This window comes from Molothrus ater, chromosome 5, assembly GCF_012460135.2.
Source record: "Molothrus ater isolate BHLD 08-10-18 breed brown headed cowbird chromosome 5, BPBGC_Mater_1.1, whole genome shotgun sequence".
NCBI lineage: Eukaryota > Metazoa > Chordata > Aves > Passeriformes > Icteridae > Molothrus > Molothrus ater.
In genome coordinates this window covers 61028070-61171839 of record NC_050482.2, presented here as the reverse complement: position 1 = coordinate 61171839, position 143770 = coordinate 61028070, and the positions used below count along the sequence as shown (strand labels likewise).

The 143770-nt window shown below is 39.7% G+C and overlaps 3 protein-coding genes across 6 annotated transcripts; 2 read left to right on the top strand and 1 right to left on the bottom strand.

Moving 5' to 3' along the window:
- Window positions 1–24662: 24662 nt before the first annotated feature.
- Window positions 24663–81485, top strand: FGD4 (FYVE, RhoGEF and PH domain containing 4). Its single transcript, XM_036401472.2, has 17 exons — window positions 24663–24972; window positions 38826–38990; window positions 47018–47189; window positions 50978–51455; window positions 56952–57041; window positions 59029–59174; window positions 62504–62660; window positions 63732–63870; window positions 64805–64863; window positions 65491–65637; window positions 66900–67072; window positions 69240–69270; window positions 69444–69539; window positions 70426–70551; window positions 73003–73143; window positions 74301–74441; window positions 74617–81485. Exons 1-17 carry the CDS (start codon window positions 24957–24959, stop codon window positions 74872–74874), a joined length of 2535 nt encoding a protein of 844 aa, XP_036257365.1. The 5' UTR covers window positions 24663–24956; the 3' UTR covers window positions 74875–81485.
- Window positions 81486–89539: 8054 nt separating this feature from the next.
- On the top strand, window positions 89540–125958 carry DNM1L (dynamin 1 like). 4 transcript variants are annotated; one of them, XM_036400231.2, is made up of 20 exons: window positions 89540–89739; window positions 100966–101113; window positions 106242–106280; window positions 107465–107511; window positions 108601–108672; window positions 109153–109239; window positions 109851–110013; window positions 111298–111418; window positions 112028–112159; window positions 112426–112632; window positions 112836–112956; window positions 113836–113991; window positions 114106–114195; window positions 114934–115026; window positions 116821–116877; window positions 118091–118168; window positions 120347–120514; window positions 121160–121269; window positions 122411–122570; window positions 123647–125958. In XM_036400231.2, exons 1-20 carry the CDS (start codon window positions 89638–89640, stop codon window positions 123701–123703), a joined length of 2208 nt encoding a protein of 735 aa, XP_036256124.1. In that variant the 5' UTR covers window positions 89540–89637; the 3' UTR covers window positions 123704–125958. The 4 variants fall into 4 exon arrangements, with proteins under 4 accessions (XP_036256124.1, XP_036256125.1, XP_036256126.1 ...); XM_036400232.2 differs by lacking the exon at window positions 106242–106280; XM_036400233.2 differs by lacking the exon at window positions 118091–118168.
- A 2722-nt stretch (window positions 125959–128680) lies between these two features.
- YARS2 (tyrosyl-tRNA synthetase 2) lies at window positions 128681–137301 on the bottom strand. The gene is made up of 6 exons (XM_036401183.2): window positions 137217–137301; window positions 132437–133373; window positions 131399–131566; window positions 130141–130296; window positions 129648–129818; window positions 128681–129365 (listed from the first exon to the last, which is right to left on the bottom strand). The coding sequence occupies exons 1-6, from the start codon at window positions 137299–137301 to the stop codon at window positions 129206–129208; spliced, it is 1677 nt and encodes a 558-aa protein (XP_036257076.1). The 3' UTR covers window positions 128681–129205.
- Between the last annotated feature and the right edge of the window lie 6469 nt (window positions 137302–143770).

The following is a 143770-nucleotide window of genomic DNA, read 5'->3' as shown; positions in this document are numbered from 1 at the left end:
AGGTCAAAGAAATCCTTGGAGAAGGCAAAACTGAACTGTTGTTTGGTTGGGGTTTTTTTGTTTGTTTGTTTGGATGTTTTTTGGTGGTTTGTAAACAATTCTGTTATTTTTTGTTTTTAAAGGTGTAAGTGTATAGCACAGAGTATGTCTTTCTGTGTGCAACTCATTCCAGAGTCATAATGATGTTGCCCTAAACCATAAAAAGATTAGGAAGCAACTGAAGAATAAGTAGCAGTGTTTGCAGTGTAAAATGGTGAGTCAGAGTCACGGGTGCATGCGACCGTGGACTTGGCAAAAAGCTGGGCAGCTGCTGAGAATCTGCAGGAAAGGGAAGGGACCCAAATTAAAGTGTGTGTCTTTTTTGTGTGGAGGTGTGCACTCCTTTTTGTCCTTTTTTTTTTTTTTCCTTTTATGGTATTGCTCATCTAAACACTTTTTATTTAAAATAAATTTTAGAAAAAAAAATTCCAGTGTGCACTGGCTGAGTGATAATATGGATAGCATAAAGATTTTAGCACAAAGCAAACTTAAAGAGCTTTTGTTCTTGTTTAGCTCTGTGAGTAATTTCCACTTTATTTGACTTTTGCTGCATGAAAATATCTTGTGTGCTGCCACTGCTGATTAATATTTTACCATTTTAATTCAGAGGGACACGTAAAGAATGTACAAGTGTAAGGGCAATCAGATGTTGACAACCTGATGTGATTTGATCATGATTAATAATAACCCTGCAGGGCCTGGCTTGTTGATAGGCTTCAAACCAGCCAGCCAAGCAGCCTCACCACCAGCACCCCACCCCCCTGTACTCTCAGATACTAAAAATCTTCAGTGCTTATGTACATGTCAGTGTTCTCTAGCAGCTTCTCTTCTGCTTCCTTGCTTGCAAATCTGAGCCAAATTACGGATTGGACTGGAGGAATTTCAGCTTTGTTATCTAATTTTCCTGTTTCAAGGAGTTAGCACTTTTTTTTCCTATTGGCTAGGGGGGAAAAAAGGTTTTCTTCTGAAACTGAATATTGAGTAGATGAGGGTAAAATACTGCTAAGCTACTGTCTCCAGAATTTCTGAAGCTTTTTCCCTTTGCTGTGATGTAGTGTATGAGCAACAAAGTCTAACCCAAAGTACTCATTGATTTTGGTTGTTTATTTAAAAATAAAAGTTTTTTGAATATAATCAAACATAGCTATTGTTCTCTTGTATTCCTGGAAACGGGAGAGACCACAGTGTGGACACAGAAACATTCCTCTGAACACAAATAACAGTTTTGCTTATTTTGGGTTAGAGGTTGGTTGCCTTCCTAAACCAGCATCCAGCAGAGATCCTTGCTGTCAAAGAGGAGAGAGTAAAAATCAAATGTTTATCATCAAGTACTGCCCTCAAGACATAGGCTTCCTGTATATACCAAAAGAAATTCTCAAATCTTTCTGCTTCCAAATCCAAGCATCATAATCCCTCATCTCTCCAGAGAGATCACTGAGGAAGACTGTAAGTCTTCTCGTGGCTCACAGTGTCCTCATAGTCTAAATAATTGTGACTGGAATCTCTTTCAGCTATATTGTTATTTTGTTGAAAAATTGTTATTTTTCAAGCTCTTTGTGAAAACAAAATGGATGAATTTTCCCTTTTAGAATCAAATACTGAACACTGAATAGGAGTCATAGGTGTTTCTAGCAGCCAGCTGCTCCTTTAGAGGGAGGTGGCAGAGGTACAGGATGTGTGCTGTGTTCAGAGGAACACACTCGAGGTCAGCTTGGCAATCCTCCACTGCTCTGTGCTGTGTTGGGTCAGCTGGGTATTTATAGCCACTTTTAGCATCACTTCTGATAAATCACATATGCAGATGTCTTTGCTGTGACAAATACATGTCTTAAATATAAATGTGATTTCTTCTGAGTTGGGGAGTTGATGCATTTTGGAGATTGTTTTGGATCATGTAGGACTGAACTGAAAATAATTTCTGGGGTGCTTTGTCTTCATTTTGTAGCTTTCAGGTATGAATGTCACAACTTATTAAAGTTTCTACTTGTTATGGAATAGAGGGACTGATTAACAGCTGAATCTGTAACCTGTTAGACTATAGATTTTGCTGTATTGTGTCCCATGATACTGTGAGATGGCTTAAAATTAAGTATTAGTTCACAGTTTACTGAAGCAATGGAAATAGATTATTTCAAGAGCCAACACCCCCCCTCCAAAAAAAAAAAAAAAAAAAGAATCCCAGTCTTACAATATAGCCTTAATTATTTGTCATAAAAAGCTTAAGGGAAGCTTAAATAAAATAACATAAGTTTAAATAAATGGCAATGTAATATCTGATATAATGCTACTGAATTCTTTGTGACTGGAGTCCAGGTGAGTGAGTGCCCTTTGCAGACTGTGGGATGCAGCTGTTTTCCTGTTGATGACAGCAATCACTCCTAATGGTTGTAGTGCTGAAGTCAAAGGTAACTGCAAACCACAAACTTTGAAAACCACAATTTTTCTTTCATTAATTTCTGTTCAGCTATCTCTTCCTTCTATAACCTGAAATTTTCGAGAAGAAAGAGTGTGAAAATTTAATGTTTTACTTGTTACAGTCGCAGGAAGTTGTTAGAAGTAATATGATCAGAAGGATCATTATAATTCATACTGGGCTTTCAGATTATAGATTCAGAGCTTGAATGAAAGGGTCAGAAGGGTTTCTGGGTGAAATAGGGGACAGTATTGGGAGATGATGCTTAAACTCTGTTTTTTCATGAGAATGCTGAGGATCTTTGCCCTGCTGGAAGTTAAGAGAAAATAAGAGTGGTTGATTTACACTGGTAGCATCAGACAGCTTTCAACTGAAGAACCATTAAAAAGTACTGTATTCTTCTTTCTCTTCTATTAAGCTGAGAGAGGTATAGTTCATACTTCTGATGATGTAGTTTTCTCATATTTATCTTCCCAGGATGGGTTAGACATGCCAATTTTGCTTCAGGGCTGGGTGTTGGACCCTGTAGTCTCCTGTTATGTCTTCAGTTTGTGTATTTATAGAACTCTTATTGATCACTAAATATAATTTTTCTGATGTGTAAGTTCTCACACTTCATGGAGCAACAGTCCAGTAGACACAGACTCCCCTTTTTGTTAGAACTCTTAGCTCCTCCTGCTTTAAAAAAAATCAAATTGAGGAATGAACTTCTAGAGAAGCTGCATGGAGTGGGTGCTGTGGCAGGTGAGTGTTTGGCTGTCTAGAGACCTGCTGGCGTCATCCATGCCTGATGCTATGGGATTGTATCTTAAGAAGTTTTTTTTGCTTGGTGGTGTTGTTTTTATTTGTTTGTTTGTTTGGGTTTTTTGTATTTAATTGAGGCATGCTGGAAATTGTCAAATCTTTTTCTTTTGCCTGAAAATTCTCTCATACCATTTCAATAATGTAACAGTCAATGCAGAAAGGAGCCAGGAGGTTTTTGCAGTCAGGGTATGCTTTGTTTCTGCTGAATTTTGCATGGTGCAAGGGTTGGAGGCCTCCTGCTGAAGTTGGGTATAAAGACCACAAGGATGAGAAGCAAAAATAGAGGAGCAAATTACAAGACCTGTCTTGTTTACAAGTTTCCTGCTACAGGAAAATAACTTACTACTAAACAGTTTATTATTTTAGAAAGAATAGTGAGGCTACAAGTGAAAGTAACTCATAGAAATCCATTCTCTGAATTTATTCATGTGTTTCCAGCTCTTAACAAACTGACATACAGGACTGCTCTTCTGCAGAGTAACAGAGATTGCCAGAGCTGCTCATTATTTTCTTAAGAAGTGAGGGTTCCCAAAAGGCCTTAAAGGTGAGATTAGAGTATACCTTCCATACTGTAGAAAAGAAAAGAACTATTCTTGGTGGCACTGAGACAAACGATTCCCAATGTGTAAGAATTTTTTTTTCTTTTTAAAGAGAAATTTTAGACACATTTCCTTTGACATAGGTGCCCACTCACACAATCTGCTGTTAGTATGTGTTGAAATGCTTCTTGTTGCTTAATTCCTGAGCTATGTCACTAAGTTATGAAATTCAGAACTTCCCTTTTCATAGAGTGAGTTGATAATGCTCATTCTATGCCCACTTTTAAGATTGCCTCCCAAATAAGTAAGTTTACATGCACAGAATCACTGGAATGTGAGGATTTCTGCTTGTGGCACTGGCATTCCTTTATAAGGCATGGGTAGCTGTAAGTAGCTGTCTTTTGCTTTTGTGGGGTTTTTTTCTTTACTTTACTGGTTTTGATGTTAAATAGATATCATCTGGGAGAGTCTCAGAAATATTTGAAAAGATACACACAGTTTTTATCATCTTGGTCTGTAGCTGAAACGTGTATAGATCTGACATAGAAATCTGCAGGAGGCCGGTAACTTCTCTAGTAGCCTGTGACATGACTTTTCTGTGCAGGAGTAAATCTGTGGTCTAGATGTAGTTTTTCTGCTGATATCAAAAAGAAAGCTTGTTTCTTGCTGCTGTTGAGGACCAAGTCATCTGTTAACATCCAAAAGCAGTTGCACTAAACTGAATTCTCATGGCTTGGGTGAGCAGCAGCAGAAGCAGAACAAGAATGTGTTGATCCAAGGCAGTTACCACTACCAAGAGAAGCAGAGGCTTGTGACCTTCCTCATTGCACAGCATGGACTTGTCTTCAAATTTGAACTTGTTTTCTGACATTTTCCTGACCTTTCCTTCCTATTTTTCTGTCACATGCAGTCTGAGAATAGTGATGATCTTTAAAATTATGGATAGGAGACAAGGGGTGAGTGTCACTATGGTCCCCCACATCATGACCCTGCAGTGCATTTATTTTCCTGGAAGCTAAGTGTAGGTAATACATTTACTAGAGTGCTGTTTAAATATAGCAACATGTATTTATATCAACATGTATTTATGGATATCAAAACATTTCTAGATATTAAAATATAAAATACACCCTAGCTGTTTACAATGTAAATACAGGCAGACTGGATGGAAAATATTTTATTGTAGTGCATATATACACTATATATACACACTTGCACTATATTGTAGTAATTAAGGACCTTTGAAATGCAGTTAATTATTCACCCCTGCCGGAACTGCATTCCTTGGACTCATTTTTCTCACCAATGCAAAGACAATTAAAACTTAAAAAATGTCTCCAAAATTTTTTTTAGTGAACAAGATCAGCTTATTTTGTTTTGTGCCCATGTGTCAGTCTTGCTCATTTCTCAGAATGTGGAGTCTTTCTTTGTAGGTGTGTCTTGATTTATGCTGTTTGGTTTTTTCCCCTTATCCTTATGTACAGTAAATGCAATTAAAGGTAACCTATGAAAATTCTAGACCTTTCAAGGTACTACAGTGACTCATGTGCTAATATTCTTTTCTGTTTCCTTGTAGCAAAAGAAAACAATCCTTGCAAGATCCCTCTTTGTTGCATTATGTGTTAGTAGCAATAATAATACAAGCCTTCACAAGGTGCTTGCTGCCTGCAATACTGTACATCAGTAGGCTGTACTGGGCTGATTACTTTTGTAGAAAATGATCTGAAATGATCTGACAACCTTCTGTATGCCTCTATATTTGTCAGGAGTCCACCTGGAAGCCCCTAACTGTGACTAAGGTCCCTAGTATTCATCAAAATTTTCTAAAGAGTTTCTGGCAAAACCTCTTTTTCCTTTATTTCCCCCCCCCCCCCCCAGCTGTGAAACTGGTCACTTATTCTTGTGGGAGGAGGTAGACTGCAAAGAAATCTCCAAGCCATTGAAATAGAAACAAAAATAAAACCCAGGAATATTTTGAGTGGCTCCAGTGGAGCACAGAGCTGCCGTTGGCCTAAGTGGCCCTGTAAATTTGGGTTGTAAAAAAAGCTAGCTCTCTTGTGTGAGCTAGCATGGGAGGTGGGGAGAATTTTTAGGTTTTGTTGGTGTTGTCTGGTCAGCCACCAGTAAATCTTGTGATGCTGCTTTTCCTTCCTCTCGTCGGTGGAGCTGTCAGCTGTGGGCATGGAAGGAGCATGCTCCAAGTTTGCCTGTCAAATACCCTCCAAAATGAGGTTTCTTTAGGTGGCTTTCTGCTCAGTTGACCTGTGGAAGGAGCTTCTGGGTAGGGAAAGGCAAGGTGTATTGTAAAATGAATATGGTGCTGTTCTGAGAGCTGTTACAGACTGCCCAGAAAAGCACTTGTTTGGGCAGGATCTGGCATTGGTGTCTCTAGACCTTAGAAACCTCTGGCAAAGTGGTGCCTGATGAGTTTGGAAAGGAATTTAAATCAAATCAATGTGTATTATATGAGTGGATCTGCTGAATGCATCTCAAGAATTTTTTCTCCATTGTTTGCCACTAATAAGTTATCCACATGCAGTGGCTACAGCATGATGTAATATTTAGTACTGCTCAAATACCACTGATCCTGCTGTACTTCAGATTACCTCTGCAAAAACTAACTGCAAGTTCTGGAGTTATAACAACCTTTTTTTCTTTCCAAGTTGCATTGATGAAGTATGAGAGCTTCCTGTATCTGCATGGAGGAGACAAGCTCACTGAGTACCCATAATGTCGTGAGTTACTTCACTGTGGTTGCATTGGTTTCTCTACATTTCCTTACTCTCCCACTGGTTTTGGTCATTACTGTAGGATAATTTGTAGAGGAGGGAATGTACAGGCTGTTCTTCTTCCAGCATTTCTAGCTTTGTTTTGCCAGTTCTGTCCAAGAGCAGTCTTTCTGTGTGTACAGACTTAAGAAACTCTTTAGTGGAGCCTAAGGAGAAAGGAAAGCCCTGTGGCCACAGCTCCCACCCGTGTGCTGCTCTGATGTCTGGTCTGCTTTCATTTGGAACTTAACTGGTAAATAAAAAGCACAGAGCAGAACCCCTGGGGTTGGGCTCTTCCTCAGAACTGGATTTAGTCCTGCATTGCTCAGAACCACATCCAAAGAGCTGTCTGTGATCTCTCTTTGAGCCTTGTGAGTCTGAGCTTTGGCTGGCTCAGCTGTCAGACGCTGAATGTCAAACCTAGGAGGCTGCTGCTTTTCCATGGAAACACTCTGTGGGATTGCAGAAATAATCAGGCACGTCTGCTGGTTGCTGTGCCCTATTGTTGGGTGCTTCCAGACAGTGACCTGAATTGTCCTACCTAGACAAGCTGAGTTTTTAGCTGAAATTTGCTCTACTTTTGTCATACCTCTCGCTTTTTTTTTCTTTCTTTTTTTTTTTTTTTTAATTGAATGCATTAGTGTGACAGCTTATTCTGCTGTTGTGAGGTAAGCCTCTTGATGTTGGCTTTCCATTTCTCTCCATTCGTGCACCACTTGCAAAGCCAGATCCAGCCCTCTTGCTGCTGGGTAGGCAGCACCAATATGAGCATTTTCATGCCTTGGATGTGCAAGGCCTGACTACAGTGTGCTCTTGAGGGAGCCTGTGCAATCATACATTCTCCTTAACAATTCCTCTGTGCACAACATTTTGCTGTTGACATAAAAATAATTCAGTGTTTACAATGTAAAATTCTGTTAATTAGCTGTGTCTTTATTACCAGCAGTTAGCAAGAAGATTTTCTTTACTAGAGGAAGGGGCTGAAATCTAGAGCCTTTAGATGGCTGGATTTTCTTGAAATTAGATTTTACATCATTTACTTTCCCTAATACTTGAAAATTATGTTTATCAATGTGCCTGCATAACTCTAGATGTGCTTTAGTATTGGCTTTAGGAAGAAACAATATCTTTGCTGCAGGCATTACTAACTTGAAGGCGGTACTGATACAGCTCAGTGGGAGAGGTGCTTGGAAATGAAAGCAATTCCATTTTACAGAATGTGTTCCAGTGTATCAGGCTGGTGCCCTGCCTGATCTGAAAATAGCTATCTTTGGAGACATAACAGTAAAAGTCTTGTTTCTTATATTTCTGTAACTGGAAAGTTATTCTGGAGAACTGCCTAAGAGGGAAGGAAAACTTCCAGGCTTGTGGACCAAAGAGATCACTAAGATGGCCTAGTAAAACTTCTGTCCTTGTTTCTTTGTTGTCCTTTAGTGAAAGTTGCCAAAAATAGGCATCCGCAGGAACAGCTGTTGTAACATTGGAGGAAGGATGGCTGCAGGGGATGGAGGCAGTGTCACTGAGGAGGAGAGGAGGAGATGGCTCCTCTCTCTGCTGCAAATCCCCTTCTGTACACAGTAGCACTTTGGAAGGGGAAGGTTCAGCACCTGGAACACTGACATCATGTGAAGCAAACACTGCCTGTCAGAACAAAAAGCAAAGCAGCTGCCCTTTTTTCCAAGCCCAGCACACATCTCCTCTCAGGGCACCCTGTGAAAGAAAAATAAATGCCATAGTCTTGTTTCTTGTGGCACTGAGGAGCTTGAAATGGCTGGGGAAGTAACGGGAGTGCAGCCTGAGGTGTCCTTTTCCATCCTCAGAGCCTTTATGCTTGCTTATGAGAATAGATGTATTTTTTAATGCTCTTAAAAACGTAGACATCCTGTTTCCCTTGAGGTGCATTTCTTCAGTACTGGATGATTTGGAGCTGAAAGGAACACATGACCATTTTGTGCCCCTGTGCCTGGCACTGGTGGGGCTGCACCTCAAATTCTGTGTTCAGCTCTGGGTCTCTCACTATGAGAAAGACATGGAGGTGCTGGAGTTTGTCCAGGGAAGGGCAGTGGGGCTGGGGAAGGGTCTGGAGCACAGATCCTCTGAGGAGCAGCTGAGGGAGCTGGGGGTGTTTGGACTGGAGAAAAGGAGGCTCTGGGGGGACCTTATCACTCTTTACAACTCCCTGAAAGGTTATAGCAAGGTGGGGTCAGGCTCTTCTCCCAGGTAACACGTGACTGCCCTTCAGTTTGCACCAGGGGTGGTTTAGATTGGATTTTAGGAAAAAATTCTTCACTGACAGGGTTATCAAGCATTGGAACAGGCTGCTCAGGGAAGTGCTGGAATCAACATCCCTGGAAGAGTTAAAAAAATGTGTGGATGTGACACTGGTTTAGTGGAGAATACAGTGATGCTGGGTTAACAGCTGAACTCCATGATCTTGGAGGACTTTTCCAACATAAACAGTTCTATGAGTATATATTTATATTAAAGTTGATTTCTCTGTAGAAACAAAGATGATACTATACAGAGCAGATCAATGTGGTATTGTTTTACTTTGTCTGGCAGTAAATGTTGCAACTGCCAGGAATTACAAGCCTGTTTCAGTAGAACTCTAAAAAATGATATAACAAATGGGCAATAACTTGAAACCATGTGTGTGGGGGGCCTGACATGTCACTTAGATGCTGTGGTTGGTTTTAGTTAAAGCTTTCAAATCTTATGCAGACAATGGTGACTAACTGCTGTCTATGTGTCTCATTCTGAACTCGCATAACTTGGTTTGGGTGAATAGATTTTTTAAGTGGTCATTACCAAAAAGGCACACCCCATCCCCCATCCAATTTGAAAAACATACATTTCTAAAGCTTAGTTTCAGACTTCATCAACCTGAATAAAATGGCAAAACCTTGGTCTGTCAGATAGCAGCTGGGACTGGAAAAGCTGAAGCACATGGTGCCATTGTTGTGAAAGACAATCCTTATCCTTACAATGGAATTAGTTCAGGACACCGGATGTCAATATGTTCTTTATTTCCCATTCATGTCTTCCAGCTAAAACCAGTTTAGGAATAGGAAACTTCTGTCTCTGAGCCAAACAAGGAGGAGAGATGACTAAATTTTCTTTTCTTTGTCTGCCCCTCCTCAGAATCATTTTGGATGTGCTGTTTTCCTCTGTCCCTTTCAAGGAGCTTGAATAAAACTTTTGTCATATGAACAGAAGATAGTTTTTTCTAGCATTGGTCCATATGTGTTACCTATTGCTTCTATCAAAGGTTGTAGTGTGTCCCATTGTCCCTTCCCTTGTGTGATGGCTGCTCCATGTAGTTGATTTTTTTTCCATTGTGTCTTTGTAAAATTAGACCTAATAATTAAAGAAATTCCAAGTAAGAAGCTGAAATGGATTCTGACTGCTGTTGCCCTTCATTCTGCTAGCAATCCTCCTATAATGAGTACAGCTAGTTCTTGTTCAAGAACAGATGGTCTTAGGGTTTTTATGGTGTATGGAACAGGTTTTCCAATACCAAGATGGCTTATAATATTTCAGTAAACAACTTAATTTTTAAATACAAAGTTGGAATTAACATAAATCTAGAAAACTGTTTTGTAGGAGGTGTCCCTTTCATGATGGAAAAAAGACCGAAACGGAACTTCAATCCCTATAATTTTGAAGTAATTTTGCTAATAATCATAATTGCTCCATTTTAAAACCCCAGAAATGCATAAATGCATAAAAATCTCTAAGTACATCAAACCTAATTTCTGAGCCACTGTCTTTATTTTTAAGAGGCAAGAAGGAAATGCCTTTCATGATGCTTTAATGCTGAATTTTTTTTATTATTAATAATTGGCTTATTATTATAATTAATAAGTTGAATAGGATACTGGTTTTTTCCTTACTTTATTTTACTGCTGTTGCTGATGGATAATTAAGTTTGGTGTCCATATAAGCTTAAGAATTTTTTGATGATGTAAACATTGCTTATTTAGAGGAAGAAAATGAATGAATTGAAATTACCAGCATGAGTTAGAATGGTGTACTAGTCCTGGAGGGCAAGTTGTCAGACCTGGGTTTTGTCCCACACCCTTCACCAGTATCCACAATAACCTTGTGAGTTCTGTGGGTTCCTTCTGAATTCTGGGTCCTCTTCAGCTTTCTGTGGTGGGGACTTTGTGTTGATTTCAGATACTCTTGTGCTGTCAGCATGGATCTGAAAGGCTTCCAGTGGTAATGCACCAGCAGTTTAATAGTGGTGTCTCTTACCAATGTAAACTTCACTGGGCTTGCTGTGAAACAAAATAAACATCCTTGTGCAAGGATGAGGAAAACTGAGGATTTGGGTGGGAGGAGAGAGAAAATAGGAGAGAGTGCCTGAAACCACTCGCAGAAGAAGTTGTGCTTTTGTGATGATGAGATCCAGCTCAGGGTTTTTCAGTCTTTTAGAGGAATCAAAGCTCTTCTGCAGGACCAGCTAGAAGATTAAAGGAGAAAGGAAACCATTTTCCCTTCCTCAAAAGAATAATTTTCTAAGTTAGCATGCAGGAACCTGAGGTACAAATTTGGTGCAGCTTCAAGTAAAATTACCCAGTTTTTTGACACGCCATTAGTCATAAGCACTGAGTGGTTTTGAGAGTGAGGCAGAGAAAGTTTGTGTGAGTCAAGGCTATTGTACATTCAGTGTTTCAAACCTTAAATATTTTGAGACTGTGCAACTCATCAGCATTTTAAACCTCAATATGTTCTTTCCAAGCCCTTTTATTTTGCAGAGAAGATCATTATCGGCTGGATGTGAAAAGCCACTTCCCTTTTCCCTGCAGACATCATCAGTGGGAATTCTCTGAGCTGGTGCACACACCTTCACCGTAGGTGTGGAGCTGTGCAGGGTCTGGCCCGGTGAGAGCAGAGGTTTCAGGCACACCTTTGATATGGAAAAAAAGGCTTTTCCAGACACGCCTCTGCTGGCAGTGCAGCAGGGACAGGGCAGTTTTGCCTGCTGCTGAATCAGCATCGATCCCGGCTGATGCAGAGCAGATAGGTCTGATGCAAAACAGAGGGTCTGTGCAATTCTTGTTGAGCAATAGATTATGGTGTCTTGAGGGGAGCAATTTCAAAGTCCGGGAGATAGAGAGCAGATACAGGCAGCAAGCGTTTCCAATCGTGCTGAAATCAAACCCATTCAGGGCAAATAAGCCTGCCTTCGAAAATCACTTTGTCAAGGGAAAACCAGCTCCCAGCTCATTTTCCCCGTTTCAATAACAAGTGGAACTCCCGCACAGCTTCACCTCCGCCTGGGCGGGTGTTTCACCCCCTGCACACGGCGGGGCCAGGCAGTGCCAAGGTTAAAGCTGGTGGGCAGCTTTTGTTCAGGTGCGGTGCCCGCCCGCGGAGGCAGGGCACCTGCCAGGCATGCCCAGTGAGCCGCGGAGCCGGCTCTGCTGCGCCCGGGCTCAGGGAGGCTGGAGCACAAAGAGCGCTTGTTGCCCCGGTCCCCGGGAGTCTCCCAGCTCCAGCACTGGCTGAGGAGGGCTGGTTACCATGGAGGCTGCCATCTGTTCGCTCCCTGCTGGAATGTGATTATCCTCGCTGCGTTGGGAACCAGCAAAAGCAGGGGAGCGTGTGCTGCCGGCAATTATCTGCAATGGAGTGCGTTAATGGAAGGCTGGAATTAGCTAGCTGGAGGAGCACATAAAAGGATTTTTACCAAAAACTGTTAATGATTTCTAGCCAAGAGGAGCGAGCTTTTTGCAAGGTCGGTGCTAAATTCATTTTGGGTGTAGGTAATTTTTAATTGAGGTAGTGGCTTTAAGATTTGGGGATGCAGCGCCACGGAAATAATGCTTATTGTTAGGAGGGTGTGGGGGGATTGTGTTTTAAGGATCTTCGTTTGTCTGCTGCAGTTCAAGCAGTTTAATCTGGGGTAGTTAAAGTAGTAAGTCAGAACAATAACTGGCCAAACTGACACAAATGGAGCAGTCCATACCTCTCATCTTTATGAAATGCTGTTTGCTGCCAGATCTGTTTGATTTACGTGTCTTTTCACGCTGCTTGCTTTTTGTCTGAGTGATTTCTTTTTGGATGTGATACGTGTTTGGTTTTCCTACTGGCACGAAGGGTGAGACGAGGGGGAAATATTGGAGCAGAGCTGGTGATACAATGGATGTTCAGGGTGTTTTATGCAGTTTGCCCAAGGAAGCAGCGGAAGGGAGGCAGAATGCAGGAGCAGGTTTTCCACTCCTCATTCCCACCCTCTCTCCCTCTTTCTAACTCACCAACTGACCAAACATTTTGGGCTATTTCTCTTATAGGGCTTAGTTGTATAAAGACTTGACATGAGTTTTTGGGATTCTCTGCAAATATTGTGACTGTTTTGATGGCAGGATTTAATATGAAGGGGAAAATAAAATTAAAGGTATATCCTTGTAAGGTCTTCTTGTCCTATAAAATACTTTTTTTTTGCTGTGTTGCAGGAGCTAGGAGTTTAATTATTTTCCTAATATCTGCAGGGTGAACATTTTACTGCAACTCAAATTGCTGACTTAAATGAGGGATGTGAAAATTTTGTCCCCCAAAAACGCAAAATGTTGTTTCAGCAGATGGTTTTCATCACATATGGGCTTTCCATTTTCAAATAAAGGTCTTATGCTGCATCCCTCTCACCAGAACTGCCATTTTTATTTGGTGCAGGGGAGAACACTACTAGAGGCTGTTAATTAAAACTGTGTCAGTGCTAATTCAACCTCTCTGTCCTCTGCTTTTAAGCACTGAAAATGTCAGGGCATTGGAGTCTGGATGGAAAGTTACTGATAGAGTTAATAAGTCACGATTGCAACATATTTGACTAAGATAAATTTTTAACCTACAAGATGCTTTTCAAGTCTTGGTGCCTAACAAAAGTGTGTGTGGGAGATTGAGAGGGTTTTTATTTCTTTGAGTACTTTAACTGTTTGTGGTGTATGAGCTTTTCTTGTGCTGGTGGGAGGCTGGTATATGTGCCTGAAGTCCTTTCAGACATCATGTAACACTCTCATGTTGGTGGAATTGGGTGAGCACCCTTAATAAAAGCTGTATCAACTCGTAATTAAAAAAAAACCCCTTTTTAAAAATTCCTTTCCTTCCCCAGAATTTAAATATTGCATTGCCTTTGAAGTTGATAATTTATGCAAAACTTGCTCTTAATGGGCTGCAGTGGACTTGTTCACACGTGCAAGTGCCAAGTCTGTAATTGCATTGTCAGGAGGAAGGGGGCAGATTGGCTTTTGTGCTTGGAAAGAGATCAGACTTTCACCCTTCAGGTGTTATCCTGGACCTGCCTGGAGTGAAGGGCAACGCTCCCAAGGTTATGCTGCTGTGGGATGTGTTTCTCTTCCCTGCTCTGCTTCCAGGAAGGCAGCTGCTGCCCACAGGATTCACTGTCACTGCCTGTGAATTACTGTCTCGCTGGCAAGCCTTCAGAGACAGCAACAATCCTGAGGGCAGGAAGGTAATGGCTTGGGTACCCTTTCCAGAGGTGATTTCTCCTGATTGCTAACTGGGGCTGTGCTGAGGAGCCTGTTTTCCCACTGCCTCTGCTAAACCTGTGTCAAGGATAAATAGGGGACTGCACATTCTGTGCTCTCCAGCTCATATTCTCATGAGCACCATGCAAATGTCCAAACAGTCTTAGGCAAACAATTTTATTTTTTTTTGTACATTTCTGTCTTGATTGGTCTATACGTGTCTGTTGGATTTTTTTTTTATTATTAAATATTACTTTAGGTCACTAGGTCAGTGTTGATTTGTGGATGCAGGATTTAAAGGCTAGACACTGTTTAATCCATTTGAGCATCTGGCCTTTCATAGTAGACATCCCATTTCCATGTAAGAGAGGAACTGTTAAATGTCTGGTGGAAACTAATGATGTTTTTGTTTAAGAGCTTTTTTTTTTGTTTTTAGTCTTAGGTAGGTTATTACAAGTGGCTCTGATGTTTATGCTTAATGCAAATAAATGATTGTCAATGTAATCTGCTACATGATCTCTTGAAGGAGATTTAGTCTAAAATACAGGCTTTGGGGGCCAGCAGAGACGATGGGTCATACTGAGCAGTGATTTGGTTGGGGTAATTTTAAGTGGGTAGGCTAAACTTAGGTACATCATCTCACAATAAAAGGGCATTTTGAATGAGTACTCAACTAAATAGTGTCTAGAAATGCAACCTAGTATATGATGAGCTCATAATAATCTTGTTTATAGTGTCTGTACTCAGTAAGCTTTCAGGAAACTTGTCATTAAATGGTAAAATCCTGAGTCAATATATAGGAAAGTGGCTTGTGCATAAACGATCACAATTGTTTGCTTCAAACAGACAAGTCTTTCTGCTTTTCATTTGACACATGACTGTGGAATGCTGCTTGACATGACTTGGGTTTATTTATACATTGTTTTCAGGCTGCTGCTTGGTGGAGGTTTTAAACACTGCTTCATTTTCAATGCACTTTGTTTTTGCCGTTTACTCGTGTACAGTGAACACTAAAGCAAAAAACCAAAAAAGCTCAGGCTCCCGACTGTCTCCTTACAGCAGCATGGCTGTTTCAAGGTTAAAGCCTGCAGCTCCCTCTGAAGGGCCAGCTGTTTTGGAAAGTCCTGGTGCCTTTTTACAAACTGTTCTCTTTGCAAGTTCCATGGAATAATGGAGTTCTCCAGCCTCTGGATGTGGGAGGATAAACCTGCTGACACAGGCACTGCTGCTGTTGGTCTGTTTGCTGGGCCTTAGTCACATAAAATTGCTGCTGTCTTTTATGCTTTCTCTGGGTGGGGTCAAAATTCAGGCATTAACACTTCTTTTTCCCACAATACTGGAAAGTGCTCTACCAGATTTTAAAAAACATCAAATTGGTTGAATTTGCTCTAAAGCTGATCACCATCCTAAACCTCTGCAGTGAGATGGTAACTAAATGGGAGAGACTGGCAGATGAATTATTTTTGTGAATTGTGGTAGGTTTTTTTAGTCTTTTCCAGAGGGGCTTGCATTTAGTACAGAAGTACTTCTGTCCTTCCTTGTGCTTCTACCTTGTTAAGGTGTCTAATTGAAGAACCTGAAGACTCAGAGGTGTTCTGCAAATAGTTTCAGAAAATATTCCTCCCAAGTAATTGCTATTCAAAGTTGGAAGAAGAACAGGATGGGAAGAAATGACTGCCAGCCACAGAATATCTTGAAGGGGAATTATTTCTTCCCCCCCTCCCCCCCAGTTCATCCAGTTGCTCTTACTATATAATTAGCTGTTCATTTTAAGTATAAAAATACTACTTGGACTTATAAGAGCCATGGGAATTGTTTACTTTTTGATGATTATCTCAGCAAAGTAAGTCCTTGAGTGCATTTAGGAATGTGGAGCTCAGGACTGGAAGGAGCCATTTGGTCACTGAGGGGTTTTTGTGTAGGATTTCCCCACTGCCACCCTCAGTCACAGGTAGCCTTATAACTTACCTGCTATTTTGATGATCAGCAGGCTTTTCTTCTGGCATACTGCAAATGTCAGACTCTTATGGCTATGGGAAACAAACTTTAAAGAGAACTTTAAACTCTGCTAAATGATGAAAAGTCAGTGTTACACCATGCTCCAGAAACTGAACAAGAAAGGTTGAACTCATTGCCAGTGCCATGAGATGCCTGTCAGCAGAAAACTTGAGCAGGCACTTTGAGACGTGAATTCTGCTCTCAGGATGATGCTTTCTGGGCTCAAGCCAGTCTTCAGTGCCTCAGATGAATGGTAACCCAGGGCAGCCAGATTTTGAATTGAGGGGAGAATAGCCCTCTAGTCCTGACAGATGGCTAGCAGAAGCGCTTTTTCAAGTAAAGTGCTTTTCCAGCTGCTGATCTTTGGAGGAACCTTCATGGCAAGTTTTTGTGTAGTTCTTCTTGCCTATCTGTAGACGTTTTCTGGCTTGTGCCTTCTTCAGATTGTACTTTTTTGCTGTGGTTTTCTCACTACCACAGATGCACTTTACCTTCATGGGAAGGGTGTAGGCGCAGCTAACCCTGCTATTAAACAGTGTTGTAACTTGTCTATTCCACTTCTACTTGTAGTAGCACTTACCAAAAACCAAAACAAAATCCATGTTCGCCTGCTCAATTAGGTGTTGGTGTGGTTTATTGTTCTAAGTATATTTTAAAAAAAATTAGCTAGGATTGAAACAAAGATTTATGCAAACCTTTTCAGCAAAGGCTTATGACCTGGGGATTGAGGCTGCAGAAGACCTGAATTGCAGACTTTTCTACAACCAGCGGATTTGTTTTGAAGCTGTAAAGTAGTGCCATGGGTGGTGTGGTGTATTTCCTGGAGAGGTGTTGAACATAGCTCCTATTTGAGTAGTAGAGGGAAAATTAACTCAAGAGATTGTAATAATACTTTAAAGAACGGCTTGATTCTTTAATGAGTCATTCCTGCAGGGCAGGGTCTGAACTTCTCACCTGGAATTTTTCTTCATCTTATCTCCTCCTCAGTATCAGCATCCTTTGTGTTCTCCTACGCTGCTGTCCTATTTTCTACATCAGCCAATATTTATTTTATTTTTTATTCTCCTCCATTTCCTAAGGAGGTCACTGATGCTCAGGAAGACAAGTGAAAGAATGACATGGCTTTTTGTGATTCAAAATAGTTTTTTGGCTTCCCATACCATGCTTGTAGCAGTTACATTGAGATTGAGACAGAGGAGAAATAATTTATGCTCATTTTACTTGTTCAGTGTGGCTGAGTATTGTTCAGCTCTGTAAAGCATCGAAAGGCTTCACAGGTTATGTAAGATTACCTGTTGCCTTTCTTTAAAGATCCTGTGCCACTATTTCTCTACAGCTGAAATAGTTCTCTGGCAGCTCTATGTGTCACAGCAGTTTCCAAGACTAATTTTGATGTCTGTTCTCTTCAGTAACTCTTGTTCACGCCATTGCTTGGAGCCTTATGTTGCTGTTATGACTTGGCCACCCACTAGAATGTAACTGGCAAGTGTTTTAGTCCCTTGGCTTGTCAAGATTTCTGTGTGTAAGTCAGTTTCAACTGTGGAAGCTGCTACAAACACTCTCAAAGATAGCTGCTGTAAGTCAAAATAAATTCCAAGGCTCAGTGATGGAATTAGAGCCTTGCCTGAGAACTGAAACACAACAGTTAAAATCCAATAGGATGAATTACTCACAGTTATCAGTGTGAGCACTGTTTGCCCTCAGTGAAGTCAGCAATGCTGCACCCCTCTGTTGTCTGCTAGCACCCTGTTATGTTGGGGAAATGCTCATTTTAAAATATTAGTCTGGGATACTGTGGATGAAGAGCCTTGCCCACGAATTTTGCCCACTTGCTCTGCAAGCTGTGGCCTGGTTACATCATAAGAGACTGAACATTTGTGTATGTGTGTGTGTATGTTTATAAAGCTGATTTGATTGATTTTAAAATAGTCTTTCCAAATTAGATTTTCCAAGTTTGTCACTGGTTTTACTAGTCTTATTCCTGGTGTTTCTCTGGTTTGCCTGAAATATTCCAAGTATTCCAAAATTCTCCCACTGTTGAAAAATTCTGAAAACTGTAGAATACTTTTTTAGTTGCTGCTTAACACAGGACCAAAACTTCAGTTGGCAGCTGAGGTGGTTTTTTTGTCTATGTGTGTCTTCCATGGAGTGTCCTCAGCTTGTATGAGCAGAAGTGTGATATTCCCTCAATCTGATACTAAACATTTTCAGTGCAAAACAATGCCCAGGACATAGTCATGATGAGAGGGAAAAGCTTCTCAATCCAATGTGATCTACTTACTGCTCTTTGATACTCTAGTCTGTTCATCATGTTTTAACGGATTAAGATTTTCTTTGCATTGCTTTAATCCCGTTTATCACAAAATCGGGTGGTGTTTTAGAATTTCCTTCCATAAGAAAGACAGCAGTGAAACCTGGCTGTGTCTGTTGTATAGCAGGCATCTTTTCTAATTCCTGTTTTTTAGAGTCCAGAGATAGCAGTAAAGGAACTGGGGGGGAAAGCTTATTGATTATTCTTGTGTTGAAATAAATGATGAAAAGTCATTACTGTCTGGCTGATGAGGTCTGGTGTGTGGATGGCAATAATTTAAAGGAAATTACAGTTTCATTAGTGAGGATGTGGTCTCAAAGGCTATGTTTAACCATCAGCACAACTTCACTATATGAAAACAGTCACAGCTCTCTGTGATCTTTGACCCTGACTGCTCCAAAAGCTGAAATACACTTCTACATTCTCTTATTTGTCACCACTGTCTGTAATTTTACTTCTCCTTTTTTAAATCAAATTGGTTTGTTGAATTCCTTGTGATCACTTTTCTCCGGACAGTTGAGGTACACAAGGCTGGATGGACTGGAAAAAAATCAGCTCTATGTATTAGTGGCAGGGCAGAAAAAGCCCTGCAAAGAAGGGTCCAATTTGCTGACTGTCCTGCAAATACAAGACTATATTGGTCCTAACAGGACAAAGTAAGGAGACTGGAGCTGTAGATATATTTGAGGCTGAAGGAAAGAATTGTGAACAGATGGTGACGTTTTTTTGTCCTGGTCAGGTGAAAGACGTGCTTGCCCATGCAGGAGGGCTGGACTAAAGGGTCTGCATCCGAATCATTCTGTGCTTCTGTGATTTTTAGGAACTGACCTGTTCTGGAGAAAGCTCATCTCATACTTTTGTAGTGTGACAGGGAGGATGGAGGAAGGTGAAAGGGAAAATGTCTTGGGCTTTCAAGTTTCTCTTCCTCAGAAAGCATGGAGTCAGAGCTAAGGTGGAATAGCTTAAAAATACCTGCACTGTCACATATTCTGTTTAAGAAATGTAAATGGGATTCAGGGAAAGACTAAACAAATTCATGGTGAATATGGCTTTCAGCATCTGCACAGTTGCACAAATGACATGGGTGATCCATAAATTGATGCTGTAAGCCATGGGACTTGTGTGTTTATTGCCTTCTGCAGTGTATTACCCAAACATTTCCTACTGCTTCTTGTCAGATAAAGAATATTTGACTGTTTTTCCAATCACTTTTTTCCCCTGATCATATTTTGTGTAGTCTTACCTAGCCCAGAAGAGTATTAATGCATTCTACTCTGCTGTTTGTTGTGAACCCTCCATGCAGGTTTTATTAACTCAAACCAAGAATAATTTGTACTTTATTTTTAGTATCTAGCACTGCCCTGATTTGATTTTTGTAGGGAAGTGAAATCACAGTCCCTGCAATCTGATCTGCTTATTTTGTGAGTCTCTTGTTTGGATTTTTAATGTGGAAGGTGTAATTTTAAAGTTAGGAATTCAGCCTTTCACTGTACTGCTGAATCCAATGACAGTTCTGTGTGGTGGTCCTCCTGGATTGGGTCGTGTTTTTTTTTTGTGGGATGCACATGTGCTTTGTGTGTTTGTGTATGACCAAAAGCTGCATTAACTGGAAAATGAGTCTGCTTCCCTAAATCATAACATGATTTTGTAGGATATATATTTATCATTTGTATATATAGAAAGGAGGTTTTAGAAATAAAATCTGTTAAACTATTTTTTTTTAACAGAAGAATTGTCAAATCAGACCCAATTGTTGGAGACATACCCTTTGACCACTTTTCATCTTTACTGAATCCAGATTCCTGGATTTTAGCTGGATTTTAGTGGGGTTTTTTTTGTTTGTTTGTTTTTGAGTGGTTTTTTTTTGCTTTTTTGTTTGTTTTGGTTTGGTTTGGTTTTGTTTTGTTTTTGGGTTTTTTTTGGTTTTTTTTTTTTTTTTCCTGGTATGGAAGGTACTTTAAGCTACAGAAACCCAGATTTATATGGTTAGTGTAAAACATAGAGTTACCATAGGTCCTTTTGGAAACTCTAATAGAATAGAAGGCACTCAATGATCTTTGATATAGTTCTCTGATTTCATTGAATTGCAACCATTTCATTATTTGTTTGGAGAGTTTGTAGTTGCTTGTTTTATTCTTACTCTTGGACTAAACTGCAGACAACAAGATGCTACAGTGACAAATGCTGTGCAAACGTAGGACAAAAAGTTCTTTTCCTCTAAGAATTTCTGTTGTGTGTTTTGAGCACAACCACAGGCTTTCCCTTTGGGACACATAATACAGCTGAGCTGAAGGAAAGAAAAAAAGGATGGAAAAATACTGTTATTGACTTTCTAATTATGGCATGGTAATTGTTCATCACTTCTACCTTGAGACTGCTTTTCTTGCAATATAATGAAGTCACAATCTCCTTGCATGTGAACCAGGAGAGCTAGGGAGGAGAGTGATAGATGTTCCTGATTTTCAGAATTTGGAGGGGAAAATGTCCTTTCAACAAATGTGTTTCTGTTGGACTGCAGATCCAGTGTCCCCTAGTGTTTCTCACCTTGTTCAGGGTTAGCTGCCCATCTTTTTTAAGATATTGTTGCTTTTCCTTGTTGCAGCAGTCCTGAATACCCATTCCTAAACATCCTCCTTGCCCAGTCCACTTCTGTATGGACTTTACCTCCTCCTTTTTCTGGTGATCACTAATCTCTGGAGCTCACTTCCTTAGTATTAAGTTTCCCCCTATCCTTTTATTTATTATATGCCTGCAAATCCTGAGTTGTGATGTGGCTGTTTCTTCCTTCCTTACATGCCACTGGGCAAAGCTTGAAGGATGCACTTTAACAAGACAGCATTTTTAAATAAGTTGTGTGGTTTGGGTTTTTTTTTTAGTCTATTTGTTTAAGCCATCCAGGCTTCTGCACAAAATCACTTGTTACTGATTTTAGGCTATGCCATGAGTCATGAAAAGGAGAGCATGTGGAAGGTCTGACAGAAGTGAGGGTCACTTTGGGACATGGCTGTGTGGTGTCCTGTAGCTGATCCCATTTCCCTAAGAATAGCTTGAACACAAATCCACCCCTCTGTATAATACTGCCCAGCTCATGAGTGGGGCTTTTAACAGCATCTCAGGAACTCTTTGGGGATGAGGAAAAAACATGCTTTTATTTCTGCCCATGCCCCAGATCCTGTGATTTTCAAGTTCTGGGGTGTAATGGAGAAGAGAAAGGGGAGATCAGTGTGAGTCAACCACAGCTGCTCTGTGGGAGCCCTGTGAAAGGGGCCTTCCCCTCTTGGACTCACTGAGATGTCTGTAGATCTCTCACATGGAAAAAAGAAAGCTGGGAGGTGTTTCCATATTGAAATCCAGAAGTTCTCCTTTTGAGTTCTGTGTCAGGGTGCAGGTGGGTTACTGATCCTTTGGCTGGGACAAAAATCCCTCTCCATCACTGGCTTACACAAACTGTGCATCACTGTTCTGATGCATGATCCACAGCAAACCTTTCCAAGCACTTGGTGCCTGAAGTGAGTCTGCAGGAAGGAGGAGAGAGGCAGAAGACAGCCACACTGAGGGCTGGACTGTGATTCACTGTCACATGAGCCTGTTTGGTTTTGGGGATTGAGTGTCACAGTGACACACTGCTCACGTAGCTCTTTAATACTTAGTTCAGCTTTCCAGGTTTCCTAACAGTACTCATGTGACTTCCTTCTCAATTTCATCACATTAAGAATATTCAAATGAGTTATGTACACAGTTTGAGTCCCCTTGTCTCCAAAATGGGGAAAGTACTGACAAAAGCTGGTATTCCTTTGTTTGTATTACAAGTGCTTGGAGGTGGAAAAAAAGTAAGTGCCTTCTATTTATTGTGAGGTGTTTGTGAAAACTTTCAATTATTGGAGTGAGGCAGTCATATATGAGCCAATAAGTTTAATTTGGGGTAACATAGTTTCATAGAACTAGTCTGCTGTGCAAGGACTAAAGGGCATACTGTGTTTAGTCTGTGTAGTTATTCTGATTATACTAAATGATGGCAACTTCTTATCTTGGTAGTATGACTTTTATGACACATTAATGAGAATGTTTGTTTTATTTAACTAGTTGTTCTCTGTGTCTCTTTATCTGCCTTTTAGAGAAAATTAATAAAACTAAACTTATTTTTAAATTAACTTTTCTTTAAAGTTCATAGGCATGTTGTGGTGACAGGGAGACATAGCTGCACCTCTTGTTGATGAGTTTGCAGCTTATACTTGCATTATGCAATTTGCATGTTTCTGCTTTTAGAGAAAGCAAAGTTGGGCGTAGAACACTTGTGAAACCAGGGTAGTAGGTTAATGAGATATTCCCCTTCTAGCAGTTTAATCTCTTCCAAATCCCCTTATCTGGTAGCTAATCAAATAGATATGGAACAATTAATATATTACTTTTTTTTTTTTAAAGGAGGAGTTAAATACATATTTCAAAAATGGGCAGTGGTGACTTCTTTATACTCGTTCAAATGTTGCTACTTCTGGAAGTGAAATAGGATCCCCAGTTTCCTTCATGTGTGTAAAATTCCTTCTTTCTGAGTGGTAGCAGGCTTCAGTGACTCTCCTTGTCTGTCTCCTCCTTTTCCTTGTGTGACCCCTTCTCTTCTCTTTGCTTGCAGTGGTCAGTAACAATTTATGTGGCTGCTTATCTAAAATAATTGCTTCTTAAATTCTTTTGTAGCCATTTGTCTTGTAGTTTTCTAACCTACTATATTGTTTATGTCAATATTGAAACCTATATTGCTGATTCAGTCTGAATTTGAAATCAGGTAATTGTGTGACAGGCATTATCAGTGGTTTTCCTGGGTTGGGGAGGGCAGACCTGGCTGAAGAAAGGCTGGCAAAGCCCTCACTCACCAGCAGATGGACAACCCAGACTCCTGGGGAAAGTGGTTTATTCCAAATGTGGGAAACTGAGCAGAAAATGTATCTTCTTAACAAAGGCTTTCCTGGAGCAATAAGGTGTTCTGTTATAAAGGCACTTCATGTGCAAGCCCAAGCAACAGGGGCAAGTTTGAACTCCTGCAGGTGAACTTTCAAAATACAAATATAGCTTATGCACTGGAGTCTTCTTGGTCTGATTATGAAACTCAGCTAATGCTATTTATTATTTTAATGGTGCATTGATGACCCAGGTGAATAAAATTTCTTTGTGTCTTTAAGGAGCCTGGGGTTACTTGCTAGAAATATCAGGGATGAGGAAATGCAACTTCCTAGCTCAGCAGTTTAAATACTCAGAAAGAAAACTGGTAAATCTTGGCCAAGGTGCTAAAAATGTGTTCCATTTAGGTTTCAAATCCATATGTGTGGAGCTTGCATCTGCTCATCTCAAAACGAATAAGGCACCAAAATGTTGAAATGGCTGGAGGAAAGTTGTTTTTGTGCTGGTTTTGGCAATATCCCTCTGCCGTACAACATCTGTAATAGAAAGGAAACAATTAGCTGCCCAGAGGGCTGTCCCCTCAGTGACAAACACATTCTCAGGGATTGTTTTGCAAGTGTGTTCCCTGTAACCCTTGGTGCTCACCCCTCCAAGCAGCTCTGCAGTGCTGTGAGCGTGGGGACTGCGAGCGGCTGGAGACGGAAGGGGCTGCAGGGAGCTGTGGTTTGGACCAGTGCAGAGGTTGAAAATGATCTCATCTGGCTGCTATATTCTGATTCATATTATCAGAATTGGCAGGGCTGGATTTAAGTCCCACGGTTTTCCTCCTGCTGAGATGAATGTGTGCCAGCTGGGGATCACATGGTGTGGGAGCTCTGAACAATAAAAGAAAGTTACTCGGGGTAACTTCCCTTTCCAGTTAATCCTTTTGCTTCTTGAAACAGTGTATTTCTTCAGTTAATAATTCATTCTAATAGCTTTGTATTGTGCCCTGGAGCACGATATGTAGTTTATGTAATTTAAAAACAGATTTTAAATTATTCTAATCAATTTCAAGCAATGCAAAATAAACTAATGTTTCATAACAATTCTTTAATGTCGATTCTTTTGGTCAGTGCTCTGGTATCCTGTGTGTCCTATATACTTAATTCTTGGCATAAATTTAAAGAGAGATTAGTAAATGCAGAGGATTTGACATGAGCACCATGCATTATAAAGGGAGAACAAAGCAGCAAACAGAAAAATGTGCTAACTTGTCCTTTAACCTTGATGCTGCTTTAGTTTCAAACAGCAACACAATGAATAGTAACAAAACTTTCATAGTGGCTGAGGTATTAGACAAAACAACTTACAGCAGTCCCTCCTTTTCCTCCTCCTCCTCCTCTCTCCAGCAGTTTGTACGTTACATAAGCAGATTTCTTTGTTTTTCCTCTTTCCTCGTGAACAGACTTCACTCTTTTCTCTAAGCAGACTGGTTTGCTTACGCCTCTCCCCCCAGCACAGGCTGGCCCTCCGAGAGGAGGAGCATCGTGTGCCTGAGCCCCAGCATGTGAACTGTGAGCACAAACCGAGCATCTGGGGAGAACTCCTTTCTGGCAACTTGTAGGGCTTGTCAATGGGATAAATGTGAGCCTCTGGTAGGGTCATTGCCATTGCAAAAGCAGTTCCTCGTGCAGTGGTACTGGATTACGTTTGCAAACAATGTCTTCTGAACCAGGTAAGGCTGACCAGGATGCTCCTGGCAAACTTTATTCTCTTCAAGGCTTGGGCTGTGTTTGTGTCCAGAGACACCAAGAGTTAAACTCTCTCGTCTGAGGCAAATAAACCGGTGAACATCAGCTGCCTTGTGATGCAATACAGCTGGAATGCTCTGGTGGATTTTTCCTCCTATTTGCAGTAAATGAGCTTGAAGTCTCCTGAACTGACTGCCTGATACATCTGCCACACCAATAACCCCGCTGCTTTGGGCTTGTTTTGCTGCTGCTTTCACCCGTTCAGGACTTTCTTAAAAGCCAGTCTGTTTTTTGGTGTTTCTAAGTGGTTTCAGTTCCTGGTTCATTTGCCAGATTCACTGAGCTATGTTCATAACTGTAAGGTTTCTATAGGACATATCTATAAGAATTATAGATATCTTATTACCTTTAAGATTTATATCCTGCTTAAGATTTATATCCTTGTTTTAGGAAGTAGGTGTAGACTCATGACTTATACCCAGCTTTTCACCTATAATCTCTCAATAATCCATTTAACTGATACTTATGCTACACTTAATATACAGAATTTGCTTCCAGAATTAAAAAAAAACAAACACTTTTATTGCACCATCCAGTGAAAGGTTTGGATTTTTTCCATTGTATGCTTGTAAATGGGTTTTAAAGAATACTATTAAAAATACTGCTTTACTTCTGAGTGCATTTTTCAGTTCTGAGAAGAATTCAGCTTGGGGTAAGTTCAGTCAAAAGGTATACCCAACCCTAACACTTAATGTAAGACAGCAAATATTCTGAATTAGGTTTTTCACAGAGAGATGGGTGAAGCTGATCTGTGGAAGGTTTGGGTTTAGCATGCCAGTCTCCCTCTCTGGGAAGCCCTCTGAGGCTAAAGAGAGGGAAGGAAGTTACTGGCAGAGTGAGTTTGAGATTTGCTAGAGAAGCTCAGAGTAGATGCAAATAGTTCTACCCATTTCTCCTGATTTCAGTACTTGTGGGTATCTCCTTTTTTAGGGGGGTACAAAGAACGCTTGTTTTAAAAAATTGTATTTGCTTCTTATCTTTTATGAGCAAGTTTGAAACTGCCCTTTCCCCTCTAGCATTTAATAATCAACTAAAAGGATGGGAATCACAGCTTTCCTCCCGCTCCTTAAATACCATTTTGTTGTATCCAGAGAAGAATTTAAATGTGGATCTAGGAAACTTTATTTCCCTTGTCTTTCCCTGATCTTTCCCTTAAGAACTGTTTTCTAATGTGTATCCTTTTCCTGTAAATGTAACAGGAACCTTACGGATCTTTCAGGAAGGATAATGTGGTGTTATAACCACTATTTCCTCTTTCCCTTTGGCTTGCTTTCAGTCTGCAAAGGCCTAGGCCTACAGAATCTTACATGTAACTGTGGCAGTCTGAAGGTCAAATAGAGTGGTGAAGCTGTGACATTTGGGGTTTTTTTTCAGATTAACTATGTGATGCACAAATAAATTTTTACAAGATTTAAGGTGACGTAAATTATACTATCAGGTGTAGGAGACCTATGGGGATATAGACAGTGCACAGAGAAAGGGTGACAGCAAATAATTCCAGTCTGTGTGGGTTTTAAATCAAGTGGACAGATATCCCTGTATCCCCCTAAACAGTGTCAGAGAAGCAGTGATTCTCTTGCTGAAGCGTTGGCCGCCTCCAGTTTGAAACACAAAGAAATCCTTCCAGTGCTGACTGCTAGGACTGGGTGAGAGGGCAAAAGGAGGGCCGGTACCTACAGGAACTATAAACTCACATAGCAGTTCATTCATTGTTATCACCATGGGCAGTTTGGGCTGTTGAGTGTCTGCAGGTACCTGAGCAAAGCAGTTTTTCCAAGCACTAAAGGCCACAACAAATATGTAGAATGTACCTTTCCTGGAGTATTGATGTTTTTGAAGACTCAAACTTTATAGACTTATATTCTTTTAGTAGTAGCATTCACTATAAGGGAAAAAACTGATTTCAAGCCATGCCTTTTCAAAGGGTCATTGATACCATGACTCAGAAGTCAACAGGGGCTCCAGTGTTTTCATTAGTGCCGCCATTATGCTTTTCTTTGTGCCTGCAGCACTGAATCTTATGTTAGTCTTTTACGTGATACCTGCTGTAAAACAGAAAATGTCTGTTGGTTTACACCAATGCTTGTAAATCCAGTGTATTTGTTGAGTCTTTACTAAAAATTCAAAATATTTATGCAATTCTCCTCTATCTCTCTCCTTCTGCCCTGGGTTTATAAATATTATAAAACAAAGAAGTAAGTTTCTTCAGTGTTAAGAGTTTGGAATTTTAATGCCCATGTATTTCTTACAGTTTGACAGGTAATGCTTGACCTTGAGAAGGACAGGTGGTCAGGAAAAACAGTCTTTCCTTTACATTGCCATAAGATATGTGATTGTGATTACTCTTGCTTGCCTGTGAAAAACCCCTGCAGTCATGACCCGCCACTATAAAAAAAGGAAACAAAAAGAAGGGGAGGCAACAGCTGGTTTACGTCATGTGAGGTGGAGAGGGATTGGAGTATTGCCAAACCTTGTATTCAAAAAGAAATTAAATGCTTAACCTTAAACAAATGTTACTTTTATGAGTAATTTCGTAGAGTTTATTTGCTCTCTGTTTTGGAAAACTTTTTTCCCCATCATGCAAACCGTCCGCTTTTATTAGTGGCCATTACAATGCTCTTTCTGCTGATGCCAAGAGCTGAGGCTCTAAGGACAGCACTAAATATTACATAGGAGTGAGCAACATTCTGTTGGGCTGCAGTTTTGAGAGCAGCTCAGTGATCCAGTGGGCAGCTGCTGCCAGGAGGCTGCCAGGTCCCTTCCTGGAGCTCTTGGGCTCACCCAGAGCCAGCTCAGCTCTCTCCCACTGTACAAAACTCTGGTGTAAAAGCCGCATCTGCTCGCCTGGGAGCTGTGCGGGCTTACCCTGACCTGGAGAGAAACCCAGCGAGCTCTGGGGTGCGTAAGAAGGGAGCAGTGGGAATTCCAGGGATGTGGTGGGATGGGAAGGATGGAACTTCTCATCTTGGTGGGGGCTGCTCACTCTGGGATAGCTGCAGTTTGGGTTGGAACAGCCTTTTTTTGGTCTGTCCTGGGGCCTTCGAACATTTACGTTTTGAAAGGTTGCACATCCTTGAGGTGTTTTGGACAAAACTTCAGCCATTTCAAAATTATTTGTCTTCTTGAAGTCTAGTTGGGCTTAGTGTATTTTTTACATTACATTACTTTTTTTTAATAGCATTTTTTCTATCCATTTGCACACTCAAAGATAAATATTCATAGGAATATTAAGCTTTTTGGAACAGTATGATAAATTTTCAAGTCTGTATGGAAACAAGATATTTGAATTCTCCAGCTTTTTATAAGTTTTAAGAAATGACATTCAAAATTCATCATACAGTTGTTTTTCTTATTTTTTATTTAACATATAAGATTTTAAATGGAGGTCTAGAAAAGAGAGGAGAGACAACTAAACAATAGAATACTTTTGAATTTTAATCTCTCAGCCTTTTCAGAGCATGAAGTGTAAAGCTGTTTCAATCTGTATAATGTTCAAGAGGCAAATGCATTCATGTGCAGGTCTGTTAACCTGGAGTGAATTCTGTACAAAGAGAGCTCATTTCTGGCAATTAAGGGCTAAGGGATTTTTTTTCTCCATTTGGATTCCAGGCAACTTGTATTTGGCTTCCTTACATAAGGATGATCATGAGCCAGTGGGTTACTGTGAAGTGGTGATTGGTTTCTTGTTCCTTACGGAAAGAGGGTGATGTAAAAGCTGGCATAATTATGGTAGGCTTTAAAGAGACTGGACAAGGAAGGTCCTTCCTGAATGATTACACAGGAAGGCTCTAAATGCACTTAAACGAGGCTTTTTGTAGCTATTCTTCACTTTTTTCCCCTCAACCAGGTCAAAAGCAGGAAGCACTTGAATTCTTGTGAAGTGTCCAGCTTCGGGTTCTTTATATTTCTGGTTTGGTGCAGCGAGCATTCCCTGGGAGCCGCTTGTTTGGGAGCTGATGGTTGTTAATGACTTGGCAGGGAGGCTGGAGCCCCTGGGGAGCCGGGCTTGGGGACGAAGGCAGCGGCCATGGGGCGGCCGTGGTGCTGCACCGCTGGGGCCCCAGGGCTTCTCAGCATCCCCACCTTCCTCTTTATCATAAAGTTCACGGGTGTACATTCACTTGTAACCTTTCATGTAACAGGAAGCAGTGCCTGGTGGCCTGTTGTAGTGCTATTGTGCAGTTAATACCCTGCTGCCTGTTCTATAATTAGAGCATATTTCAAGCCATCCGTTTTTAGATAATGTTTGTTTTTATTATTGTTTTCCCTTTCTATCCCTACTGCTTTCTCCAGCCACACTGAGATGTGATTCAATAAAATCAGTATTGCCTAGTGGCTACTTGCTTCTGGAAAGAGAATCTTGTATTCCTTTCCCTATCAGTAAATTTGCGTCTTTGCCCAAGCTCCAGTGCATCTAAGGTGAATGAAAGCATGGAACTGGCTGCTTTATTTTTTGGGCAGGGTTACATTTCTGATGGCTTAACTTTCCCGGACCACATCCTGAGGCTAGATGGGTGCCAACACTGGTGCACACAAAGTGGTGGGAGCGGGCAGCCAGGAGGAGGGAGGGAGGGGAGTGGGTGGAACAACTTGTGTCCGTGACAGCTGGCTGCTGGATGAGCCCTGCGCTGTCAGACGCTGGCAGGACACAGGGACTGCCTCAGCAGCTGGATCAGGGAAACAGTTTCCATCTATCAGTGATAATTTTATTGACTTGTATTGAGTAATTGACTTCTTTCTGGATCTTTGCCTGTTCTGCATTTTGGATGTACTCTATTATGTATTTATTTCTTTAAATTACTTCAATGTGCCTGTATTTTACAACTTCTGCCCAGATCTTCTGCAATAATACATCAGTTACAATCTTCTGGAATTAGATACTTTATTTTTTTCCCCTTTGGGTCTGTGGGGGCTTTTTGCTTGGGCTTGTTTAGCATCCTGTTTCTAAAAATGCTTTCTTTTAGTCCTTTTATCTACAGAAATAGCTGATTTCATGTCTCAAAGCATATGGATAGTTTCCAAAATAGCTCTGAGTCAAGATGAAATAACTTCTCAGATAACTGGGCAGAGAACAAGATTGAAGTGTCAGTGACTTGTTAGAGAAGTTTAGAAGCAATGAATACTGTGCAAAATCATGAAATTTGTAGTTAGCTCAAATTTCTCTAAGCACATTGATATTTTATAATGGCTTATGAATTATAGAAGAGGAGGTCTTTCTGTCACTGTCTGAGTAATCCCTGCACTTGCCTGGTAAGTATATGCTAATGAATCCTCTTGAATTATTCCAGTGATTTGTATGAGATAGTCAGATGTATTTTCCCTTCAGCTGACCCCAGTATTGCAGGTGCTTTCCTTAATATGAAGTTAAATTGGGCTGCCCAACATGGTGTCGTACTGTTTACCTGATACATAATAAAAGAAAGAAGAAAATAAATCATCCTAAAAGTCGACAAATAAAGTGAAAAAAACACCAGGTTCAATGTAACAACCCTTGCCCAGACAAGTGATACTTCTGTGATCAGTAAATCTGTTTTTACACATGGGGTGTCTTGTTTAGTAAATAGGAGCTTGGGGCACTTAGTAAGTGATGATTGCCATCTATGCATAATATGCTGGTGACAAAAACTTAGTGAAAATTTTCATTGTTGCATCAAATAATAGTTGAGCAGATACTGCTCACCTCATGCAGCTCTGTGGAGAGAACTAAAGTGAAAAAATAATTCTGGGAAAATGTGGAGGAGGCGTATCCTGTCAATCTTTTCTTGCGGTAGGGTTCATAATCAAAATGACTATTAATGCAGTAGGAACTCCAGAGAGCCACACAAAACTTGCTCAAGCCCTTCCTCATCGAACATGAAGGAATCTGTAAAGAGAGCATGGGATAGGGGGGAAGTGCCCCCCAGATACAGAACTCCCCAGTGCTCCCATTACCTCATGGGGGAAGAGGTTGACAGATGTAGTCAGGACACTGCTGCAACTTTGTGAAATGCAGTCATGTGAGAAGCAGCTCTGGAGCTGAAAGTTGCCAACATGAATTATGGCACTGGCAAAAGGCAGTGCTGGCAAGGAGGGAGGAATTACCTGAAGTTTCCTGATGCAGAAATGAGACAGTAACAGCAGGGCAGCTGACTTGGGCTACAGGGACAACTTGCCCTGCCTATTCCTGGAGTGATGGAGCTGATGCTTCTCGTTGTACCCATTTTCTTTCTTGCTTTGTGGCTTTGGATCCTGTGGTTCTTAGCTACATGAAGTTCATGGTACATGGCTGTAGGGGCAGGAGCTGTATTCGCTTGTAAGACTTGTCATCGTAATAAAAGCAAAGAAAAAATATTGTCCAAATCTGCTGAAAGATTTTGACATTATTTCATGAAACACAAACCATGAAAAGTCTCTACAGGTAAAAGAATACTATTGCATATTTTCTCTCTAGACTTTGTGCTTGATAATATGTTTTCAAAGGCTAAAGTGAAAACAAGGCTTTGAGGGAACATATTGTAATACAGGAACTAAGTATGTGGAAGAGGAGTAATTTATTCCTCTGAACAGAACTCCTTGCACTCAGAACTCTCCCTTCAGTCATGTGTTTCTGGAGATGTGGTTTGAACATTTATTATCTCTGTGTACTTAAGAAACCCCCATTATTCATTAAATAGCTGATGAACTATTTCACCATGAGCAAAACCATTGTCACAGTGTGTACAAGTGTAGGTGAATAATAAAAACCTCAGTGAAGCAATGGTGTTGTTTGGCAGAGGACCTCAGTCATATAAGCTTCTACTTCCAAACTACAATAATTTGAAGTTCTGTACAGTGCTTTTTGTTTTATTGGAATAGCATCAGCGGTGCATGTTATATTATTGTGCTAATCCGAAATTGAAACAAATGCTGAAAGGTAATCCCATTAATTGTTGACTCATTTTAATAAGACTCCCAGCAGATGAGCAGGTTGGCCTGCAAGGAAATGATTATCAGAGCCAAAAGAACAAAGATTGCAGCCAGACAGGACAACAAAGTGAAGGACACTGAGTCTGCCTCCTGTAGCCAGCATTGGCAGGACATTTGTAGTGACTGTGAATTCACCATTCAGTTCATTGCTCTGTGTGATTCACTGCATGCTGAGACTGAGATCAAGGGATTGCTGATAAATCTTATTTAGTTAATATTTTGGTACTTCATCTTAAAGCTTGGACTTGATAATCTTGAATTTGTTACTTTAAATATGTATTCTACTTAAAAGTGGTGGCATCCATAGCAACTCCATCTTTTTGGTAGAAATTACTGAAAGTTCTATTTCAGTCTAGAAATGAAAGTTGCCATCAGATAGATGCATGCTTTCTTCCAACCAAAACAACTGTAATGCTTGGCAAAACATGGGAAAAGCAGCATGGAATGAGCAAGTCTCCTACATACCTGCAAATCAAACCGATGCAGTAATGTCTCATCTTAGACCAAGTAGGTATGGGAACATTTGGTATTGGGTTCTGTCACTGATGCTCTGCACAACCCTCCTCAGTTTATTAAAAATGAAACTATTTCAGAAGTTGTTTCTTCTTTTAAAATAATTTGGGTGTTGTCCACACTTGCTGTAGTTCTTGCTGAAGTTTCTTTCACTTTTCCTTCTGTATTGCTGCTCTGTGTATTTGTTGCCAGTGGTTCACACACTGTTGTGCATACCACAGTCTGGAAACCTTTGCTCTCTGTTACTAAGTAAGGTACCGTATCTACCAAGAAGTTAAATATTTTCTGGTTCTTGGCAAGTATCATATAGCAAGTATTTGGTCTGACAGTTTGAAATTCAGTAAGGTTTCCTGTTTAACTTCACTGTCACATGTTACAAGTGCATTCACAGGGGTCATTAAACTACAAGAGCAGCAGTATTTATATACTTTTTGCAATCTACAATTTATATCTACCATATTCACTTGAAGATTTATTTACTCCATCCAGAAAAAAGCTGTGAGAGGCAGGTAATATTGGTTTGGTAGTTCTATTAATGTTTGTATGCAGTGAGATATAGTTTTATATAGTTTAAATCTTTTTTACTCCCAGAAAATGGTCTACCTTCTTCTGTTGAACTAAGAATATTTTTGCCTGTGTCTGAGGAATAGCCCTGCAAGGAAAAAACCCAACATTTTTGCATTTTGTCAGCATAGGTATCTGAACTAATCCTTTAAAAGAACCTGATCTGCCCCCTATACTTTGCCAAGATTCCATTTTTCAAAGATAATTCTACACCATCTGTTATTTGCTATTTATTTTTCTGGCCAGCACCTTCTTGCAGGAAGAAAACTAATTTATTTGGTGAGACAGCCCTCCTGACTTCAGCAAAAGTTATTTTTTTCTCTTTTTGCAGTGTTTGGTTGTCAGCTATTTACAATATTTCAGCAGTGTCTCGCCACAGTAAAGGCTGGCCTGATGTTTAACCTTTATAGCTCATCTGCACAGAGCAGAATATCAATGTGGAGTTTCTGCACTATTCTGCAGCTGAAAACATTCACAATTCTATCACCACTGCAGTGGGAGAGGTGAGGATGTATCAAAGCACAACTGTGTCATTAACTCAGAATGATAGCTTTTAATAGGAATTGGAGGAAGGAAGATTTTTTTTTTTTCATGAGAGAAATGTTGACTTCCAGACTTCCTACTCTCCTCCTTCACACTCCTAATAATTCTCAGATAATTTGAGCTTAGTCCAGTTGTTATTGACATTGGGTATGCTTCAGCAGTAGAAGCCTCTCAGAAGCATGTGAGCTCCTCTCACAGAAAGGATAAATCTGTGAAGGGGAAGTAGCAGGTTACTTGAGACTTAGGTTTGAGGGCAGGCTTGGACACAACTGTGTGCAGAATCTGTGACCTCATGTACTGGATGTCTGGCTCAGCCTCGACATGGGGTGCTGTAAGTGAGAAGCTGCTTTGTGCCTTCTTGTTCGTGACCAGGGAGCTGCTGCTCACTCTTGCTCTGCCCTTGCCAGCTCCTGTAGTGTTTGGTGAGTAGGTGGGTGGGTTGGAGTAGTCTCTGGTAGTGTCAGTGCCACTTAGCACTCCTCTGAGCTGGTCAGGAGAATGTCTGGTTTGGTTGCTGTGCCCGAACCAGTGCCTTGGCAGGGTCTATGTGCCGAACACCCATTTCTGTCCAAGGCTGGCAGGAATTGTGAGGCTTTGCATTGATGTTACATGAAAAGATCCAGCAGTAGAACAGCCACAGCCACTGGGGTAGGTGCCCTTGGGACTTAACACATGGGGCGTGCATAACTATATAATTTAAGAGAAGTCATTTTCATCCTTTAATTTTCCCTCTTGTCATAAGAGATTAATACTTCCCCCATTGATTTTTTTTTTTTTACATCCAGAACCACTGCATTTCTTTCATTCAGAATGTATGAACAAGAGTGGGATCACAGTGGCAGTAAAAATTAGTGCTGCAGCAGCAGAGAAGCACTATGTGCTTGCAAGTGGGAATGAAAATAAACATAACAGAAGAGTTAATGGTTTTGAGATTGGCTTATGGAACTGCTGATGGAGGACCCATCAAATACTAAGACATTAGTGTAATCTTCCTGAATATAAATAGGCCATTTTTTAATCTTACTGGCACTTCAAGCTGGCTGGCTGTTTGTCTAAATGTTCATGGATCCAAGTTATTTCTAATTAAAATGCCCTGAAAAAAATATATAATGCATCACCTAGCTGCAAACATACTTGCAGATGCAAGCATGTTTGCAAGCATTCTAGCTTCTCATTTCCTTGCAGATGATAAGCAAAGTAATTAAGTGCTTATCAAATTTGCACTGTTTATTTCTCTTTTCTATTAGCTATTATTACCTCTTTCTCCCTTACACTTCTTAAATCTTTCCCCACTTTTCTCTCCTCTTTAGTGTGTTTAATTATTCCTGATTATAAGAGAGAGGGTTTAATCATGTACCAGTCAACACAGCAAGTGGCTGGTAGTATTTGGTCGTGCATGGCATTTCTGACTTCAGGTAAAATTTCTCAGTTTTTATAATTCATGAGAGTAGCAGAAGTGCACAAGCGTTTCTTTAATCAGGTCAGAAATAATCATGATGGGGTTCTACTTCAGCCCTGTAAAAGGTGCAGGCTTTTGCAGCATGTCTGCATTTTTGCATATCTAATGGGACTTTACATTTTATTTACGGGGCAACAACTGTATTTTAAAAAGGCAAACTGCTTACTTAAGCCTCGAGAATTGAGCAGCCCTACTGAAATGCATGCTGCTGATTGTGGAGCAAGTATTTGGGCTGTTTTGGGCTTTTGTTGTGACAAAATGTATCATTGTATATACACTTGAATACAATACACTAGATGAAGGAATTTTCACCACAAGTGTGTGTTTCTGCCACAATTTTATTGTCTGCATCACCTGGAAGGTGCTATTGTTCATCATTGTTCATATATTGTTCATTATCATTGCCTGGAAACTAGAGCTCAGATTTCCACAGGTCTTACAGGATATGCTTTGCCCAGAGAATTTTCAGTTTTGCATAGAAATATGCTGTGGATAGATCGGTTGCCTTTTACCATTCCAGCTTTACATGGCTTGAGGATGTGACACAATTAACAAAATCACTAGTTTGAAATATGTGTTAAATGTCTGCAGCATGTCCATCTTGAGCAAACATGGCTCCCAGAGGGGAAGGAGGATTTGTTTAATGGCTTGTACAACGATAACAAATTTGAAGTCACTCTATTTCCCCACAGCCCCATGTGCTGAGTTGTTGGTGTGAAGACAGAGCACATCTTGAATGAGAACACTTCTTGTAGCTTTTGTTTCCTGTAAACAGTTGCAAAAATCCCATTCTAGAGAAGCGCTCTTTTCTGTTGCTTGTGGTACTGTTCTGTCTTACAGTGGACGACCTTTACAAAATGGCTTTTGCCCACTGAATGCAATATTGGCGAGTCTAGTGGGGACCATGTGATGCTGACAACAAAATTGGTTCTTAAGGCCACCTACTATTTTTGCATTAAAGATTTTTTTTCAGCTGTTGATGTTTTTGCTGGACTTTGCATTAAGGCAGTGTGTGTGCATGTGTAAACCAAGTAGAATGAAAGTCTGAACAGCTGCTTGAGGAACTGGGGTTGTGCTGAAATGATCTTATCAGGCAGGTCTAAAGAAGGGCTGCTGCTGCTGAGAGGAGCTGTCCTGTCCCTTTCCAGCCATATTCCCAGCTGTTCCCTTGTGCAAGCAGCAGTGCTGGGGCAGCTGTGAGGTCAAACCCACCCAAAATGCATTCCAGCTTCCACCTGCCCCATTTCTGCTGCTCATCTCACAGTGCAGTGCAACAAGGGCTGGTGCTGGCCCAGGGGAAGGAGTAGCCAGAAGCAGAAGCTGGGGCAGAAGGTGACAAGGAGGGGGGACCGTGGCTGACCACAGAGCAGCTCTATTCTCAGCAGCAGCTCTGTTTGACTGGGCGTTATGTGATTGTGAGTGATAACCTTCAACAGGTGTGAATGCCTTGATAAAGATGTGCGTGCAAAGCAAATTCCCATTCTGGCCACAGCAGAACCTCATTTTCTTAGGAAATCCTTATAATAAATAAGGTAATATTTTGATGGAGATTTTTAGCCTTGGCCTGAGCAGTTGACATAGCAGTGGCCCTTACTGAGCTGCACTCTGGGAGCTGTGGATTTTGCAGCATGTTGGCTGACAAATCTGCAAACCAATCAGTTTTTAGTAAAGTCTAAGCTTTCACACTTTGACCCTCATTGCAATCTTATAACCAATCTGAATATAGATTTATAAATTGTGTGCAATTGCCTACCCAATTTATACAACCTACTGACCCCACAGGAGTTACTCTTAAATTTGTTTCTGAATTTAGAATTGTCCATTTAGATTGCAAACTGCAACATTTGTAGCAGTATTTGTATGGGATTCTGTAAGAGAGGGAAATCCAGCCTGTCAGCTCTTAAGTGGAGACAAGGAAAACTTGCTGGTCCAACTCCCTGTACCATCAGCTTGGTCTTTCTAAGAGCTTTCAGAACTCCCACCCCCAGGAGAGACAGATATGGCTCAGATACAGCCTATACTTGCTGGGCTTTGAGGAATGCTGTGGGACAGAGCTCTCACTGCTGCAGTACAACACAACTTTTTGTGGATGGGAGTGACACCAAAGGAAACAGAGTCAAGCAATCTCTGCCTGAGAGTACAGGCATCTGAGACCTTGCTGCTGTAGAGTGGGGGACCTGTTAGATTATCCTCATCACTCTGGAACAGCCCCCTTTATGTTCTGGGGAGATCCCTTGCTGCTTGGATGAACTAGAAGAGGGGAAGATGCTGTGCTGCTGCTGTGGGTGTTGTGCGTGTGTTGTCACCGAGTACTGTTGGTAGCACGGATTGTTGATCTCACCGTGGACCTCTGCAGGAATCTGTGTTGGTAGAGGCAGCCTCTGGGTGCAAGGCTCGGTGTTCAACAGGAAAAATAGGCTTCCAGGAAATAAAGAATAAATACTTGAAAGTACTGTTGGAATCCAGAAAATGCTGAAGAATCATTAAGCAGCATAGAGCAGTAGTTGTAGTATCCTTTTCCTTTGCTGTTCTAATTCTAATTCTACAGGCTTGGCTGTAGCAAGGGGTGGGTGGACTTTGCAGTGGGAGAGGAAGTTGGATGGGACCAGAGGGTCCAAACTCTGCAGAGGAGTTGTTGTTCAGAAGATATAGGAGGATCACCTTATGAAATGGTTGAGTGGGTTTTGGATTTGCTTTTTACGGAAACATGCAAAAAAAAAAAAACCCAGCAAAGGCAAGAAAATAGAAAGGGTGGTAAACAGCAACAGGAAATAGAGATGCAGAAACTCTACCCTAATATTTTTTTAAAATGAAAATAATTATGACAACACCACAATAATTGATAACTGGGCTTTCGTCCTTTTCCTTGCTCCTCCCACAAAAATGTTCTGGAGTATTTTGGATTCAGAGGTAAATGAATATTGACCTAAGTGACATCTCAAAGTCCTTCATACTATCCTTTCAGGTTTTTGATTGTGTTGAGAGAACCAATTTCTTTTAAGCCAGAAAACTAGAGTGCATGGTTTTGGCTTCCGTAATTCACATTACTTACTGTAATAAGTGCTTTTATTACATTTTCCATTGTTTGAATATGTTTTACTTTATATTTTCTTCCACATTTCTTATCAATAACAGCATATTGATCCTATGAATGAGAATAAATTCCAGTCTGCTAAGAAAGAATTTCTCTCTGGCTTTGTGCTGTGCTCTTTTTTTTTTTTTTGCTTTTTTTTTTGCTTTTTTTAATGCTTATAATAGGGCCCTTTACTACCAAAAAAGACACAATTAGTTTAGCTGACTTTTGCATCCTTCCACCAAGTAATTAAATAAGTGTTCTGAATATATAGCATTTCATACACATTTTGAATACAGAAATAGAATAGATGAACAAAAACCAGAACTGATCCAGTTCTGTTGAACAAGCAAAAATTCAAATGGGAAAAATGTCTGTTGGATATTGTCATGTTCCTATAGAAGAGCTTAGGCTAATCATGGTGGAAATATATTCCTCATATCCAACCCTTCAAGGTTTAAACAACAGAACAAATTTCAGTGAAACGCAAAGAGGGTTTTTAGGATGAGACACTTTAAATATTTTAATAGTCTCTGTAGGGAGTTGTTAGCATTCTAATAAATGTTCTTGTAGTCATTCTAGCCTATACTCAATCCTGTTTCTTACTTTTGTGTGTATTTATACTTTTATTTAATTGTACTTATTTTATATATAACTACTTGTGTGTATTTGTTTTCCAGGCAGCAGCATCTGTCCAAAGCCCTTGATACTGTCCAGAGCTTGTGCAGCGGGTGCCACAGCCAGGCTTGTGGAGCAGAATGTACGCTACGAAGCGGCTCAGGGAATAAATGGAAGTGTGCCACTCAAACAGTCCCCACGCTCAGCTGCAAGTCCAAAGCCACAAGGTAAGTGGTCTCCAATATTTTTCTTAGGGAAGTTGTTCTCTTGAACTTCTGAGAGCAGCAGAGCACCTTGAGAGAATTGTATTTGAAAGAGAGAAAACCATGGGGCATAAGCTGGCTGCTGAAATACAAATGTTCTGTAAATGCCTTGTGATTCTGTAATTCCTGGCTTATTTTTCAAAAGTCTTGCTGTATTTGAGCTGGGAGGTTTGGACACTATTTTTAAACTGGAGTGTTTGACAGTCTGGCTTCAAGGCAAGTGTGGTGGGAAGATATTCAGGGTCTTTGGAGTTCTAGCAGAGATTGAGAGAAGCCTTCCTGCAGGAGTATGTGTAAAGATGGGAACTTCATGTTTGTGCACCAAAAGCTGACAGTAATGTACACAGACTAGAATTAGATCTCCTTTCTCTCTGTTTCTGTCCATAAATATCTTTACTTTTAAAAGCAAAATAGTATATAGTAAATAGTATAATAGTATATAGTAAATACTGTGTGTATATATATAGTATAATAGTATTTATATATACCTATATATATGTATATATAGAGTATATATGCACACTTTATATGCATATATGTATAATCATACATATATGAAATCACTATTTATATTGACTCAAACCATTTTTTATGTGGTCTTCTCAGTAATATTGTTGATTCTGCTGTGGCTGATCACAGCTAAGAGTCACTACGTTACAGAAATCTTGATTTCAAATCAAATCTGGACTGATATCTTTTAGAGGTGACAATGGGAACTTTGATTGTTTTAGAAGTTTAAAAAAAAGTGAGTTTTGAAAACATAAGTCACAATGCTGCTCAGTGCATTGGATCCTGAGACACAGTGCTCATAAGACAGAAATGAGAATTACTTATGGAAAACCAGATGTGGAGAGCTGACCCCGGCTGAATGCTAGGTACCCACCAAAGGTGTTCTGTCACTCCCATCTTCAAATGGACAGGGGAGAGAAAATATAACAAAAGGCTTCTGAGTTGAGGTAAGGACAGGGGGAAGATCACAAACTGATTACTGTCATGGTGAAAGTGTTGAATTTATTATTAACCAAAATCAGAACAGGAGAATGGTAAGCAAAACAAATCTTTAAAACATCATCCCCAGGTTCTGTGTCCTTTCCCCAGGGGCAGGGGGAGATGAGAAGGGGGGTTCTGGTCAGCTCAGCACAGGTTGTTTGTGCCACTGCTCAGGCAGAGGAGTCCCTCCCCTGCTCCAGCTCAGGCTGCCCCCCATGGGAGAGAGTTCAGTTCTCCATGAGCTTCTCCAGCCTGTGTCCTTCTGTGTGCTACAGCTCTTCATGAGCTGCACCAGCATGAGTGGAGGGTGCAGCCTTTCAGGCACAGCCTGCTCCAGCATGGGTCCCCCACCAGGTCACAAACCCAGGCAGAAAACCTGCTCCAGAGTGGGCTTCTCTCTCTCTGGGTCTGCAGGTCCCTGCCTGGAGCCTGCTCCAGTGTGGGCTTCCCATGGGGTCACAGCCTCCTCTCAGGCATCCATCCCTATGCTCCACCGTGGGTCTCCTCCATGGTGGATCTCTGCAACCCCATGGACCTCCATGGGCTGTAGGGGCACAGCTGCCTCACCATGGGCTGTGGGGGAATCCCAGCTCCAGCACCTGGAGCACCTCCTGCCCCCCTTCTGTACTGGCCTTGGTGTCTGCAAAGTTGTTCCTCCCACATTTTGTCACTCCTCTCTTAGCACAGTCATGTCTGTACAATAACTTTTTTCCCCTCTCAAATGTGTTATCAGAGAGGTGTCAGTCCCTTCTCTGATTACTCAGCCTTGGCCAGTGGTGGGTCCCTCCTGGAGCTGGTTGCTGTTGGCTCTGTTGGACATGGAGGAAGCTTCTGGCAGCTTCTCACAGAAGCCACTCCTGTAGTCCCCCCCAGCTACCAAAAGCTGGTTGCACAAACCCAGTAATAGAGCACATCTAAATCAAATACAGAAACTAGAATTACACAGACTCATCATGTAGTGAAGTCAAAAATATCTGTATCACTCAGTGGGAAAATGCACATTGAAGAATTTTGCATCAGTCCTGAGTTTGTCTTAGAGTTAAGGGCAGGAGGAAATTCTCAGAGGTGTCAAGAAAGTTTTGTTTCCTTCAGGAGCATGAGAGCAAAATAAAGCTGGTTTTCTGTTTGTTATTTGTTTTTACAGAACATTTGCCAGTATTGTTAACTAAACTAAGACTTTTTGCCAGTCATATGTAAACATTACTTATCTGAGGAGCCTTTCTGCACCATTTCCTAGGTCTCTGGAATTAATTCTCTACAGCAAAGGGAACATGTGTTCTTCCTAAGAAAAATATTTTAGAAGTCATTAATGGATAAATAGAAATGTGCTATCAATAAAAAGATTTAAAGCCTTTCAAAAACAGAGCAAACACACTTATTATAAAATTTTAGCTATTAGATAAATTAGGAGTTTTATACTATTGGACCCCATTCATTCAAGTTACACAGCTGTTGTTGATCTTTCCTGGCCATGTTTCCTTTTGTTTGTCAATACTGTGTACTCCAAAATGTGCCACAGCCAAGAATAGTGTTGTAGTCTAAGAAATGCAGCTGTGTAGACAAAATTCAATAATACTGTTGTAAATAGTATTTTGTGTCTCCTTTGTTCATGGCTCACTCTCCATTTATTAATATTAAGTATGTGCACCAGATGGAAGTTTTATACTATATCTTTTGTTTGGCTTTTTATTGAATTGAAGCAAAAGAAACCAGAACTAGTGAGAGATGCATTTGGGAGACTAAATGTTCTAAGCAAACTAGGCTGCTCTGGCTTATTGGTTTAAAAGTGGCCACTATTTTTTTAAAGAGCTTTCATGCAGAGGTACAAAAATGTTTTTGGTTTATAGCAGCAGGAAACATTTTTCCGTATGATTATTCTAGTCATGCAAATACTAAGTGGCCTTTAATAGTGAAAGGGAACAAGATGACAGACCTGAATTGTAATGCCAATGTATTTGGTTGTGGAGGAGCTAACTGCAAAATGACCTTCATCTGACCTACCAAAATAATTAAAATAAGAGATATAAACATGGCTTTGAGGTTGTGTTGTAAGTGTGGTACAGCCATTTTCAGTAAAATTTGCTTTATTAAGGGAAATAGAGCTGTAACATTGAGGAAAAATGTTCAAAATCTTGCACTTCAAGTGAACCCTGTACTTTTGTCTGTACTTGGTCTCTGAGAAGTAGTTCAAGTATTTGGAAACAGTTCACTCAGGGTAGCTAGGTCAAGTCTGTGCACGCAATCTAATATAAAATTCTTTATTTTCATTTTAATTTTTTCCCCCTGGCATTTCAAGGAGTAAAAGACCTGTCTGATACACTGTCAGTAATAGCAGAATTTTTGTTCTCTAATAATTCCTTCCATCAACAAGTCAGCAATTAATGTATCAGATTTCTGTCTGGAGCAGAGTTTGATTCAGGAAAATCTTCGGAACAAATTTGGAGCAAAGCCTGAAACTGGCTGAAAAGGTGATGAGGGAGATGAGCAAAGGAATCAGGGCTGCAGAGCAAAGCAGTCAGAGTCTGTGTGTCTGTACCAGCTGTGAGATGTGCTGCTTTGCCTTTGCACCAATGCAGTGCATTCCCTGAAAAAGTGGACTAATCGACACTGGAGGCAGTCAGTGGAAATAGCAAAATATGCTACTACATATGAATCCACAAGAGAGAAGCAAATGGTTAAATAATTTGAAATTTGCCCTTACCTTCAAATATTTGAACCTTGCAATAGCAGAGTTCATATAGAGTGACATGTAAAACTTGACTTTTTCTCCCCCTAGTTTCTTCTATTCCTTGCTCTTTGATTCTCTTGCATCAGTTCTTTTATGATCTCAAATCGCTAAATACTGGGCATTGAAACTGCTGTCTGTACCAGGCAGTTTTATTGAAGGATGCAAAATATGTGGAAATGCCAGCACTTCTTCAAAGTAGTGAAGTGCCTCGTCAGTTCAAGACTGTGCATCAGTTGCTCATTTAAATTTTTCTAATGAGAGCCTAGGAGTACTTAGGAATCTCCTGCTGAGGCTGAAGAGGCATTTTTGTTTGGGTTGGAGGTGAATTTCCACTCCAAAAGTTGGCCTGGTTTGTGCTACTGTGAAATGATTATGATGTAACAGATTCAACGCTTAAACTTTGGCATTCAATTTTAGCTGCATATCTTCTGTGTAGCATGAATCCTGCCTTCCTTTCTCAGTTATTATATAGTCTGTGGTTAAAAGCTGACAGTGGCCTGGGCTTAAAAAAGAGGAGAGACTTCTTAGAGGTCTGAGATATAGACTGTAATTCCCTGGCAAATTAAACTTGTACAGTGAAAGGTGAATTGAACTAAAACTGACAGCTGTTCCTAAGTAGGCTTCTCCAGTCTTGGTGGTCCTTTAAGAAACCTGCTACAAAGTCTCTTTTATCAACAAAACTAACAAATCCCCAAATTATCTCTGTGAAGAAGACAAATGAGAGAACAAAAGACATCTGATTATTATTGGTCTTCTCTCTTGATATACTGTTGAAAGATTCTTCTTGTAGCGTGAACCAAAAATGTGGAAACGCACATCTCAAAGAGAAGATTATTTTTTCTCTCTTTCTGCTGTGTTTAGGTTACTGGTTATTTCATGCTGTTCTTAAGAGTATAAATCTTTGGCATCTATTCAGCAGTGCTCATTTGATATTCCTGGTGATGATGGATGACTCAGCCAGGAGAGCTGTAGTTGCTTACCACAGGAACTTTTAACTTCATTTTCATTGAGTCAAGGCATAGCAGCATTTTTAACCATTGAACACATTATACTTTCTAAGACAAGAGATTAATTACCTTTGCTGATGTGCTTTGGAGTCTGCAAAGGTGGTTGTACCTCTTGAGCCATTTATATAGCAATACCTGACATTTCCTTATGTATATATGCAAAGTTGAATGCACAGCCAGGCACTGCAGCATAAATCTTGATTTTGGCTAGCAGTGTACAGTACCTGCTACCTCAGTATATGGAAGGGTTTTCTTTGGGCAGAATAAGCAGTTCATATCTCCTAATGAGCTCAAATTCTGCAGTACAGATGCAAGAGTATTTATAGACTCAAACAGAGCTCTGTATTATACAGGTTACTACAATAGGGCAGTCTTTCTTTTCCCCTTAAGATCCTTGCTCTGCTCACACTGAAAAATAATCTGATTAAAACAAAACACTACAGAAGTACATTGAGGAGAGAATTAATAGAATTTGCTTTCCATAATCCCTGTTAACAAGGCTGACCTTACAGGAAGGTTTGAGGGTTGTGGATTGCTTTTTTTTTTTTGCACTACTGATTCTTTTCTTTCCATTGATCTTGTGGCTATTCTTTCTCCACGGCACTATTTCTGAACCATACAGTAGCTACAGCAGCAGCTGGTAGGGAGTAAGGAATAAAATGTTTTGCCTAAGTGAATTGGCTGGTTGGTTTGTGGTTGCCTTCTGAAGACATTAAAGTGTTTTTCAGTATATGGGGATTGTCCAGTTTGACAAGAGTTTCCTCATTGCTTGCCATACGTAAATGCTGCTTAGCTGTGGTTTTTCAGCTGCAGAAGTTTGTGACACTTCCACAAAATGTCCTAGAATTTGATTTTTGTCCCAGTGGATCCAGTATAAAAATAGCTACTCACTAATTCCTTCTGCTTTATCAGTAGATGTTAATTCCCTCAAGTTTAGTAGTTTTAATATTTCCTTGTGAGGATATTAGCATTTCATGAGATGTGCAGAAGAATTGGAGAGCTGTACAGGTCCATTGCATAAGAGATCTCCCAGGGCTGGGGGTTATACAGAGTCCATTGCAAGAGCAAGAAACGTTCCTACAAATTACTGTGGTGCTGGTCAGCAAATCCACTCCATGTCCCCTTTGCTGTCCACCTCCTCCCCGAGGGGATGGCAGTGCTTATGATCAACGATGTGTCCTGCTTTTCCCCAGCCTGCTGGTGTCTCCTTGTCTCAGCTGTCCCATGGCTTTGTCAGCACAGGCAGCTATTCAGTGCTTGGACAATTATGGGATGCTCGCTGGCCTCATTCTGCCAGGCCTTGCCCGAGCTCCCTGGGAGGAGGAAATTTGGGGAAAGCTGTTCCACTGCACTGCAGCTGCAGCAGGACTGCATGGGGCTTCTCATCAGGGACTGCACTTACTGCAGCTGAAGCAGTTGCACAATTTAATAATCTGCTTGTTTCAGGGTTGCAAATAACTATTTCAAAAGAGCAGCGTTCTGAGTCATCTTCTATACTGCATCCTTCTCCAAACTTGCTTTTTTTGCCTGTGTTAATAAATATAAAGCTTCTGAGGACTGAGGGTGCACATATGCACAGTAAAAGCATCTGACCTACAGTAATTGTCTTCGTTCTCTCTCTGATTATTTAATCTATCAGCCTTTGCAGTTGGTGTGATTGAAGTCTAAAGCTTTTTATGGCAAATTCATTTCTGCATAGAGTCTCTCATGGTACTTTTCAGACTGTAGTGATCACTGCAATCCCATTAAGCTGCAATTAGGTTGTTGGAAACACAGACAAATATTACCTCCTGTGTTACCTATCAATTAAATGAAGGGAGAAATGAAAAATTGCCCTTAATCACGTGTTTCTTCAAGTTTATCACCATCTATGATTAATATATTTGAAAGAATTTTTTAACATCCCTTTCAAATGTTGGTTGATGGGATTTAAGGCCATTCCTGTGGTGCATGGGTTTTCCAGGGTAAGTTAGGAAGATATTCTGGCATCAGCAATGCAAGCAACATGGCTTTTCCACATCCACCTATTGTGTATCCTGTACTAGAGCTTTTGTCCCTACCACAGGAGTGGTAAAAAGAAAAAGCAGTTCAAGTCCTCCTTCCCTTCCCTTGCTCACTGGCAGGTTTTATAGTTACTGGAGGGCCAGTGCCTGTGTCCCACTGGAATGTGGTGCCTGTGGAGCAGTGCCTGAGCCCCTGGGCCACTGGTTCCACTGGCAGGATATTGCCTACTCCTGCCAATTTATGCTGGCCTTTCAATAATTTTTTTCGAATTTCATGTCAAATGCTTTCATTGCTCCCACAGTATGTCTTGGGGATGTGTGGGGGAAGGAACAAGTGTTCTCAGGAATTAAGGTCCTCTTCCATCAAGTCTTTCCTTTTGATGGAGCTGGGCATTCATTGCTCCAGTGTGGAATGCATTTGGGACCAGTCTGTGATGTGCTTTTGTTGCCCACAAATGCTGCATGGTTGCTTAAAGATATTAGTGCTGTGACTTCAGTTTTATGTGTCACCTTGTCTTTTGTGTTCTAGTCACTGCTCTATTAAGCAGTGGCTGATCATCAACAATCTAATTAGAAGGACTTATGGTAAGGATGAGGAAAAAGCAAGAATAAAGAAATGTTTTCAGGGGGGAAGGTTTTCAGCAGTATAATTAGACAAAGGTTCAGTGAATAAGGGAATTTTAAAGCTGAAGGCAAATACCTTTTCTACTGATAATTATTATTGAGGTCACAAGGGATAAGGTAAAGAATGAGAGCACCAGAGTTTTGGGGCAGCAATTTCCTTTCTCTTTCCTTTGTGCTTAATTCTTTTTTATTACAAAATCTGCAATCATAAACTTCTCGTATGTATTTCCTACAGTACACTATGAAAACAAACACGCAGAAATAAAACAAGAAAACTCCCCAATTTTCTAGCTTGTTAAAGTAGCATATGGTTCAGCTTTTAGTCAAGAAATGTAACAAGATCCCTAATACCAAACAGTGCATGAAGAATTATATGAAGTCCTTGTATTTGTAAAGCTGCTTTGAGGTTGAATAAAGCCAAGAGTATCTCTCTTTCATTGCTGCAATGAGTTCTTTACGACAAAATCTCATTTGTGAGAGTAACCTGGTCTTGCAGAAAGTATCCCTGACCATGGCAGGGGGTTTGGAACTAGATGATCTTTAAGGTCCCTTCCAACATAAACCATTCTATGATTCTGTATCTAGAAACTCAAAGAAATACAAGTGATTGATTTTTGTTGTTGTTGTTGTTCTTTGCAGTGCCTCCAAAGCCAATTCATCTGCAGAAGGCAACATACCAAACCCCTAGGCATAAAGCTTTAACAAATCAGAAACCAAGAATGGAGGAAGAGACACCTGCTGCTGTTTCTAGTGTCACAAAGGAAAAGTCCAGTAAAGTGTCAGATCTCATCAACCGTTTTGAGGGAGGCAGGTATGTGATAGAATTTGATTTGGTTTGTAACTCTGTGTTGAGGGGGGATTATTGGAACTTGAAGCTGTTGATGCCTTGTGAAGGCTGACCTAGAACAGAGGCTAGATGGGGTTAAAGAATAAAGTAGGTATTTATTAGAAGGCCTCAATGGATGCACCTTGGGCAGCACAAGAGCCCAGCCAGGGCTGCACCCAAGATGAACCCAAAATGGTCACCAAAAATGCACAGGGTCTCACACTTTTATAGGTTCTGGTCCATTTGCGTATTGGACTTAATTGTCCAATTAGAGCTTCAGCTGTATGAAGTCCCATCCTTCTTGTTTTTCTCTCTTCAGTCCACATTGTTTATGCTCTTGGGCCTGAAATTTGATCATTTGTCCTTGGGCCCAGGCTAGAGAGGGAATTGTTTTGTCTATCTACTCTGTGAAGAGAGCTCAGCATACCCTAATATGAAGCTCAGAACTACACACCAAAACAGCACAGAATCTGAAAAATATAACATCTGAAACCTGAGGCATCACTGTGAGGAAGAACATTGGTACTGTGGTAGAGCTCACTCCTATCCCTGCTAAAGGACTTGATGGCAAAACCGCATGTGTTTTGAAATAGTGAGAGCCAGTTGTATATTTGGCTTAACAAGGTGTGTTTTTTCATAAGGCTTTTTCATTATTCCTAATTTTCCTTTAAAGAAAAAAAAAAGAAACCTGCAGTATTTTAAAAACAACCTGAAAAATGTCAGCAATTTGAAATAAGTTTAATATTGAAGCTAATATTAAATACTTTTTTTCTTGAAGGAGAAAAAAAATACTTTTATGAACAAATAGAAAAACCTGAAATACTGGTTTTAATTTCATACTGTCTTAACTTCTTCAATTGTTCATGTGAAGAGGGTGAACTCTACAAATTGTTTGTAGTGGTATGGCATACATTCCCTAAATGTATGGCTTGCTTTGTAGTACTTGGTGATTTTGGTGCAAAAAAACCATTGTTCTTGAGTTTCAGTTCTGTGGTTTATGGGAAACATTTGGAACTTTGGGAAAAAAGAACCACAGGCAACATTGCTTTCACAAAATGATGTTTCTTGGGTGACTTTAATTAGATGCACATGATGCATCTCTAAGTAGAGGCATTATAAGCTCTGAAACAGAAGTTTCAAATACATCTGCTCTGTACAAAGAGAGTGACTTTCCAGAAAGCCCATGACAGAGGAACAGCTCAAGAAACTGTCCAGTGACAGTTGTGCATTGCAAGTTTTGGATGTGGTTTTTTCATGTTCCCTTGGGACATGAAATCCTTTGGATCTCAGAAGGGATGCCCCCTGTGGGAGTGAATGAATGATGCACCACAGAGTACATGAATGCATGACCTGCTGTGGAGCCAGAGTTATTAAAAAGGCTTTCATTGAAAGAATTTCCCCTCAAGATGGGTGAAATTTAATCCTTTATATGGAAGCAGCTGAGCATTGCAAAAGTATGTTTGTCCATTGGAACAGAAATAATTTCAGAGCTTCATCTGCAAGAAACTTCTGTCATTAGGCAGAGACTTGCACTTGGTGATGACAGGTTCTCAGAGATGGGAAAACAAGATTACTGCAGCACTGGAGGTGCTGTGAAGTCTTTTAGCACCAGTCTCTATCCTGCTATCACTCTGTTTTCCAGTCTTCCTCCAAAGCATCACCCAGCTTTTAAACAGCGCAGTATCCTTAAAAAAAATAATTATCTTTTCTGAAAGAAAACTCTTCAGGTTTGTTGTGCCCTGCAGCACTGAGCCTCACATTTCTTCCTCCTAGACCTGCCTGCTGTGCTGTGCAGGAACTTCTTCTATATTATGCAATCAAAGGAAACTAGAAAGAAAGAAATAAAACTTTCTTGTTGATAGACCTTTACAAGTAGGGACATTTTGTGAGCCATGGGAAGCTGAGTTGTTTTTGGGCAGCATAATTTATTAGGTACACCAGTAATACCTGTCCAATGACTAAATTCTACTCAAGTCTATGATCTCTGCTTGTGAGAAACTTTTATGATTAGCATGCTGGGTTCTGGATTATCCTGCTTTGGCAGTGGAGGTAATTCCTGGTTTTTTGAATGAGCTCAAACCCACAAAATATGTCTTCTGTGAAGCTGAACTTCAGTTTAATTAAGGATCTTGAGATGGCTATGTTCATGAACTGCAAACTGTGATTGTCAACTATAATAACTTATTTTCATTAGTCTGTACAGCCCACAAGCCTGTAGGCATGTCAGAAAGTTAATTAAACCTCTTTGTGCAGGCAACTGAAAAACATATGTTAGATTTATCCTGGAGTTAAGTTTATTTAATTAAAAAAATAGTCTTTACATAACTAAAGAAAAAGTGATTTAAACTTTTTTTTTTGTTTTATGATGGAAGAAGATAAAGCTAGTGTAAGTTATTTTTGATCTGTGTGCACAAAAGTGCAGAATACGTTTGCAACATTTGTGTAAAGTATCCTATAAATAAGGAGTAAAAGTAAAGTTTGTAAGCAGTTTTCATCCTTCCAGAAGATGGAAGTCCACACCAGAATAGTTAGAGGACAGTCAGGAACAAGAGATAATATGTTTAAAGCAGAGACAAATTTTGCAGAAAAAAGAGCTTCAGAAAAGATGCAGCATGAAAAAAGGACATTGTTAACTTAGGAAACTAGAAAATAAATGAGAAAAAAATTTAAAGGTCCTCATATAATAAATATTCTGAACTAAGGAAAGGGATGCTAAATGTTCTTGATTGATTTTGTTTGATTAATTTTTAATAATTAAAGAGCTGTTAGGGAATGAGCTGTTTGTTAGTTTAAGCAGTGGACTAAGACTTGAGAAACCACAAGCCTTGCTCCATTTCTGCCAATAACCTTCTGGGACACTTTGGGCAAGTTGCTTCATCTACCAGTTTCTTGGTTTCCTGCTCTGTTTCTTGGAGCTAAGAATAGAAAAATTTAGGTTGCAAAAGATGACTGAATCCAACTGTTAACCCAGCACTGCCAAACCACTAAACCACGTCCTCAAGTGCCACATCTTCACATCTTTTAAATACCTCCAGGGATGGTGCCTCAAAGTCTTTGCTGGACACCCTGTTCCTGTGATATTTTCTGAAAAATCCTTTCCTTAGAATTTTTTCTCCTGAGAAGCAGAGAGGCCTCAGGAACAAAATGTAAACAATGATTATCTGCTGCTGTGGAATGCAACAGGTGGATCTGTGATTGGTCTCATGTGGTTGTTTCTAATTAATGGCCAATCACAGTCCAGCTGTCTGGACTGTCTCGGTCAGTCACAGGATTTTGTTATCATTCCTTTTTTATTCTTAGCTAGCCTTCTGATGAAATCCTTTCTTATATTCTTTTAGTATAGTTTTAATATAATATATATCATAAAATAATAAATCAAGCCTTCTGAAACATGGAGTCAACATTCTCATCTCTTCCCTCATCCTAAGACCCCTGCAAACACCACCACGTGTTCCAATGCCTGATGACCTTTTCAGTGGAGAGTTTTTTCCAAATATCCAATATAAATCTCCCACACACATGGGAGTCAGGACACACAGGGATGCAATGGCTCATAATGGGCAGAGGTCTGGGTTTCTGGTAAGAGAAGCTTGTTTGTAAGTGTTTTATTGCATTTCAGGTCTCAGAACTTCCTAATATTAACACAGGAAAAAAAGATTTTTTGGGAGAAATTGGTTATATGGTGCAACTCTCCTATTTCCCATACCAGGATTTTCAATAAGTCCATATTTAACTCTCCTCTCATCAATGCTTTGTTTGCTTGGTGTTTTTAGCTCACTGAACCCTAGTGATTTCAAGAAAGATCCCTCCGTTCTCCACATCACTAAATCTCAAGGAAGATATGGGTCCACACCATCACCTCAGCCAAAACTCCCCTCCCAGCACTCACTACAGACACAGGGAACCAGTAACACTGACAGAACTCAGGTTGCACAGCTGCCCACGGCCAACGGCGTGTCGGCGCAGGAGGAAGAGGAGCGGCGATCGCCGGAGCGCGGCTCGGCCGCATCCACCCCGCTCCCGGCCGGTGCCACGGACAGCAGCTTGACAAACGGGGAAGGAGAAAGCACTCACACAGAGTCCCTGCCAAGTGTGGCTGCCTGTGAGGAGCAGATGCTCAACAGCTGCCACAGGACTCCCAGCAGTGACACGCTGCTCCCACCCGAAAATGAAACTCTAGGAATTGATGCTGATGTCAAGGAAGAGCCGGCTGAGGAAAGCAGTAAACAAGATCAACCTGTAGAAATAAAGGTAAGGAGAGAAATGCTTTCATTCCTGATATAGCGCTACTTTTTGTATTTTCTCTAGGTTTTTATGTATAAAAATAGGCTTCCAGGAGCAGGTCAGAAATTGAAAATATTTTGGTTACTTTCCCTCTGAAAAAAGATGAGAAAAAAATCTTGCTTGCCTTTTCCCACACTCTCCTCTCCTTTGCTTGTCTCCTCATCCCCTTGGCCCTTTCCCCATTAGTTATCTGAGGTTTAAAAAAAAGTGAAACTCAAACACGTGTGCCTGTTTAGCACCGTGCTTCAGCTGTGCTAGCCTACAAGGGACACATGTTAGTGGTGTATATGAAATAAAATGCCATGTGCAGTAAACTGTCATGACAGAGCTTCAGGCAGAAGAGTTGTGTGAATCCCTAACTTGGATGTAGTTGTCAAGTCAAAGCTGGAAAGGCAGTGGCAGTCTGCTAGTGATGAGATAGATGCAATGTTCAGGGTATACTAAATACACGACTTTTTACCAAGGAGAACTTGTATCATGATGAATTTGAACTCCCTTGTGAGGAAGAATTTAAATGCTTAAGCGAAGTAAGTGGGTGGAAGGAAACCTGTCTTGGGAAATTAATTCCTGAAAAATGGTGCATACTTTTCACTTGTGAAAGTTTACTTGTGAGTTTGCCTCCTTTTACCAAAGCAGTAAATGTGATTAACAGTTCTGGTCCAGCCATCCCCTGTTTGGCAGGGGGAGCTTGCCCAGCCTGCCCAGCGTTCCCTTTCACCACAGAGCCAAACAGCTGATGCTGGAAAAGCTCCTCACTGCTGGTCAGGTGTGCACCTGCAGCAGCTCACTGCAACCCTTGAGTTTGCTTAGCTGAGGGTCACATACATATGTGCCTGGAGGTAAATTTTGTAATTCTGTGAGTGGGAAAGGTGGATGAAATATCCTGGGTAATGATAAGAAAATGATGGGCTGTGTGGTTTTCTTCTTTTTTTAGGGGTTGGTTTTTTTTTTTCTGTAATGTTTTTTTTCCAGTAATGAGTGAATGTTATGATCCCCACCTAAGCATAAGCCTGGGTACAGTCCAAGGCACTTTTGGCCTGCCACACCTGTGATAATGTTTCTGTCTCCTGTTGGGTAATGCCTGTTTCCCCTCTCTGTGCCTATGAAGTGCTGAATTCTCAGTGGGCAACGATGTAAAGCTTGAATCCAAGCCACGCAGTAAGGTGCTGGGAGCATTTTCAAGAAAAAAAGCTGAAAAGGGAAGCAATTCTGTTTTTTTTTTTCAGTTCAGGAAGGAACTGGGCAAATGCTAATGGCAGCAACCTCATTAAAACCTGTCTTTGAGCTGCTGGGATCAGCACATGTGATCTGTCTTATATTGACACTGAGTCAGCTTGTGAGGTGTAATGTGAGTGTACCTAGATGTATATTGTTCACTGGTGCTTGAAGGGTACAAAACCAAGACATAGCCATGCAGGATGACTTTTAAGCTTGCACTGATGCAGAACTGAGTCTGTAAAACTGAGCTGGGTCACAGCAACCCTTCCTGAGATACCTTGTGCAACAAGGACTTCCCCTTTAGTCTGGTGGGGTTAAGAAGTATGTCTGCCACCCTTTACAGAATCAAGCACTGATTTAGTTTAGATTAATGCAACCTGGAGATGGAAATCAGTCCTGTGGTGGTCTAAGTAACTGCTGCCATGCTGTCTGAATTAGGAGAGGGATGATGAGCACCAGGAGAGTTCTGGTGGAGCTTTAAGCTGTTTCTGTGTTCAAGCACACACTGGTAAGAAGTAAGAGCATTAGACAATCTGTGATTTTGCTAAATGCCTACTTAGTCATTATAGAATATTAAAACTGGGATGCAGTCCAGTTGAAGTTGCTCCACACAGGATAACAGCACTCTCCTGCCCTTTTGATTAAAAATGTAAGTACAGTTGAATAAAAGCAAAAGGAGCAGATGCATGTGAGTCATAATCAAACTTTGAGTCTGATATATGTATTTTGATGCTGATGCAAAGTATCTTGTCTCTTGCATCTCATGTTTCTTAGCTCAGGAAAGAGCAGAAAGTGGTGCTCTCCCTCTTTGTAAATGTGTACATGTACAGTAGAAGTAATCCTAAATCCACAGCTGGAAGGGGTGAATTAAATTGGCAACTGGTGCAAAACCAATGCAGAAATTACTTTTTGGACTTGGAAAAGAAGGCTTGTTTTGAAACAGTGTTGCTCTTACAATTATTCCTCTCCCTCTCCCCCCAGTCGCTGTAGATCTTACTAAAGACAGATTATTGCAGGTTCTGGAAAAAGTTGAGCAAAACTTATTATATTTGGCAGTGATCTGAAACAATTTCCCCAAACAGCCAGAGTAGAGTATCCTTTATTTCTCTTATTTACTGAATTAGTTTGAAGGTAATGAAACACAATCATAACAAGCAAAAAGACAATTAAAAAGTTAAAACTTTCCTGCCTTGCAGCAGAAACACCTCCTGTCATAAGAATTGGTTTGTGTAAACTGCGGAGGCTGAATAGTACAAGAACATCTCAATCAATTAACTTCCTGAATAACATCTTGTGGGGAATCTGCTGCTGCAGCTAACTGAGGACAAGAGGACAAATGTGTCAGTGTTTGCTGTGGGACTGGTAGGAAATAGGGATATAGACTGCCTGCATGCCACAGATGGGGAGAATCCACTGAACATCTTTTAATCAAGTCCTTATAGGATGTCTTCTTTTAATGATAGTGCTGGGGGCTCTGATGTTTCAGATGCAGAAACCTGGTGTAGATACTGGATTTCTAAATGTAAACTTTCACAAGTTTAACCAGGGTAAAATTTTTGGTTTTGCAAAGTTAGTTCTCTGCCAAGAAATGTTTTGCTGTTGAAAGACTTGAGAGGTTCTACCACCTCAGTTGATTCTACAGTTTTTGGTCGTCTTTGGGAATAGTACAGGGAACAAAGGTGTGTCTCTTCAGCAACCAATATGAATGCATAAATCTTCTTGTGAACAGTCACTACTTTAGGGATACCAAAATTTTCCTGCTTTCTTGGTTGCTGTGCAAGAAACAAGTACAGTCTAATTTAAATTTTATTTCTTCATACTCTACTTCTCTCACCCTGCCTGTGTTGTTTAATATATTCCTTCAAATCCCTCGGGGCAAGGGCTATGCCTGAGTAAGAGTGAATCATATACATCACTGTCATGTTGGCAGGTACAGTTTTCTTGACAGGAGATGGCTCCTCTTTGGTTTGGATAATAAGAAAGTTAATACTTTCACCAGCATTTTTCACACCTCTTCTTACTTTCAGAGTTCAAAATCACTTACTTTAATTTCTTTCTTTCATAGTAATATAATTATTCTAAGGATGTGCAGCTTTGTAATAAATTACAGCTGACAAATTTACTGTAAGCATTGGAGTAGAGATTCAGGTTTGCAGTCCCTGCTGATGCAACTCTGGTCTCTCACACTGCTGATATTTTGCTCCAGGGATGAAATAATGTACCTGTGTAATGTAAATGTTCTCTATATAGCACACTAGCCATTTCTGCTTGGTTTTATATGTTGAGTTGCCACGTGTTATGGATTGTCACAGAAGTTTAAAATGTTCCTTGAAATAATCGTTCCTTGAAGTTCCCCCCAACAGCACCCCCTGCTTCCCCACTGAGGACACGATGAAAGAAAAGCAGTAGTAGAGTTTTCTGCTATTTTGCACTGATCTGACCCTGTAGGTGTGTGTTCTTAAGCTGGAATAGGAACACGCCACAGCAATTAAAATATAACTCATCTGTGATGTGCATCTTTCCCCCACACAGAAGATCCCTCTGTCAGGTTGTGCAATTGATGTAGAAAGGAGGTGCAGGTTCAAGAATTAAGATGATGTCTAAGGTTGATACTGAGAGGATTGGAAATCTGGGCTCAGCTCGTTTTATGTGATTTTTTTTTTTTTTGCGTTTGTTATGCATTATTTTCCCTCTCTTAATTAGTTCAAGTAACCTTCTAAGAACTATGGATTGCTTCTATAGCACTGCTTCAGGGACAAAGTGGGGTTCTGGGGTGAGAAAAAATAAAATAAAATTACTGAGGAACCAGTAACCTCCATGGTTTTGTGCCTCAAGTCCACGTGAGAGATCTTTTGTAAATGGCTGCACTAAGCAGCAAGCTGTAGCTGTAATAGCTAATCCTCCAGCTCCCTGCCATGTCTCTTGACAGCACTTAAAACACTGTTCTGCAGGTTACTGTGGTTGCTATGCTGATTTAAACAGATTTAATGAACAGCTTTGAAGTCACTATTGAAAGCCTGTTTTTAGGGAGGAGGTTTGCCATGTAGCAGTGCAACTGTGAACACTGCAGATTAGAACTGAAATACGTTGAAATTTGGAATACTTATTGAATACCAAAATGGGGAAAAAATGCACTGAACTGCTTTAAATATAAGACTGTACTTTAATATTCGGTATTCTTCACACAATTTTTTTAAAGGTACTTGCAAATGTTTCTCATAGCCTTGTGGGAAGCAGTGGGCAGCTTGAAATCAGAAACCACTCAAGCTCTCCTCTTTATTTTTTGTTTATGAAGAATTTTTATGGTTTGTCTAGCAATTACCAGTTTCCCATAAGTACTGTGATAATACTGCCATTTATTTCAGGAAGACTCTGATGTTGTTAGATGTGAACAGACTATCACTAGATCTGGAGAAAGAACCTTGTAATGGAAGTGTCAGTTTGTTGAGCCTGACACTTGCAAGCCTGAGGCATTTCCCTAATGTTTTGACATTGTAGAAGGCTGTCCTTTCATTGTTTGTTGTGGAGTAACTTTGCCCAGCAACTTACAATTACATATTCTAACATATTTAGTTTAATATTGAGAATTGAGTGAATGTTTTAAGTTTCTGTTCAGCAGAAGAATCAGAAATATATTTTGCAGAATAAAATATTTTAAAATGAAAGCTTCCCTTAAAATGCAAAAATTACTTCCATAAAGACTTAATGAAGGAGTCCTCTAATTGCAGTCAATAATTATTCAGCAATGAATGTATTGGTGAACATAAAACATCTTGTACCACATTTTTCAATAATTTTGCTGTGCAAAGAACGTACAGTTCAAATAAGTTCTGGAATGGGGCGGGGGTGGGCACTGAGTGCTCCCATCTGTTCCCTCTTACTCTGTAAATCAGCTCCTCCAGCTCTGAAAGGTCAGTGGTACTCAGTTACCAGGATGTGAGCTGATCTGTTGAGTAGGGAGTTGGTGCTTTGGCAAAGATCCCTATACAAACTGGAAAATACTACATCTTCTAGGCTTTGAATTTTGCTTCACAATTTGACTGATTTTTAACATTCTCTGGCTTTTGTATGTGTTGATTAAACTGTGAGAAATTATGTATTTTTCAAAGTTGGTGTTTATTACTAAATGTTAAACTAGTATTTCAGTTTTTGGACTATAAGGTAGTCATAAGTATTTTCAATTTTTTTATTATTATTAATTATATTTTCTTCAGTATCCTGAGAGTTGCTCTTCTTTTTTTCCAGGAGACAGATGAGCAGAAACGTCACAAAATTGCCAATGAACTTCTGCAAACAGAAAAGGCCTATGTTAGCCGACTGGACCTCCTAGATGGGGTACATTTTTCTCAACTTTGCTTTTATTGTGTTGCCTTGAATTCACTCAAATGGCCATGTATAAGTGTAGGTATAAATTACATGAGGTGTGGCATGTTTTTCACAATTTGCTGATTTTCCTGCCAGTCGTTTTCTGTTCCCTCACGGTTTTGCCTTTGCTTCTAATTTAAGAGTGCTATATTTTTAATAAGTATTAGAATTTTGTGGCTATTAATGCAATATGTTCTGTGTGTGGGGATGTCACTTTAAGCAATCATGCTGGTAACCAACAAGGAGGATGGATAAGCATGTTTTGGCTTCCAGTGAATTGGAGTGAATGTTGCAATCACCCACTCAATAGAAAATTACTAAATCCTCCTAATTTGAACCACCCAATCAGAATTTTTCTTTAGTCCCAAAGAACCTAGAAATTGCCCATTCCAAAAAGAATGTCCTCTGTTTTCCCATGACAAATTTAGAAGCAGAAGTTACTCTTCCTGCAAGGAAAGGGTTGGACTCTCATGCTTTGTACAATCTAGCTGATATTTCTTAAACGTAAAAGTCTGTGCTTGAGAATTTTCCTTCCTAAGTCTTGTTTGCTTTCCACATAACACATATACACTTTACTTGGATGCCTCTAGCTTTGCATTGCCTTACTACAGCATATTTTTCTCAGACTCTACAGTTTAAATTTCTCAGATTCAGTGCAGAAATTTTGTACAAACAGTTGATGAAAAGTAAAAAGTCTCAACTGATACAATAATTGTTCAGGCTGCTTGGGGATCTAAGTAATTGTCCTCAAGAAAGTGGATTTACACAGCAGACCTACATTGTGATGGATGTATGGTAACTTTTAAAGCCAAAATATTGCAGGGGAAAAAAAGTGATTTAGAGAACTTTAAAAATAAAAAAATATGTTTATTTCCTGCATAGATTTTTCTGATGGGTAATGTACAATTATTTTCCTTGATGGCTTTTTAAGTGCATTACTGCTATGTCTGTTTTTCAAATATTAACTGGAGAAAATCCTGAAAAATGAGTTTAAAACACAGCTGCTCAACTGCTGCTAATGAGAGGAAAGCAGAAGACTAGGAAGGGACTGTTATATTTCTGAACTTGGTTAAAAAGTTGTGTAATCTTTATGGTCTTCAAAGGAACTTACTGTCCTGTTGGCAATGCAGCAAACTGGGCATATTTTAGAGTGTATGTGGAGAAAAATGTTTTTTTTTTCTTTTAAGACACTTCAGCTGTCTCAGTTGGGGTGATCAAAGTTGCTGTCTTCAGACTCTTTTCTTCTTTTGCAAGTCCTTACCCAGACTTTTGAAGCTTTTTCTAGGGATATACAATCTGTTCAAGCATGGGAGAGGGTGGCAGAGGGACAAGAGCTCTCCAAAAGCACAGTTTTTTTGTGATGTGCATATTAACAGATGCACATTTTGTAGGTGCACCTAGTCAGATTGAGCCCACTGAAGGAGAAAAAAGATATTTATTTTTAAAAGATACTATAGTCCACTCAGAACTGGGTATCTTCTGTACTTTAAATGATACGTAGGGACCACTCATAGTCTGCCAACTACTTTGATTTCAAAAGGATAAGGGGATACAGTATTCAAGGGAATTGGTGGGGCTAATGGTGATCAGACATCATGCTAATTGCAAAGAACAGAAGAGTGGAAAATACTGCTGGAAGACTGGGAAAGCTGAGATGATGTAGCTGTTAAAACAGACAGGATGAAATGTCTGGAGCTGCTCCCAAATGGCACTGCTTCAGCTTGGCTCTCCTTGTGTCAGCCCTGCCTGCAGTGCTCTCCTGCCTTACAAGAACAAAAGGGGGGTGTAAGGGGAGGAGAAGCTTTTCACTTTCAGAGAGGCAAAGGCAATGAATGAATGAATCACTACCCATCTGTATTATTGAAATATTAATCTTGCCTCAGATGGAGCAGGAGGGGTGGATAGGTGGTCTTCCATTGGTTAAATATAAGTTTGTGGCTCTTTTTCTGTATTGCAGGTATTCTATTCCAGACTCCTTGAGGAAGCCAACAGAGGTTCATTTCCACCTGAAGTGATTAATAAAATCTTTTCCAACATTTCATCAATAAATGCCTTCCACAGTAAATTCTTACTTCCGGAACTTGAAAAAAGAATGCAAGAATGGTAAGAGGCAATTCACTGGTTAATACACTTCTAAAACTGTGTCTGTAGAAACTTTCTTGCAGGGTTGAGGTAGGGAAAGTATCTTCAAATTAGCTCTCCAGGCCCAGGGACCACTGTGAGTAAGAGAACATCTGCTCTTCCACTCTTCCTCAGGATCTGACTCAGCAGAGGACTGGCATCATTTGCTCAAAATAAAGGACATGGATCATGAGTAACCTCACTGAAGCCAGTGAGATTGCTCATGATATTGCTAAATTAGGGGTTCAGACTCAAATTATGTGCTACCTGGTGAATTTATTGTACAGAGGACGAAGTTGAGGTAAATAACACGTATGTGGTTTATGATAATGCTGAAGTACAGTAACCTCTGTTTTTACTGCCTTTTGTAATAATGTGGGAAAGAATCATCTTCTTCTATGCTTTAGTTTTCTGTTTGAAATTAAAATCCATGCTAGATATATTTCAGGGCCATTTTCACCTCAGCTTTCCTTGACCTCTATTTGGAGCCAGCAAGGATAGAACAGGTGTAAATATACTGTGTAATACTCATGTACAGATGTAGTATCTTTATCCTGCCTTGGTGGTGTGTGTGTGTGTGTGATTCTGGACATATTAAAACACAGCAATACACTTTTGGTCTCTTCTATGTAATTAAAAAAAAAGAAAAGGTCTCAAACCATTGCTCCTTCCCTACCTTCTTTGGGAAAAAGGGTAACCTCATTTAAAAAGAAATTGTAAATACAGTTTCATCCAGTCATTTCACCTCAGCACTTGTTTGGCTCCTATATTCTATGTTATCTAGAATTTATTATGAGGAATTCAAGTGTTTGTCCATACATAATTTCCAGCTACACTATCATATAGCTCCTTTATTGTCAAAAAACACACCAAGAATGAGGGGAGAAAGACCTTTTTTTGTGATATATATGAAAATCTTAGACCATACAGTGGTGCTTTAGACAGCAGCTGTACATCTTCTGACTCTGTAAGATGATTCCCCTTTAAATGATGGTTCCTTAAAATAGAATACTTCACATGCACAAACACATGGTACCTCTAGGTAGTCTATAATGCAAGGAAGTAATAAAGTGTAAGCATTGTGAAATATGAGAAGTTCCTTGCAGAATGACTTGAGTAAGTAAAAACTACCCATTTCTTTTAAAAATCTGATAGGAAATAGGAATGCCTGGATTACACTAGAGTGCATGTTCATGAGAAGTGCAGTTTAGATGTTTCAAAAACAGCTCACACCACATTATGGCAGTGCTATGTAATTTGAAATGAGATTCAAGGTGTAATATTAAAATTCTGCTCTAGACACTTTATGGAGCACAGAATATGGGTTGCCTTACTTTACATATTTGCAGAATGCTAAACTGCTCACTACTATTGTGTGTATAATTATATGGCTTCAAAGGTTGAAAAGTGCTTTTGCAGATAAGCTTTGACTCTTTGTGTAGAGCTAATAAAGGATATCACAAGGATATTATCTTTTCTGAATTGTGTGAAAACAACCTTTGTGCTGTACCTGAGACAGCCTGTTTAAATGTCCTTGAAACACTGTGCTTTTGGGAGGAGTTAGAAAAAAGGGTGCAGTTGAAGACAGCTTTTTCTGATCATTGCTGAAGGTAAAACCTGGGGTAATTTTCTCTCCCCATCACTGGTCTCTGAAATTGTCTGGAATAATAGCTTCTGCCAGATACAGTCTTCTCAGAAGTTCCTCTCATTAGACACAAGAAATTAAGTATGTTCTAGGGGTAGCTTTATGTGCTTCTATTATTCTTTATCATCTAGCAAAAAAAGCTGGATAAAAATTTCTGACCTTTTCTTGAGTTGTGGTTTAAATTGAAAACTTAGAGTAAAAATATGTAAAGCAGATCAAAAGCAATTTCTTTTTTGGAAGAAAAGGCAGTGTGAATCTAAACTAACCAAGTGAAAGTGAAATTGTCTGGTACCTGCATTTTGAATGAGTTGAGCAACAGCTGGAGCTCAATATCTCTTACAACATATGGCTTGAAAACGCCAGAACCAGCATTGTTGCAATATATTTCTCGTGAAAAGTGTGTAACAGAGCACAGCAGTGATCCCATGCCATAGAATCATCAAGTGGTTGGGCTTGGAACAGACCTGAAAGAACATCTAATTCCAACTCCCCTTCCATGGGCAGGGAGACCTTTCACTAGGCTATCAAACAAGATAATTAAATACAATACCCTGAGTCTTCTGGACCCAAGGATGACCAGTAGCAGGTACTTGGACATAACATAAGAGCCCTGCATGACTTAGAGACCAGCTTCCCACCCTGTCTTGTCCCCTCCTTGCCAGCCCCAGCAGCACCCAGCCCTCTGCCAGGTGTTACTCAGGAACTCTCTGCCCTGCAGAGGCAGCTGCAGCTGGACCAGTTCTTGACAGTCCTGCAATATTCACCATTCAAGTATAACTCTTCTGTTCTGCACAGCTTTTCTCTCAGAGAAGTGGTGTGTTGGAGTGGGCTGTAGAATTTTTCACTTTAGACTGCTGTGAGAACATTGATTTCAGACTTGTAGAAATCCATACTGAGATAGTGATTTCTGAGTCTGTCCCTGAAAATGAGACATGAAATGTGCTTCCTATTGTAGTTCTTGGAGGTGCCTATGTGCTGCTCCACATTTTTGTGTGCCCTGGGAGTGCAGTTTCTCTCAGCCTCTCCATCTGCTACTTTACTATTCTGTTTTATCTGAAGGTGCCATCAGGAGTTGGGAAAAACGTGGGAAAGTTCTCACAAAAGACTGGAATCCGAGGGATTATCTTTCCTTCATATGTTTCCTTAGATAATTAGTAATTAAAACCCGAATGTTAATACGTATGTTTATACAAGGCACAGAGTGGAAGCTGTACAGAATGGGTTTAGCCCTCAAACTTAACCACAGGTTAGATATTTTAAGGATTAAATTATGGTCAAAAGAAGATAATGGAATTTTAAGGAACTGCAGGTAAAGTAAATTAGGCCATGTTTTGTAAATAAAATCTTTCACGTCTTCAATTTATAGCTTTACTTATTGTAGTCCTCTACATGACCTGTGTTGCTCATACATCATCAAAGGGGATACAAACACTCTTTCTAGATTTTCTTATTGTAGTCCTCTACATGACCTGTGGTGCTCATACATCATCAAAGGGGATACAAACACACTTCCCTTGTGAATTCAGGTTTAATGCTTATGTTGGAACTCCATATGAGGCGATCCCAAACAGAAGGATTCTCTGTTAAACACTTGAAACCTTTTTTAAGCTTGAGTGACTTTTTTTCTTTCCATTTTGCTCTGAGATTCCACCCTCTTACTTTGCAGGACCACCACCCCTAGGATTGGAGATATTTTGCAGAAGTTGGCTCCTTTCCTCAAGATGTATGGCGAGTACGTGAAGAACTTCGACAACGCGATGGAACTGGTGAAAACATGGACTGAACGGTCACCTCAGTTCAAATTCATTATCCAAGACATTCAGGTAATGGGGAGAACAATGGAGATCCTCAAGTGATATATAAAATGCATAGGTTTGTGGATGAAAAAAGGATTAAAGAGGAAACGACATACCAAATCCCTTAGAATTAAGGTAGTTGTTTTTATCCACTTCACACTGCGTTTTTCCCTACTCCTTCCTGCCTATGTGCACAACCCACCCACAAAAATCCAGATTTTTTTCTCCAGCAAAATAGAAGAGCAAATTGTAAAGGTTGAAATATCTGAAGATTATAAAAATAGTGCATTTTGTTGTAAATACCATTTTAGGGTGAAGTGAAAAGGCAGTGCATCCCTAGATCCCTGCACTGCATTCGGTAATACTGTGTTTTCTCACAGTAACGCTGAGCACAGGCAGCTGAAGAGCCCAGGGATGCCAGTCTTTCCCAAAGGCTCGTTTCACACCCTCTGGTGCTCCCTGGGGGTGTCTCTGGGAATTGGCAGGTGTGCGTCCTGCTGCAGTCTGAGCACTTAGAAATAGAATGGAATATTTCTACTTAAATTTTACTGCTCTGTGGGGTCTTTTGGTTGTAAGCCAGGGAAGAAAACAATGTAGATTTTAATGCAATTTTTGTTTTTATAATCTAATTCCATCTAAGATTATGGAAATGAATATACACCTTAAGATGCAAGGGAGGGACACTGCTGAGGGAGTTGACATTGTAAATGAAATTCAAAGAAAGCATTCCCTCCTCAGATAGGTAAAACATACCTTTGTAGCCCATTAGAGTGATTGTTTATATATGTGGTCATGAACTGTTCTTACTAATTTAGGAGTATTTCTCTTGAGTGTTTTACAAACCTATTTTAAAATACACTCGAGTTTAAAAGATTTTTTTTTGTAAGACTGTCAAATACTTAGAAAAGTTTTTGCAGTTATTTTTTTTGTGAAGGTTTTCTGATTATCTGGTTTGGTAAAATAGTTCTGTATTTTTTCAGAAGATCTATCATGCATGTCTCAAAATACATTGTTTGTTTCATCAACCATAACTTTTATTTTATGGTATTGTAATGACATTTTTGCCTGCTTCATTGAAATATGTTTACAATTTTTTAGAAGGAAAAAGTGTGTGGAAATTTGACATTGCAACATCACATGCTAGAACCAGTCCAACGCATTCCACGCTACGAGATGCTTCTAAAGGACTACCTAAGGAAATTGCCTCAGGATTCCCTAGACTGGAAAGATGCTGAAAGTAAATATCTTCAGGCCATTAAAGGAGCTATAATAAGATATTAGTAAGAGGATACTGTAAATTAAAGATATTTTCAGGAAAGATCAAGTGAAGACTTACCCACGAAAAGAATGATAGAATTTCTTCAGTTAAATCATAGCATTCCTTGAAAAAAAAATCTGTTTGGATTTAAGTTAATTTTAAAGCCATAAAGCCTTTAGTATTCTCCTGGAGCACAGAAGTTTTACTTTGGTTTTGGAATAGCGCACAGGTTTTGATTTGGTTGCTTTGCAGATGATCAGGGCTTGTGGTGGCTTTTTAATTTATTTTTGTTGGCATTTTGGTTTGCTTTATGCACATTTGGAATGTTTGACTGCTATTTGTAAAAAAGTGAAGTTAGGCTCATTGTATTTTGAAGCTTCTGCAGGGAAAAAGCACAGCCCTCTTTTAAATTTCTTCCTCTCTGTATTTACATGGGAACAGTTCAAGGTATTTGCATGGAGTATTCAAATTCACTTGCGAGATAATTCTTTTAAATGTTTCATTTTTAGTACCATTACAGTAAACACTTGTAAGATGAGCTGTTTCAACTGAAAAAATATAGTTTGGCTTTGTGAACTACTTTGAGAAAAGGAGGGAGAGAACCAAGACTGTTCTTTTCACAGACAAATGTGATTCTAAGTACTGAAGTGCTAGAGTAAACTGCAATAATTCTCTTCTTCTTTCCATATTATTGTTTCTATTTGGTACCTGACTTTTTTAATGCCTTCAACTTTTCCTTGTTTTCTTTTTATTGCTAACTGAAGAAATTTATTGTACTTTGTAATTTACGTAAAAACAACAAACATTTTTGTAGAATTACCACAGTGCCCCCCCCTTTCCCCCGCTGTGTAGTACATAAATAAGTAAAAGTACAGCTTTTTGGTTTTACTTACTGTATTTTTCTTCTGTCTAGAATCCCTGGAAATTATATCCACTGCAGCAAGTCACTCAAACAGTGCAATAAGAAAGATGGTAATTGATCCTTATTTTCCTGATCACTTTTCAGTATATTTCGATATTTGGTCAAGCTAGGAGAGTGAATTGCAAATCTTCCCTAAAATGGCAAGAATTGGTTTCTTGGGTCGAAGTGATTGTTCCTATTTAATGTATATATACAGTTCCTGGAAATAATAGACAAAATCTGTCATTGCAACAAATTCTCTGAAGTGGAAAATGGGACATACTTAGTTCTTCTCCTGGCTCAAATCCTTGATACTGCACTGAACTCTTATCCATGTTTCATCTGTTCCTGTGAGTGCAGGACAATGTTTGTAAAGAGCAGTTACTGTTTCTCTGCCTGACTGGGCTGGAATGATAGGATCTTAATTGAAATGTGAGATGTTTTGGGCAAGAAATAATGCAGAATGTATAAACAATTTAAAAACAAATTTTAAAAATTACTAAGGATATAACATTTCTAAAAGTATTTCTAGCTTTATCAACTAAATTAATCAGTCAGACCACACATGCTGGGTATAAATATATTTTCCAAATCTTAACAGTCTCCAGATTTATGCCAGCTCCCATCATTTAATTTAAACTGCATCAAGACCTGTGTTATCAATTAATAACTTTTATAATTGTGTTTTCACCATTAAGGAGAATCTAAAGAAGTTGTTGGAGATCTATGAGATGCTGGGAGAAGAGGAAGACATCGTGAACCCTTCAAATGAGCTGATCAAAGAAGGGCAGATCCTTAAACTGGCTGCTCGCAACACGTCTGCCCAAGAGCGCTACCTTTTCCTGGTGAGTGTGGTGGCTGCTGCTGCTGCTGCTGCTGAGAACTTTGAAACCCTCCTTAAACTGAAATGTAAAAGCTTAGGATCTTTGCCCTGATGGATTGGGTGTTGAGGTCCCAGTAAGTAAGTCTCATGGTTCTGTGGGAGCTTTTTGTCGTGGCAGGTCATCCTCTCAGCTGCAGTTTGAAAAGCACAGCCATGCTCCCTTACAACTCCTGTGGAAGAGGTTTGGTGGAGTTTGTTGCTTCCCATGCATTGAAAATTGCTGGTATATTTTTGCTCAGGGGTCTCTGGCATGGCCCCTCTTCTGGTTAATAAAGGGTAGTGACAGGCACAGCTCCTCCTTATCTGTGCTTCAAACAAAAGAAGAAATCATACAATAGAAAGACTTCAGCTGGGGCCAGACAGCTGACTTAAATGATGTTCCCTTCCTATGAGAGGTGACAAGCTCAAATGTGCTGTGTCTCTGATACAGACTAGGCAATAGTCTAGTCAGGATTTCTATGAAATAGGATTGAACTGAAGTGACTTTTCAACTGAAGTGAATTTTTCTTTTCAATAATTAATTTTGAGAAGAATGAGAGAGGGAAAAAGTGAGAAAATTAAACACTTTATATCTGATTTAATAACTGTACTTCTAGGCTGTGGCTTTAGACATTTAAACATTATTTAAAGTTCTACTTTAGTAAAGGAATATATCTTTGTCCTGCTCTCTGTACTATTTTTTCCCCTCGTGATATGGAGGGTTTCAGGGAATAAAAACTGTAAGAAATGTTCTTTTGTCTTGGAGAAATGATAAATAATGTCTTTGAATAACATTAATTAGAACTTGTACAAAACAAAATTATTTTGGTACAGGATAAATATAAATGTATGCACTGAAAGGAAAAGTCCTTATTCTACAGTTTACAGTAGGTTTGGCAGAATTGGGGCATAAGAACAGATTTAGTTAGAAAAGCTTCACATTGGCATAGAACATCTGGTCTGAGTATAGTTTGATAATAAATATTATGAAGACTGCTGCACATGCAGAACAATTATTCTTAAATTCACTGAAGCTGTCCTTGAATTTTATTCCTAAAGAAATAAGAAAGAGAAGTTGTCTTGCATTAGAGCTTTGGCCTTCTCATGTGTCAGCTGATCAGGAAAGAACGTGCTTTCTCACCCACCAAGTCCAGCTTTGTGATATTGTCCAGCTCTCAGTGGACAAACTGTGGTTTTATCTGTGTTTTTCTTAGTGCAAAACCTCGTGTTTATTTTTCCCCCCAGTTTAACAATATGTTGCTCTACTGCGTCCCCAAATTCAGCCTGGTAGGATCCAAGTTCTCGGTTCGAACCAGAGTTGGCATAGATGGCATGAAGATTATAGAAACCCATAATGAAGAATATCCTCACACTTTCCAAGTGTCTGGAAAAGAGAGGACACTGGAGTTGCAGGCCAGGTAAGCAGTCTTTTTAGCCAGTTCCTTGAGACCAAATATACACACACAAAAGAGTGGATTAATAGATTTGAAGAATGAGGCAGCAGATTTCATCTTAATATTGGTGTTTTGGAAATAGCCTAGGTTGCCAAAAAATCATGAATTTTCAGTCCAAGAATCTCCCTGAGCAGAAGATGCATCTAGGATGCGTAGCACATTGGCTAACCTTGCAGAAATGCCCAAGATAGCTGTGAATGGGCTGGCTGGGGATTTGAGAGCAGTGCTAAGGCAGCCTGTCTGACTGAGGTGTTTTAGGACACTGGGTGTGATAATCACTGCTGCCTCTGGGATCTGAGCTGCCTTGGTACCAACGAGTCTGTTCACCTCAGGGCAGGTCCAACAAACAAAGCTCTCCCTCCCAGTGGGTTTACCTGCACACAGAACAGTTTTCTGCAGCAGTAGCTGAGCATCTGCTTTCCTCTGTTCCTCAGCCCCATTTCCCATCTACTTGTTTTCTTCCAGTCCCAAATATTAACCTCCTCCTGGAAGGCAAGCTCTCCTCTTAGTTCTTGGGTCCTTTTCCTCCAGATGCACTGACTGGCACTTTTTCTACTCTCCAATTTATTAGTCCTTGTATCCTCCTTTTGCTGAGTTACCTTCCCTCACTTTTTTGCATTGCCTAGGCTAAATTGCCCCTGTCTAGACTCAAATAAAGTGAGATGCTCCTTCTCTCCTTTGGTCCTGCTTAAAAATCCTATTCTTAGCAGTCAGGGTTTCATTGCAGAGAGGCAAGGATTAAATTAGCAGGAAAATGTCGATGGTGGGTATAGTTCTGCGTTGGCACCAAGTATTTGGGGACAAACCATAGCTTGCTAGCCAATGAACTTGCAAGCTTCTTTCCTTTATGGAAAACCTGTAATATTTAATGAGAGTTACAGGCAGAGAATGTGCAAATATAACAGCATATAGGTATTTACCTACACTTTCATTCAATTTCAAATTAAATATATACTTTGAAAAATGGCACAAAAAAACCCTTTCCACTAAGATCTGCAAGATTTCTGGGATGAGTTTTTGGCTATCAGTCATATGTGCTGTAAATTACTGTCTGATATCTTGCTAAATATTTTGTAAATTGTTATGCCATGCACCTATTTCAATGGTGAAAGGTGGCATCTTGCTATACCATTCCTGAAGCATGTTTCAATTGGAAGAAAATTGATACAGCAAAGTAAGTTTATTTTGTTAGCTTTCCTACATTACCTGTCGGAGAAAGTTTATTGCATCAGTTTATTTTAGGTGAGGGAAGCACAGATTTTTATCTTTTGCTTTGTGATCATTGTTAGAATACATGAAGTCTGTAAAAAACTCTGAAGGAATAGATGCCACAAAGCTCTTATTCAATTATATTAGAAAAATCTTTATCAATGTGTGAGTGGTGAATGTACCCTACACCTTAATGTCCTTAATTCATGTGCTTGTATTAACACTGTAATAATTTTTAATTTACTCTTGGCATATTCTTTAGTAGGAGGATTATATTTATTTTTCAAACTCTTATTGGAGTACATTTTCAATTACTGTCTTTAAACAGCTGGTAGATTATTTCTTTGGAAGGCTGCTGGTCAGGTACTACGCTTAATAGCCCAGCATTTTGTTTTTATTGTAAGCAGGTAGGAAGAATAATTTTGGCTGCTTGGACAGGTTTCTTTTTCCTCATGTGCAGATGGTAGGTGGGAAGGGCCCACAGTAGTTTAGGTTTCAGCCAGCTTGAAACTTCTGCTAATACTGCAAAACAACAAGTGGGGAGCAGTTTTAATTGAGATGTTGTAAAGGTTCTCTTTGGCATCCTTCAGAGCAATCCATAGAAAAATTAATTTTTGTATGAGTGGTATTACATGGTGCATTAGGGTTTTTTCCCAACACATTACCCAAGGAGGAGGCAACTCTTGGAGAGCCAGATACACTGAAGTGTTATGTTTCTAACGTTTTTCTTCTGGTTTGGTTTGTTTGGGGTTTTTTTTTGGTTTGTTTGCTTTTTTTTTTTTAAGTTGGACAGTTAAAAATTAGTATTGTTTAAATTCTTGACATTTACTGAAGAGTTACTTGGCTTTTGCAAGAACTTGTTGATAGTAAGATAATGTTTCCTAAACTAGTCTCAAACTAATGTGTCAAATATTTCTTTTAGTTCTGAACAGGATAAAGAAGAATGGATAAAGGTAAATTCATCTACATTCTTTATTTTCTTGAACACTTTGCCACTCAAGCAATCAGAAAAGTAATATTAATGTTTTCTGTCTCTACCTTCTCTCTGCTGATCAATAACTGGTCAGAATGCAGAGTGTGTTTTAAACTTTACCATGTCTGAGGAATTTCTCCACTGTTTCCTTAGGCACTTCAGAGTACTATTGAAGCTTTTCAGCAGAGGAATGAAACTTTCAGAAATGCTATTGCTAAAGAATATGAAGACATGCCTGTTGAAGTCTCTGTAAGCTGCTCTTATTCCTTTGTAACCTTCTTAATACCCATTGTGTTCTTCAATAAGTGGAAAAAGTTTGGCAGAAACTTTGTTTTCAAGCTCATCGCTCTTAAAGCAGAGTAATCACAAAGCAGTCATCTTATTGGTAATTATTTTTCTTCAAAATGCCAAATCTTGTAAACAAGCCTCTTTCTTTCTTGAAACACGTTACAGAGCCCCCTTTCAGTGATGCATCACGATTTTTGACTGGGTTCTTTGTTATTTCTTTTCTAGATTTCAAAATGCATCTTGAGCTATGTTTTGTCATTTCCTTTCCAGAGGATGAGTAACAACGGGTCCGGGATAGCTCTGACCTGCTCGGCACAGCTGTCCGAGCTCGCTCCGTTCTTAGCTGCAGGCAACCTTTGCAAGCTTAAGTGTTATCAGCTCTTTAGTGATTATCAGCTCATTGTGATTTCAGCCCTTCAGCTTGCTAGGTGCCTAGGCAGGCAGATGCGGGGAGAGAGATGAGAAGGATGTGTGAGGTTCCACAGGGGTGTCTTTATTGAATCTTCTGCAGAGGTTCCCAGTGACAGCTCTTCTGCCCGAGCTGGGCAAAAGCAGCTCTTTATATAGGGTACAGGGGTATTGGAAATTGTCCAGTAGCAAGGGTTAAAGGAAAGTGACCTATAGTCTTACAGAGAGATAAGCAAGGGGTCTGAAGGCAGAAGAGAGGGGCTTCTAGTCCAGTCACCATGACTTGGCATTTCCTATCTTGGATTTCTGACCGCCAGGGAAGTCTTACAGGCTCTGGGCCTGCTACAGATGAGAATAACTATTTTCCCTATTTCAAGTACTGTGCAGTTTTTTACTAGGCTTTTAAAATTCTTTTCTCCTCCTCCTGGCCCTCCTTTAGAATGCTGAGCTTGGGAAGAGGGCGCCGAGGTGGATCCGGGACAACGAGGTCACCATGTGCATGAAGTGCAAGGAGCCCTTCAACGCGCTGACGAGGAGGAGGCACCACTGCCGAGCGTGTGGACATGTGAGTGCACATCCTCCTGCTGCAGCTGCTCAGCATTCCTGCCAGGGTCTCCAGGCACCTGCCTGGCTTCTCATGGCTCCTTGTCATCATACTGTCTTAGAATGACTTGGGTTGGAAGGGACTTTAAACATCACCCAGTCCCCGTGGTCACCAAATGTTGCGGTGTTGTGGGGGTCCCCAGGACGAGGTGAGAGATGAGAATTGACTCCAAGTCAGAGAATGATGAGAGATGAGAATTGGCTCCTTCTCAGAAGGCTGATTTATTATATTATGATATGATATTATATTAAAAGAAAATTATATACTAAAACTATACTAAAGAAAGAGAAGGCTAGACAAGAATGAATAATAAAAACTCCTGACTGACCAGAGTCCTGACACAGCTGGACTGGGATTGGTCATTAGGTTAAAACAATTCACATGCTGGGTAAACAATTCTCCAAATCACATTCCAAAGCAGCAAAACATGGAGAAGCTGAGGCTTCTCATCTTGCCAAGAGAAGAAATCCTGGCTAAGGGAGTTTTCACAAAATATCACAGTGACAAGTCCCAACCCCAGTGCTGTGGGCAGGGACCTTCCAGCAGACCAGGCTGCTCAGACTCCCATCCAGCCTGGCCTTGAACCCCTCCAGGGATGGGGCATTCATCCACAGCTTCCCTGGGCAGCCTGGCCAGTGCTGTGGAGTTTGCTGCTGCACTTGTAGCTGCAAGAAGCAGCTCTGCACACCACCAAGGACCCTCTGCCTGCTCTAGTCTTTAGAAACATATATTCGTGTATAATGTCCCAAGGCACTGCACACAGTATATTGTTAGTTTTGAGAGAATTCTACTAATATGAAGAGTTTCAAGACCATATTAAGATGGCATAACCCAGCATTATTTCAGGCAGCACTGGTTGGCTCCACCAAAAGACCATAAAACCTTGCAGTTTTTCATTAGGTTAACTTAGAGCTGCTCCCAGCTGGGTTCAGTGTGTAAGTGTGAGCATGTGCAGAGAATCAGAGAAGGAGGGAATGTAAGGGTGGGGAGAGAATTTTGCTGCTGCTTTCCATGTGGGATACTACAGTAACACATCCAGCTTGAAAGCAGCCATCAGGCAATAGTAGTATGACTTGTGAGTTTTCAGAAGGTAACAAAAAAACAGCAACACTGTGCTTTCTTTCTTGCCACCTAGCAGCTCTGCCTGTCTCCACCAGATGGTAGTACAAGCTCAGGTTTAATATTTGTGGTACAGGGTGTATTGTCAGATTTCTTTCTAATGTTTTAAGTGGTATGAGGGGTTGCTGCATTCATAGTGCTGCTTTTGTGCTTTGCAGGACACTAGAGACTTTTTCGGATGCTCTAAATTATTGAGTTTACAGTTGTCATAGAGGGTTTTTCCCCCAGATCTTTTTGTCTTAAAATTCTGTTAATGTTGAAAGCACACCCTCTGTTTTTATTTCCCTTTTTGTTTAGACTCCTAACTACTTCCTTCTATTATAGTTCTATCAGATCTCCTTGTGCTTTATTTTCAAAAGACTTTTTTCATGGGAGGTAATTTTGGATAGCAGTGATGGCTTTCAAGAAGTGACTAATTTGGAATACTTAACTAGGATTGTCTAGAGCTACAAGCTGAAGGTGGTGATCTGGATTAGCACTGCAAAGCCTTGGTCCACAACAAAATTTTGTTCAGATGTGTTAATGGTTCAAGTCCATTTATCTACCTTTCTTTCTTGAAATAACGTCACTCATATGTTTTATTCAGGCCATCTTTTATTCATGTGAAAGAAAAATTCTGTGGAAAATCAGTTCTAATGAAACAACTTTGATATCTCTCTTTGAGATATCAAAGTTGAAATACTGAGAAGAAAAATCAGGAAAAATCAGTGGATATTGGCTTATTTAGTCTGTGTATTTATGATTTGATTTTAAAATTGTAAATTTTATATATATAGGTGTATATCTACAGATGTAAACATGCTAATATTTCTTGACAAGTAAAAAAAGTAGCCATTTCTGATTTTATCAGCCTTATATCATTAAAAGATCATCTCAATTGTAGGTTTTTTTTAATCTGATAATTTCATTCTGGTTACATAGAAAACCAGGTGGTGAATGTACCTTTTCAGATTGGCATATATTGGCATAATGAAACTGCCAGCATGGCTTGGGCTATATTCTGATTCTATACCTAACTTGAAACTACAGATATAATTAAAAGCTAAATGTGATTTTATGCAAAGTACAGAATTTCCATCAGATAAATAGGAAGAAGTGCTTCTAGTTAAGAAGTAGTGGCACAAATTTGGAAAATCATTATTTTCAAATAAGTTATTGCTGACATATTATAAAGACATCTTTCTTGTTCTGTATAATTAAAAATATACTACAAAATACTTTAATACTAATTTTTATTTCTATTTTAATAAATTTCTATCAATACTTAAATATTATATGTATTTCTTTTCTAAGGTGGTTTGCTGGAAATGTTCTGATTACAAAGCACATCTCGAATATGATGGCAATAAATTGAACAAAGTCTGTAAGGATTGCTATCATGTTATAATTGGTTGTACAGACAGTGAAGAAAAGAAGAGGAAGGGCATCTTGGAGGTATGTAATTCAAAAATACTGTATATGTATTGCTGCAATCCTTTTGGTTCGTCAGTAGGTGAAAAATGGTAGCATTCTTGCAGAGTTTATTTTCTCTTTGAGAAATAAAAAGTACATGGACCAATTTCATATCATTCCATACATTTTGGTTTCCAGTACTCACCTTTGCGAAAGTGCTTTGTTTTTTGCAACTTTACATTCTTAAGGGAATTATAAACCTTAGAGCTTGTTTGCTTCTCTCAGTTACATCAGCTCCTGTGACAAAATGTAACCTTCCCTTATAAATTTTCAGTTTTCTTCTTCTGCACTTAAGCTTTCATCACACCAAATCCCACTGCTATCAGTTGGTTTTCAAAAATATGTACCCAGACTGAAAGAACTGGGGATGAAAACAATGAGAATGGGGGAGAGTTTTCCTCTTCCTTCAGAGTAGTAGGATAGTGTTTTGATCAGTGTATAAAGTGGGCCTTTAAGTTGTCAGGTTGTCCTCAGCTTTTGGCATCTGAAAAGTTAAGGTCAATGGAAATTTTAGCACATAATTATTTTGTGTTCTTTCTTATCATCTCAAGTTTACTATTTAATTTGAGTAGCATTTTACTCTGTCTACAGGTTTTAAGCAATTAATCTAATCTTTTCTCTAGGATTAGTGCTTGAATACTTATGTTATTCTTAAAAATGTGCTTGAACTTGATTCTGTCGTAATATTTTGACTGCCAAAGTAGATAAGTTGTCATGTGGGATAGTTAGTGGCACTTCAGTGCCTAACATGGTGCTATTTTGGAAATCAGACATTTTTGTAGATACTCAGATACAGACAAAGGCAGGCTGTGGTGGCAAAATGAAAATTGGAGTGATATAGGAGTCTATAAACCAAAGTTACTGATGGAAAAAGGAACATATTACATGTGCTAAGGGAATGTGTGTTGTAATTGCATATGTTTTATATATATATATATATATATATATATATATATATATGTTCTCCATAAATCCAGTCCTTCATAATCTTTCTTGGGTATTTCCTGAAGCCTTTTTGCAGATACTGTCCAAGAGCTGATGTGAATGGCAATGTATTTCCTGCTTTTCTGTTCTTTCTGTTTTTAGTCTTTATTGAAGGAAAATTTAGTTTCCTTTTTATGCTTTCCACTGTCTCCTAGATTGAATCTGCAGAAGTATCTGGAAATAGTGTCATATGCAGCTTTCTTCAGTACATGGAGAAGTCCAAGCCCTGGCAGAAGGCATGGTGTGTCATACCCAAGCAGGAGGCTCTTGTGCTCTACATGTATGGTGCTCCACAGGTATGTACAGGGGAAATGGGAAGGATTTTAGTTAATTATTGTCACTGGTATTTGAGGAAGGGAGAGCAAATAGCTTGGGAGTGGAGGAAAGATCCATGTGCTTTCACCAAACTCTACAGCAAATGAGAAGTAATGGTTAGTTGTCTGTTCTAAATAAAGAACTTCTCCTTCTTAGGATGTGAAAGCTCTAGCTACAATTCCTCTTCTGGGCTACACAGTGGATGACACTCCAAAAAGTGCTGACCTCCCCCACAGCTTCAAACTGACCCAGTCCAAGTCAGTGCACAGCTTTGCTGCAGACAATGAGGAACTGAAACAGAAGTGGCTAAAAGTTATCCATTTAGCTGTCAAAGGTGAGACACCAGAATGTCAAAATGAACTGCAAGTGAATTTAGAAGAGCAGCTTGAATCTTCTAAAAGATCTGAATGCTGAAGCACAGGAACACATGGCATTTTTTAAAAATTTTAGTTGAAATTGTGGTTAACCTTTGTGTTAACCTTTCTTTGCTCAATCAAGGAAAAAGAAAAAGAAAGTTCTTACTACCATACACATCTTGGCACTTTATGTTTGGGAAAGAATTCTGGTCTTTTTAGGGATCTTTTTCTTATATTTATGTTCTGTCAATAAAAGTGATGTACAGGTCCATTTCAGAGACTTTTTTAAAAAAATGTGAATGCTATTAAAATACTTACTAACTTTACTGTACTACTTGTTCGTTGTAATGCAATTTTTTTTAAATCCAGTTGCTCTTCAGTTAACATTTAAGAATGCAAATATTTGAAGCCTCCTACTTACATGTTAGGACTTGCAACAGGATAAAAGATATACCTCCACATTGCCAAAATAGATCTGTACTTAAATATGCAGGGACAGTTTGGTTCAATGTATGTAGTTTATAGATTGATTTCCACAGTTCTGTACATATGTTGTATTCACTTGTATCTTTTTAATTAAAGTAATGCAAATTGCTTTCACAGGTATATTGGCTTTTAAGGTTTCAATTTATCAAGGAAACAATCTAATGGTTTTCAATGTAGAAATAAATACCTAAAATATGAGAAAACTATATATAATATATGTACAGTATTAAAAATGTACAATACTTGATTATTGCTTTGATTTCATGATACTGGGTTCTTATTAGTGAATAATTTATTTTTTAAAAAGCATGTTTTCTATTTGAAATTAAACACAGTCCTAAATTGAAAAATACTGTTCAATGATTTGTTTTAATAGCTGACACTTAATGATCTTGATATTTTTATGCATCAAAAAATTAGCAGTAATGTAAGTGGCATGCAATGGACAAATGAGTTCCAGTTGTATTTAAACAAGTAGTCGCTTTTCTTCAGTGTCCTATCACTGTTAGCTTTTAAGAGTGCAGTAGTTTGTTGCTCAAATGCAGTATGTGGTTTGAGAAAAGCAACAGATTCTAGTAACCTTCTGGGAATGTGTGTTTTTGCTATTATGGTTATTGGAGCAAAAGAACAATTTGAACTTAAGGTTTTTAATTTTTGTAGAAGATTAGGTATTGTAATGCTTATTTATGACAACAATCTTCAAGGATTCTTGTTTTAAAGTGGAGCCTGATTTATAAAAAATTAGTATGAAGTCTGAGCTTACAAATCTGAAATTTTATGAACTAACATTATTTGTTTTCTGCTTCTGGGTATAAGGACTCACTGGCTTTACAATATTAAGTTCCTTATGAACTTCCATTCCTTCAAGAGTTTTTATACATAGAGACAAATGACTTGCATAAAATTTTTACTGTAATATCCTTGAGTGAAATATGGCAAACTCAGAGGTAGTGATTGACTATCAATTAAAATCATTGCTGTCTTTCCTTTTTGAAACCCTTTAAGGAAGGAAAATACGTAACTTCTACAATCAGCTTGTCATAAGAACATTCAGAAGTCTTACTTCTCAATGAATCTGCAATCTGTATTTTAAATCATGTCAAGCTGAAGAGCTCAGGTTCAATTTTGTTAGTAACATGACAGATTGAAATTGTTGGGTTTTTATAATGAGTGTGCCAAGCAAACTATCCACTGAACTCCTACTCCTGCTTTACTCTTTCTGCAACACTATAGGGAAAAAAAAACCCCAGCTCATTTTGCGTTTAGCAAGGGATTTGTACCTGTTTGTAGCGTCAGGCACACATGACCATGCAGTGTCATCATTCCTTCATAAAAATGTCATGTAAGTTAACGTTAGTGGGATGGATTTTGCTCTCACCTGCACAGATCCAGGATCTACCGTATCCTTTAGATTCCACAGCTTTACACCAGTGTTAATAATGATCAGGACATGGTATGGTACTAACTCTCCAGCTGACTTGGTGCATGTCCATTCTGAATTCTCTTCCGTGGGTGCTCCCTGGGTCCAGATTGTTCTGGATATAACTCTGGTATTGCTTTTATCTGATGTGCAAGCTCTTCTGTAACTCTCTTTGAGATTTCAAGTTACTTCTACTGGCAGCTGTGTTTACCTTTAGCAATGGGCAGCTCAAGCCTGGTTTGATTCATGTTGGTGAATACCATCAGATTTTTGCCAAGGTAATAGAAGATCTCCCTAGCTAATACATGTAATCTTACATATACCTTGGCAAGGGATGGGGGAACATTCAGGTAAGCAAGCAGAACTCTTGGTGGCTGTCTTTCCTTCATGGCCATCTCCCAAGAGGGGGTCTCTTCTACAAGAGCCTCAAGTGCAATTGTGGGATATGGAGAGTTGTCTTCTCACATCCCAATGTATAAAAACAGTTTCCCATGGTCAAGGTGTGGAGTGTAAAGGAAGAAGTTACTTTAAAGGAGTTCTCAGATAGGAAGGACTGAGATACAGTGAAAATATGATGATGTGACTGTAGAGTCAATTAGGTTGGAAAAGCCCTCTAAGATCACTGAGCCCAACCATTGCCCAGCACTGCCAAGTTCACCACTAAACATGTCCCTAAGTGCCACATCTACACACCTTTTAAACACCTTCAGGGATGGCAACTCAACCTTTTCCCTGGGCAGCCTGTTCCAATGCTTCACCTCTGTTTTGGTGACAAAATATTTTCTAAAATCCAATCTAAAACTCCCCTGGTGCAACTTGAGGCCATTTCATCTTGTGCTATTGCTTGTTTCCTGGGAGAAGAGACCAATCCTCTCCTTGCCATCATCTCCTTCCAGGGAGTTGTAGAGTGATAAGGTCCCTCCTGAGCCTTCTTTTCTCCAGGCTGAACACCCCCAGCTCCCTCAGCCACCTCTCACAGGATTTGTGCTCCAGACCCTTCACCAGCTCTCTTGCCTTTCTCTGGGCCCACTCCAGCACTTCCATGTCCTTTTTCTCCTGCCTTTCATGTCCCAGAACTGGACATGGCATTTGAGGCACGGCCTTGCCCATGCCAAGTACAGGGGACAATCGCTGCCCGGGTCCTGCTGGCCACGCTGTTGCTGGTACAGGCCAGGACACCCTTAGCCTTCTTGCCCACCTGGCTCTTGTCCAGCTGCTGTCAAACCAGCACTCCCAGGTCCTTGTCCACCAGGCAGCTTTCCAGCCTTTCTTCCCCAAGCCTGTAGTGCTGCAGGGCTTGTTGTGACCCAGGTACAGGACCCAGCACTTGGCCTCGTTGAACCTCTTGGAGCTGGCTTGGCCCATTGATCCAGCCTGTCTGGATCTCACTGCAGAGCCTTCCTGCCCTCCAGCAGGTCAGCATCCTACCCAGCTTGGTGCTGTGTAGTACATTCTGTTTCCTCCTGCAAATCTCATCCTAAGCCCATTCCAGTTAAGGGATTAGAAGTAGTAGTTTCTGTGCTGCCTTATTGTTATAGTGGTGTTGAGCAGCTGAAGCTACTTGGATGGCAGCATCTCCCAGATGAAGCCCAGCATTTGGGCACAAGCAGTTTGAAATGGGAGTTGTTTGTTTGGATGGTAGCCTCACGTTTGCTCTCAGCCATTAAATTTAGTACAGCACAGGATATTTTATTTACCCCAGTGAAACCAGTTTCATGTTCTCATAATCAATTGCTTGGTCAGAATTGTTCTCTTCTGAGTCAGAATGCCTTGGCATTCAAATACATGGTTGTGTGTGTATTTTGTAGGAAAAGTGTGTATTACCAATATTAAAGGACATCAGAAGATGGAGAAATTCTAAATTTAACCACCTTGTTGCCTTCATTCTCCATAGACAAGCCCTTCTAACAACAGCATCCCAAACTTTCGCTTTTAACTGTAAATTATGATTGCAGAGGAACAAATACAAAGTTGTAGCTGCTGTGGCTTAAGAATTATGAAGAAAGCAGTGAAATTAAAACCATCATTCTAACAAGGTAAAAGCTGTTCCCATTTGAGATAAATTCTTAAATTCTTCAAGGAAAAGAAAAAAGGCATTAAATTTGTGATCATAAAGCTCTGTGTGTAAGGAATAAACTGTAACTAAGCATTCATTCATAATGCATGAATGCATGTGAATGGCTCTGCTGAATTATTTAAGTTTTGCAACTCTTGTGTTCAAGTAATGCTTGTTTCTCACTTTAAAAGTGATCACTCTTCTGTGCGATTTAAAGCAGATCAAAAGTTATTTTAGTGGTTTCATCTGTGTTCAACCAGAACAAGACTTAAATTTATCATTCATATTTTTGGATCATAGCAATATATTTTTGAAATTACTTATTTTTTCCCCCTACCATGGGAAAATAGTATATTGTGATATCTGCATGTCTGCACCATTCCTCTAGGCCCTCTAAAAATTCATTTTTGGTATCAGGTACTCCTGCTTGGTTGAAGAGCTGCTATAAAACCTGTATTATGCAGTATTTCAAATCCCTTTATGCCAAGTAGTTCTGTTTATTTCTAAGTGTATTTAACTTATATGTGCAAAAAAGATATTGAGAGTACAAAACATTCTCTTCTATTTGGAATAGAATATTAAACTACTTTAATTGCATGTATATATAGTAGCACCTTTTTATGCAAAACCATCTCAAAGTGCTTTATAAATCTCCTCAAAGATTCTAACTCTTTTTCAATGAAAAGAAAAATTTTATTGCTCATGTTTTTAAGTTATGGATGAAGGCAAGGCACTGATTAAATATAGAGTAAATACACTACCACCTAATTAAAGTTTAGATGAGATTATAGAAGTATGCTCCACAGACTTCCAACTGGAGTCAGAAGGAAAAAGAATACATATATTAAAACAAGTGGGAAAGATGTGGAAACACTTGACATGTTGTTTGGGTTCCTCACCACATAGCTAGCATAAAAAAATCATCAGCTTTTCATTTCAAGGAAAGATTAAATAAAATTAAGACAGGATAGTTATTTCTTGTACTGAAGGAAAGGCTTTCTGGAAATAAATAAACATTCCATGTAGAAATAATCCTAAGCAATAACAAAAGGTCTTTCTCCATATAGCTGGTATAAACTAGCATGGGCTGCTGGAGCTATTGTACCTTCAGTGATTGAAATTCACATAGAATCTGCCTTGCATTTTATAAGGACACTTGTGGAAGATGAAACTTCTACCAGTTAGGGAGCTGATGAGCTACCAGGTCTCACCTGGACTCACACAGCTCAGGTGAACTTCAGATGGAGGTAATGGATGTAGGGGTGAATGTAAACAACTGGAAATATATATCCAAAATAAATGACTGGAGAGAAGTAATTTTGTGGCAGAACTGACTACCCTTAAGGTAAATCCATTGGTGAAATGGGCATCATTCTTAGTCTCTGTGGTGTACTGTTATTTGAAATCTGAAATTAAATACATGGGGTTAATGTTTTTTGCTCTAGTCTGTGGCCCTGTTGGTGTGAGGAATTTATCTAGCTGGTTCTGACCCATGGGACTGTAGTATGTTCCTCAGATAGGAGTTTTAATCTGCTAGTCAGATTGTTTCCTAAATCCTTTTCCTTTAACAGATGATAACATTAATTTAATGATTACATATGTGTGTGTATATACACATATGCATATGTATGTGTGTATATGTATATATGTGTATTTATATATTTGAGACTATTATTCAGATGACTTGTTTTCAAGCAGTATTTTACAATCAAAAAAAAAAAAAATACACTGTGCTGCATTCAAAATAGAATGTATAATGATTGTGTTGAGTATGCTTTCCAGAAAAAGATGGAGGTAGATCTGCTATTGTGGCATGTTTACTATTTCAGCCTATAAAAACAAACACAGAAGCCCTCACAAACATGCTAATTCCAGTGAGGCATTTCAATCAGCTTCCTTTGAAACCTTGTGATTAAATTTCTTCCTAGAATAAACTATGGTATTTTGTTTCACCCCTTCCTCTTCCTAGCACATTCCTTCTACATTCCTAGTGAATGTAGAATGTGCTTTTGTCCCCAAATCCTCAAGCAGATTTCTTTGAATAAAACATGTTTTCAGCCACTGCATAACACCAACCTACTTCTGTTTATAGTTCGTCCTCGTAGATTCATTAAGTATTTATTGTGGAAACATTCAGAAAAGAGGGAACTATATCAAAGAATTTTTGCATCTATGTGCCCTGGTATTTTTAAGCCAAATTTGTTGCATGTAGAGAACAGTTTGCAATAGAAATATTATTTTCTTCTATCTAGTGTATTTTCTATTCTGCAGCTGTTAAGGCAGATTAATACAGTAATTTTAGTGGGAGCTGTATCAGCTGTAATGTTTGACATCAGAATTACAGGCTATACATGTCCATTTCCCTTCATTATGGAAGCATTTCTGATTTTAATTGCAAAAAGATTTTCTAAAAAAATAATTGGAAGAATTGTAAATTTGTTTTGGTTTTGCAATAAAGTGAATAATATTAAAAAGGTGAGATACAAATGCCATTGTAAGTTGTGCAAATGTAAGTCGTCATTTTTATGGTTAAGAAATATATGAATGTAAAAATGTTGAAGATATTGTACATATTTTTTGTAATATATGTATATTTGATCCTAAGGTGGGTGGAGAGTTGTAAAAATTAAGCACTTTAATTCATGTTGAGTACTTAAAAAGAACAGAAATTTGTATCCTGTAAAATAAAAACATCATTAAATAAGTATTGCTGATTGACTTTTTTTTTTGTCCACCTACCCATTTTGCTGATAAAATCTTTAAGCTGTATTTCTTGTTGTGTGTGACAGTGAGGACCAGTTTTGCTGAAGTGCTGGTTACTTACAAGTACTGCTAAGTTGGTGAAAGGTGTATTCTGAGTTTATAAAGTGTGTATTTAATGCTATGACATCCTAGATGAGAAAGATAAACGATAACTGCACAGTTTGGTCCAGATTTCTGTAATGGGAATGTGAGCAGGATGTTACGTGAGTGCTTTATGGATTTCTGTGCCACCATCCCCATAGAAAAGTGCAAAAATAAAGGAAATTGTTCAGCAGAGCCTCAAATCTTTATTAGTATTACTCAATACTAAATTATCAGCATGATCTCATGCACTGAACTAAAGTGGTGCTGCAAAGCAAAAAAATGATCAGGTAATTAGCTGGATCTGTCCTTTAAGAGTCCAAACCTGGTTGCAGTTGCCTGTGATTTCCATCATCTGCACACATTAAACCTGTTTTGATTGTATCTGATTTATTCTTGATATTCTTCTGCAGGTGAGCACAGTGTTGCAGAAAACACAGAAACACAAAGCAGAGGAAAAGTTACTGTAGTACTTGGTAGTTCCTGATTAGAAAGAATTGCATACAAGATTTTTTTTTTCATTTCTACATTATCTTCTCTTTGCACACACCATATGGTGTGAAATAAGCACTGATTAACCACAGAGACTAATGCCTCCCTTTCTGTTTATCCAACTTACTGATTTTTCTGATTTTTTTGTACTGTACTCTGTTCCAAACCTCATTTTCCCTATTAAGCACAATGCAATGCCTTCTGCATGGAGACGAAAATAATAGCATTAACCCTAAAAATGTGCTTTAATAAGAGAACAAAATTATAAAACTCAAACTACGGGAAATGGGGCACCACAGGTCCTAATCACTTCCTTTAAATCAGCAGGGTTAATAAGCACTGATATTTCTATGTGGCTGCAAATTGGCCAGAGCCCATCAAAAGTGAGGAAGTGGTAGGTGTTGCCTCCTCTGGCTTTCTGAAGAGCCTGACTGACACTGCCCCATTACCACGGAATTGTTCTTGGCATTGCATGAACTTCCTGACACGAGAGAAGTGGCAGACCAGCCTTTGGTAAACACAGTATTTGGAGCTGGTTAGGCTTAGGGTGGTGTCTCTAATGGACAAGCAGAGGGATCCTTATGATTGTGACCATTTTATTTGGGAGCTGCTCACCCCTTGCCTTCTTGGCCCTGTGTACCAGGCAGCCATGGCAATATTTAGCCTCACCAGATCCAGTTCTTGTGTTTGGTTCCTTGAGGAACACCACGTCTGTGTTGCATGGTGCTGGTCACTTTTAAAATTAAATCACTTTAAAAATAATAAATAATAATAATAAGTAAGACTTTTCCTATTAAGCTTCCCATTCAAACTTTCTCATGCCTGCTACTGTTTAGGCAATGAATATTCATGAATATAAACATGATTTGTAATATCTGTATACCAATGGTGGAATGTTAGCAAGGCATTTACACTCCTTTGTTTGGGATATATACATTTATTCAAAAAGAGAAAGTTTCTCTTGTGATCTTCTCCAGAGATGATTTCACACTCCAAAGTCTGGCCATTGTGTTTCTGTGTCAAAAGCACAATGCTCTGGTGTCATGAGCAGGATGTGCTGCCTGCCCCAGTCAGAGTTGACATAGCCTCCAACCATCAGGATCTTATCAAGAAAATTCATTAATACTTTTTAACTGCCAAATTTTAATGGTTTTTTTTTTTTTTTGTTTGCTAAATGTAGGAAATTACTACTGTCAGAAGCATTTCCTTATGGAATAGATCCTTAACTGGGAAGATATGGAAAGATGAATTTCTGGATCCCAAAACATCTCCATACTAATTTTACTGAATACTACCTTATTTAACTTACAGATTCTAAAGGTTTCTGGCTTTGATTTATGCATCTGTAACATTAAAATAACACATGGCTGAATAAATGGAGATTGTTCTGGGAGCAGAATCTGGGATTACTCTCTCTTTAGCCACTAGTAGCCTCCTGTTCTCTCCTGCCCCTTCCTCCTCCTGTCTGGGAGTCAGGCAGTTGCAGCACTCTTGCGTGGAGAACATGGAAATGAACTTTCTCTTGGGTTCACTGGACACTCAACTTGTGCCTCTGATTCTGTGAGCTTGTGTTTGGAAACAAGGCTGGAGGTTTGTGCTCTCTTTTGAACATTTTAACATCGTATGTGTGACTCACTTTTCCAAACTCTAGGTAAGGGGAATTTCCTCCTTTAGGGAAATGGGTTTTAGACTCTGACTGCTACTGACCAGGGGAGCCTTCTCTCAGTGTGAAATTAAATTAATGAGCCTGTGATGGAAGAAGACAGGATTTCATTTTAGCTCTGTTTCGATGTACTGCCTAGCATGTAGAACCACCTGCATTACCTCTTTTGTCTTACTTGAATATTTCTTGCAAAGTAAATCCAAATATCACAGCCCAAGGCTCTGGGACACAGCATTTGCAAAAAGCCTGCCACCTTATCTATGCTGTATTTTGGAAGCTGATCTCAGACTAGCACTAAGTTGGTCCGATGAACTGAATGCCCTTTAGGTGCTGAGATGCATCCTGCAGTTGTGTTTCACATGGAAAGATGCATCCCTATGCCTCAAGATGCATCTGCAGTGCAAAGCAAAGCATGGCAGGTGAGACATGAAGTGCCTGCTGTCATTACTCTTATAAGCAGGGTGGGATGTTGGAAATCCCATATGCTCAATTGTTACCTTGCCTACTTAAAATTGTGCCAATCATAAGCACAAGAAATGTGTATCACAAGAATAAGAAATGCTCCTCTTGGCACAATATTTTACCTTAAAAAGACTACAGAAGATAGATTGTCTTCTTTAACTACTAGATCCAGAAGTAGAAGACACAAGCTCAATTCCTCCTGAATACCAGCAAGTTTTGGTTGAGGTAAGGTTTGGTTGGGATAAGATTTTTTCTTTTCTGTTTATGTTGAATGCTAAGTTGAATGCTAAGTGTGCATTTTGTTTAGCAATAAAAGTTACTCACTTGATAGCAGACAGGAGGTTATTGCTTTTATTCCCAAAACCTTGGTCCTTTAACATAAAGAGTCCTCACCTGAAAACTGAACTGCAAACCATTGGGGTGGTGAAAATTTTTACTGAAGCAACTGTTTCAGTATTGTGTTTGTTATTTCAAGTGACCACCTCAGTTGCAGCAAGGAGGGAGCATTGCTGTACAGGAATCCACAAGGATACAGATTTTACTTTCATCTCCAGCCTAAGTTTTTATCTCTATTGGCCCTGTGAGAAAAGCTGATGTCTTCCACATACCAAAGTGCTTGGGCTTTGTTACTGATTTATGAGGTTCAACTGCTGTGCTTGCCTTGTGGCTCTTGACCTCTGCTCTTCCCTCCCTTAACTTGAAACCTGCTTCCAGTTTCACAAACAAGTTTTACCAGAAGTTCTCTGACACCCCAAATAGCCAGTGGATTTTCATAGAAAACTTCCCAGTGTTCAGATTAAGAGAATATAAGGAACTCTCAGTTTTTTAGTTCATATTGTCCAGCAAAGTTGCATCCCTGCCCCAGGGTAAGTTTGTTTTGCCAGAGACTGGGTGTCAGCACAGGTAAATGCTCCTCACACTCAGGAATTCCTATCAGCACTGTGATTTCTTATAGCCAGCCAAAGCATGTAAGAGAGCCTGCTTTGCCAACTCAGCAGAATTCATGAAATATGGATTTCTGACTCTGACTTCTGTTGCTTCTGGAAAAAGAAAAAAAAAAGCAAGATTTTGAATCTCTCAGCCTGGGAAATCTGTGTAGAGCAGCCAAACAAAGGGTCATTCTGTCAAGGGATTTCAGGAATTTATTTATCTCATCTTCTAATGGTGCCTGGTGTAAGAAACTGTTACAGTTTCATCTGTGACAAGGTTGCTCTGGAGAAAACAGAAACACCCTTCAATTTGACTTCACATAAAATCTGATCTCTGCCAGACCCATATAATTGCTGTACTGCACGGTTGCAAAAGGTGACATTAGTAAGGGATAATTTATAGAAATACTTCGCTAGTGGTGTTTTTGCAGCATAAAGCAGTATGAGTGTATGAGGCACAAATGCTACGTTACATACTTGATATATGCCAGTAGTAATTCTCTAGACAAAAGAGGATGTCAGGAAAAAAGCTTTGCTGAGGTGCTAGTTTGTGGTTTCCCTGTCTGGCACAAATGAAGTAAATGGCAAATGACTTGTCCATTACTGTCAGTATGCCAATAGAAAAGACTCAGCTGTCTAAGAAAAATTGAAGCAAATGATGATGCAAAACTAAAAAGAAATTAATATCATGGAGAAGAAAGTCTGGAAATGTTCTCCTGATGTCAAACATAAAACCAAGGAGGCTTATATGGAAATTAGAAGATGACAAATACAAAACTCATATCAATTGAATTTTTGCATTATATATAATTAGATAAAGAAATTTACCACCAGAGGTTGTCATTGGACCCAAGAATTTAGTGTGATGGGACAAAACCCTATTATATGTTAAATAAAGCAATCTAGTTTGCAGTAACATGGAAGAAATATTGAACTTCAGATCTTACAGCAATATCAAATAATTAACATATAGTTTTAGAATGATCTTATTACTGCATTTTTATGTTTTCCCCAGAGGGCTAATGCTGGAAGGTCTTAGGTGAGGTCCTGAAGTAGATTGATATCAGGTCACATTTGGTGTGGCAGTTCCTGTGTCCTCATGTCAATTAACTTCAATAACCAGTCTGACTACTATTTTCTCTATCAGAACTTTAAGTTTCTTGCTCAGCAAGTCAGCCATGGAAATTTAGAGTTAAAGCTCCACACAACCATTGCTTGTTAAAATATTTATTGCTTTGGCACAGTCCTCAACAGGGCTGAGGTAACTGTTGGTGCAGGCCATGAAACTTCATAGCAGAGGTATTTCTGGCTCTCACTTTTTAGCCAGAAATGTAAAATGTGTTAAACATAGCATTCTGATGCTTCTTAGCTTTATATCTTCTTTAGTACTTTCTTCTTGCATTCCTTAATTCACTTCCTCCATCTCCACTGTGCTTCTCCGTTGATGCATCCAGCCCTCGACAGGCCTTTCCACATCTCTGCTGGGCAAGCTGGCTTCTCTCAGCTTGGTTCAGCAACTGATATTTCCTCTGTGTGCTCCTTGAAATATTACACTGATAAAATTCCAAGAATAGCCATAGTGGGGCAGGCTAATGGGTGAGAGCACACACTGCTTCTGCATGCTGCTCCCCCAGCTCCCAAACAGTGCCAGCTCAGAAACAGCCCCAGCTAGATCTGATCCCTGCAGGGCTGCTTTTATACATGCAATGCATTTCTCCTTCTTAAACTAACCCTTGCAACATCTGAACCAATTTAAAGTTTTACTGTCTTGAGCATCCTTTGGCAAGGGGCTCAAAAGGTCACCAAAGCAGCTGTATGGGGCTCCTGTGTTTTGTTCTGAGCTGGTTTTTATTTTTTTAGATGTTCCCAAAATCTGTCTACTGGAAGGGAGAGTAAAGAAACCTGATTCTCTTTCACCCACTTCAGGTTGCTAATGATTACACAGACCTCTGGTCCTTGCTACCTTGTGCCATTTTTTTTTGTAGAGTGAAGACTCCTGGCTTTCTTAGTTGGTCTTGATATAAAAGCTGTTCCACACCTTTCATCATCCTTGTTGTTCTTCTATGACTCTCTTCCAGTTTTACACTCTTGCTGAGATGTCCCACTTCTGGTCTAAATTAAGACATAAACCAGGTTTCACTTTCTCCATTTCACAGGGGTGTCCCTGAAGTCATATAGCAAAATAAAAGTGGTAGGAGAAAAGAGATTTGCATAGAGAAATAAGCTGGTGTTATCCACTTCATTGGGAGCCAGCAGCTTCTTGTCCTGTGCAACTGGGATGCTTTTTTACTTTTCTTTCCTTTCTTCTTTTCTTTTCTTTTCCTTCCTTCTTTTCCTACCAGAGACTCAAGGAAGGAGAGGAGATCAGCCTTGACAGGGATCAGCTAATCTTTTAAAAAGATTATTTGCTGTGTCAGGGAAACACTTCCTTTTGTCCTGGAAGCTGGAGAGGTGGATGCCAAATGACTCTTTGCTATTAATGATCTCTGGGAGCCATCAGCTGTGGGAAGCTAAGAGAGCTAATGAGTGAAATCATTGGATAATGTTTGTGTGACAAGAAGCCCTCACCAGTCATTCAGAACCTTCTTCCCAAAATTTTACATGCATTAACTGCTTCTCTCTGTGCTGAATACACTGAATTTGGGAGTGTTTCAATTTGCTTAGCCATCTTTATGCTTTTATCACAAAATATTATCCCTCTGACAGACACTGTGAAATTCCTTGGCCAAGAAAGAGAAACTTTGTTGAAAGAAGAGAACACATATCCTTGTTCTTTCTGTTGACATTTGAGTGTTTCAAGATGTGAAGACTGCAAAAGACTAATTTGTATTGAACAAGAATAAGAATTCTAATGTCATCCAAAACTTGAAACTTTCAGAAGCCTTTTTACTCTGTTGCTTACAAGAAAGAACAAAGTCCAAATTAACTCAGTGCCAGCATATTCATAATTTATCTTTCAGAAAATGCACTCAAAGGAAAGACATTTGAAGATGACATGGCTTATTTGTTGTGATCTCACATCATCACAAGTCATCCTCTGGTTTCATTCTCTCTTTTTATAACACAGTTGAGGATTAGATCTCACACAGTTTCCCACTTCCTAAGACACCTCAACCTAACCTATTATTACAGATCTAGGTTACCGAATTTCACATGATTATCCAGGAGCCTCGCAGCAAAACAGAAAACATCCCTAAGAAAGCAAACAGAATAAATATAGCTGTTCCACGTGTGTCCATTGCAACGCTCAATATGTGAACAGAAATGGAAGAATATTCCTTTCACTGTGCAGTTCGTAGGAGCAGATCTCCAGTTCTGTTCTTCCCCAGAAATGACCTCCATTATACCTTGTGAAAAACGCCAATCACTTGTTTTTAAAATTTTAAAAGTTTAATAGTAATAAAATGGTTATAAAAATAGTAATATAATTGGAGTAATAAAAATTTGAACAATTAGGTTAGGACAATACAAAACAATAAAAACAAAGAATTACAGACAGTCCAGGTATTTCTTTCTGGGCAAAATAAACCTGGAAAAGGATCCACGTTAACAAAGGATTAACCCTTAAAAACAATAGCCTGTTGCATATTCATACATCTCATACATGATGCATAAATTCCATTCAAACACAGGATTCTGTCTGGTCAGTGTCAGCTTGTTCCTCTGAATCCTGACAGAATCTTCATGGCTGAGTGAGGCAGGAAGAAGTTGGTTTCTTCTGATAATGGAGCAATAAATTCTTTTTCTCTGAAAGATTTAGGTGTCCTGTGGTTGCTATCTCAGTGCGAGTACCTCATTCCTTTCTTAAAAAAAATATCCCACAAACACAGTTTCTATTTTAACTACAGAAGTTCCATTTTAAGTACAAAACTACATTTACCATACTATTAGAATGTTAATACAGCACTACTAATCAATACAACACAATACATATAGTAAATATCTGCGTAGAGCCATATAATCCGCACTTTTCACATTAGGATGAATTTGTTCACAGAAGGAGTGATTGTGCATTGGGAGATGCATTGGAATGGGAGGTGCTGGAGTCACCGTCCCTGGGACTGTTTGAGGAAGGTGGCACTCAGCGCCTCGGTCTAGTTGACATGCAGGCGTTCAATCACAGGCTGGACCCAAATATCCCAGAGGTCTTTTCCAGCCTCTCTGATTCTGTGTAATAAAACCCGGCAGTTTTTGCGACACAACAACAGCACGGCGCCCGCGCCCCCGGCGCTGTCCGAGCAGGGCGCGGCCCGGGCGGGGCCCCTCAGCCCCAGGGCCTACAACTCCCATGGTGCCCGGCGGCGGCGGCGGTGCGCGCGGCGGCCGCGCAGGGGCTGCCGGGGGCCGGGCCGTGCGCGGGGGCCGGCGCCGATGGCGGCAGGCGCAGGGGGCGGCTGAGGGAGCCGCCGGTGCCCGTCGCGTCCGTCGACCGCCGACGCCTCGCCCGCCCCGTCCCTTCCCCCGCCGCTATGGAGGCGCTGATCCCCGTCATCAACAAGCTGCAGGACGTGTTCAACACGGTGGGGGCCGACATCATCCAACTGCCGCAGATCGTGGTGGTGGGCACGCAGGTGAGGCGGGCCGGGCCGGGGGCGCGGGCGTTCCCCGCCCCGAGGGCGAGCTCGGGGTGTCCATCGCGCTTCCGCCGCCGCGGAGCCGCGGCTGCCTCCGCCAAGGGCACGGGGGGACGCGGCGGGCGAGGGCGGGTGGGGCGCCCTCGGTGCCCGCGTTCCCCCCGCACGCCCTCGGCGGCTCCGCTGCCTCAGCCCCGGGTGCGCCGGGAGCGCCTCGTGCGCCGCCGCCCGCCCGCCCTTGGGCGCCGCTCCGGAGCGCTTGGAGGGGCCGGGGAGCTCCGCGGGGCTGCGGGCAGGGCCGGTGCCCCCGGACCCCGTGGCTCCGGCCCGAACCGAGGGGATGCGGGTGGTGTCGGGGACCCGGGGAGCGGCAGCCGCCCCGGTGCGTCAGCGTGACCGCCATCGCGCCCGGTCAGTGGCTTCCCTTCTTCGACAGCGGCCGTGCAGCGAGGGCGGACGGAAGGGATGTGCTAGCGGGACGGCATCTTGCGGGCGTGGATGGCTGTCCTTTCCTTTCCTTTGCCCCGAGTTCTTGTGCCGTTTGGACTCTTTGTCTTAGCTGGTGCCGGGGAGTGAAGGCGACAGGCGAGGCCGGCGACTCTTGGCTGCAACAGTTGCAACACGTGCGTGTGAGCCTGGTAATGCTCCTGGGCTCGGAGATAGCTCAGAGCCTCTCCTATCTCTTCAAATGGGATGCTGCTCTACAGCAGAACTTTTGGCAGCTGAATATGCCTGACCAGAACTGCGGCGCTCACAAGGGAGTAGAAGATGAGGCTAAGATTTGAAGCTAAATGGATCTCTCATTTTGTTTCTGTGAAATTTAAATGCGTATTGAATGTGCTGTGCTCCTTGACAGTAGCTTGCTCATCAAAGACTTCAAGACCAAGTACTCTGTACTCAGGATTTTTATTGATATCTTAAAACACCAGCTGTATGTGTAAATGCAATGGCATTTTTCTATGTAAGATTAAAAAAGTTTTTTTTCCAGTTTCACTTTATGAAATATATGGAAGTGGCATTTTTTAAAAATACTTTTATCAACTCTGTCCCAGTTACCTTCTCCTAGGTGTAAATACTTTCCATAAGTAAATACTGAGAGTTAAAACAGTATTGACTTGTTTGCCTTCAGTGGTCTCCCCGTCAGTATCAATATCTATTCAGTGCTGTATCCATGATATTTATGAGCCCTCTTGAATTAGCATGAAATTTCCTGTCGTGCCAAAACAAAGTCCTCTATGGACTCCAGAAAAATATCTAGCAAAATATCTAGCAAGCTGTATCTTGGGGTGTTTTTGTTTTAGTCAGCGTTGTTGGAAGAAAAAATTGTCTTTACTGACATAATAATTCCATGATGGTTATTTTATGCAATTAGTTTTAGTTTAAATAAAATATTATTAGTCTATTAATTTGGAGTTAGCTTATTGGAGACCAGATTTCTAGAGATGTGTCAGATATGGCATTAGAGCTGGTAGTTTTGCTGCTGGTAGCTTTTTTCCTTTTTTTTTATGTGTGCCTTTTAGACAGTCTTGTTTCTTTGTGAAGTGCTGTGTGGCCTTTAACTTTGTTCACACAGCTGGTGTGTCTGTAGCCCACTGGTATATGCTGTCTTTGCTTTGCTGTCTTTGAGTAATATTCACAATAAACAGTCTTGAATTTTTCACCTCCATTTTTCTTGCAGGAAGCAAATGCTGCCATTTAAGGTTGCTGTAATTCTCTGTTAATTGAGTTATGCTTTCTTGCTTCCAATTTGCCACTTGCTTTTTTTAAATGACCTTTTTACATATTCAGCAAGGAGAGGAAAAATGCTTTTTGAAGTAGTTTTTTGTTTATTTTTCTCTCCTCTACCCTTTTGTTTATTTGTGCTTATGTCTTTCTCTGCTTCTCATTCTGTGCATTAAGTTAATTCTTTATTTTTTAGAGTATTTAGGACTAGAAGCTGTTCATAAGCCTTAATTCCGTTTCCCATGTTCCCTTTCCCCCACCTCTGTTGTTTGGGATTTGTTTCCTACCTCCCTTGTGCCCTTAGCAATTGAAATGTTTTAATTTTTTCTCTTTCTAGATACATTTTAGTGCTAATTGTGAATTGTTTCTCAGTAAATTTTGCCCATCTAGATGGGCTCTTGCACTTGTAGTGGTTTTCCTGCCATTCAGTCATATGAGAATTCCTTCTCATTCTCCCCATAAATATTGTGTGAGTTATTTCTGTATCCTAGTACAGGGGCATTTAAGAAAACTGGGGACTGTGCTGGTAGAACTCAGAGGACACCTTCAGACTGCCAATTTTTCTTCACTGTTTCAGGGTTTTTCTGCCATTTCCAGATAGGTGTTCTATTTTTTTCCCCAATTCAGTATTCCAGTTCCATTTTTAGAACTGTATGACTGAATTGCAAAAAAAGAGAAGTGTCCAGGTTAGTAATATGATATAAAAATACTAGTTCAGTGATGTTGTAATACCCAGTGTTCTGGTTTATACAAATGCTTTATGCTCTATATTTTAAGGGATAACAGGGTGGTATTGAAGTGCCTCAACTAAACACATTAAGACTACAGTAAAGGAGGCAAGGGGAAGAAAAGTAATTTAGTTAATTATGGCCTTTGTGTGGATAGGTGGTATCACAAAAATTAATTGCCTACACTACCAAAGTGATCATAAGATTTAGAATAAATTCAAGAAAACCAGCCAGACAACAAAATACCTGCCTAGAAGTAGGTAACAATGAATTGTCTTTATTTTTTGTGCCATTAATTCCTGGACTATGTTTGGGGTTTTTAGTAGTCATCAACTTAGTTTTATACAAACTTTAGTGTCAGCTTTGTAGCAAAATTCTTCTAATACTGACATTATAAAAACACCTTTTGGGCTTTTTTTGCACTTGGTAGTGTTAATTGAAGTACAGACATTGTAGTGAAATTGATGCAGCAAGTGATGGAATTGACAAGTGAGATTTTTTGAGTGACCTTTCTTGTGTACATTTAGGGACTGACTTTTGCTCAGTCTTCTGCCAATGCCATTTTGAGACTAAATGGGGAGGTGTAGTTTACAGTATTTATTAATTAAAAAATCCATTCTCTTGGATGTTCCCCTGGGATTGGCTCACAGAAAAGCATTACATTTATTCCTTTTTTTTTTTTTTTTTTTTTTTTACTGTTTGGTGTAAGTATGCTTGATGCTAATGCTAAACCACTTTTTGATTGTAAGGTGGAAGGTTTCTTGTTCTGAGGTCACAGCCTGAGCACGTGGATGTGTATAAATTGATGTCCTGGTAAGATAAGTAGTTGGAAGAATGCTAAATTTGGCTGTTAGGAAGTTGACAGCAATGGGAAGGTGATGAAGTCCTGGCTAGTGGGATGAGGAGATGAATCCAGCAGGTGCTCTCAAAGCATCCTGTCTGAGAGGGACTGGCACCTTTGTCTGGAACTTCAGGTGTTCTTGCAGAGCTTCTGTGACTCTCCCTGGCAGGGGAACAGAAATTCAAGCCCCTTAGCTCATTCAGTGTAGCCTACATTGTGTTGGCAAAAAGCCAGTTGGAGGTGAAGGAAGCTCCAATTTGTACCAAGCAACAAGGAAAGCCCCATGCCAGGCACAGCTATGTCTTCCTCCTTCCTCTCTTGCTGGGTGGTTGGTTTGATTTTTGTGGGGTTTTGTTTTTGTTGTTTTGTCCAAGGATCTTTCAAGCAATTCAAACAGATGCAAAAACCCCATTTGTATCTACATTTGAATAGAGATGTAACCAGAGCATTGCTTCCACGCTGGCTGGGGACAGTTTGTTTTTTCTCACAAATGTTTTGCAAACTCCTGATTTCATTTGTTTTTTTTTTTTTTTTTTCTTTGTTTCCATATCTGACATTTACAGTCTCTGGTTTTGGGTGTAACTGTTTTCCTTTTTTTGCCATCTTTTGCTCCTGTCAAGTCATGCCCTGACTGTTGTGTTTGTTTCAGACAAGCAGCAAAGTGAGGCTGACATTAATTAGCTATTTGCATTTACCAGACATAATAGAAATGTTGCTGCTGATATGATATAGTGCAAGCAACGTTTAGTGTTGTGCTGTTTCTTTTCTCTCATGGGCTCCCTGTGTTTCTGAACAGCTGAACTTTTTGGGTGCTGAAGGTTTCTGTGATTAAAAGGGTGGCATTTTCACAGTTTCTATCTGCAGACTTCATATGAATTAAAATAAAATTATAGGTCTAATAACTTGATCCTGCATTTTAGCATTTTATGATTCTTAATATGAGAACATTATTAAACACCATTTAGAAGATATTAATTTCATTGTTTGCAAATGCCTGGTTATTTTGGAAGAGTGGAGAGTCTGCACAGAATTCACAGTTGTAGAAGGATGTGGATAAAGAAGTCTTGTGCTTCTCTTTTCTTGTTTGTTTGTGTGCTTTGTTTTCTTTTGGTGCTTTACTGCAAGGGCCCTGTTGTGTTCATCTTGTGATTGGCAGTTGTTTCCTTGGAAAACTGGTGTTTTAATTAGACCAGGTGAATCTTGTATGTTGTCCAGGAGGCACATTGCAAAGAAAACATATTATCAGGAAGATGGAGGGGAAGAGAATTAAAACAGCACAGGCATTTGATTTTCACAATCTGGAGAGAAAATGCCTGTGTAGGTAGTTCTTGGAAAAGATTTGTTTGTGTAGTAGCCAGAAGGTTGACTAAATTGGAGATTTGGGGTTTGGGTTTGTTTTAATAGTGCTGTTGTTTAGAACTTTTAAAATTTGAATATGCAAGTTGGTTTTGTTTTGATTTACTTTACTGCCAGTTATGAATATAGCAGTATGCACAGTACTGTGTGAGGTCAGGATATCTGGCTTGCAAATGTGACTCTTCAAATACCACAGTTCCATGATGTAACTGAGAGTCTGTAACTTGTTTCTACTTAGATTAGGCAATTTTTCTTAAATGAATTATTGGAGGGCTTTGGGAATTGATGTACTGAGGAAGAAAACATCTGCTAATCATTGCTGTATTTGCAGTTGTTTGGCACTTGTCTGCAGGTAGATATGGTGTAAATGCAGGATTTCTGTAGAGTTTGGCCTGAGCTGTGCCAGTTCTTTACGGCTGGTACATAAGCTGTTTTATGTGGAGGTAGTTCCTGTGACTTTGAGTCTCCCCCTGACTTATTCAGGAGAGTTCTCTTTTCAAGTAAATAGGGAATGCCCTGCAGGAACAAGAGTCTTGTTGTCTGGACAAGATCTTGCATGTATTTTGCAACAATGAGCAGTGCATTATGCTGGTTTTACTGCTTTCTCAAGTTGGGATCAGCCTGTTGTTTCTTCTGCATCTTTTAGAAGTGTTATTTTGTTTCAAACAATGTCTTAAAATAATCCATTTGGCCTGCTTATAGCTTTAACATTCTTTTTTGATTAGTAAATAAATTTTTAAATTTGTTACCTGTTTAGAGCCAGCCTAGCTTGGGGCATTCCTAGTTTGAATAGGAAAATTTTGTTATCTGTTCCAACTAAAGCAATTCCTTTGTGGACTCTGAAACTGCATGTGTACTCACCTTTTATTCCAGAATAATTTGTATTTGCAAAATAAGGAAAGAAAAAGAAATACTTCTGTTCTTTAGGTATAGCAGGCTGAACTCTTCTAGACTGGCTACTTCGAGTAACTTTTTAAAGCATCAATGTGGGTAATATTCCTGTGGATAACATCCCAGCACAAGTGCTTTTATTAGCTTTTATTTCCCAATGATAAAATGAAAATTTAGAAAATTCCATTTGTACAGATTGCCAAGAGCAGGATTTACCATCAGGACTTTTGTACTTTTTGTATGACAGAAAGTGCAGAACTGCCACCATTTCATCTCAGATGTCAAAGCCAGATACATTGCTTTCCTTAATAGAACTCCTCAGCAGTTAGTATGTCTCATTGAGAGGTGTCTCTTGCTTCACAGCTCCTTACTGTCATTCTTGAATATTTGTATTGTGCCACTCCAAAAGTCATAGGGAATTCTGACATCACTGCCTCTATTTTCTTGTGCTCTCCTATAAAAAGTCTGTGTTGTGTTGCAGGAGTTCTTTGCATTTTTTTCCCTATTGGATGAAATAGAAAACTTACCAGTTTGCCCTGTTCTAAAGCAATGAGCTAAATTTTACACTCCTTTCAACTAATTTTTGGTTTGGAAGTTTCCCAGTAGTTTATTGGACATGTTTCCTCAACAAGGCTTTTTCCCCACAGGTGATGTATTGTGCATTGGCTCCACAAAGACTTTATGAAGTCTAAAGATAGACAAAGGAAGGCAGGAGATTCTTGTAAGATGATTTTCTTTGTAAGATGAAGTTTGTTGCAGCTGATTCAAGTCCATTATCAATTTAATAATACTTGAAATACCCAACAGTCACCTATCCAAGCATGTGACTGTAAGACATTTGATGGTTCTTGTGCATCAGTGAGACTCCAGGTGAGCCTTGTGTTAATTTGCCTTCTTGCTTCATGGACTTCATAAGAGTAAGGTCAGACTTTGTTTATTTACTGAGCTAATTGGTGAGACCCTGTGAGCTAGAGGGCAGTGAATCACAAGGGACCTGGCATTCCTTTAAGGAAAGCCCCATGGAGCACAAAGCAATAGTCCATCCACTTGCTTGGGAAAATGAGTGGAGGTCTAGGGAGAGCAGAATTGAGGGAACTCATGGCTCAGGCTCAGCACAGCACACTCGTGCAGGAGGTGGAAACAAGGACACGCTCGCTCAGGGATATAAAAATCCTGCCTGCATAGGCAGAGATGGGATTGAGAAAGCCACTGTTACTGGTAAGGGCATCAAAGGCAGCAGGAACTTCCAGCACTGGATCAGGAGTTAAGGAAAAGGAGAAATAGGGAAATAAAGTCTTCCTGCTGTCCGTGACAGGTGATGCAGGGACAGTGAATATGGACAAGGCTGAGGCGCTGGATCCTTTCTTTGCCCTTCTAGGGTCTTCTAGGCCTTTGGCCCTTTAGGCAGGGTTAAAAATGGAGAATAGCTCAGTGCTGCAAGAGGATTGGGTCAGGGTTCTTTTTTTTTTGATATGGAGAAAACATCTTTGCATTCTGTTTGGTGTAGGGAAGAAAACTCTTAAAATAGAAACACTAACGAGGATTTGGAAATAGAATAAGAAAGCCAGTGAAGTAAATGGGATAGGGTGAATTTGAATGGTTGTTCAGAGTGTTACTTCAGCATTTTTGAGATGGAGTCTCTTCCATCTGACTTGTCAAAGGCCCTAAAGTGCTTTTGGAAGTAACATCTCTGGCTGTTAATGAAGCTGGACAATTATAAAATCATGCACTTGCTGTGTGCTGCTTCTGAATTCCTAAAACTGTAGTTTGTAATGCAGCAGATTGTAACCTACATTTTCTCTAAAGAATTAGTGTAATGGATGGGAGCAAATGCCTTTTGATACTTAAGTGTGCACAGTTGAAACATGCAGGGACAAGTAAAGAAGAAATGAAGGCTGGAAAGCAAAGCAACCTCATGAGGACTGTTAAAAGTAGAGGTGCTAGTTATTTGGAGTGGATCACAATTCTTACAGCTCACAGCTTTTGAATTTGGGAGCATAAGTGCACAATTGTTTCCCAGTGACTGCCCTTCATCCTTGATTGTCAACATCATCTTCAGATTAATCAAGCCAAAGATGAACATGCGCAGGTGTATGTAACAGGTGTTACAGAGGCAGTGAGAGTGCTGATATGGTTTCAACACACTCTGACAGTACATACAACGTAAAATACTGAAGTCCTGTGTGCATCATGTCTTTTTATCTTAGTACTTCAGGGGAAAATGGTTTTCACCATCCACCAGACACAGGTGTTTCTCTGTGAAACAAATGGTGGTTGGCAGAGCAGAGTGTAATGCACTCAGCCATGGTAGTTTGACACAAAGGCTAAAGGAGTGATACAAGATGTTCCTGTATTTGCCTCCCTGCTATTTTATGAGCAACATCTATTAAGTTCCTCTAGATAGCACAACTAGTAGATATTTCAAGTTAGGATCAGATATTAGGGTCCAGAGGGAAAATCTGCCTGATCACCTATGAAAAGCTAGAGTTTGTTAATGCTTTTTTTGACCCATCATGAAATGAATTCATTTCAGTTCACGCTTCAAATTGCGACGAGCATTTCAATGAGATGACAAAACAAGTGTGATACTTCTGCAGACTCGTTCCTTAAATTTCCTTTGGTTATCAGAGTTAGTGTCTGTCTACATCTATTCTGTGAAGGAGTGGCTGAACTGACTTTGTATTCTTAACAGACCCATATCCCTTGCTTCCCCCTCATTGGCAGAACAAGATCAGCTTTGTGTTTACTGCTTCCTGCGCTGTGTTCCCAGACAGTTCTTGGTAATGGATGCTGAGGAGTCCAGATTAAGAAGTGCGTCATTAGATAATTGTATTCCAACAGCAGATTGCTTTAGTTGGGAGTGTAATGCAATTTGAAAGAATTTCCTGATGCATGGAGCACTGTAATGTTTCATTTAGTGTGTTTGCAGAGGATCCAGATTGTTCCTTCCCCATCCAGAGGTAACTGGGAGTGGTGTAAGACACAGTGGTTTGCTTCTATACGTAGCTTGGTGTACCCATTTTAGCTTCCTGCAGTCCCCTCCTTTGGAATCACTAAAGAGCAACAGTGTGCAGCAGCTCGTCTCATGGATTTTGGTTTCCTTTCATGGTGAGGTTGTTGATAAGGATTCCTGCTATTTGTTACTATCCCTTATGTGCTTGGATTATGTGTTCATGAGAAGCTACTTCATCTAAGTCTGATCTCCAGCCCTGTGAGACTGAGTCATCATTTTTCCCATGCCTAAGAAAATCTTGCTCAAGAGACCACAGAATCCCCAAGATTGGAAGAGACCTTCAAGATCATCTAGTCCAACCATCAACCCAGAATAATCATCCCTAAGCCATATCCCCAAGTACCACATCCAGATGCCTTGTAATATTTGGAATATTTTTAATAAATGAAGCACTGGTCTTTGTGTTTTGTTTTGTTTTTGTTTTTTTTTTCCAATGCAGAAGATGAGCCTTTATCATCTCTCATTTTTTTGGTTAGGCATTTCACTTTTTTTAAGTAAGTTTGTTGAGAGGTGGTTTGTTACTTGTCTCTGTGAAGTTTGTTTTTTCTCAGTCTCTAATATCAGTAGTTCTTCAAAAGTGGGCTAGAACAGGAACTTGCTCAGGGAGGCTTGCAGACCTAGTTCATGCTTTGGTCAGGTTCTTAAGTTATTTGGGAAGAGTTCAGTGCCCAATGGTCTGTTGTGAGCTGCTTGCAGGGAAGGTGTCCAAAGCTGATTTGGAGAAGGACAGTTGAAGAAAATTATTAATAACTTTCTAGAGGAGTCTTTTGAAGGAAAAACAAATCTTAATAAGGCTGTATTTCTGCTTGACCCTGCTCTTTTCCCAAGTATTTCTAAATCATTGATCTCACTGCTGTCAAATGTGATTTAGATTTACTTTGAATAATACACATAATCTGTGTTGGTGTATTATTTGCCTATTGAGACAAATGATATTTTTGATAAAATATCTTTTTTTTCTGGGCCATAAAGCCTATACAATAAAGTGGTACAATAAAAGAAGGCTTTCATTTGTTGCTGTTCAAACTTTATAGGGGTTTTGCCTTGTATTTTAATATCTATTTTGTCATTTTGCATACAAGCCCTATTTCAGTAGTTTTTAAAGCTCTCATATAATATATTTGTGTCTTGTTTTACTGCACTAGTAGAAATGTACTGTCTGAGAGTAACATGTTGGTTGACCTCTGATCTATTTTTCAGTTTTAGAAAAGTCACCTAATGTCACTAAATTTGTGAGATTTAAGGATATTCATCGCTTTTTTTATATCATGTTATGCTAGGTGATATAATTTGCTTGAAGTCTCAAATCTGTTGCTTCAGAACTGGTAGACTGAGTGGAGGTTCTGTAGCAGTTACATAATGCACATTCCAGCTGTCAGAAGCATCTGTTGGTTTCCTTTTTTGGTTTTGTTTTCTTGTTTGTTTGTTTTTTGACAAGAGAATTGTTTGGTAGTTGCATTAATACAGAAATATTTCCTAGATGGTGGCAATGACTGTCAGAGCTGGTTTTCTCATGGCATCACTACGTAGACTTAGAGTTGTAGAAAATTGGGAGAGTTCAATACAGTGTTATTAAAAAGACAAAATCTCCTCAATCAGATTGAGTATTATCTTGGCATATCTGTGTCTATTTGTTATTCTTAGTTTTAACATGGTATTTATTTGGAATCACTTTTAAGACCCAGGTTTTCACAGCTGCTGTTGGACTGGTTGTGAATCTTACACAAAAGTCCTGCAGGAGAATATTTTAAATGTAGTCTCTCAAAGAATATTTGTAATTACACAGCCTTTAAGTATTTCACAACTTTTTACAGTTTGTTATGTAAATACTTAAATATATATAGAGGGAGAGAGAGTGGGATGCCATGAAACAATGTTTATTTCTCTGTTTAGGGTATAAAACAATGTCTGTACTTATCAATCTGATACAATGCATTATACCAAAAAAAACCCCAACAAAACAAACAACCCCAAAAACTAACCAACCAAAAAAACCCAACAAAAACCAAAACAAACAACCCCAAAAACCAACCAACCAAAAAAACCCAAACAAACCCCCCCATCCAAGCAAACCTCAAACAGAAAGCAGTATAACATTGTAGCAGCCTGTGTACTCAGGTAAACATTGTTAATATATGTTTGTGTAATGGCTGCTGCTGGTGTCAGTACAGCCAGCCCTTGTTAGTTCTAACAAATACTAACCAGGGTTAAATTCCTCGGTTTACCCAGCAATTTTACTTCAAGATGTTAGAACATGACATAGTACAAGACATCAGATTTCTTTCTGAGCATTATAAAGAAAAGCATTTTTTCCCAGAAATGTTTCTGGAGAGTTTGATACTTGTGGCAGAAAATGTTCAATAGGAGATTAATTTTTGTGAAACCTACTATGAGTTTAGTTTGACTTTAAGAGATAAAAACCATGGGACAAACCATGTAGACAGAAACCTGTTCTGAGTATCCCAAGCAGGTTTAGACCTGCTTGTACCTACCTGGCTTGTAGCAGACCTGTGTCCCTTAGTGCCTGTGCAGTGGCACTGCTCTGTCTGCAGGGAGTCTCTCACAGCTCCTTCAGGCACTCTGTAGCAGAGGACAAGACAGATGAATGCAAACTAAAACATCACAGCATTTTTATGTTTCAGAAAGTAATGTAGCTGTATTCCACTTTTCAGAGCAGTGGAAAAAGTTCTGTGTTGGAAAGTCTTGTGGGGAGGGATCTGCTCCCACGAGGTACTGGAGTTGTCACCCGGAGACCCCTTATTCTGCAGCTGGTGCACGTTTCCCCAGAGGATGGTCGGAAAGGAGCTGGAGATGAAAATGGTAAGTGTGATCCAAGAATGTGTTTTGCCTTTTTATTCAAGTCTTTCCTGTCCTTTGCAACAAAAAATCAGTTGCTGTAATCTTAAAACTCTAGTATGCTTTTTAAAATTTGCTTGGAAGAAAACACAGCTGTTGTCACATCTGTTTTTTCCATTTAGCAAATGTCATGAAGTCAAAATCTTTTGGATAGTCAAAATGCCTTTAATTTTTTAAGCTTTCCTGTTCTTGGGAATTTCTATTGAGAAAAACAGGCATTTCAGTTGTAAAGATAATTGTCTGGAGTGTAGAGAACATGATTTTCTTATGTGTGTTTTTCATCCCCTCCCCTTTTGCAGTTTATATAAGATATTTCATTGAGAGGGTGACGAGTACAAGAGTTTTTAGAAGGAGGGTCAGAAATAAGTGAGTTCTGGAGAAATGAAAACAAACTTGTAGTAGATGCAAACAGAGTTGAACTGACAAGTTCTGTAGCTTACACATGCCACCCTACTGGGCTGCACTGAGAGACTTCAAGTGCATCAAGCAGGGCATTTTAAATGTTCTGTGGTTTTTACTTTGAAGCTTGTCTTCTGTACTGCTTCTATTTTATCCTTCAGCAGATCAAGAAAGTGATCTCAGTTGTCCCTTGGGAGTTTCAATGCTCATTTTATACCAACTAATGCTCCTGATTAGGAGCAGCAGAGGCATAACCACCTTCTGATTGTAAGATAAATCTTAAGGGTTTTTTTTATGTAGACTCTAACAACTGCACAGGCTTTTGTTGGCATGATAAACTTGGGACTATAAATATTAATTCTCATTGTGTTAAATTTTTTCTTAATTTGTTTTTATCAATAGTAAGTCAAGGTATCAGGTGTTCTTTACAGCATTTATTTTCCTGTAATATTTATGGCCTTTGATTTCTGAAGGACAGTTCCTTGTATTGTGCTGTTTGAAAGGTTTAAGCTCCAATCTTCATTACTGTCACAAGCAGAGAACACAGTTAGGGTTCATAACAATTAGCCTGCAAACCATGTGAGAAATTTTAGGGACGATTCAGGCTGGAAATTATTTCAGGAGACCTCTAGCTCAATCTCCTCAAAACAGGGCCAACTCTGAAGCCCAGACCAGGTTTCTTTGGTCTGTATCTGCTTGGTTCTTAAAACCTTGAAGAATGGAGAATTCAATCTCTTTGCAAGTTTTAGAAATGGCACATTTGATGTCTTTAAATGCAGTTTTACATTGCTTGTACTGTACAGTGTATAGTTTGTATTTCTAGAACTTCTCAGAATGCTTGGAGTCTGAGTTGCAGGGTAAAATATTATTTTGCTCTTCTTTGCTACTTTACAGGTGTAAAAGGAGGTTTTGTAATTGGAGTATTCTGAGTCAGGGCAGAGCCATTTTGTTTTAGGTTGCATTTCATTTGGGGATTTGGATTTTAAATTAAAAATTAATAGGGATGTTTGGCTAAATTATTATTTATGATGCCCACTTAGATTTTTTTGGGGAAAATGATCAATACGTATGGTATTAATGTTATAATCTCCTCTTGTTCTTCTGAGAGAGATGTGGGCTTGTTTGGTAAGAACAGGGATTTGATAAGAACAGAAATTATGATTTACCAATTGAATTTGAAATGTCTTCTCTCCAAAATTCAGGCAAATTGTGGTCTAAATGGTGTTGTCACTGATCTGGTCTAGCTTATGTTCAGTTTGTGGTGTTACATCTGAGAAGATGGGATCAAGTAGCTTGGAAAGAAAAAAGATGACAACCTCTTATCCTGGCTGTGCTGTGTTGTAAGAAGTGCCATTAGAGGTCTATTTTTAGAGGTAATTTTATCTGTAATGAGGTGGATGTTGAGGTAGGGTTGAAGAGGGATTTGGGATTTCCCAGAGGAAAATAGTCTTGCAGAAAAGGATTTTATCCAGATGAGGAATTTCTTTACAAGTTGAATATTGGACAAGAGAGATCAGTCTTGGCATGCTGCTTTCTGAATGCTGGCATTGAACTCTCTGTGCACACAAAGAGTTTTGTACAACTCTCTCTTCTCTTTTGACTTCTGTTTTGTGATTGTCTCCTGTGTCCATCATAATGCTTGCTCTACTGGTATTGTATATTAACACAGCCATTTCAAAATAGATGCTACTCTGTGGTTCTTACAAGCTTTAATTTTAGCTCTGTTGTAGTGTTGGCATCCAGAAAGCTTCCCAGTTTTTAACACAAAGCACTTTTGACTGCTCTGCTGTTCACTTAGGGAGGGACAAGTAATACCCTTTGTACTGTGATCACTGCAATAAATAAGAGTCAGAAAATACCAAAGATAAATTTTCCATTAAATGGGAAGTTCTGTATTTTTATAGCAGGCTGATCTGTATATTCTACAGAGAATGTGTGTAATTTGATGGGAAGGAAATGTTCTCATCATGCTTTTGCTGTTTATTGTTGGCCTCTAGTGATTCAGCACATACGGTGTGTTTGATGTGATGATACCACACTGTGGTGTTCTCTGATCAAATTGCAAGAGAAGCAACACTTATCAGAGAACTGGGCCTGGTCTTGTGAATTATTAAATTGGCCTTGCAGTGAAGACCTATAATGGTAGTTCAGAAATGGAAACTCAGAGAGAACATACCAGTGGCCAAGTGGTAAATGCTTATAGGTTCCTTTTTTTTCATTTGTTCCAAGAGAGGAAACTGAACATTGTTCAAATTCTGAGTGGACAGAATTGATCCAGAACACAGGAATAATTAATACAGATCCATTGCTCGATAAATCAATATTGTTTTGTTAGCCTTTTGCTCTCTCCTTCAGATAGGAATCTCTTACCCCTAGCTCCCAAACAGTGTGGCCTGCCTGCTTCACTGGGCTTGGCTTTGTAGAAGCACTAGAGAGGAAGAGCTTTCCCTCAAAAGTGCTTGCAGTCTAGCTGGTGTCAAGGATGGGAAAATTGTACAACAGTTAGTATTTGGGAAGTTCTCATTGCCATGCTGCTGGAAATCCTCTCTGGTGGTGGCCTTTTATGACTCCCAGCAGCTTCTCCCATTGGAAGTGAGTAACATTTCTATTGCTTTAGAGAGGAGATACCTGAATAACTGAAGTCAGTAATCTCTGTATTTTATTGAACTTCTTAAAGGAGTGTTATAGAGTAGGACATAACAAGTACAATTTGGTGGAGGGCAGTCCTGAGAAAAGTCAAGTAATGTATGTGCTTTTCCTGGGAATTAACTAAGGTTTGCAGGTCTTACTACAGGATATGGAAAACCAGAAAAATACAGACTGTTGCTTTATTCATGAGATATGGTGGGTTTTTTTTGGTTTTTTTTTTTGAAAAGCAGGATCTGTTTGTTCTTAATAGCTGCTGTTTTAGTAATTTCTTACAGTGTGTAATACTGGATTTCATCATGACCAAAGTGTCATTTTGTCACACCTTTATCTAGCATTTAATCTTTAGTATAATCAGGTGATTAATTCTTCTGAAGATACTGCCTGAAAAGCTTCCAAAAAGTAACATAACTGAGGGAAGACTGATTTACCAGTTAAATGAGTGATAAAAAAACATTCTTCGTGGAAACCAGAAAAGTGGGTTGCTAAATGTAGGCTAGCTAAAACACTTTCTCCTTGCCTTGAGCATTTTTACCTTTAGAGAAATGCAAATCCTTCCTCCTTTCCTAAAAACTCCTTTCCATTAAATTGGATCTATTGGGAAACTTTTCCATAGATGTTAGCAAGTTGAAATGCAGTGTCTCTGACCTGAGTGTGTCTTTTAAATATTTATTTTAAGAAGCTTATAGATCATACTGAAAAAAAATTATTTATACGTAGAACTAAGCCTAGTACCTGAGTGCAGATTCCCATGCCACCAGAAGGAGAATCATTTAAGACTAAAACAGTGTCTGAGAAGGAAATCATCTCCCAAGGAGGGACATAACCAAAGAGTGCTCGGTCCATATCTTTCAAATGTAACACTTGGAAGTATCTTGCTGTTTATTTTTCTTCCTGGCTTAAGGCCTCTCTTTACTCCCTTAGATTTAATTTTCAAGAGGATATGAGCAATACAATACCGAACATATTGTAGTTTCTTCCTCTATGTGCATTTTATTTTGTTTCCTCTGAACAGTAAATAAAACCTGTTAAATAACCTGGAATGTAGAAACCCTTTAATTTTGCACTTACTTTGGAGACTGGTATGTCATTTTGCCTATTTGCCAACCAATACAAACAAAAGCTTTTTCCTGATGATGTTTCCTTCATAGCTCTTGTGCCTGCAGAAGAGTAGGGGTGAAAGTCTGGTTTTAAAAATTTTTCCTTAACAGATCCAGTCCATAAAAATCATATTTCTGTTGATGACACACACACCTTTGACTGAGCAAAACATCAACTCTCCAGATAAGCTTTTCAAACAGATGAGTTGATTATTATTGTACCACCTGAATTTTGTACCAAACCAAACCAAAAATATCTTTACCATTTTGTCGTTGTTCAGGGTGTTGTACAGACATCACAGGAAAATAGAGTTTTAAATTCATCAGCCCCTCAGTAAGAAGTTGGGTGTTTTTTTGTAACGAAATTTCCGTAACTACTTTGAAAAATTAAAAGTTGAGAAGGATAATGCATATGTTGTCTCTTCTTAAATCTGTCTCAGAACTGATGTTGTTCTTCAATTGAGTCTCAAAAATATTGATGCACAGCATCAAATTTCCTTCCCATACAATAACACTACTTCCAATGACATTAGAAATGTTTCTTTACTCTTTCTGGTTCTTCCTATGAGTAAATTATGAGAAATATATTTTGCCAAAGAAGTTCAGCTCTGTGGAGCTCAGTGGTGCTGTTTTCTGTGTTCAGATAAGAAAATACATTGAGCTGTTGGCATTAGGTGTATGGCAATAATAAGCATCATCAAGTCAACTTTGTTATACAGACTATCTGATTAATAGGCCTCATTTATATGTGTTTAGTTAAGGTCTTATTTCTGTGCATATTGCTAATATGTTACACACTCTCATCAATACTAGAATAGCATGCACATCTGTCTGCATGTATTTGTGCTCTTTATAATTGAATCTGGTACTGAAAGTGAATAAAATGCTATATTAAATATGATTAAAAATGTTAAACACCATTCAATGCTGTTTCTCTTTAACTGCAGACCCTGCTACATGGAAAAATTCAAGACACCTTGCTAAAGGTTGCCTTTATCCACTTGCTTTTTCTCCCTACACCTGAAGTGCATGCTTATATACACTAATCACATACATTTCATGCCACATGATTGATTGTTGATTGATTACACTTTTCCTTTTACACTTCAGCTACTGTGGTGATTATTTTGCTGTCTTGTGATCTGATTGATTTTCAGCTTTCTGACCTTGTTGCATTAGAATGAGATAATTTTTGCTTTTCTTCTGTGCCGTTGCTGCTTCATAGAACTTCCTGCACTTTTAATTCCCAAATCCTTAAAAAAAAAACCTTTGTTGATCAACTTTCTTAAATTTCAACTTAAGTGAAAAAAATGTTTTGAAAAAGATTACTCGATTGTAGGTAAACCATGTGTTTGCCAAAGGGCCAGATTTCTTGTAGACAGTTCTTATAGAGCAGATTGCTGTGTCAGGGAGCTCAGAGGAAATTACCCCAAACTAAAAATTGGAAATGGAACTTGCCTCTAATACTTGGAAACCTAATAGTGAAAATGTGAATATCTTGCAGTGTGATGCAAATTGCTGCCTGCGCTACAAAGCAGGAATTGAACAAAACCTTCTTTGCTGTTTCTGGGACTGCTCTTGCATAGTCCCCAAGTAATTCTGGACCTCAGTGGGGACTGACAAGAGTGAAGATGTTTGGTCCTTGACAGATTTGGGAAGAGACATGTTCTCCTAAGGCTTCTTCGTTATGCAGAATTCTTACGTATTTTCTGTTTGCTTGCTTTTAGTTCTACAGGTTTTTCTAACTTTTTCTTTCAGCTGTAATTTGATCTCACTTGCATGGTTTAGAAAAAAAGATGCTAAATGCTAGTCTTTTCTTTCCCAGGTTTTTAAGCTATTGCTAATAATTCTTTTGTTTTCTGTTACAAGCTGATATTTAGTGAACAAGGCCATTTCTGAAAGATTGCAGGGTAGGTGATTAGCTCAGTCATAGGTAGGAAGGTGGACCTTGTGTAAGACAAATTAGACATAGTAGTGAGGTGCAATGTTTCAATAGCCAGAATCATAAATCTATTTATACTGAGCTATTTAAAACCTAATTGTGGAAAGCTAACTAATTTTTCTTTTGCTGCTTGAAAAAAAAAAATCTCATAGTTTTCAATGAACAGGCCTTGGAAAAAATGTTAGTGAAAAATCTACTTTTTTCTCATGTATCCATTTTTGTTTCCAGAGGTAGATGCTGCAGAATGGGGTAAATTTCTTCATACCAAAAATAAGGTATGTTTACTCTCTTGCTGAAGTAGCAGTGTCATAAATATGTTAACAGATACATAATTCTGTTATCTCTTCCCTTGACTTTCCTGAAGAGAAGATGTTTATTGGTATTATTATACCTGCTGTACTATATGGCAGAGTATTGAAGAATTTGTTTTGCTTTTCATGAGTAGAAAACTTTTGAAAACATAAAATGTTAAAATATCTGTTGTGTGGGTCATTGATTCTGCTGAGTTATCCCAGTCCTTTTTGGGTTATTTTGTTGTTTATTCTATTTTGTGCATTGCGCAAGTCAGAATGGATGTCAAAAAGACAAGGACAGATGTAAGCACAAGTCATTTCAGTCCACTGAAGAATTGACTACTTCAGAGGTTTGTTAGAAAGCTGTGAGAAAGAGAAAAAAGAGCCTCATGTGCATCAGGGTGAAGGAGCACAAACTGAGATGACCTAGCACCTCAGGAAGAGTCAAAGCTGCATTCTTGCTTGAAGACAGTAATATTTTTGTTGGCAGATAAATGATACAAGTGTTTATTATTTTCAAGTGATTTTCTCACCTTCTAGGCAGTGCTAGAATTGAAGTAAAGTTAGAGAGGAATAGAGAGGAAATCAGTGGAAGGATAGCTCTGTGCTAACCTTTTTAGGTCAGTGGCAGGAGAACAGTTTTTACAATGTAAAATTTCAGATTACAAATCTGAAAATGAAACTGCCCTTTGTGCTCTTCACTATGAGAAGGGATTTGGGCTACATGTTGCTTATTAACTTCAAAGGATTACAACTAGACTCAAAATAGAATTAAGTATTTGGAGTTCTCTGTAGGTGGACACAAATTAACAACTTGTGTCTGATATTGGTCATAAGTGCTAATAACTGCCATCTCACAGAATTAGTCAACAGATTAAATACCAATTTCTGAAATTTTTAGCACTGATCATTCCTGTTTACATCAATTTAAGGACTACAAGTAATTCTTACATATTTTTAAAATATTCTGTATAGTTGGAGAGTTTTTCACCATCCCTTGGAGAACATTATTTTGCAGTTAAGTAAGTGAATGCTGTCTTTGATTTTTAAACTTCTTTTTTCTTCCTTCAGATCTATACAGATTTTGATGAAATTCGTCAGGAAATAGAAAATGAAACAGAGAGGATTTCAGGAAACAATAAGGTAAATCCTGTACTGTCCATCTGTTGTCTTGCTATTGATTTTCTTGCTGCTTAAACCTTTCTTAAAGAGTTTCAACAGCTGGGAGTGAAAAGCACCTAACTGTTCTAATGAAGAACATGGGAATACTTCTTGCTATCTTGAGATTTTTTTCACTGTGTTCATGAGAACAATTACTTCAGCTGAAAGACAGAGAATTGTTGCTTTACTTCAAGATTCTGTAATAAAAGTGCAAAAAATAAACTTTCAGTTAAACTTGCTTTAGTTTTTCTACATACCTGGCTTTATGTAATTATAAAACTGGCAGCTGACAAAGACAAAAGAATTGGTTGACAGATGGTTGGCTTTTTTTCCTTGCTATGTGTTTTAAGGTATGTGGTGAAAGAAAGTCATTGTAGTATGAAACTATAGCCTTTGGATTTCATGTGATGAATTTAAATAATCCAAGGCAGTAATTATTACTTCTTATTAATGTATTTCTAGGGGATCAGTCCTGAACCCATTCATCTTAAGATTTTTTCAGCTAATGTTGTAAATCTGACTCTTGTGGACTTACCTGGAATGACAAAGGTAAGGTGCAGAATGCTCCTCTTCTGACTCAGTGTGTATTTTTGAACAAGGTGTGCCTGTTCACTCTTTGTCTTTGTTCTGCGTTGCCAGATAAACTGCTTTCCTGGGGTTAAGTAGTGTTATGTAAATTTGACATGTCACTGTCTTCTGGGGTAAGATTTGGGTTTCTGCTGCACTTTGCTGATGTCAGAGATAGATTTGCTTATGTTTTTCCTCTTTCTACATCTAAGTGATGGTAGGTGTGTGGGCTGCATGTTCCTTGCCATAGAAGTAGTAGCACTGCAGGTCTCAGAGCTGTACCTGCAGATAGATGAGTATTTGGCAACTTGGAAGGTCTCCTCCACATTGCTTCTCCAGGAGTGGCTGTGTGTATTTTGTATAAGAGGCTGTATAAAGTGAGGGTATCCTAAGAGAAATATTCAGATCCTGCTTGTTCGGGTTACAGATAGAATAATTTTCTGAGACATGAAGATGACAAGATGACTTCCTTCCCTGCCCATGCACACATCCCCACCCCACTCTGCCAGTTGTGCGCGTGGTTCTTGGACACCAAGCCTCATGCAGGTACACAGACACAATTTTGAACAGTTCCATCTTGGTTTTTTCTCTAGGTGCCTGTTGGTGATCAGCCTAAAGACATTGAACTTCAAATAAGAGAGCTCATCCTTCAGTTCATCAGCAACCCTAATTCCATTATCCTGGCAGTCACAGCTGCCAACACAGACATGGCCACTTCTGAAGCCCTGAAAATAGCTCGGGAGGTGGACCCAGATGGTAAGCACCAAGGCTAGCTGGATGCTGTAATTCAACTGCTTTTTAAAACTCAATCCTAAAATAAAACTGACGTTGTTTGAGCAAAATATAGTAAGAAAAGTAAATGTCACCACATTTCCTAGAAAATAGAAGTTTGATATTTGCTTAAAGATTTCTTGCTGCAGTCTCTGCAACTCAAGAGGCTGCTGGGATGAATCAATAACTGATAGATTTCTGGCTTGCCAGCAGGCCAAGTAACTGTTCTAATAGTCATGAAGTCACTTCTGTTTCCACAGCAGCAAAATGGTGTTAAGAATGGTCGGGGTTTCCAGAGTTTTAGTAGTTCACAGTGGTCTCTTAGGGCAGTGTCTCTTAGGGCAACTTCATGCTTTATTGTCTAACATTGTTTCCTTTGGTAGAGAAAATATGCCACCCCCACCTAAGTAATTTACTGTCTGTTAGTTTAGTGACTTCTGGTAAGGATAAGATGAATTCTGTGCCCTGTATTTATGTAGGAAGATTATAATTTAAATTTACCTAAGGACTTTGAAACAGATCTGAAGCTACTGCCTGCCTGCTTCTTGCTTTTGCAAAGTGCTGTCAGTACCCTTGACTAACAAATGGCATTGTGTGATTTGAAAGAACATGGATTAATACACTTGGAAAATTAACATACAGAAATTAGGCTAAAATTTAGTGTTGGTACCCTCAAATTTTTCTTTCCATAAAACGTAACATTTCTTGATTGCTTTCAAACTCCGAGTCTGCTTTGACTTGTCTGCCACATAACCTTGAGGGAAAGCCTCTTCTGGCAGTCTGCTCAGTTAAACCATCCTGGTTCAAGATATCCCTTTTATTTTACTCCTGTAAAATGATTGACAGTGTCTTTTGGATCCCTTCCCAAAATTCTGAAACTTAAAGGTCTGGAGTGGCAGATCATGTTGCAGGTTCTTCAGGAGTAATGCTATATAGTAAGAACTACAGTACTAAAGTAGCTACACTCACATGAAAGTTTCAAGACTCAAGAATTTACTGATTTTACTGAGATGCTGGTTTATTTTTTTAGACTCAAAAAGTGTGTTATATTTTAAAGAAAAGGTTCTTGGCACGTTTTTTTTTTCAGAGCAAGAGCTTGTGAAATATTGAGGTCCCAGACAAATCCTGTGTGTGTTAACCTACTGGTTTAGATGGGCAATATTTCCCTATTTAATGAATTTAGGTCACTAATTCTCCATTTGCTGAATTATGAGTTTTAGGTACTCTGATGAAATCAGAACATCCCTGTGAGTGTTTTCCTTTTGGTAGGTCGAAGAACCCTTGCTGTTATCACAAAGCTGGATCTCATGGATGCTGGCACTGATGCTATGGATGTGCTCATGGGAAGAGTGATTCCAGTGAAACTTGGCATCATTGGAGTAGTGAATAGGTCTGTGTGGGCACAGTGGTGCTATTTTTAAAACTCTGTTAATATGAAGTAATGCTTCTGCTTTTTTAGCCATGAATATAGCTTTAAAAATAAGGTGACAATGTTGAAATAAACTTCTGAATAAGCAAGTGAGAAACTTGTTGCTCACTTCTCAAAGCCTTTGTTCTTCCACTCAACCAACTGCTAATGCAGACAGGAGTAGAGACACTTCTAGAACTGTAGTGTCACCACTTCTGCTGTTGTCCTTCAGCTTGAGAGGTGCTCTGGTCAGCTGTTCACATTAGCTCTGATCCAGCACAGGTCCTGTAAATATTAGTCCTAACTGCATATGACTGTGGTTCTGTTTGCTGTATTTTTTTACCTTATTTAGGTCAAATCTCATGTAGTTTTGGTAAGAGCATTGCTTACTCTGTGTATAGTTGCTACCAATACAGATTTGTTGACTATGCTGCATGGAGAAACAAATAAAAACCTTTAAAGTCTAAGGAAGGTGAGTTATGTGTGTAAAGCAAAACCCAGTTGTAAATGTTCTGTCCAGACAAGCAGAAGTGTAACTTACTTTTACTTTGCATCCAGTAACTAGTGTGCAACTTTGCCTTTTACCTTCAGGAGTCAGTTGGATATTAACAATAAGAAGAGTGTGGCTGATTCCATTCGTGATGAGTATGGGTTTCTTCAGAAGAAATATCCTTCCCTTGCCAATAGAAATGGAACCAAGTATCTTGCTAGAACACTGAACAGGTATTCCTTGAAGACATAAACTGATGGGTTAGACATATGTGCAGACCTTTCTTTTTGCCCTTAGTGTCTCTTTTGGTGCTGTACAGTAATGCATTAAAGAAAACTCTGGTTGCAAGCTCTGGTTCTCTCAATTTCTGAATTTACTGTAATTTTCCCAAGTAAATGTTTTCCTTTGGTGGTTATTTTGTGTCTTTTCTCTGTTTTGATGGAGATGATAAAGCTGAGACTTTCCTCCCTTCTAATGAGGGACTGTTTTCTATTTTTAGATTGCTGATGCATCATATCAGGGATTGCTTGCCAGAACTGAAAACCAGAATTAATGTTTTAGCTGCCCAGTACCAGTCTCTACTGAACAGCTATGGGGAACCTGTTGAAGACAAAAGTGCTACTTTATTGCAGCTGATCACCAAATTTGCCACAGAATATTGTAATACTATTGAAGGAACAGCAAAATACATAGAGACTTCAGAGCTGTAAGTACAGATGATTTCCTGCAATATTGACTGAGTGGTTTGGTTCACCCAATGGCTCTTACTGGCTCTCACTGGCAGTATTACTACACTGTTTTTGAATAACATATTCAAAAAAGTTGGAATCCAAGCAACTGTAAAAAAGGTTTTCAGTGAGAGCTTTCTTCTTCTTATTTGCTACTTCAGTTATTATTTTCTTCTTTCAGATGTGGTGGAGCCAGAATCTGTTATATTTTTCATGAGACTTTTGGAAGAACTTTAGAATCTGTTGACCCTCTGGGTGGCCTTAACACAATTGACATTCTGACTGCCATTAGAAATGCCACTGTGAGTGTTCTTCTGTATTTCTGAGTGTTGTGGCTGTATGTTAGATAGGAAGCTAAGGTTTAATTCTTTATAAGAGGCACAACTTTGAGATGGTTCAGTGTTTTCCTGGCAGATTTGGTTTCTTGCTAATATGGGGATTGGTGTTGCTGAGAATTAACGGAGTAAGGCCACTTTTAAATTTTGCAGTATATAATAAAATGTTCACTCCTTCGAGCTTGACTTTGAATGTCAGACATGTCAGTCTGCTTTTGTACTGTGTCTGTTGTGTGTGGACAGACAGGCAGGTTTCTGCATGATCTTGGAGCATGAGGTACTTCATAGCAATGATCTGTGTGTATGTTCCTATCCTCCTGTAAATGTAAAATGTAAAAACAGGATTTAGTAACAGGAAAGATGTCATATTTCAGGTCAGAGATGTTATATGTGTAACTAAGCATTGGTCTGTGGGGTCATAAATGAAGTTACTCCAAACACTGAAATTCACCTATCTTGTTGGTATGGCATTAGTTGTCCAGGACTGTCCAATAAATAATGGCAGTTTCTCTCTCTGAAATTAGAAAGAAAATGTCTTTGTCTTTATAATGTATTTCTTCAAAATTTGGATCCTCAGATGTGCAGAAGCATTGTTCAGATTTGTAAGCCTAAAGTGACATGAGTAGGTAGAAATCTCTGAGATTGTATAAGGATACTAGTTAATCATTGTTTAATACATTTTGTCTTAAAGATAGGAACTTACAGCTTTTATTTTTACATATACTTGAGATTTCCTCTGGGTATCAGTGTGACCTGATTTATTCTGGGCCTCATTAAATGCTACTTCTTAAAAATGCTTCATGTTTTATAAGCAATTTAGCAGCTTTTTCCCTCCTTTTGAACCAGGGTCCCCGTCCTGCCTTGTTTGTTCCTGAGGTTTCCTTTGAGTTGCTGGTAAAAAGGCAAATCAAACGTTTGGAAGAACCGAGCTTGCGCTGTGTGGAGCTGGTTCATGAGGAAATGCAGAGGATTATCCAGCACTGTAGTAATTACAGTACACAGGTAAAAATGCATGCTCTGCAGCTGGGATTGTAATCATGGCCTGTGTGTGGGTGTGTGATTACTTGCTTAAAAACTTCTGGAAGTCTCACCAGTAAAATTTGGGTTTGTTTTTAGGAATTACTGAGGTTTCCTAAATTGCACGATGCCATAGTTGAAGTAGTAACTTGTCTTTTGCGTAGGAGACTTCCTGTCACAAATGAAATGGTAAGTTTCCATCTACTGTAATTTTGCTGGTAAAAGTGCATGTTTTCTGGAGTCTTGATGTTTCTGTTTGCACAGGAACCCAAGTTATTAAAGGAATCTTAACTTATTTGTTAAATTGATAGTTATTTAATATGTACACGTTTTGATGTGTTCACATTTAATATGTACACACTCTTCTATATTAGAGTATAGATACATATAAAACAAACGGGTGGGGTTAGGGTGAAGCATGTTGTCCCCTATGTTTCAATTTCCCAAGAAGAATTCTACAATTTCACATCTTCTAGTCTTCCTCATATAGGTTATTTCCCTCCTTTGTAACAGAAGCTGTGCAATTACTGTAGAGTTTGGGGTGCAGTGATGAAAATTAAATTGTAATCCTTATTCTGTGTGTTTCAGAGGCATGTAATGCCCTTTACCTAGTGAAAACTAAAAGTTCAACTTGTACCTTTAAATAAATGTTTTAATATTAAAATCTGATTAGGACTGCCTGTTGGGAAGTAGAGTGTTTCAGTATTTGACTCTGCATTTGATGTGAACAGCAAAAATAGTTTTTTATATTCACTGTCCCTCACAGTGAACCATCTGCCCCTGGTTCACTTATTGTAGGTGGTTTGTGACTGAGTGATCTTTGCTATGGGCAGTTAGGCTGTGCTTGCCAGCATTGTAGGTCATTGCTCTGCACTGGCATTAGGTTTACTCCCTGAATTTTTGATCTGGGAATATTTTGCATTACAGGTTCATAATCTGGTGGCCATTGAGTTAGCTTATATCAATACCAAACATCCAGACTTTGCTGATGCCTGTGGGTTAATGAATAACAACATAGAGGTAAGAAAGTATGTTCTGTTAAAAAGTTTCTTGTCTCTTTAAGTGAAGGTGAAATTCATAAAATAACAAATACTTCAGCTTCTTTCCTTGAAGCACATTTCTACATTTTGAGGCATGAGAAATGTGTTAAATTATGAATATGGTGTATACTCTAGTGATCTGTGGATTTGTTAATTTCTATTGCATATTACATTTAGGATCACTGGTTGGTACTTCACCAAAAGGATTCTCTCTGTTTTTCAGCCTGGAAAATAAGATGGGCATCTAATTGAGTATTACCTATGAAATGAAATTTTTTAAGGCCAACTTTAAATATGTAGTTGTGAAATGGTGTTCATGTTGAACTAACTGCATTTTGTCTTTGACACAATGTATCAATAATGTTCCTCTCATTCATGAAAGGATAACACAAGTATTGTTTCCTCTGTTCAGGTTCTAATTTCTGCTTGCTTTTGGTTTTGTTCTTGAATCTCTGTGTTACCACACTTCAGCCTCCCTGAGACATTCTCTCAGTCTCCCGTCAGTAATCTTGTGTTTTCAAGTCCAAAGCTGATAATACTTGTTGCTGCCATCATCCTGTGGAAGCAGTTCAACAACCAATCTGCTCTGCTCTGCTCTGTTAGATTGGAAGAGCCAATCTGGTGTTTTTGCAATCTCACTAATAAGAGCTCATTAATACCCTTGTGTTTATCCAACACATCATTTTCATTCATCACAGAATCATAGAATGGCTTGGCTTGGAAGGTCATCTTATTCCAACCCTGCTGCCATATGCAGGGACACATTCCTCTAGACCAGGTTGCTCAAAGTCCCATCCAACCTGGACACTTCCAAGGATGGGGCAGCCACAGCTTCTCTGGGCAACCTGTTCCAGTGCCTCACCACCCTCACAGTAAAGAATTTCTTCCTATGGAATATGTAATTTAAACCTACTCTCTTTCAGTTTGAAGCCATTCCCCCTTGTCCTGTCACTACATGCTCTTGTAGTATTTCTTTTTTAAATGCTTACATTAAAATTTTTACTCTATGCAAGTTCTTCTATAATCTATAAAATTTCTTCCTTCTGTACATATATTCTGTACTGACTAGGCATGCATTTCAATTTGATTGGTAGACTGCTCTTTAATCTAGTTCAAAAAGAATGTGTATGGAAACTGCTGTGAGTACAGAAATTATGACTTTGTGAAGCTGAACATACAAAATTGTATCATTGTGTGTTACTTAAAGTAGTTCTTTCCTAATGTTTTCCTAAACAGGACATTGACATTTTTAAAGAACCAAACCACGTAAACCCAAGCCTTATTCGGTGGACAATCAATTGTTAATTTCAAGCAAATTCAGACATTTCTTTGTCCTAATTGCTTCAAATTCTATTTTGCTATGAAGCAAATTCTGCTGCCTCCTTCATTTTGGGCTAATCATGTGCTGGTCACAGAATCAAATCCTTTAGATTTCTTGGAGGATTTACAACTTAATGAGGGCTGTAGAGTATCTGTGGTGAGCCAAATTGTGGAGCTTTGATATTGTTTTTTAAATGCTCAAGCTTTAATTAGGGAGCATGGTGCAAAAAAACTTAGCAAAACTTCTTATATTTAGAATTTAGTTTTGACCAGGTAATCAAAGCATCCAAATAATCAAGGGTTTCATAGACCCCACAGTATTAGCATGGCACTGGATGAGATGAAATTACTCAGGTTTGTGTCTAAAATGGAAGTCATCTGTAAAATGTGGATCTTGCCTGTGTGTTGATACAGAGTAGTACATAACTGAGATCTTGCTGGATTGTTTTTAAAGGAGCAAAGGCGGAACAGGTTAACCCGGGAACTGCCTTCTGCTGTGCCACGAGACAAGGTAAGTAAATGTTTGATTTTATTTTTTACATAAAGCTGAATGCTTTCTCCTAGATCCAATCTAAGTATTGGAAATTTTCATACGCTGCTCTAGTAACAGTCTTGGGAGCTTCCAGGTATTGAGTTTTTTCTTTTCAGTTTCATAAGATAGAAGTGGAATATAATTTTCTTTTCTTTTTTCTTCTATAATTTTCTTAAAGATGCAATTTTTGGGAGGTTTTAAATCTGGTATTTCAGAAGACTTGTCTATAAATTTAATAATACACTTATTACTTGAATTTTGTCATCTCAGGTAAGGTGTAATATGCCTGCAGATGTTGGAGATGAACTCAGAACTTTCATGCTTAAATTTGTAGCTGAGACACACTGATTTTAAAAGATAAACAAGTAATTTAAAATGTCCAGTGCCAACATAGTGACTTATGGTTGGTTTTTGTTAAGTCACTCTTAAAACTGCCGTTTATTGCAGTCTTACTTTCTTTGGCAGCAGATGTTGGAGGTGACATTTTCAGTTGTTCATGTATTCTGTCTCTGGAGCTTGCTTAATTTAATCAGGTTTGGGGATTAGTGCAATGGCAGGAGTGAAAGAACCAACCAAATGTCATGGAAAACACTGTCTGGCTGTAGAAAATAACAGTCTGACAACAAGCTGGAATTTTAGACAGTTATTTAATACTTTGTGAATTACTAAGAATTCAAAGATAGAGACCATAGTTTAGGATCCTCATCAGGTTGTAACAGGAGTTTCTACAGTTGATCGAAATCTGTTCACTAAGTTCATTACCTTAAAAAGTGAGACAAAGTCCCAGAGTAGATCTAATTCTGTTGCCTTTAATCAGTCTAAGACAACTGATGGATGAACTGGAAATTTAAGGTAGCTGTCTAGAGATTGCTTTCAGTGCTCTTTGATCCTTCGTTTTATTGATTTCATAGTTAAATCATCAGTGTAGGAGCTTAAATGAAATTGAAGGTTAGATAATCCAAAATAACTGTCTTGGAGATGCTTTTTATTTTTTTTTCCTTCTCTTTTCTTTCTTCTTTTTTTCTTCTTTTTTTTCTGCTTCTATTACTTTTTTTTCTTGCAAATTCAAAATATTTCTTTTCTGGATTTTGAAAGATGCTAGTAGGTAAAAGTGTTTACAATTTGCTAGGTAAATTTGGTGGTCTTCAGTTGAATTTTTTTTCCCTCTCCCTGCATTTTTTACCTTCCTTAGTCTACTAAAGCTCCAGGTGCATTGGCACCTGCTTCCCAGGAGACTGTTACTGCTGCTTCTGCTGAGGCTGATGGCAAGGTCTGTCTTGATTTCTCCTCTAAGCACTGCATGCACGTTTCTGTTGTGGTGCACTCCAGGTGTAAGGAAAGCAGTTTGTCCCTGGTGTTCTGTCACCAACAGTGTGTCCTACCCAGTCTGGATGTCCTCCCCAGTGTGGATTACTTGGCACCACTGGTTTTATGTGCAGTGGCATGTCAAGACATGCCGTGAGGTGGCCAAGTCACTGCTTTCTCTTTGAACTCTTGTTTGCAATATGTTGTGGTGCAAATATGCACCTAATTTGCCTCAAACTGTCCATAGATGGTTGGGTGCAACAGTACTGTAACCAAAAGTCTAGAGCATGGCTGTTAAACTGCATGTTTTTATTGTGTTGACAGTTAAAGAAGGAGGACAGAAGATAGGCTAAAATGTGAGTTTCCTGCTTCCTGCAGGGAATCTTTACAGGCTTTGTTCAAACTGAACCTCCTTTGTGTTGTTTTGCATAATTGTTGAATCCCTTGTTTACTTATATTTGTGAAATGTGTTCTGCAGTGTTTTTTACATGTCAGGTGTGCTGTCTCATGTGTTAAAATAACAGCTCATTATTCCTCTGAAGGCTTTTCTGCTAATTGCTCTTGCTAGGAGTCAGAAAAGATGGTCAGTCACAAGTTTGTGTATTAGGGGTACCAAGGGGACTCAGGCTTTCTGCTTTATTGCACATTCAGATTTTAATGCAAAGCTTCCATTTCTGTCCTGAGCAAAGTGGTTCAAGACAAATCTAGTAAATAATAGAATTTTAACTATTATTTTTATCAGTGTTTTAGAGGCTTTGATATGCTGCAAAATTTAAAAAGAAACCAAGAGCCACTGTGAAGATAATGTTGTGACTTAGGAAGTAGCAGGAAGCTGCCAGATTTGGTTTGCATTTTCCATAAAACTTGTCCTCCGTGAGGTGATACATTTCACACTCTGCCTTTGTGACTTTGTTTCTGAAACTGCTTTGGAGGTAAAGCAGGCTCCACAGCAATGCAGAATGAGAGTGGCATTTTTGTCATTTTGAACAGCTGTCTTGCAATCAGAAATCATGCAGTGGAGCTTTCCTTAACAATAATTTTCTCTTATTAGCAGAGTTTGATTTGAATTCCTAGTGTGTTGTACAATGCCTCTGAGCAATTTAAATAAAATTTTTGATGTGTGCAGCCTAGCTGAGTTTCCTCCTGTATGCTGCTGCTTGTATTCTACTTGCTATGCTTTGTTCCTCACTTTTTTTTTAGATTTAAGATCAACCTGTGGTGTTTCATTGTAAACACAATAGATAAATTTAGCTTTTTTCCTCCTATATCTGAAGCAAGACAAGTACAAAGCCTTCAATGACCTTTTTCAAACAGGACTAGATTTTAAAGCACACAGTAAATAGAAGAGATATTAGGCTTGTGGAAAGGTATAAAATAAAAATTGCCCCTATTCTACATCAAAATAAACTTTGGGGTTTTTAATAGTAATTAACATATGGTGGATACCATCCACTAATATTTCTTTTGTTCAGTGATTCCTAATGTTTGAGAGTTGGGTGTTACATCTTTTTCTCAGAAGATTCATGAGTCATTCTTTGTCTGAAACTCCCCAGAATCTCTGATCTTCACTTTGAGAGGATGAAGATTTTTGTTTTGATTTGTTATAAAAAAGCCTTCTGTAAATTCTGACAGCACAAATATGATCATAGCTGTGCTACCTCAAAACAGAAATGTGCATTTTTTTGAGCTGTTACTGTAAGAAACTTAAGTTTGTATTTAAATAAAACTTAAGTATTTAAATTCAAGTATTGCAAGAGCTGTGGTGATCTTCAAAATATATTTTCAGAATGATCCTGATAGTATAGGATGTGTGGTCAAAGCCAAATGACTTAGAGACCACCCCATATTTCAGAAGTGATTTGTAGACCCTTAAAATGCTGTAGAACTTCTCCAGGTGAGACATTTTCATACCCTTTATTAGGGACAGTATGAGTTTTAAAAGCTTTCATTTTACTGGTACCTTTTGTGAGCTGTAACCAGCGAAGAGACAATAAATGTGGGGAATGGGAAGAACAGAATGAAGGAATATACCTATGAAAATCTTATTTTTAGTGAGTTTTACCTGTAGTGATTTGATCAGATGCTTCTCTGTAGCGGCCAGGTTCTAATTCTGCCATGTTTTTTCAATGTGCTGTTTGTGCAGAATCCTGCTGTAGGAGCAGATGCACCTCAGGAGTCTGGAACAGGCAACTGGAGAGGAATGCTGAAACCCTCCAAAGCAGAAGAGGTATCAGCAGAGGAAAAATCCAAGCCAGCTGCAGCCCTACCTGCTAGTCCTCAAAAAGGACATGCTGTAAACCTATTAGATGTGGTGAGTCTTGGAAGACAAATTCCTTTTCTTTGTAGTTCAGTCTCAGGAAAGAAAACATCTCAATTCCAGCTCTTGTAACTTTGCTGCTAATATGCGGTCTCTTTGTAAATAATTACCACTATTGCAACAAGGAGCTCCAGCCAGTCTCTTCTGCTTTGCTCCTTGCCTGATTCCAATCTCCCTGCAACCTCCCTGCCTGCTCCAGTTTCAGGCTATGGTTGGGATAACTGGCTTCCTTTCAGAAATTCCTGTGCAGGTGAGCTCCTTGGCTAGATAGCTGATGGTACAGAAGCAAATCTTAGCTCAACTCAAATTCCTGCTCTTCTTGTGCTGAATTTTAGTGTTTATATTAAAGGAGAAGAACCATTAAAGACAAAACCCACTTAAGTTAAAAACAGATGGAGATATTTGAAGTATTTGGAGACATTTAGAAAAAATGTAGTGGTGCCCTCTGACCTTTGTTTCACATATGTGGATTTTGATATGTCTCTAGTTTTAATTCTGAAGAATTATAGGTTTGTTGCAAGACAGATTACATCTATCAAACTCAGGCTAAAAGAGCAGTAGTTAGAGTTTTGAGTTGTAATGCAAACAAATGCAAATGAGCAGAATTGGTAAGCTGAGGGTTTTGTTTTTTTCACACAGCCTGTACCTGTTGCACGCAAACTTTCTGCCCGTGAGCAACGAGATTGTGAAGTGATTGAACGACTTATTAAATCTTACTTCCTTATTGTCAGGAAGAACATTCAGGACAGGTAAACCCAAACTTCCTTGAAATATTTAAACCATGCAAATATTGTGATATTTCAAGAATCATATCATGTTATTTTTATCATGTTCTTATGTTTGTAAGAAGAGAGAAAATAAATTTATTTTTTAGAAGCGACAGCAGCAGTAAAATTTGACCCTTCACAGAATGAAGCAGTTTGAAGAAGCACTTGTTTCCTCTAATGGTTTCAAGTTCTGTATATTATTAAGTAAAAGGTTTAATTATTTAGGAGATGCCTGCTTTTCTGGAGGATGCTTCAATTCAGCTGGAAGATTTGCAGCAAATAACTGGAATAAACTCTAGGTGCTGTGTACCCTGACAGAATTTAGCTTTCCCATCCTGTAGTTTCAAATGGGAAGGTCAATTAATAGGAGCTAGTGTGTGGCTCAGTTTTCTAGCACTTAGCTATAAGGGTGGTAATGGCATAAAAAAAGTTCTTTCTGCTGTAGAAAAGTCATACTTTTTTTTAATAAGGAATTCTATAAAACTTTTTTTGCTTATGTCTTTGTGGAAAGGTCTAACTTCATATATAATTTTTATGTATATGGGAAGTCTGGAGGGAAGTACAGGAATCTGGAAACCAAATTTTAGAGCAGGTTAGTGAGACTTATAGGTGTTTTAGTCTATCCAGTAAACTGATATCTTCATTATATTTTTTAGTATTTCATGGCAGGGGAGTGCTTTGTTTACCTTAACTTTACTGCACTCTTTGTACTATGTAATATCAGAGATGTGAATTATTTCTTTGCCTCTTTCTCTTCCCATTTACACATAAAATTTGGTGTTAGGGTTGACATACTTAAATGTGTGTCATCCCATGCACAGTAGAGATAGGTTGGTTTGTAATGAGCAAAGTTATTTATTCTCATTTTGTGTTTTACACTGTTCATGTTTTTTACAATGCAGCATTTCTATTTGGAAGAAATTAAGTTTATATGAATTAGTTCTACTCTGATATTGTACATGATGCTTTTACTTGAGAGAGTTTTTATTTATAGTAGTGATAGATTCCTGGCAGTCTGAGCCAATGCTGTGTGTAGCTGCTTGCCCTCATTGTGCATTCTTCATCTGGACCAGACCTGGTTTTCAACAATTATTTTAAAGAAGCAATCTTGATGTGCTTGCAGTGTGCCAAAGGCAGTGATGCATTTTCTGGTGAACCACGTGAAGGACACTCTCCAGAGTGAGCTGGTGGGCCAGCTGTACAAATCCTTGTTGTTGGATGACCTTCTCACAGAGTCTGAGGACATGGCACAGCGCAGGAAAGAGGCAGCTGACATGCTCAAGGTAATGAGGACATCAGGATCTCCTGGGAGCAGTTCACCATATCAGTTGGAGGCTTTTTGAAGACTTGTTTTCCTTTTTTCTTTACTGTTTTTTAAGACTGTGCCAGTGTATTGCTTTTCTCTGCTAGAGGAATTAAAAGCAATACATGACCAGAAAGGGTTACATATGAGCTTTAAACCTGCAGTTTAGCAGGCTGGATAGAAAGTAGGTGCAGTTTCTCTTTTATGGCAGGCTTTTAAAATTGTGTATGGTGAAGAAGTCTGCCCTTCTTGAGAATTTAATGGGTTGCCACTTGTTTTGTGTCTTGCTTTGGAAAGACAGGTGCCTGCTAGGGAAGGCAGGAGCCTCCCTTGAAATGGAGAATGTAAACTGCCCCCTCCAAATTGCTATAAACTTTAAATTAAGGGGCTCTCAGGCAAAAATATGGGAGCAGGAATAACAGTTCTTTATCAGGGAAGAAAATAAAGGATAAAATAAACAGTGCAGTAAACCAAAACAACACTGACAAAGAACACAACCTGCCAGCCCTGTTGGTCAGGGTGCTGGTAGCAGTCCAATTGGAAATGTGGCTGCAGCCCTCCTGGAGTGTCAGGTGTGGTTCTGCTGGAGCAGGGATCCTGTAGAAAAGGGTGTAGTCTTCCTCTGAAGTACCAGTGGAAGAGGCAGCTGTTCCTCTGGGAAATCCAATAGAGAAGCCACGCTGGTGTTCCAGAATCTCCAGATTATATCAGGGTAGGAATGCTTGGCTCCTCCCTCTGGGCAGAGCAGCTCACGATGGGATGCTGTAGTTCTTATCAGCCATGCAGTGACATTCAATAGCTGTTATCAGCAGATGTCTCCCCAGAGGGAGGAGTGGGTGTGGAAGATTAAAGGAAAACTGCCCACTTAACAGAAGACAACTGCCATACAGATGGCAAATAGAATACTATTTGCCTGACAATCCAGGACATTTTGTAATGACACTGATTAGCTTTGGCTTGATTTTCAGCTTTGCACTTCCCAGACTGCTGCTGTTTTGTCCCTGGGAAATCTCTGCAGCATAGCTAACTCTGGCTTTTGTGTGTTCCTGTGTGCAGGCCCTGCAGCGAGCCAGCCAGATCATTGCAGAGATCCGAGAGACACATCTTTGGTGAAGACTGTATCAGCCACACTATTTATATGCATTGGAGGTTACATTGGCTTGACAATTGCTAGGCATGGTATACGGAGTAGAATTTTTATTTATGAACTCTTCTTATCTGTGTACTGCAACTGTGTAAATCTGCTCATGTAAAGACAGTTGGTTTGATTTGCAAACAGATAAACATGCTGTATTTTGCAAAAGAAGTCGTATTTAATCCATATAATAAATGGCTCTAAATGTTTCCTTACCAGGTTTCTGGTGCAAATTAAAGCAGACCAAGTCTTCTGTCTCAGTGACAGTCTCATTTGAACTTGGGGAAAAACATTCAAGTTCCAGTGCCTGACTTGCTGAACAGGTTGCCTGTGGTTAAGACAGCCAGTGTAGTCTTGTGGCATAGTTTTAAGCTGCTTTTCCAGTAGAAGTTTCAATACTGTGAAGACAAGAGAGCACCGAGTATTTTCTTTCATGAATATATTGCATGCACTGTGGCAGATGGAGGTCTCCATTTTATAGCACAGTAGAGATGTCGAGCGTATTACTATGTATGTGTGTTCCCTTTTTTTTTTCTCTTTGTCCCCAAATGTTTCAATGGCAGACAAAACTTCAGACTTGATTTCGTCGAGTATCATGTAGGAAGAATTAGCCTGGAGCTTGTGAACAAGAACAGCCTACTAAAAAGTGGCTGCAGAGTTATTAACGTGCACTGGAGCTTGTGTATGAATGTTGGAGTTTATAATCAGGCACAAGGACACCTTCCCCTTCCTCCCCCCTGGGACCAAGCCCCTGGACCATCTGATAGTAAATTTGCTCTGGCAGAACTGAAAAATAAAACTGGATTTCAAAACTGTCATGGGATAGTAAGCGTTTCTTTTAAAAACAGATGAAGTTGGCCAGGGAGAAGGGGATGCCCACAAATTCTGCAAATTTTGGAATGTATGACAGTATGAAAGAAAGTCTGTGGAATTGGAATATTTATATCAGAGATTACAGTTGCTTTTGAGGAAATTTTATTATGCTGTAAGTAGCTTTTTTTTTTGAGGACAATCGTAAAATTATTAAATTGTAGGTTGGAAATTGAGTTGATGAGGTTTCTTTTTTTGTTTTGATTATAATTCATACAGACGACTATTGATCACACTAGCCTTGAAAAAGTAAACATTTTAATTTTTATGAATAAAAATTTATTTAAACTCCAGCCAGCATACTTGCATGTACTTTTCAAGCAGATTCACTCTTTTTGTATAAAGTGAAAATGTTTACTATAGTGTTGCTGATACTTTTTCTTTAACACAACTTGCATGAAAAATAGGACACTGCTGTTAACCTCCATGGCTTGATTTTATGGTATTGGGCCACGATATTGAGGTTTTCATTACCATATGCAGTTCCTTCCCTCTGAAATCAGTTAGCAAAAAAGGAATTCCTATGGTAAGCTGCTAAAGATTGAAAATTTAAAAATTCAGTTTACAAGAAGCTCTGTTTAAAAACGTATTTTTCTCATGGTAATCTTCAGTTCGGCATCAATATGAGCACAAGGAGTTAAGTCTGACAGATGCAACTTTTGGATACTTCATGTATGATCTGAGGTAATTGGTGCAGAACACAGAAATACATATGGTGTATTTTTAAACAGCCTAAAAAGTCATGGTGTATGCATTACATGAATGTATGCATTACATGGTGTATGCATTACATGTAATGAATACAAAGGAGGTACTTTTATCTTGCATTGTATCCAGGTATGGTAGTTCTCACATTTAAGAAATATGACTGAAGTGCAAACTACTTTTTAAATCAATTTGGTGATCAGTGAAAGCTTTTTAAGTTTTGTCAAAAGTGTTACATTTCTGTTTGATACTTCTCTCCCTTTTGCTTTCAACATCCAAGAAGTTTTCAACAAGGTAGTGCCGTCCATAAGTGATCTGCTTCCTAAGCTTTAACTCTCAGAGTTCAGTCAACAGTCTCTTTGTGAAGAAATACTCTGATTTGTAAAGTTTTGAAATGCTGCACAAAGCAAATGAATTTCATTTATTGAAGAAATTCTTGCAAGTGATACCTGGCTCTGTAATGTTATGTGGAATTTCCAGTATTAATTTGGTTTCTGAAATGTTATGACTTTTTTTGTTTAAGTTTCACAAAAAGTTTCAATTTGGTAATGTTTGAGTGCCAAGAAATGAACTTGATTTGTAATCCTTAATGCAAGACTTTGAAGGTCCATGCTGTAACAATCCTGTTATTTAATAAACAGATAATACACAAAATTAATTACTCCAGAAATAGTTTTGGACTGACTCGTAGTTCTGGTGGCAGGACTTACATGCACTTATAAGTTAGTAGTGTAAGTACCTATATGTGTACAACCTTAATGATGATTTCTCTTGTTCTCACTCAATTCTGCATTCTTGAATAGTTCCATAACTCATAATGTAGACAGGCTGCTCATGCCTGCTGATAGGTTTGAAACAAGCTGTGTTCTGGAACTGAGCTAAAATACTTCAAATGCCACTATTACTGCCAGCATTAAAAGAAATTATGGGGAAGCTGTGGAAAAAAGCCTAATGAGGACAGCAACTGAAAAATTCCCAGATTAGAATGATGGTTTACATACTGTCTTCTAATCACCTTACTTAATTTAAACTTGAAAAAATGTTGTCACTAGTGCACAAGTTTTAGCTAACTTGCTCTCCAGTGGGGAGAGAATCATGGAGGGGAAAACCGCCTGTAGCCAAGTTCAGATTAGTAAATGTCTGACAGATACCTGAGCTGTTGTAGTCCTGCTGTAACTAAAACACAGTATCCTCCTGATGTGAACAGTTTCTGTTCAGTAGTCAGGTTCAAATTTTACTTAGTGAAACAGATGGGTAGAAGGGGTAGTGGTGTCTTTGTGCTTCAGACCTTACTCTGAAGTAAATGGAGCAGATGTTGTAAAACCTGCCTTTGTTCATTGCTGTGTGGATGAATGACAGATGCCAGATTGGATATGGCAGACTCAGATCCCTGCTTTATGGACCAGGGCAGGGGAAAGAAACAACTTGCCACTTTGTTGTGCCTCTATTGGGAACTTGAATGGAATTATCATGGGTTTTTTTTTTCTCTAGTTTTCTCCTTCAGCTGTGAGAGCAGTGGGTAGCTGGTGTTTCCTGTAGTCACTGAGGATCTCCACTGCATCCTCTTTTTGTTGCTAATTAAACACTGCTTTGAGGTGAGAGGCAGAGGATTGATTCCTCAAAGTTTAATACCGCTTGGATATGGTTTTGTGCTCAAGGACACTCTTTAAAACTAGTGAAGGTGCTTTCATGCTCCCATAGTTTTGAGTTTACCTGCTGCATGCCCTTTCACCCTTTACCTCTTAACTGGTAGGTGCCACAATAAGGTTAAATTCAAGTCTTCCAGGTTGTGCTGTACAAATGTTTTTGGTGGAGCTTTTTTAGTTTGTTGGTTTTAGGTTTTTTTAAATATCTTGCCCAAATAATTACTTTTCTTTTTGCACTTTTAAATCATGCATCTGTAACCATGTTAAATACTTTAATATTAATTACTCCTTATTCACATTTGAACAAGTTTGGACAATTTCTTTCTGATTGTCTGAATGTGCCTGTATATAAGAATTAAGACCAGGCTAAGAAAGAATTGTTGATTTTTTCCAGTCATCCTTGACCCAAGTGTTCAAATGCTCAGTTGTGATGGCCCTCTGTGCTCATGGCAAGTAGTGCTGGTATCCAGCTGTTTCTCTGCAAGAGTTAGGGAAGGGTTTGGAGTCCTAGGACTTGGTCAAAGGCAAGCATGGACTAAATTTATTTGGGTTAGTGAATCTTATTAGAAATGGATAGATATGTGTGTCTGTACCATTTGCTGATGACAGAAAACAGGCAGGAAAGAGATCAGACACGAAACACTACTTAATCCTGAAGTTTTTCCTGTTACCAGAAACTCTCAAATGGGCTCTGTTGTATTTCTCTGGAGGTGAACATGGATGGGTGTGTACTGGAGCATTTTGGTCCCAGGTGCATGTTTCTGATTTGCTCCAATGCTTCTGTCATTTAAGGAACAAGGTGGCTGTGTTAGGTGGATGGACTTTCCCTTTCCCCTTCCCTTCTCCCTTTTCTTCTATGTACTTTCTTTGAGGTAGAAATGACTCAATTACTTTTCTTTGTTATGGAATAGAGATTAGGCTAGAGATGTTTCATTATGAGACAGATAAGTAGGATCTGGAAACTGAAATTAACACTAAGAACATGCTGAGCTTTTGAAAGTGCCATTATTTCAGTTCCATGGCCAGAAGAAACTGTCATCTATAACAAGCAAGCCACTATATTTTTTTACTGCTGAAATCTTGAGTCATGGTGCAAATGAAATCAGCATGAAATTTATCAAGTAAAAAGAAACATAAAAAAGATATCTAAAACAGTAACAAACTCCCCACCCAACTCTAGAATACATAACCACATTCCAGAAGCTAAGATTAAGGCTTTACCCCTTGTGGCTGCTGTATTGGAGATTTCATGGACCAGGAAATTATTCTCCATGGCCTCAGAGTGAGGCCTGATCCTTGAAAGCAACACTGCAAAGCACTTCAGCTTCCCTCATGTGTTTCCTGGTCCAGAGGTCCTTGTGGTGCTGTTCACCACAACTCCTGGGCAGCTAAAATTAAAACAAACCCTTTCATGTACATGCTCCAAATCTTCTGGTATAATGTACTATCTTCCAGCTGGCTGCAGAGCCTACAGAACTAGTACCAGGATATTACTTCAGCAAGGAGTGCTGGATAGCATGGATGTCATTCATAGGACCAAAGAAGTGGAACAACTGCCACTCCCCTTGTAAGTCATACTATGCACACAGAAGGCCTAAAAGGGATTCATTGGGTTGACTTAAGCTTTGAAAGGCTCTGTACTTTGAGATTTCAGAAGTGAATTTGCTATGTATTCCCACAGGAAGGCTGGAAAACTTTGGTGCAAAGTGTCCCCATACACAACCAAGAACCAACTTACATTAGTGCCTAATCATTTATCATGAATCTTTATTATGAATTTTCTGCAGCTTCCTTCCAAGCAAACCTGTTCAGGGAAACATGACGACAGGTTGGTTGTCTTTGCCCCCAGCAAAGTTTCTTGGTTAGATGAGCACACACTGGCTGTAAGAAGGAGTGGGTTTGAGTTTGCTTTGGCTCATTTTCCTGTGGGTTATCCTGTGGAATAACTGGCCACTGTTCCTCTACAACACAGAGGGCTGTTACAGGAAGGGAAGCACATCTCCATCGCTGGACTTTGAAATGAATCTTTTCATTTTCTTCTTATGCAGATCCTTATGAATGGTGCTTTGTATAAGGCAGAGTATCCACAATCTCTTCAGTGGTATAACTCAGCTCCTTTATTTGAACTCTGGTGCATTTTGAACAAGAAGTGTTGGGCAGTCTGTGAGCTGTGTCGTAATGACCAGTACAGAAAAATCTTCAAGTACCTCTTCAAGCAGCAGAGTCAGAGACCTGTCCTTTTAGGGAGATACTCTGTTGTCACAACTGCAGCCATTTTATAATGTAGTAATTTTTCTTTCCAACCCTAAGTAATGATACTCCATTCTTCAGAATATGCTGTCCCAGAATAAGAACAGTCTCAGGATTAGTTACACGATTCCCATTTATTGAAACTCCTCCATCTGTAATTTTCCGGTACCTTAAAAACAAAACAGAAACAACTGTTACTTGCAAGAGAAAGGTATTTATTAAGAAATGAAAGTTCTTTTTTTTTTTTTTTGGGTTTTTGTGGTTTTTTTTTTTTGTGGGTTTTTTTTTTGTTGATGTTGGATGCAGAATTGAATACATTTTAATTCTTCTGCACTTCATTTCCAGTCCAGGTCAGCAGTGACTGAAATTACCCTTAGCCTCTACTATTACACCATCTGAGAAGGGTAAATACTCTTTTAAGAATTACCCACAAGCACAAGTGAGAACTCACCCACTAGGTCCATCTGGAATGGCATTTGCTTTGCGACACAAGTCAAGAACAGTCATGCCAGGTTCAAGCAGCAGTTCAGCAGAAGTAGCTTGTCTGAAAAGTTCCTGTAGCTCTTGGTCAGACATTTCTTCCAGTGCCTCCACACTGCTGTAATAAAGGGCCTTAGTGCACCTGTGAGAACAAAGAGCATTCAAAATACAGAGCTAGTATTCTCTTCACACAAAGTGCTACTCATCAGATTCCCCTCCCCACTTTCTTTTGGGAGTCCACAAACAAAGAGAAATACTTTAAATACAACCCCATTTTTTATTGTACCCTACTGCCCTGCAAGGTTTTTAAATATTTTCTGTGTATTTTTAAGTCTATAGGATTGTTGCAATTTTTTTCTTTTAACATCTAGGCAACAACTTAATAGATTAAAATAGTTCCTGAAAAGCTATGGAGAATTCCTATAGAAATCTGAAACAAAACTGCTTGATAAATCAAACTTTACCTTTTAGCAGATTCCAGCCCCTCTCTACCATGGACAAGCTTAGTTACTTCAGCAGCCAGTCGTTTCTGAGGGCCCCATTTCTCAGGTTCTTTAGCATGCATTTCCATGATGTGGGCAATCTCCTCAAGAGGAAGGAAGGTGAATAGTTTCAGGTATCTATGAGCAGGGAAAAAATACTTTGTCTATATAGCCATCATCATAGATCTCCTGCCTTTGTCATTCAAACTTCAGTAACTGCATGAAAATGATTCTTAGTCAATTATTAAGATGCTCTGTGCTTTCAATCAAATCTTTAAAACTCGTATTTTACCTAATATTCTGCCTAAGGTCAAGTCTTCAGGCATAAGATAGTGTCAGATGCTTTTATGAAGCTTGTACTCCAGTCAACAACTTCATTTTCTCTTGAAGCTTTTATAGGATTTATTGGAATCGTGTGTCAACTAACAAGGTTCTGTATTTATCCTAGTAGATCCACAATATGGATCTCCTAGGATAAATAAAATGCAAAATCCCACTGCCAGTCTGTGGCCATCATGGGACAGAAGCATACTTGTATTAGCAAGTATCTCAGCAGGAAGATTATTTAGGATAATCAAGAATTTAAAGAAGCACCCTAAGCCTACTCTTTAAAGTCCATTTTAATGAACTGTCAGTCCCATGCAGTGTATTAAAGGTACCTTTACTGGTAAAAAGTCTGAAGGGCTGAAAGATTTTAGTCCACATACCCTTCTTTTCAGTCAGAAAGGTGTTTGGGATTAGAACATGGATTTGAATTATCAGGGGATAAACCTTTCAGAGAGGTAAGTAAGTAAGTTATAAGGCAGGTCCCAATATGAAAAGGAAGTAGCTCAGATTTAACAGTGCCATTGACGTTTAAAGTAAAACAGATTCAGAAAAGAACACAGAGCAAATTATTAAAATCAATGTACTAATGTAGTGTACTGAAAAAAACTGTGACTCTACAGTACTGAAACTAACATGCCATATAAGAGAGTCAACCCACTGGCAGAACAAAATGTGTTATTCACTCCTCTGTCATCCCCCTTCTAATTTTCTGATGCATATTTCAGCATATGGAAGTTCCACTATCCTGTCTACTTAAGAACCAGTCATGCCTGTTTATTTCATGAACACTTATAATTAACACATACTTCTACATGGAGCTTGCGTTGCACATAATTAAATGAAACAGTTACAGTGAACAGTTAGAATCAGGTTTTAGAAACAAGGGCAAAAAGCAAGATGGAGAAACACTTACTTTTCAACCACGTTATCTTGCTGTCTGACAAAAAATTGATAGAGCTCAAAAGGAGAAGTCTTCTCCCTGTTCAGCCAAACTGCATTTCCAGCAGTCTTTCCCAGTTTATCACCAGTAGTACTCGTAATAAGAGGTACAGTAATTCCAAACACCTCTGCTCCTGTCATCCTGAGAAAGAAGAGTCACTGCATGTTAAGAAAAAGAAATCATATCTTGGTAAAGCTGACTAAAATACAAGCATTCTGCAAGATTCTATCCTTGATATAAAGCTGGGGGTGATGGGCAAAAAGATGCCAGAACACTGCTGTGTGAAGGAGAGCTTTAGGGAAAAACCAGCACCATAAGTTTTTAAGTTTTTTTGTATGTATCAAAGACATTTATGTCCTTTAAGGAGTTATATACTGCAACTATCTCATAATCATATTTGGTGTGATTACACCAGGATGTGCATGCTGGCAGACTTTTCCTAATTTTGTCCCATGCTTCAGGGTGTTTGATTTTGGTTCTTGGATTCACTAATACAAGAACCTATTATTTTTCTTAAAAATTCATATAAACCTGGTCAAAATGTATGCATGTACCAAGCTTATGGTCAGGCCAACTAATTACTCCTCTCAAATCACAGGGATTTGTGTGTGGCCAAACCTCTCGTTGCTTTAGAGACTGAGCACCAAGTTGCACAGCATTCTGTCATGGAATCACAGAACTAGTGAGGTTGGGCAAGACCTCTGAGACCGTCGAGTCCACCCTGTGACTGAACATCACCATGTCACCTGGAGCATGGCACTAAGTGCCAGGGGCATCTTTCCTTACACATCGCCAGGGACAGCGACTTCACTCCTCCCTGCGCAGTCCATTCCATCGCTGCCCTTCTCCAGACTTGCTCCAGCACCTCAAAGCCCTCCTGACTGAGGGGCCCAGGACTGACACAGCACTCGAGCTGCGGCCTCACCCGTGCCCAGCACAGGGTGACAATGCCATCCCCGGTCCCGCTGCCCACACCTTGCCCATCCCTTCCCGCCCCGCGCTCCTCCGTACTTGGTGACGAGCTCGTATCCGGACATGATGTTTCCCATCTGGTCGTGCCCGCCGAGCTGGATGCGGCAGCCGTGCTGCCGGTGGAGGTGCAGGAAGTCGTAGGCCTGCAGCGCGGGGTACAGGAACTCGGCCAGGCTCATGCCCTCGGCGCTGCGCAGCCGCGCCTGGCAGCTCTGCCGGCTCAGCAGCGTGCCCATGCGGAGCCGCCCGCCGGCGCCGCCCAGGAAGCGGAGCAGCGGCTCCCGGCCGAGCCAGCGGGCGTTGTCCAGCAGGGCGGCGCGGCCGAGCCGCCCGGCCCCCGGCTCCCAGAACAGCTCCCGGTGGTTCCCGAACAGCCGCTCCAGCCCCGCGCGCAGCGCCCGCGCCTGCGCGCGCACCCGCCCCGCCGGCAGCGGCTCCCGCGCGCGCTCCCGCCCGCTGGGGTCCCCGAGCCGCGCCGTGGCCCCGCCCACCACGGCGATGACGTCGTGGCCGGCGCGCTGGAAGTGCAGCAGCGCCATGACGGGCAGCAGGTGCCCCACGTGCAGCGAGTCCGCCGTGGGGTCGAAGCCGCAGTAGGCGGCCAGCGGCGGCCGGCCCGGCTCCAGCAGCGCCGGCAGCTGCTCCTCCGCGCTCTGCGCCGGGAACACCTCCTGGAACAGCCCGCGCTCGCACTGCGCCGCCAGCAGCCCCGCCGCGCCCCGCGCCCGCCGCGCCTGCTCGTGGGCCCGGCGGCGGAGCGGCGGCGGGAGCGGGGCCCGGCGCAGGCCCCACGGCCCCGCCGCCCGCCCGCAGCGCCGGCACAGCGCGGGCGCCGCCATCGTGCGCGGGGCACGCCGGGAGCGCCGGGAGGGCGGGGCCGCTGCGCCGGGACCGCCCCGGAACCGCCCAGGTCGGGCGGGGAAAGCGGCTCGGGAAGGCCCGGGGGACAGCGGGGCTGCCGTCGGCTTCGCGCCGGCTGGCGGTTCTTCTCCGCCACGTTAAAGATGCGACAAAACCGGCGTGTGTTGGCTCCTGCTCCGCTGCATTTCTCTCAACCCGGAGTACCGGGAGTTCAGGCGGTGGGAATCGGCCTGGCAGAGCGGGTACCGCGTGCCTGAGTTGCTCACAGCGGGGCTTTAGAATTTACAGACCCTAGAATTTATTAGCTATGTTACTAGAATTGATTAGCTATAATCCTAGACATTTTTAGCTATGTTACATATCTGCTTGGGAAGAGGTGTGCAGCTCTGGGTGATAAAAGGAATGCTGAGGAAACATGTGCCCTCTGCAGGGGAGTGGAGCACCTGGGATATGGAGAGTGCTGAGGTATGCAATGGGTTTTGCTTCAGTCTTCACTGGCAGGTGTTCAAGCACCCCGGCAGAGTTGCAGAAGGAAAGGTAAGGGTGAGGAGAATGAACCACCTCCTGCAGGAGAAGATGAGGTTTGAGCCTGTGTAGGGAACCTGGGTGTAGCCATGATATTTTCTGAAAAATCCTTTCCTTAGGATTTCTTCTCCTGAGAAGCTGAGAAGCCTCAGGAACAAAATGTAAACAATGATTATTTGCTGTTGGGGAATGCAGCAGGTGCATCTTTGATTGGTCCATGTTGGTTGTTTCTAATTAATGGCCAATCACAGTGAGCTGGCTTGGACTCTGTCCGAGACACAAGCTTTTGTTATCATTCTTGCTTTTCTATTCTTAGCTAGCCTGCCTATGAAATCCTTTCTTCTATTCTTTTAGTATAGTTTTAATATAATATATATCACAAAATAATAAATCAAGCCTTCTGAAACATAAAGTCTGTCCTTGTCTTGTCCCTCATCCTAAGACCCCTGCGAACACCATCACACCTGGGGGTGCACAAGTCCTAGGACATGATGGGATGCTTTCACAGGACCTGAGGGGATGGTTGGGTGAAATGTCTGAGCCACTCTCCATCATGTTTGAGGAGCAGTGAGGTTCCCACTGACTGGAAAAGGGGCTCAGTTGGTCATTGGTTACCTTTGAGACAATGGCAAGCACTTGGTAGACATTGTCAAGATCTTTGCCATTCTGTGTTAGAAGTGATAATACAACAGGAAGATCGATAAATGGAAATATGCAGACTTGGAAAAGCTGGGATTATTAACTCTCCAAACAATACTGACAAGAAGAGTAATTCTGACACACTAGATTCCAAGAGCTAGCCATTGGCTCATAATGAGCCTGGTTCTCCATGCACCACTTTCACACTCAGCTGAAATTCCTATTCTCTAGCACTCTCTATTCCTATTTAAGTGCTAGCAAAAGCAATGACTATGGCAATTCTTCCTTGCAGTAGGTTCAGGTAAATGCCCAGCTGGAGCAGATGGTTTGATTCCTTTGTGCTGGAAGGGGCCAGTGGCTTCACATAATCCCTTTTTCTTCCCTTGCTGGCTCACAACAGCCCCCTGCCATGCTACAGAAAAGCTGCCTGGGGAAAATCAGCCTGGGGCTGCTGGCTGGGGGCAGCTGAACCCGAGCCAGCAGTGGGCCCAGACAGCCAAGAAACCCAATGGCATCCTGGCCTCTGTCAGCAAGAGGGGGCCAGGGCAGTGATTGTCCCTCTGCTCAGCACTGGTGAGGCCACACCCCAAATCCTGTGTCCAGTTTTGGGCCCTTGACACAGAAGACACTGAGGTGCTGGAGCGTGTCCAGAGAAGGGAGAAGGACCAGGAATTTACTTCTTTGAAATCTCTGAGATGCTGTGTTGTGTTACCAACAGTGAACCAGTTAATTCTGTTACAGAGCTAATTTTTGCCATTTTGTTCTTTATTAATGTCTCCTGTGCTTCTGCTTTCATTTCACAGGGCCAGCCTGTGGCTGCTGGGATGGTGAACATAAAGCTCCAGAACATCAGCAGGAGCTTTATCATCCACCTCTCCCAGCCCCTCCAGTAAATTCCCTGGTGCTGGGATAATCACTTTGTGGTGGCAGATGCTCTGGCTGTGCCCACTGCCTTCCAGAGCATACCAATACACCTCTTTTCTTATTATTGCTTATGCTGTACTCTGAGGGTTTTAGTCTTTATGAGGGATGGGAAAAGCTTTTGCTCTCAATGTACGTCTAAGGGGTAGCCTGGCTCTGTGGTGTCTGTAGGCAAGAGGACAGTTGTTATTTTCTGCAGTCCTTAATCCCTCTGCAGCTTTTATCTCTCAGATTAGTTAGAGCATTTGAACAAATAGTTTTCCTTTGACAAATAGTTTTCTTTTCCCTCCCTCATGTTTATTTTATTTCATTTGATCTTCTTATTTTTCAGTATATCTAATTTTTTTTCTTGTCATCTTTTTCAGCTGAAAATTAACTTGTTCCCTGTTTCCTCGCCTCTCTCCACCCAGGGGTATTTGTTGCTTGTGTGTTCCTTTCTTCTCCTCTCTTTCTCTGCTGTAATTGGTTTAATTTTGTTTCTTTTTCATGGACCTCTTTATATGTCCTCTGATAGGTGCATAGCAGTTTTAATTGGTCTTTGTGCCATATTGATCTCGGTTTAGATTTAATATCCATCCTTCAAATACCAGACCAATTAATATGGAATATGTTTTCATATTTCTCATGCTAAATAATTTTTTGACTTTACAATGACCCAGGGGTTGGCAGACTATGGTGCTGACAGCTGCTTTTGTCTTGATTTTAGACTCCATCAAATTCAGTTTCAATATTGGGTTTTTCTAAGACAACCCCAAACCCAGAATCAAGTCTAAAAATCCTCTTCATTTTTAAAATACTGTTGTGACAATGTTATTATCTGTGGCTTGTTAGTGTTCAGCAATTATTCTTTTTTTACACACTTTTTTAGATATGACACTATCCCAAGTCCAAAATCTCTCCATTCTCCACAAACAGTCATGCACAGAGTTAATTTGCAAATAAAATAAAAGTATTGGGAAGAAAGTTCTGCATGTCCCATGGAATTTAAGTAATTACACAATGTGTATTGGCACATGGGATCTTTTCCCCAAAGCTTATGGGTTGGCATCACTCACTAACAAAGTATTTTCTTGTGACATAACTGAAAAAACTTTTTGTGACTATTTTGCCACCCTGCCATACTGTGATGGTCAAATTATTCATTCTGAGAACCATTCTCTTAAAAGATTAAGGCAAAGGCAAGGGTGATCTCTCTTGGCTCTATAATGGGATACCAGTAATGTAACCAGGGAAAGTAGGAAGTGTTCAGGACTAAATCCCAATAGGAGACAGGCTAAGCCTAAGTAGAAGAAATGTGGATGCTGTTAGAGATGATTAAGGTGCTTAGTCTTTCCATTATAAATCATCAGTCTTTAGGTGTGATTGTCTTCCTATAAATCATAAAGCAATTTATTGTAGTCTTGTAAGCCAATTTTTTTTCAGGCATTTTGAAAGCATTTTCACACAAGGAAATCCAGAACCGATAGTAAAGGCTTAGCTTCCATTATGATAAATAAAATAGTCATGAAAGGATCATTATTTTCATGGCAATGTACTTTGAAAAATAACACAGATTAGAACAAGAACTAACAAGACATAATAATGAGAATAACAATGTTTCTTTTTCTAATTCAGTTGTTGAGAATGAATCCTTTATCCTGGCTGATTTAGTATTCTGGATGATGCTGATGGAAAAGAGAAAACCCTTCTGCTTTCAGAATATAAAAATAAATATGAAAGCTGAAACTCCCTCTGCTTGCCACTGCAGGTGTATAAACTTCCTGGTGGTTTGAAGGAAATTACTTGGACGGTTCAGGGAACTGCTATGTGAAATTAGAGTAAGTATAAAATGCTGGTATGAAAGGCCTGGGTGGAGCCTGGGGAGCACCCACACAGTTCTCTGGGCAGTAGTTGATGTCACTTCCAGTGCTAGGCACCCCTCCACTTGTATTTTCCTCCTTGTTCTTCACTGAGCCCATGGCTCCCTTGCCCTTCACTATTCTCAGCAGATGCAGATATAATCAAAGTCAGCCCTCACAGTACTGTGGGATGTCATTCCCAAAGAAAGGTAACATTTCCTAGAAACCACAACTCTCTCTATGTCAATTGAATATCAAATCAGCTGGGGTCTTGGAAACTATTAAAAGAATTTCCCAGCCAGGTTACCTAACTGGAAATATTTTGAAGTCACTTGTAGGTGGCGCCGTTGTCTTTTGTGTCCCCCTCAGGAAGAGTCCAGGCTGAGGGACTGCAGAGCTGGCACATCGTGGGTGAGGTGTTTGCTGAAGCTTCCACTTCATGCCTGAATTTCCACCCAGTATTTGATTCCTATTCTTCTTTCAGAGAAGATCCTCATTCCAATGCAAGGTATCATTATTCAATGTAACTGACTTTAAAACTCTGCTTCGAAATCGTTTATTTCGATTTATTCCCTTGTGCAATAGAAGGAATCCCTGATCCACTCTCCTGCCGGTAAAGCCAAGTTATACGTGCAGCAGCCACCAGGTGGCAATACAAGAGCTCGATATGCTGAATTTTGGTGCTATTCGTGCCGGGGAAGCTTTGGGGTATTAGCTAAGTAAATATATTTACTGCAGTGTTTCTGCAGAGTTTGGCTTTCTCTGCCAGTGCCCCGCATCTGCATAATTGACTTCATGCAACAGCCAAGGGAGACTAAGCTGATTTTCTGGATCAATGATTGAAGCCTTTTATGTGGCTAATAATTGATATCTTTATTTAAGTGGCTCAGTAGTGGATGAGAGATGTTGTGTGAGGAACTCAGCTGTGAACTCAAGCAAAATCTCTTAAGAAAGGGGATGCACTGGTAACATACAGCTGTCCCACTGGGAGTTTTCTCCTGGCTTTAACTTCTGACCTTCCTGAAGGCCAAGGAAACCTGAACACCTCACATGTATGGAATTCCAGATGTAATTGCTTCACAACGTTAACATCTGCCTTTTCCATCCAGTCTTTTTCATTCACTTCTCATCAGGGCTGATGCTTGCTTTTCTGCCTTATAAGAGCATTCAACACTGGTGTCTGGTGGAAATAGTTAATTCCCAGTCTTTTTCATCTTTTCTTGTCATTTTCAGGCATTAGGGAATGTAATAATATCTCTGTACTTTCAAGGACTAGTTTTCCACCCACTGTAATGGAGAAAGTATTTTAAGACATTTTTTATTTTGACATTAGCTCTTTCAGTAGCAGTCAGTGCTACAGCTTTTCAGAAGGTGGAGTTCTCTGTTTTCTCATTCAGATAGATGAAAAAGCTTCTAGCACAAGAAATGTATTGTGGACCTGGCAGATGTCTCATGTCACTAAATTCACCACAGTGTTTATTTGAACGTAGAGAAATTATGGATGTGCATTTTGTTATTTCACATGAAAGTGTTAACAGCCTGCTACTGTCGTTTCCTGATATGGAAAGAGTTTTCCTCTCAGTACTTTATGGGAAATCTTACTTTCAATCAGACAATGCACTGTGAAGTCTGTTAGCAAATATGTCTTTCAAGTACATGCAAGTTTGTGGTTTAGGAAATAAATAGCAATGTAAGGAGAGGAGCATAGTAGGAAGTCTTGAAAGAGTAAATAACTTTTGAGAAGGGAACTTCCCTAAGAAAGATTTGAGATAAGATTCTGCCTGTGAGTTGGGTGTTCAGTGTGTCAGAAGTGCTGTGGGCACAGATGCTGGGTCTGCCTTGTATTTTGAATAACACAAAGCTCTTTGCACGGGCAGTGATAGCCCCTCTCAGTTTGGGCACTTTGCTGGACCAGGGGCACTGGCCCTCGTGTGCCCTTGTGCCCTCAGAATTCAAGATTCACAACTATTAAAGCTTGAAGGAACTGAATTGGCTGATTTGCCCTCTGCACTGTGCTGACCGTGGGATTTAACAGTTGACAGGAATTGCAGAAATGAAGACCTGTGTTTGGCAGGAGCAGATACACCACAGCCCAGGTGCCTTTCAAAAGGATCTCTAACTCTCTCTGTTAACATCAAGCAGCCTGCTTAGGCAGTTGATAAATAAACTTTGTCTTCAAAGCTGATAACAACAGATTTCCTCTGAGAAAACATGCACAATCCTCAAAGCCTCTTCTCTTTCTTGAGGTTGTTTGTATGCAGTCTCAGCTTTCTTGCTCAGATACTGCACAGCCTCAGGCCATGCTTCTGGCAGGTTACATAAAGAAAAGCTTTGAGGAGCTGGCTGGTGATTGAAGAAATGAAAGTGAGCTTTGGGACATGATGCTTGAGGAACTGGATGGCTACTGCTTTTCCCTTGCAGCTTTCTCCAGTTATAATCACCAGCCTGGGAGCAAGATGCTGGACACTGATCCCAGTGGGAGCCATTTTCAGGGATAATAAGGAACTGGTTGTAGCAACAGAAGGATAACTCAGTGTTGAGCTGATAGGATAATATTTCTGTCCACCTAAATTGTTCTGCGGTGTCAAATGATGAAGGTAATTTCATACTTCTATTCATCCATGGGTTTTGGATGTTACCCTGACAGCTATGACTGTACAGAATAGCATGTGCCTGCGGGAGGGAGGAATTTGAAAGGGAAAAGAGAGAAGAATGTGACCACTAGCCTGAAAGTACAGTGCTAAAGAGAGAGGCCACACACCATATACTTCCAGAAAAACAAATGATGACAGTGCTGTGTCTTCTCTCATCATGTAGCTTGTTTTTCTCATGTTTATCTTGAAATGGATACTGAACATTTGTTGTATTGCTCATTTCTGATTCTGATTTAAGGTGTTTAGTATATATTTAAACCTAACAGAAGGTTAAGACCACTTAAGCAAGACATGAAATGATGTCCCCTGACATAGACAACAGTGTCAGTGTTCATTCCGGGTTGGTGGTTGTTTTCCATATATATATATATATATATCTATATATATATATATATATATATAGATATCTGTTATTGATGTTCACAGATTATTAATTTGATGGCTTTGTGGTCTGAAAGCTAATAATTTATATTCCTGCTCTGTTCCTGGAAGGGAGAAGCTTGCACTTTCTTGCCAGGAATCATTAGTCAATGCACTTGGTTCAGGCTGTTCATGTCTTGTGTATTGTTATGTGATAAAGGGGAATTACAGAGTGGGATTCTGCCTGAAATCTTCAAGGCCTGTGGGAGTTCCCCCAACATGTCACAGATTTCTTCAGATATGTGATAAGGCAAGCTGCAAATACTGATAAAAGATAGAGAAAAATGTTTGTTTTTCACAATAGAGGGGGATTACCGACTGGAATCCTTTACAGATCAATGTTAAGATCAGTGCTGTTTGAAATACCTATAAACAATGTGGGTAAGTAGTTGGTTAGTGAATGGTTGTTGAGGAGGGGATGATATCAGCTCCCAAAGACATTTCAGGGTACTCCAACCTAATCATGTTTAGAGATTTGCTGTCTATTGAGGTGCTATCATATCTGGTCTGGCTTCTCAGCCATCATGGAGTTGTCAGGCTGCATGGAATTCAGGAGGAGGAGAAACCTTAAAATTAATGTTTCTGCTAGGTTTGTAAGAAACTGAAACCTGCTTTAGAAGATTTCTAAGAGAAAAAAACATTTGTTCCTCTGTTACCAGAAATGCTTTGTTACAAGACCCATTTGCAAACAGGGAGAATAACTTTGACCTGTGTCCAGATGCGTTTGTAGTTTAAATACAGAGTAAAGCAGTAGTTGGTACAAACAGCCATTGAATATGAAGAAACAAGCCCTGCCCTGGAGCATCTCCACCTTATCCAAGGTCCAGGACCCTGTTACAGCCCAGAACACCTCTCCTGGCTACTTTTAGGGCTAGCCCTGCCTGGCCTCCTTTTGCTCCTGTTGAACCCCCTGGTCCTGGCTCATTCCTTGATGTACCCGGTGTGGCAGAGATCTGTTGTCCCCCTGCTTGTCCCCTCTCCTGGGGCACCACAGGGTTATGTATAGGAAAGGCAGGTCTGTCAGTGAGACACAGGATATCTGGGGATGCCAGGTGACTCTGAAGGGTGGGCTTTATTTTCTTGTCTCTTCTGAAAAGTGCCTACCTTCACCTGCAGCTCACAAGGTCAGCTACATTGCAGCTGGGGATATGAGCACTGCAGGGACACTTCTGCCCTTCCGTGTGACACTGCTAAAAACTGACAGCCCAGAATCTTGAGCTTTGCAAGAAGCAGTGGCTTTTGCTGGCTGGGAGCTGCAGTCAGAGTCTGGGTGAAGTTGCTGTCAGCCCAGAAGTGTTCTAGAAGTGAAATTACAATGTTGGGCAGGCCAAACCAGCAGAGATGGAAGAGCAGTCTGAAATAGCAGCTTCTCCATTGTCACCGTGATATTTTCTGAAAAATTCCTTTGCCAGGATTTCTTCTCCTGGGAAGAGGAGAGGCCTCAGCTTCTCCATGTTTTGCATTTCTCTGGAATGAGGTCTGGAGATTGTTTATCCAAACATGTGAATTGTTTTTAATTAATGGCCAATCACAGCCAGCTGTGTTGGGACTCTGGTCAGTCACAGGTTTTTATTCATTCTTTTCTAGCCTTCTGATGTATCCTTTCTCTTTCTTTAGTACAATTTCAGTATGGCTAATTATATGATAATATAATATAAATATATAATATAATATAATATAATATAATATAATATAATATAATATAATATAATATAATATAATATAATATAATATAATATAATATAATATAATATAATATAATATAATATAATATAATATAATATAATATAATATCCTTCTGAGAACTTGGAGTCTAGTTCTCATCTCTCACCCTGTCCTGGGGACCTCACAACACCACACTCCATGGTGGTTCAATCCATGCAGGAGTGAACTGGATGCAGTGTCTGCTAAAGAGCATTAGATCAGCCTAATGCTCATTCTCATTATCAGCTGAAGTGTGTCTGTGGTCCCACATGTCCCCAGAGATGTTAAGTGGTGGGGTTTGCTCCATTATTTGCCTTCTCTTTGCCATCCCTGTGCAGCAGCTGCAGGCTGGGAGATGTCCATGGAAACTGAAGCTTCTCAGTCATGATTTGGGTGATGGAGACTTAAGAGATTTCCTCAGCCTGTTGAAATGGATCTGGCAATGGCCAGTCTTCCTTATTTATGTGGGACTCCAGTGACCTAAAAACCAGGCAAACAATGGCCCTGTATATCCCTGTCTACAATGCTTAATTGTCTTTGCAATAAGGAGAGTGAGGGTTCCTCAGTGCTATGTGTATCTTAGCATTATGGCTAACTGTGGGATATTGTAGCTTTGCATTGCTTAATGTTAATATTAAACAAGACAAACTATTTCAGAGCCCAGGATAACTCCTGGCTGCCAAACAGAAGGGAAGAAGTCCAGGTGCAGCTGTGTAAGCACTTCAAATTTTTGTGTGTGTGTGTGAACCTGAAATAACCCTGAGGAATTCATTACTCAGTCTTTATCATGAGCACACAAACAAACATGGTTTCTATAAATAACACTTTCATTAACAGTGGTAGGTAAAGGAGCCTCTTGTGTGTGTGGCCTTGGTATTGTGTTTATGTACAACCAGTGGATCATTATTAACACTTATTAGGGTTAACCATGATTGCTATATAACCTATACTATATATTACTATATAACCTATGATTGGATTGCAGGTTATACCTCTACACACATATATGGGATTAATTTTAAAGTGTATATAAGAATAATATATATATATATATAAATATAAATATGTACATATACATGAATACAGCCCTGTAGTCCTGTTAAAGCTTGCAGAAACTCATGTGAAGAAGGAAGAGCAAAAAGCAGGGAAGTCACTCTGGCTGTTGGAGACCTTCCCAGCTGGCTAAAATCAATTCAGCTGGCTCTTGCTCTCTGTCTTCCACTGAATTAGATTTTTGTCTGCTGACATTTGTTTGGTCAAATGCATTTGAATAAAGAGGAAGAGCAGAGGTAACTTCAGAAGCCAACTTTTTAAAATAAACCACACCAAAAGACCCACAAGTGTGGTCCCTACAGTCAGCACAGGCGGCTTTGGCAGCTTCTGTGATGGAACTTTGAGTGCTACAGAAAGCTCAATAATCCAGAGCAACTGCTGGTTACCTCCAAAATATATTGAGATATTTACTAGGGACTGAGAAACATTTTAAGTCCTCCTTTTTACCTTTTGTGACTTACTGCATTTGGTTCTTTGGAGCTTTCCACCCCATATCTCCTGTCCCAAGGTGCCCTCCAGAAGGTATTGTTTCAGCTTGAGCTGGTGACAAGTCCTGGGAGCCAACAAATTCAGAGCTGGAGAATGGGAAGAGTGCAGAAGAGCCAAGCCAAAAAACCCTCAAACCCAACATTTAAACCCAAAGGGAAATCTTCCTGTTCACTGTACTCCCTTGCCTGAATGCCTCAGTAAAACAGCATTTTTGTCTCGGGGGGTGGATAGCAAGGTGATGTGAGAGCAAAGCAGAATCACAGAATACA

What these genes read in the sequence shown, in the direction of transcription:
- FGD4 (XM_036401472.2), top strand. An exon ending in AACCGTTTTGAGGGAGGCAG is followed by an intron (nt 47,190 to 50,977) that starts GTATGTGATAGA and finishes TGGTGTTTTTAG; the next exon opens with CTCACTGAACCCTAGTGATT. An exon ending in ACATGTATGGTGCTCCACAG is followed by an intron (nt 74,442 to 74,616) that starts GTATGTACAGGG and finishes TCTCCTTCTTAG; the next exon opens with GATGTGAAAGCTCTAGCTAC.
- DNM1L (XM_036400231.2), top strand. Translation starts at nt 89,638, where the DNA reads ATGGAGGCGCTGATCCCCGTCATCAACAAGCTGCAGGACGTGTTCAAC. An exon ending in TCGTGGTGGTGGGCACGCAG is followed by an intron (nt 89,740 to 100,965) that starts GTGAGGCGGGCC and finishes TCCACTTTTCAG; the next exon opens with AGCAGTGGAAAAAGTTCTGT. An exon ending in TAATGAATAACAACATAGAG is followed by an intron (nt 115,027 to 116,820) that starts GTAAGAAAGTAT and finishes TTGTTTTTAAAG; the next exon opens with GAGCAAAGGCGGAACAGGTT.
- YARS2 (XM_036401183.2), bottom strand. Translation starts at nt 137,301, where the DNA reads ATGGGCTCAGTGAAGAACAAGGAGGAAAATACAAGTGGAGGGGTGCCT. An exon ending in CAACTACTGCCCAGAGAACT is followed by an intron (nt 133,374 to 137,216) that starts GTGTGGGTGCTC and finishes AAGAACCGCCAG; the next exon opens with CCGGCGCGAAGCCGACGGCA. An exon ending in GGATACGAGCTCGTCACCAA is followed by an intron (nt 131,567 to 132,436) that starts GTACGGAGGAGC and finishes CTTCTTTCTCAG; the next exon opens with GATGACAGGAGCAGAGGTGT.